General features: G+C 45.8%; 1 protein-coding gene and 1 pseudogene across 1 annotated transcript; one reads left to right on the top strand and one right to left on the bottom strand.

Moving 5' to 3' along the window:
• Positions 1–66,706: 66,706 nt before the first annotated feature.
• On the top strand, positions 66,707–136,323 carry SAMD10 (sterile alpha motif domain containing 10). Its single transcript, XM_061630976.1, has 5 exons — positions 66,707–67,069; positions 101,615–101,799; positions 119,450–119,618; positions 125,916–126,056; positions 128,919–136,323. Exons 1-5 carry the CDS (start codon positions 66,958–66,960, stop codon positions 129,032–129,034), a joined length of 723 nt encoding a protein of 240 aa, XP_061486960.1. The 5' UTR covers positions 66,707–66,957; the 3' UTR covers positions 129,035–136,323.
• Positions 100,740–100,858, bottom strand: LOC133388125 (5S ribosomal RNA; annotated as a pseudogene).
• Positions 136,324–144,179: the final 7,856 nt, after the last annotated feature.

Below are 144,179 nucleotides of genomic sequence, written 5' to 3'. Positions count from 1 at the left end.
ATAAGACACAAAGACATTCTTGGACAGACATCACGACTACTTCTTTGGAAAAACTCCTACAGGATTGAGTTAGAGGATCAAAACTGGACAGATAAGGAGAGATTTGAGACTTTATTAATTCCAGAATTAGATACTTGGAGTTCAGGGTGGGAATGAAAGGGAACTTGGATTAGGACCTCCTTTAAGGAATGAGGTTGAATGACAAATGAGAAGAAGGTTACCTGTTATAATAGAAACCAAATTTCTGCCTGTAAGGGAGTGGGGGGGATCTGAACCAATAATATTTGTATACAAGAAACCTGAACACTTAAGACCAAGGGTTCTAGTACAAACACCCCTCGAGATTGAAACAACACCTAACAGAATACCCCAGGTAGGGGTTAAATGTATAACGATCCCTGAAGTAATTTGTACAGGAATTGTTTGGATTGGAGTTGTAATAATAATAATACTTTGTCTGTTGAACATTTTCTTATATTTCTGGTTTTGTGAAGAGATTACCAGAGATGAAGAGGTGGATTAGTCTGAGCAATGTGAAAGTTAGGATGGGAGTTGTGTTACCTGGGAGAAAATAACATTCGAAATGTTGTTTTCAGATAATAACACTCCCATCAGAAAAAGAGCCAAAAATGCCCAAGAAAAGTCATTCAGCCCACCACAGATTGACCTCCATAGGGTAAAAGTCATAGAAGTGCAGGATGAGCAAGTTGAATAGGAATAGCAATAGGAATAAGTGTTATATTGTTTAATCAGGAACAGGAAATATATGTCAAAATATAAAATTCATGAGAATAGTAAGAAAGCGGCAGACGGCCAATAATGCCAGTCAGAAGGTCCGGACCCAGAGTAGTTTGGTTAGGACAGTCCTATCCCGTATACTTATATTCAAAATAGAGACAAGATATGGAGAAATAAAATGCCTGGGTAGGATAGGTAAAATATATAGTCGAACTGCTATGTTTGTGCAACAGGCAGGCTAATAGCACAAATAAGCTCCCTCCTCTATAGAAGGACCAGAGAGTACCACTAAAATAAGTTGCCTGTTGACTCTGTACCAGCATGAGAATGCCTGGAACAATGAGACCCTGTCAAGAGCTTTCCCACCAGTTCCCAGCCTTAAAACCTAGAGACTAAGGACACCACCAGTCCAGAATTTCTAGGACTCACTCAAGAGGTGGGAACTTTGGATGGTTGTACAGGAGATGGGTTGAGTAGTTCTTCTCACCCTCAGGTAACAAGGGCAGACTTATTGTGGTATGGTTGAGGTGGAACATGACAGGCTATCCTTCCTAAAAACTGGACAGGGACATGTGCTATAGCACAATTGGCAAAAACCATTTACCCTGGCATTTGAACAAACTAAAATGTTTAGTAGAAGAAATAAAAGAGAGGCAATAGATTCCTCAATTGATAAAGGTATTTATATAGACTCAATCAGGTATAGATGACCAACTTACTGGGTGGTTGGAGTCCAAGTTTGGAAAATGGAAGGGATGGATTTTATATATTTACCTCATTGATAATAGTAGCAGGGGTATTGATTGTTGTGGGGTGTTGCATCATACCATGTGTACGAGGCTTAGCACAGAGAATAATAGAGACGGCTGTAACCAAACAGATGCCTTTAAAACCTTCTCTTTATAATGAAAATGTGTTACTTTTAGCAGAACCAGAAGGAGATTCTCAATCCCAGGAAGCTCAATGTGAGACCATGTTAGAAGAATTCAACAGAAGCATGAGAACTTAATGAAAAAGACAACAGAAAAATTATAAAATAAAAAGAGGAGGGATTGAGAGAAATGCATATAATGTGTTGCTTTTTCAGGATATGTTAAGGATAAATAAAATGTGTGATTTTATTGTTCAAAATAAATAATTACTCAATTGATAGGTTGCAGTAGATATTCTATAGAGGTTGAAGCTGAGGCAAGTAAAAGAAAAGGGACTTTTTCTTTGAACAGGATATGATTAACCACAAGCTATGAGGCTGTAGCTGCTCTGTTTGCTTTGTAGACAAACTTAATTTTAAAATAGATAAAGGATTCATGCTTGGCTAATTTAGAGGAGGTTTTATTTCTTTGCTTGATGTAAAGAGGAGTAGTTAAATAATAGATTGTTTTAAATGACTGTTTCATAGATTGACCTTAGGCAAGACGTTGCTAGGTAGAAGGGGTTTTTTCACCCATAAAGATAGAAGAGGATAAGATGGCCATCTGGAACACAGACAGATGAAACTTGTTTGTGGTCAAAATCGGTTTTAATAATAAAATGGGGATTTTCACTTGACAGAATTATAGGGAAATTTTACTTTGCTTGACGTAATGGGAGTGTTTTAAAGATATTCTGCTTAATTAATATTTACATAATAAATATTGGTATGGGGCAATGTAGAATTAAGTAATAAGAAATCTAAATAGGGATGGGACTTCATTAAGGCGTTCTTCGGATAAGATTGTAAACCCTGCCTCTGGCCAATCAGGAGGCAGGGGAGGGAATCATAGCGTCGGGCTAGGGGATAAAAGTCTGTATCAATGTCATGTTGGGTGTGTCTGCCTTTTGGTAGGACACCCGTCCTTGCAAGTACGAAATAAAAGCTTTTAAAATTGATTCACACTTGTCTCTGTCGTGGGTCTTCCACAGGAGACCATTTTTGGAGTCTCATAGGGGGTTTTTCCCTTAAGGAAAACCACGTTTCTTACAGTAGCATTATGGAAGCATCACAGAATGAACTCCACTACTAATTCACTATTATTGTGTCAAGAGTGTGTTGCAAAATACACCCACCATAAAACACCAGTCTGGAGGACCCATCTGCCTTGCACATTCTCGCTTTACTGTGTAAGTGAGTCTGAGAATCCCTATTCACTCTCTCAGATTATTCAGGCACTTCCATATGTCAGTTTATTGTGGATCTGTTGTAGATTGCCAGATCGCCGCTTTTCACCTGGAGGTTCTGGATTTTGGGGGTCCTCTCTGAGTCTCCGGGTGAGTCTGCGGACTCTCAGCTTTAATTTTTTTAAAAATTAAATTTCTAGGTGGTCTGGTTCAAGAGATATACACCAAAATATCAGCCACCTCCCCAACTTCTGTTAAATGAGCTCATAGCTGGCTGCTTTAACCCAGCCCTTTCAGGTTTGTAGCTAATAAGTGAAGTCAGAGTTGTGATTGACAAGGGATTTGTTGGCCTCTAGGCAGTAGCTAGATGCCATTGTAAGGCCAGAAAACTTGTTCTTTCTTGTTTATCTGAAAATCTCATAAATTGAATACGTATATAACTTTCAGTCTTTTCCTCCCTTGGGTGCAGGAGTCAAACGAGTTTAAATTTTCCTGGGCTGTTGAAGAGAGCATTGTTTTGAAAACCTTCCCAATATGAAGCTTTAATCCAATACTTGCTTTTCTGGGAGTAAAACTGCAATGCTAATCCCACATACCCACAGTAAATCCCATTGTATTCAATAGGACTTACTTTTGAGTAGACATGGTTAAGATTCTGCTGTAAATTAATGGGACTTTTGAAGATAGTGAACAGAGCAAAGAATTGCGCTTGTGTTTTAAATCTTCCTCTACCTCTCCAAACCTATTTTTAAAGCAATTAGGCAGCGCTTACTTAGGTATCACTGCTTTTATTATGTAGACACTAATACTGATTTTATTTCTAAAAAATTCTGCAATGACCAACTGGTTTTGACAATAAACTATTATATGGGATGAATGCACTATACGTGGGGCTGCCCTTGAAGACGGTTCAGAAACTGCAGCTCGTGCAGAATGCAGCGGCCAGATTAATAACTGGGACCAAGCGGTCGGAGCATATAACACCGATTCTGGCCTGCTTGCACTGGCTGCCTATATGTTTCCGGGCCCGATTCAAAGTGCTGGTTTTAACCTATAAAGCCTTACACAGCACGGGCCCGCAATACATGATGAAACGTCTCTCCCGATATGAACCTACCCGTACACTGCGCTCAACAGGGAAGGCCCTCCTCCGGGTGCCTACTTGTAGAGATGCCCGGAAGGCGATTACAAGAAAGCCTTCTCGGTGGTGGCCCCCGAACTTTGGAACACCCTTCCTGACGAGGTTCGCCTGGCGCCTACACTACTATCCTTTCGGCGCCAGGTGAAAACCTTCCTCTTTGCCCAGGCATTTTAACATGTTAATATTTTTTAACATTTTTAAAATTTTTAGTATTTTGTACTTAATGTTCTAACAGACAGTTAAATTGTAATCTGATGACCAGGTTGTTTTTTAAATTGTATTTGCTGTGTTTTTACTTGATGTGCACCGCCCAGAGAGCTTGCTATGGGCAGTATAGAAATTGAATCAAATAAAAATAAAATAAAATAAAATAAATAATTTTTTACATCTCCAGTGTGTGTGTGTAGATGGAGTATTTCCAACAACCCTGTGAGGTAGGGTTGCTAGCAGCTCACAGTAAGAAATAAATCCCTTTAAAATCCAGTAACCATAAAAGTAAATATAAACAGTTGCAAAACAGCTTAAAGTGGCATGATTCTGAATTTTGGGTTGGGTGAGTGAAGTTCCTTATCGCTTGAGGTTGCAGTTCTGTGCACACTTCCCTGTTTAAATTAGCCCCATTGAAAACATTGGGACTTGCTTCTGAGTAAACAAACATAGGATTGCACTACAAATATCTTTGCAGGTTGTATAGATAATAAACATATTTGATAGTCATGCTTATACAAATATTTCTTCATACTATGTCCCAATAAGTATCTGATTTCATACTATGGTTGTACATCATTATTTACTCTGCATTTTAAGAATGCCCTTCTTCCTTGGGGTGGTCATCGTTCCCCTCTGTTGTTTTCATCCTGAGGGACAGATTAGGCTGAGAGATGGTGAGTAGTCCATGGTCACCTAGAAAACTTCATAGCTGATTTGCATTTTAGAAAATTAATTAAAAAGATTTACATGCAGGCAAAGTTTAAGTAGATCCACACAATACATTTAAAGCACATCCAACTTGCATTTAAAGCATATGACTTCCGCTAAAGAATCCTGAGAAGTGTAGTTTCCCCCTCACAATTATAGTTTCCACCACCCTTAACAAAATACAGTTCCCATGATTGTGTGGTGGGGTTCATGTGCTTCAAATGTGTGTTGAATGTGTTTTAAATGAATGGTGTGGATCTGTCCTAGGTATGATGTGGATACGTTAGTGAATTGAAAATAACAATTTTAATATATATATATATTTAACAAGGGCTGTAGCTCAGTGGTAGGGCACATGCTTTGTGCGCAAAGGTCCAAAATTCAATTTCTGGAAAAGACTATTGCCTGGAATCCTGGAGAGCCGATGCTAGTTCATGTCATCAGTACTCAGCTAGATGGTATCAAATGGCCTGAGTCTGTATAGGTGGATTCTTTTGTTCCTAAAACTGGAAAGAGACCCAAGGGCCACAGTGACTCCAAAATTTCTTTATGTATTTTATTTACAACATTTATATGCCACTATATTGTAAAAAACAACTCAAAAGTGGTTTACAGAAGGATTTAAATCAATAAAATTATTGGCAAAAACAGTTAAAGACAGGTATTTAAAAACATTCAAAAAAATAAAGCCAACAATGAGTTAAAAAGATAATTAAAAAACACAATAGCTTCTACAGGCCTGGTAAGCTTGTCTAAATAAAAATGTTTTTAGCAGGTGCTGAAAAGAGTACAATGAAGGAGTCTGCCTAATGTCAACAGGCAGGAAGTTCCAAAGCGTAGGTGCTGCCATACTAAAGGACTACTTTCTTATAAGAGCAGAACAAGTACTATGTGGCACCTATAGCATGGAAAGCACACCTTGAACTTGGCCTGATAGCAAATCAGCAACCAGTGCAAATCTCAGAGCAGAGGTATTGTGTGCTGACAAGGTCTCACTCATGTCAGCAATTGTACCACAGCATTCTGCACTAACTGCAGCCCCTGGGTGAGGTTGTGTTGCATGGGGATTTCTGTGACCTTGGCTGACTGGCTGCCAGAATTTTTTAGTTTTGTTTTTTGGTTAGGAATCCTGGTTGTGGAATGCTGAGTTTTCTGCATTAGTCATAGGAATCTTGTTGTGGTTGGTATGGTATTGCATTCAGGAAATCATCACTGTCTTTTCTTTTTGTTTTTCTATTTGCATTTCATTTACCTCAGACCTTACTCCCTTACATCCATAGAAGCAACAACAATGGTTCCATTCACACTCAGCTCAACCCCTCATTGATGATGCACCTTGTTGGTTGCATGATGGTTTGTTTCTTGCCCAATAGTGGTAAAAGAGATTTCACATACTGGGAAGTGTGGCTGCAATTGTTGTTGTTCCCAACAAGGCCTGTGAGGGTAGACCAAACCATGTGTGTTTTCCCTCTGGCTGCTTTCACACATGGGGCTGATTGCGTTAGTTTAATGGATTAAAAAGGTAGCGCTTCTGTACTGATTTCTAAAATCCTTTTCACACTGCAGTACCTGTTGCGTTAAGGAACAGCAGCTTTTTCAGCCAATATACTGGCATTTCACACAACTGTATTTCACATGGCTTGTTTTCATCCCTCACCCATGCACACTGTTCCTCACCGTGTAGGAGGTCTAAGATCTCATCCCATCGCCATTCTAGCCCTCTCCCTTTAGGATCTGACTTTTGAGACAGTTTTAGTTATATCAAGACAGGGGTGTGTGTGGAAAATGCTGCTGCTATCTGTGCAGATGCCGGAATACCGGTACAATGTTCGTCAGGCAACTCCCCCCCCCCATGCGACTAAAGGACGGGAACACACTGCATGCTGGGATGCCTGTCACATGAGCGGCTGCAGCTAGCAAAAAACTCCTGCAATCTTCCAGGTTCCCAGACTTGCTAATGGATTATTTCTGGTATCATTTATCACGGAAATTAGCACTAAACTTCACTACATTCCACTTGAATTCTGGAGCTAGCTGGTGCGTCATGTGAAAGATCAAATATAAGGCACAAATTACCAGGTAAGAAATCATCAGAATAACGGAATAAAATTCAGTGTGAAAGCAGCCTCTGTCAGTTCTTACTCAGTGGAATTGGGTTGGCTGTCAAACTGAGTTTATAGCAGCCCACAAGGTAGACAAAAAAGGGTAGAGAATCTTCTTACTCCTCTGCATTTCTCAAACCTCTTTCTGAAGTGAAGGGTCAAATCTGTAAAGAAGTTTGGAGCAGCCACATTGAAAGATAAGGGCAGGGCATTCTAGGCAGGGGGTTGCCAACCTTGCTTGAATATGGAGGATACAGAGGATCCCTAGTCAAGCTTCACCAAAAGCACAATCCAAACTGTATCTACTCAGAAGTAAGTCCTTTTGAGTTCTATGGGGCTTAGTCCCTTAGTAAGTGTGTTTAGAATTGCAGCCTTCAGGATCATCCATCTTTATTCCTGAGTGCTGCCATCTAACATCTCCACAACACTAGGCTCCCTTCTTCCTACAATGAGCTTCTGGAGACTGGCCTGGCCTGAGGGCTCTTAAAACCCTTTGTGCCAGAAACAAGTAAACCAGATTGAATGTTCCCTATCCAGGATCTATCTTAATTTCCAATCAGAGAAAGGTTTTTGTTTGAATTGTATACTCCAAGCAACTGTATCATGTTTAATGTATCATGCTTAATGACATCATTTGGGCCTGCCCCTGTGACATCACTAGGGCCCGCCCCTGAAATCTCAGGGTTTGGGATGCTTCTGACCTGGCAACCCCAATTTAGCTGCCGTAGCCATTGACAGACCGGTTCCACAGGAATTTTTCCAACCCCCTTTTAAAGCCATCTAAAAGGCAGTGGCCATTGCCACATTTTGGGCAGGGAATTCCATATCAAGTATGCACGACCATAAGAATGGATGTCACAATGGATGGCATGCTAAGAAGCGATGGCACGACCCACCCACCTCCATGCTGTAGACCCCATTCAGATTGGGGGCCCTGGAGCTGTGTTTTGTTTTGTTTGTTTGTAAGGAAGAAGCACGGCCACTCATCAACATGCTACTAATGCAGGGTGTAGTTTGGCACCGAGTCAGGCCATTGACTCTGTTATGTCCGTTCTTCGGTCAGACTCGAAGCAGCTCTGCTGGGCCAGAGGCAGGGGCCTTTCCCAAGTCTGCCGCCTGAAATCCTTTCCAATGGAGACAAACGAGACCGGAACTGGGACCTTTCTGCATGCCAAGCTACACCTGCTCCCCAGCATCATGGGGAAGGGCTGCAGGTATCTCAGGGGCAGAGCACGTGCTTTACATGCAGAAGGTCCCAGATTCAATCCCTGGCATCCCTAGGTAGGGCTGCGGATAGCCTGTCTGAAACCTGGAGAGCGAAGCGCATCAATGTAGACCTGGGATGGGGAACCTGGGCCAGAACACAGCCCTCAGGACTTTCCTTGGGCCACATCTCCACACTGGCCCTGCCTTGTGCTCTCCTCTAGTCATTTTACTTGGCTGGAACGCATCCTTGAGCTGTGATGATGCTCTTGCGTGCCTGGGTGGAGAGTGGTATGTGTTGAGACACACACAGACCCCTGGAAGGTTGCCCATGGGGGCATGTGGCCCTTGGGTTGAGAAAGGATCTCCACCCCTGATGTAGGCAATACTGAGCTTGATGGGCCCATGGTCTGACTCAGTGGATTGTATCCATTCCAAACAAAGTAACGTCCGGTCAGCACAAGGATTTCTGCTTGCGCAACGGGACTTCCCCACCTCTCCTCCTCCTCCTGCACAACCCCTAAATCTGTTCTAGGAGTTCCACCAATCCTCTGGAGCAGATTTGGGAAGGGCACAGGGCGCGCACATCGAGGGAGGAGAGGGGAGAAAGTCCTGTTGCACTAGCAGAAACCCTTGCGCTTAGGGGGCCCTTTGGTTGGATTCCTCCCAGTATAAATTTAGGTTGCTAGGTAGGATGCTGAAAGCCAGAAACTCCAAGGTGGCTTTCTCTGAAATGCTACCGGTTCCACGCGCAGGACCAGCCAGACAGGCCCAGCTTCGCAGTCTCAATGCGTGGATGAGACGATGGTGTCGGGTGGAAGGGTTCGGATTTGTTAGGCACTGGGGAACATTTTGGGACAAGCCGGGCCTGTACAAAAGGGACAGGCTCCACTTGAACCAGAATGGAACCAGACTGCTGGCACTTAACGTTAAAAAGGTAGCAGAGCAGCTTTTAAACTGACTGAGGGGGGAAACCCGACAGGAGCTGAGAAAGGTCCGGTTCGGAATAAACCTCCCCCCTGGGATAAAAACCAAAGAAATGATGAAATTTTAAAAGGGGTAGGCCTAGAAGTAGGCATTGTGAGAGCAGGGGCACAGGATATAAATTCAGAAGAGCAAAATTACCACAGGCCTAACCACAAGTGCCAAAGACACTTGAAGAGAGACACTGCTTACAAGTGCCTGTACGCTAATGCTAGGAGCCTCCGAACCAAGATGGGAGAACTGGAGTGCTTGGTCTTAGAGAAGAGCATTGATATAGTGAGCATAACCGAGACCTGGTGGAATGGAGAAAACCAGTGGGATACGGTTATCCCTGGATATAAACTATATTGGAAGGACAGGGAAGGACGTATTGGTGGCGGAGTCGCTCTATATGTGAAAGAAGGCATTGAATCCAGCAAGCTCGAAACCCCAAAAGAGGCAGACTCCTCCACAGAATCGTTGTGGGTGGTGATACCGTGCCCCAGGAGGGACTTAATACTGGGAACGATCTATCGTCCCCCTGATCAAAATGCTCAGGGAGACCTTGAGATGACATATGAAATTGAGGAAGCATCCAAACTAGGAAATGTGGTAGTAATGGGTGACTTCAACTACCCGGACATAGACTGGCTGCATATGTGTTCCAGTCATGACAAAGAAGCAAAGTTTCTAGATATTCTAAATGACTATTCCCTAGATCAGTTGGTCATGGAACCGACCAGAGGGACGGCAACCCTGGACTTAATCCTCAGTGGGGACCGGGACCTGGTGCGAGATGTAAGTGTTGTTGAACCAATTGGGAGCAGTGACCACAGTGCTATTAAATTAAACATACATGTAACTGGCCAATTGCCACGAAAATCCAACACGGTCACATTTGACTTCAAAAGAGGAAACTTCACAAAAATGAGGGGATTGGTAAAAAGAAAGCTGAAAAACAAAGTCCAGAGGGTCACATCACTCGAAAATGCTTGGAAGTTGTTTAAAAACACTATATTAGAAGCTCAACTGGAGTGCATACCGCAGATCAGAAAAGGTACCGCCAGGGCCAAGAAGATGCCAGCATGGTTAACAAGCAAAGTCAAGGAAGCTCTTAGAGGCAAAAAGTCTTCCTTCAGAAAATGGAAGTCTTGTCCAAATGAAGAAAATAAAAAAGAACACAAACTCTGGCAAAAGAAATGCAAGAAGACAATAAGGGATGCTAAAAAAGAATTTGAGGAGCACATTGCTAAGAACATAAAAACCAACAACAAAAAATTCTATAAATACATTCAAAGCAGGAGACCATCTAGGGAGACAATTGGACCCTTGGATGATAAGGGAATCAAAGGTGTACTAAAGAACGATAAGGAGATTGCAGAGAAGCTAAATGAATTCTTTGCATCTGTCTTCACAGTGGAAGATATAGGGCAGATCCCTGAACCTGAACTAACATTTGCAGGAAGGGATTCTGAGGAACTAAGACAAATAGTGGTAACGAGAGAGGAAGTTCTAAGCTTAATGGACAATATAAAAATTGACAAATCACCGGGCCCGGATGGCATCCACCCGAGAGTTCTCAAAGAACTCAAAGGTGAAATTGCTGATCTGCTAACTAAAATATGTAACTTGTCCCTCGGGTCCTCCTCCGTGCCTGAGGACTGGAAAGTGGCAAATGTAACGCCAATCTTCAAAAAGGGATCCAGAGGGGATCCCAGAAATTACAGGCCAGTTAGCTTAACTTCTGTCCCTGGAAAACTGGTAGAAAGTATTATTAAAGCTAGATTAACCAAGCACATAGAAGAACAAGCCTTGCTGAAGCAGAGCCAGCATGGCTTCTGCAAGGGAAAGTCCTGTCTCAGTAACCTATTAGAATTCTTTGAGAGTGTCAACAAGCATATAGATAGAGGTGATCCAGTGGACATAGTGTACTTAGACTTTCAAAAAGCGTTTGACAAGGTACCTCACCGAAGGCTTCTGAGGAAGCTTAGCAGTCATGGAATAAGAGGAGAGGTCCTCTTGTGGATAAGGAATTGGTTAAGAAGCAAAAAGCATAGAGTAGGAATAAACGGACAGTTCTCCCAATGGAGGGCTGTAGAAAGTGGAGTCCCTCAAGGATCGGTATTGGGACCTGTACTTTTCAACTTGTTCATTAATGACCTAGAATTAGGAGTGAGCAGTGAAGTGGCCAAGTTTGCTGACAAGACTAAATTGTTCAGGGTTGTTAAAACAAAAAGGGATTGCGAAGAGCTCCAAAAAGACCTCTCCAAACTGAGTGAATGGGCGGAAAAATGGCAAATGCAATTCAATATAAACAAGTGTAAAATTATGCATACTGGAGCAAAAAATCTGAATTTCACATATACGCTCATGGGGTCTGAACTGGCGGTGACCGACCAGGAGAGAGACCTCGGGGTTGTAGTGGACAGCACGATGAAAATGTCAACCCAGTGTGCGGCAGCTGTGAAAAAGGCAAATTCCATGCTAGCAATAATTAGGAAAGGTATTGAAAATAAAACAGCCGATATCATAATGCCGTTGTATAAATCTATGGTGCGGCCGCATTTGGAATACTGTGTACAGTTCTGGTCGCCTCATCTCAAAAAGGATATTATAGAGTTGGAAAAGGTTCAGAAGAGGGCAACCAGAATGATCAAGGGGATGGAGCGACTCCCTTACGAGGAAAGGTTGCAGCATTTGGGGCTTTTTAGTTTAGAGAAAAGGCAGGTCAGAGGAGACATGATAGAAGTGTATAAAATTATGCATGGCATTGAGAAAGTGGATAGAGAAAAGTTCTTCTCCCTCTCTCATAATACTAGAACTCGTAGACATTCAAAGAAGCTGAATGTTGGAAGATTCAGGACAGACAAAAGGAAGTACTTCTTTACTCAGCGCATAGTTAAACTATGGAATTTGCTCCCACAAGATGCAGTAATGGCCACCAGCTTGGATGGCTTTAAAAGAAGATTAGACAAATTCATGGAGGACAGGGCTATCAATGGCTACTAGCCATGATGGCTGTGCTCTGCCACCCTAGTCAGAGGCAGCATGCTTCTGAAAACCAGTTGCCGGAAGCCTCAGGAGGGGAGAGTGTTCTTGCACTCGGGTCCTGCTTGCGGGCTTCCCCCAGGCAACTGGTTGGCCACTGTGAGAACAGGATGCTGGACTAGATGGGCCACTGGCCTGATCCAGCAGGCTCTTCTTATGTTCTTATGTTCTTATGTACAGCAGCTGCCTATGTTCCGGCCAAGAACACCATTGCTATCTGAATATCTGGAAAAGGGAGGGGGGAAACTGGTGCATTCTCTCATGCCCCTAGAGAGCGCAGTAAACAATCTCAGCTGTAAGCCTAGGGATTTCCCCCTCCAAATAAATACACAACCAGATCCTCAGAGATTTATGTTAATCCCTACATTTCTTTATATTAGACTACAGTTTCCTAAATTTGTAAATAAAGCAGTTGGAACAAGCTTGTTTGCAAAAGATTATTTTTGCCCATCTGTCCCTTTGCTGCATTTAAATCTGATGTTGAATTCTTGAGGTTGATATTTTCCTCCTACCGTATTACAGAGTTCTTTAGAGGGAGAGATAGTCATCACCTAGAAACAGCTGGCATAACGGAGCCCCCATTGCCAAGTCCCTCTTTGTGCAAATGTTTTTGTGTGTTTTGGTCTTGCGTATATCGGAAAGGTTTAGAAAAATGTGTTCTCCTGGGAGCTGTCTTAGTAATAGTTTAATTTCTCTCGCTCGCTCACTCACTCCTTTTTTTAAATACCATAAACCTCAATACAAGAAGCATTTTCAAGCACAAAACACTTTCAGATAACAGCCTCATTAAGCCTTAAAGCAATTTTGCTTCTTGCAGCAGTTGCTGCAGGTTGTCCTGGGGTGTGAACAGCTTTAATTTTCAGTTTTTGTCTCGTTGGAGATGGAGAAGGGTCTCCGCAATGGATACACTCTTGAAGATGGAACAGTGTCCTTGGCAAACAGCTCCATTACAAGCTTATTTAGGGGTAGTTTTCCCAGAAACTAGCATTTGCTTCTGATGGCTTTGACTTCATTTCCTTAGAAATGTCACAACACTATTATTTCTTTTTCCTTCCACCCTGTGGCAAAACTGCAAGCAGCTTCGCTCCCCCTTTACAAATTGCTGCTTCCCTCTTTTCTATCATTTCAGAGAATGAAAGTCTCTTACTTGGTGGGCAAAAGCCTCCTGTAATTTCACTGATTGAACAGTGACGCAAATGCTCTGATTGTCCTTTCAAAGCTTTGCAGAAATTAATACAGATAGACCCCCCCCCCATTAATCTTCCTCCCCTACCTTGGGGAGGAAATATTCAGGCAGCTGAAGCCATTATTCGTTTGAGGAAGGGACACAATAGTCACACTTAGCATTTGGATAGTGCTTTCAAGAGCTCAAACCACTTCACATGCACCACCTTATTACTTACTTACTTATTTATAAAGCAGCTACAAATTTCACAAGCCTGAGACAAAGACAGGCACTGCCTTCAAGCTTACAACTGGATAGACGTTATACAAAAAGGGGGTAGGGAAGGAACAGAAGAGCAAGCATATTCAAGGGGAAGGTCGTAGCTCAATGACAGCGGATCTGCTTTTCCCAGCATCTCCAGATAGGGCTGGGGATGTAACCTATTTGAAATCCTGGAGACCACTGCCAGTCAGTGTAGACACTACTGAGCTACAGGAACCAATGGTCTGATTCCACATTATATGCACACACATTTTTGTACACAGTTGGAAAACTGAATCACAAAATTTGGAGAAGGGCAAATTTTGAAGGATAGCTGTGTTTCAGTTGCGGCTTGTTTCGGAAAGTGCAAATCAGGTAGTCGCTAGGGATGGATGCAAATTTTGATTCAGTTCGCATTTCAAGCAGAATTTATCAAATTTGCAATTTCCAAAACAATATGAGAACCGAAACGCAGCCATCCTTCGAAATTCGCATTTATCAGAATTTTGGCATGCAGTTGGCCAATTAAACAACATTTACAAAAATGCATATATTAGGGGAAAGTGTGCTTAAAAATGAATACGTGAGTGAAAATAACATGCAAAAAGTAATGAAATGATGAGAAATGGCTTGCAAAAATGTGTGCCTTTGTCAAAACTGCCTACAAAAATGTGTGTGTTTGGAGAAATTCGCACTAGAATGGTGGAGAATTTTCATGAGGATTTAAAAAAAAAAATCGCAGATTGCTGTAGAAATGAAGAGAACTGAATTTAACACTGGAAAGATGAGAAACGGAGAGAGCCGAAACAGTCGGATCTTTGCATCCCTAGTAGTCATACATTAAGATGTGAAGCAAGTTGAATATCTCCCCCATCCCTCTTTGCAGGAACTGCCAGACTCATGTCTTGTGCTCTGCTTCACTCAAGAAGAGCCTCTGAACAGAAAGCTGCCATGTTACACTTAATAAACAGAAGACAAAATGGCTGAACCATTTCATTCCTGTCACAGAAGCCAACCCCCAAGGGAGTGTTGCTAGCGCATAGAACGTCTTGCCATTTGGGCTATTTTGTGGGTGGGATGCCACATGATTTAGTTTGGCATGCAGTTGTGACCTAGGTTACAAGAGGCAGTGATGTCCACCAACTTGGATGGCTTTAAAAGAGAATTAGACAACGTCATTAAGGATAAGGCTATCAATGGCTGCTAACTCTGATGGATATGTGGTGCTGTTGTGCTCAGGTCCTGTTTGCGGGCTTCCCATAGGCATCTAGTTAAGAACAGAAGAAGAGCCTGCTGGATCATGCCGATGGCCCATCAAGTCCAGCATCCTGTTCTCACAGTGGCCATCCGGATACACATGGGAGGCCTACAAGCAGAACCTGAATGCAAGAGCACTCTCCAATACTAGTTGGCCATTATGAGCACATAATGCTGTGGACTAGATGGGCCACTGGACCGACCCAGCAGGCTCTTCTTATGTTTTTACACTGAAGGACATTTACCTGTTTCTTTCTCTCTCTCCCTCTCTCTCTGAAGCTTTCTCTGATTGTTATGACAACATCTCCATTTGACAACATTCTCTGAAATGGATCTTCTGGGAAGTGGGAAGCAAACCAATTGAGCAAGCCAAGGTTTCTTAGGACTTAAATCTTCCAGAAGTCTTGACACTCTACTTGAGGTCACCAAAAGCTTTTAAACAAAGAATTAAAAAGCAGCCGTGAAGAAGAAGGAAAAGCCTGCTGTTCCCTTGCCATTTGATATATGGCATTCATCTCCTACCCCATCTTTCATCCCTAAATTGATTTTTGTCTAGAGGTGCACCCTGATTTGGTGGTGGAACTGATCTTTCCTTCTGGTCTGATTGCCTTCAGAAAGCACCTTGATCGTTAAAGATGCATACGCATGCACACACACACCCCTCCTCACCCCAAGCCCTGATTGCATTGGGTGACTGGTCCTGTAGAAAAATATCTGGAAACATAATTAATTGGGAATCAGGTGATGGGCCACCAAGCCTAACAGCTATAATATTGGGGGCTCTCAGTAATTTAAGGAACCCAGTAGACTAGTTCTGCATCTTCCAGCTGTCAGCCTTGAGACTGGCTCGATTTGGTTAGGGTCTATGCTTTTTGGATAAGCTTTTTAAAACCATCTATACAAGACCAAAAGCCAAAAATGCTTCACACATTCTCTCTTCCATGCACGCACCTTCTTTGCATGGTGAATGACAATGTTTAAACTTGCCCAGGAGAAGAAGATCCCCATGAATACTTAGAAAAAGTCATTCAAGAGGACATTAGGACCTTTGTCTGCATTATTATATCTGTGCTGTGACAAACATGCACTCTTCAAGGACATGAAAGGTTGTCACACAGAGGAGGGCCAGGATCTCTTCTCGATCGTCCCAGAGTGCAGGACACGGAATAATGGGCTCAAGTTGCTGGAAGCCAGATTTCGACTGGACATCAGGAAAAACTTCCTAACTGTTAGAGCCATACGACAATGGAACCGATTACCTAGAGAGGTGGTGGGCTCTCCGACACTGGAGGCCTTCAAGAGGCAGCTGGACAGCCATCTGTCGGGCATGCTTTGATTTGGATTCCTACACTGAGCAGGGGGTTGGACTTGATGGCCTTATAGGCCCTTCCAACATTACTATTCTATGATTCTATGATAAACTTACGTGTCCTTCCAAAACTCTAAAATTACCTGACTTTGAAGTAAAATGCTTTCATACAGCTTTCTTCAACCTGGAGGCCAGACATTTTGGACTATAACACCCTCAGCCAGTTGCAGCCCTAAATATCTGGAGGCCACCAGGTTGGGAAAGGCTGCTTTAATGGGTCACTGCATTTGTATACAACAGAGATCACTGACTTGATTTTTTATGCACAGTTCCTTTTTATCCATGGCTTTTTATCCATGGGGAAAAATACTTTTTTTTAGCAGGTCAAAGCATTTTCCCTGGCTTCATCAGCATGCTAGGAAAAGCCTCGCCCAATATATTCCACTGCTAAGCCAATGGTTATTAAAAACACAGGAGCCCCGGTGAGGGGGGAAATTGGCAACCTGAATTGTTGTGTACTTATTTATTAAGTTTCTGTACCACTGCACAGCCAGACTCTCTTAGCAGTTTGCAGTAAAATATAAGTCATCCAAAATGGGGGGGGAGTGAGCAACACAGTTTATTTATTAAATTTGTATCCTGCGCTTCCTCCCAAACAGGCCCAGCACAGCTAACAATAGCTGTGTTAAAACAATAACAATAAAACAATGTTAAAATCATGAGCATATGTCATGACATAAATAATAATAATAATAACAGAAGCTATTGCTATGTTGATATTTCTGCCCAGAAACCCTGATAAGGCCCCATGCTGAACTGCACACATTGGGAAAATCAGAAATTTGGCCTGAGTTACAGCTTAGATGGCCGGCCAGCCAACTATCTGTAGTGTGCACAGCCATCCTCTAGGGCTGTTTTCATCCTTTGCCATCAAGTACTCAAGAAAAAAAGAACAAATAGCCACTGTGATTGGGAGTGAGTGCTTGAAAAGAGTAAAGGGTAACTTAGGGTAGACTATTTTTCAGATCACTGTACATTATCTCTTTATTTCATTCTTTAGCTATAAGCACCCAATCCTGCTCTACTCATCATTTAATGACTGCAGAATAAATAAACTCTTACTTCTTACTGAACACAATCAATCAAACATGCTTCTTCATTGCTGGCTGGGGAGAGAACACAAACGAAACTAAGACTGGAAAGCCAAGCCAAGTCCAAGGGGTGGAGTCTACTCCATAATACAAAGTTCTAATATTTAACTCTGCAAGGATCATGTCATTATACATAGTTTTTTTCAGGATCACATAAGTAATTATAGGGTGATTGAGATCATGAAAAATCCAACCTCTGTTAGGGAAAGTCTTGAGTGAACAGACTTTGGAGGACTCTTCAAGTTGAGGCTTTTTATTTATTTTTATTTATTTATTATTTTATTTATATCCCGCCCTTCCTCCCAGCAGGAGCCCAGCGCAGCAAACAAAAGCACTAAAAACACTTTAAAACATCATAAAAACAGACTTTAAAATATATTAAAACAACACATCCTTAAAAACATATTAAAACATCTTTAAAAAAAAAAGCTTAAAAAACATTAAGAAGCCATTCCAACGCAGATACAGACTGGGATAAGGTCTCTACTTAAAAGGCTTGTTGAAAAAGGAAGGTCTTCAATAGGTACCAAAAAGATAACAGAGACAGCGCCTGTCTAATATTTGAGGGGAGAGAATTCCAAAGGGTAGTCTGTCATGGCCCCGTCAGAGGACTCATCAGATGAGGATGACTCAGGAGTAACAGCAGCAGACCCAGAAGCAGCAGACCCAGAAAGAGAAATGGAAGAAACTCCTGAAAATCCAGCTCCTTCTCCCCCTCAGCTGCAGAGCACCCCAGACACAGCTGAAGCCCTTCAGCCAGACGCAGCCAGTGAACAGGATACTCCCCCCTCACCTGCAGAGCGTAGACAACAGAAGGTCAGGCAGAAGAGGCCAAAATGCTGATGGCTCACACCAGCTGACAAACCTGCTCCTTAAAAGTCAAACCTTGGCTTCAGCTTGTTGCTGACTACAATGTCAGGCGTGACCATTGTGTGTCTTCCTATTCCCTGAACCTTGACTTGGACTGATCTCTCGGCAAACTAGACCCGGACCTTCACTGATGTCTCTTCTGGATTTCTGGCTTGGCACATAAGCTTTGAACAGCCTCTGCCCTTATCTTGCTTCCTCCTTGCTAGCCTGGCAGATTTATAGCCAAGCTGCCGGCTGAGGACTTATGGCCTGGCAATTACCAAGGAATCTCCAGCCTGCCTGCACCCCCACCGACACTGCTGTCTCAGTGAAGAGCTGACATAGGCTTGTGTTGTGCACTCGCCCTGCCTTATTCACTATTTTTTTCAGAGGGTCCTATACTTAAATTGCTCCTATTTGTAAAACAAAAGGTAATTCTTTAAATGAAGGCTGTCACAAATTAAAAAGAATTTTTAAAAAATCCAGGGGGGGGAAGCACAGCTCTAGGGGTGCCAGTACACCCATTTGCCCCACCCTCGCTACAGGGAACATTTAGTCCAGCATCCTGGTCCCACAGTGGCCAACCATATGCCTACAGGAAGCCCACAAGCTGGACCTAAGCGCAAGAGCACTCTCCCCACTTGTGATTCCCAGCAACTGGCATTCAGGGGCCTACTGCCTATGACAGTGAAGGGAGAACATAGCCATTGTAGCCAGTTCTCATTGATTGGTTTATCAAAATTTGTGCTGTTGTTAGCAAATTCCACACCAACTCTTTCTTGTAAAAACTGACTTGTTTCTTTACATACTGTAATAGAATTATTATAAATCAAGTGGAAAGTACTGATGGAGATATCATGTTCACCACTTACCCCAAAAAAGATTTTATAAAGGGCAATGCCACCACCACATATGTCTACTTTTCCTGAACTGCCCCTGTAACATCTGTCATTGCATTCTAAATATATTTTGCTTAATCTGCAAGGTGTCCTCCGCCACTGATATAATATTTTGTAGTGATTTCCCCTTATATTTATACTTGTTGACTTTGCTGGTCCCTCCAAATAAATTCTGCACCGTCCTTGATCTGAAACTGGTCTACCAATTATTTTCTTCCAACTCTTCTTAACAGATACCATTTTGTATATTTAGGGTCATCAGTAAATCATATGTCTGGTGTTGCCTCCAGATTATCCGTATTTTTTGGGTAGGATTCAGTTGCATACCAGAAATTTTGATTTATGCAATTAAAATGGATTAAAGTGCTCCGTGGCAACAATTGCCTTTTTGTGGTTAGGAAAGTGACAAAGAAATGTACTGAAAAGAGTGACTGACTGATGGGAAGACATAAGACCTTTGCACGAGCAAATTGGGATGAATGTTGATTGTCGTATAACCTCTCCCCAAACAAATCGGGATGAATGCTCAATAAAGACTGGACATTAGCTAAGCCAGATGTGGGGAGCCTTTGACCCTCCAGCTGTTGCTGAACTACAACTCCCATCAGCCTCAGCAAACATGGCCAATAGGCAGGGATGATAGAACTTGTAATTCAGCAATATCTGGTGGGCTAGAGGTTCCCCAGACCTGAACTAAGCTCTACATAAGCTTTCTGCAAATAAATCAGCATGAATGTTCAATAAGCAGGTCATCTGGGGAGCTCTGGGATTGTTTTCTGTTGTTTGCACAATGAAATTTCTCCCAGCAGATTTTTAATACATTTTATCATAAGAATCAAAACTGATGAAAATTCTACTCCACTCTGATGGCAACACTCTCTTTTAATATTATTTGAGGGGAGACATTTCTGCTACACACACTGGTCCCCAACATTAGAAGGCTAGACTCGCATAGTTTCCCTCTGTGGTTCACCTTAACCTGCCTCAAGGCTGCTCAGCTAGTACAGAAATGTCCTCTCCTTTAATTGCAAATTTCATGCTTTTATGAGTTAAACCCGAAAGACCCTGGGCTTCTGATGGATGCACAAGAAGCCTGCAGCTGGATTACAATATGGTTAATCTCTTTAAGGCCCCTAGAAACTGAAGTTCTTCATTTGATTGTAAAGTTATTTCCCTGATACAGGTTTCTGGTCCAACGCAAATGAGAGAGGTGATGGACAGTCAGTCAACATGGCACCCACAATCTTATGCATGCCTATTGCTTGCCGCTTTCAGGACCAATAACTATTCGCTACCTCCCCACACATATCTAACACACACAAGAATTACTTCATTATTATTATTATTATTATTATTATTATTGCTTCCAAAAATATAAAATCGTGAAGCAACTCACAGAAACATGATTTGCCAGACCCTTCAGATTTAACTGCATATACCATAGCTCAGTGGTAGTGCACATGCTTTGCATGCAAAAATTGCCAGATTCACTCCTTGGTGTCTCTAAGTAGAGCTGGGAAAAACTCTTGCCTGAATCCCTGGAGAGCTGCTTGTAGTCAGTATCAACAGTACTGAGCTACCTCAGTGGTAGAGTATCTGCTTTCCATGCAGAAGGTCCAAGGTTCAATTTTTGGCATTTTCAGGTAGGACTGGGGATAACACCAGTCTGCAATTCTGAACAATGCTGCCAGTTGGTGCACACCATGCTGAGCTTGATAGACCAATGGTTTGATTCTGTACAACGCAGCTTCCTAGGTTCTTTCTATACTATCTACCCTTTTGTACACTCAAAAGATCCTGTAGTCACTAGAGATGGGATCTGCTTGATAGTGCCTGTTGAGCTGCATTTTGTTGAACTGGCAAGTGGTTCCATTTCAGGTTAGTTGTTTTTCTGCTGCCCTTTGGTTTTACTGTTATGATTTTTCCCCTTCCGAAAAATTATATTTGTATCAATGTTTTCCTTTTGGAAAGGAAAACAGCTTTTCCTCTGCCTGGTGCTAAATCAGTGCCTCTTCTCCCTCCCAAATGAGCCAGCTGCCTCAGTTTGCCTAATGGAGAAGTGTCAATCCTGCAAGATCATGGTAGGATGTTCCAAATAGGAAAAACAGATCATAAAAAGGGAAAGACCTTCACACACACACAGCTAAGGATGAGCTAATCAAGGTGTCTGTGCAAAGAGAAACTGAAGTCACAGCCATCACTTTAACAGTCATGGCTTCCCCCAAAGAATCGTAGGAACTGTAGTTGCAGAGCTTGGAAAAGTTACTTTTTTGAACTACAACTCCCATCAGCCCCAGCCAGCATGGCCACTGGATTGGGCTGATGGGAGTTGTAGTTCAAAAAAAGTAACTTTTCCAAGCTCTGCCTACAATCCCCACCCTTAACAAACCACAGCTTCAGGATTCCTTGGGGAAAACAATTTGCATTAAATGTATGGTGTGTATGTGACCTGAATCAGAGACTGAGAGACAGAGTTAGAGAGCTGAGCTTGTGCTCTGTATAGCATCTTAAGATGCTGGCTGCACCTCTAAAGATCTGATGTGGGGCAGTGGATTTGGCTGTCTGTTGGAATGTGGTTTCTGCACCTGTGCTCAAGCAGCATATTTGGAAATAAACTTGGATATTACCAAACACCATAAATCTCCAGTAATCTCCTTCCGAAGGAAACCAAACCTGGTTAAATGCAAAGCCCCTGAACTTCCTTCCCACTCTGAGAAGTAAGGTGAGCGTAATAATACTATATTCGTGCTAAGTGTGATCATTCTTCCTTGGAATCTTCACCCAGCCACACCCGTGAAGAACAGAACTAGCTGCACAGAGGTCAGAGACATGATCGGGACTCACAGCAGACAAAAAAACCAACCATTCCTTAAAATAAAACTCGTGTGAATTTCAAGGAGCTGACAGGATGCTTTTAAGCTTTTTGATTGTTTCACACTGCCTTGCAGAGCAACAGTTTAGAAAGGCCCAGGATGGCTGTGACATCACAGGGTTGAGGATTTGGTGTCAAAGCATGTGTTGTTTATGTGGGACACATGACCCACTGGAGGGTTCTGCTGCACACCCGCAACCAAAACAGATGGGAGTGCTCCCTCCTGGGACTACCTTTCATTTCAGTGGGGCGTGTGTAGGAGAATTTACTGGTGGATTGTGCCCTTCAGTTTTTCTTTATAACCCAAACTGTCCCCAGAGATGTAGCCCATGAGGCTATACTTTAAAAAATTAACAATTTAAAACCCTCACAAAAAAATATCCTGTACTCTGGAATGCCTTTCCCTCTGCCATTAGCAACGCATCATCCATCAGTTGTTACCAAATGCCTGCTTTAATATGCTGCTCTGCTGTTTTCATGTTTGTATCTCTGTTTTTATGCTACTTTTTCAATTGCTTTACCATTGTATTTTTGTATACTGCTTAAAGATTTTAAAATATTAAGCAGTTTAGCAATCCTTTTAAATAAGTAATATAATATAAACATTTGAAATTAATTTTTTTTCTTTTCCTTTTTTTAAAGCTCAGAAACCAGCTGCTGTTTTTCTGTATACCGCAGTACATACCAGCAGGATTTTCATCACTGCTTATGTACAAATCCCTATTGTTCCATTTGTGTTAAGATGGAAAAAAATAAAAAAGTGTGTGTTCAAGTGACCCATAGAATATAAGAAAAACCAAGGTATAAAAAAGGAAAAAAAATAAGTTTCAAAATTATGATTTTAAATGAATTATTCTAAATTAATTCTGTCTCTTACTTTTTAATTCCAAAATTTAATTAATAAAGCCCATTTCTCAATGAACTTTATGTTATTGATATTTTAATTCTTTCTTTTCATAGGTCAGTTTAACCATCTGGATCACTTCCGATATTTTTCTGAACCAGTTCACCAAAGCTGGATTGTTTTTGTTTTGCCATAACTGGGAAGTACAAATTATAGCAAAAGTTTGAAATTAATAGAGACCTTTCTAAGGGACCTCCCCAGGTTACCTAGAAAACGCTTATCAAAATATGACATACTTATAACAATTATGCTCAACACTGACTGAAGTGATAGGGCAGTGCCCATTTGCCCCGAGGGACCAGCTTCCATTGCACATATGTATATTAGGTATACTCAAGTGGCAAATGCTCTTTAGATGCTCTTTAGAGACTGTTCCCGTCCCCTGGGACATCTCTTTCATGCACTTTGCTGGCCAAAGTCCCAACTCATTTGCACTCATATGCGCTGGGTACTGCTGATAAATCCTATCACCAGTACAGGACTTGTAGTTCTTGAGACAGTTCTTGATGTTACATTAGGATGCCACTCTTACCGCCCCCCCCCGGTCACTCAAGCCATTAGCAGCCTTGGCCAACATGGTACCCTCCGGAGGTTTTGGTCTTTAGTTTCAATCAGCATGCTGGCTAGGCTGGGACTGATGGGAGTTGGAATTCAAAATATTAGGAGGGTGCCAAGCTGGTGAAGGAGGGCACCAGATTGGTGGAGTCAGTTCCTGCAAAAAGCAGGCTTGAACTCTCCACCCATCAGCTGATCAGTAGTGAATCAAAGCCTGCTGATCAGTGGCTTCAAAGCACTGCACAAGCCTCTTTGCAAGCCTTGCATGGTGCTTTGAAGCCACTATCTCCCCTCACCCCCTGCAGAACGCCTTTGACGCATCAGGTGGTTGACAGGTGGATAGTCCTGCCCACCTGTCAATGTTGGCCCACGGAGTTGTTGGGGAGAGATAAAGATCTCCCCCCCCAGGCCAAAAAGTTTCTCCACCCCTAGACTAATGCATACATGCACTCCTGCACACTGAAAAAAACACCACACAAGAAGAATCTTGATGCAACAACATGGACAGTCCCACCCACCTTGCTTTTTTGAAGTGTCTTATCAACCCTCACAGGCACATGTGCGGTGAGAAGGACATGAATGAACTGAAAGCTATAGCAAAATACCAAGGCACTGTGATTTGTTCAAAATTTGGGATTAAAAAAAACCCACCCCAGAATAATGAAGCATTCCTAATGCACGGATTCCGTTTCAGAAACTAGACCAAGTAATTCAGAATTCCAAAGCCTTGGGAGAAATTCTGATGGTGAGAATTTCAGAAGCGACTGGCCGAGCGGAGCAGAGCCGCCATGATAGTTTCTCAGCAGGGGGGCCACTGTTGGGTACCAGGAGGGGAAGGGCCGAAGCAGCAGAGAGGTTGGCATGGTGCAAACACAGAGGTGGAGCCAATCCAGTGCTTGTCCTGGTACGTTTGCAGCATGCTGACCTCACGGCCACCTTGCCCCTCCCAGTAAGCAGCCTCCCATCAGCAAGCTAGCATGGCAGCTCTGCCCCACCCAGCACCCCACTTCTGGCTCTGTCTACAGAATGACCATAGTTCAGTGGCAGGGCACAGGTTTTGCATAAAGAAGGCCTCAGCCATCTCCAAGAAGGGTCAGGAAAGACCCTAATCTGAAGCTCCAGAGAGCTGCTGTGGCCTGCCAGTATTGCCAATACTGAACTAGATGGACCAGTGGTCTGACTTGCTCTAAGGTTCCTTTTCACTGTTCAAGCTGTCAAGAAGCATCTCGCTGGCCACTGTTGAAGTGGACCGCTGTACTGCAAGGACCTTTGGTCTAATCCAGCCGTGGTCTTCTTTCCTTGGTTGTTGCTAATAATCAGAATCCATGCAGCATTCCCCGCAGCCCCAGCTGAATCAGTCCTGTCTCTCCCCAAGAGGTGGGGTGAGAGGGAGAGCCAATTTTTCTTGGGCTTCTGAAAGTGACTGATTTGCTGTAACCTGGAGGATCGATATGTCAATGAATATGATCTGCCTGTTATACCCAGGTCAAAGAGGACAGCAGGGTATCAAATGCAATTTATCTTCCTTCCTTCAGGCTGCTTTGTGGCTGCTCATGGGTGGGAGAGGATCTATTTTGATTGCGTTTCTGCCTCGGTCATTTGGTGCACTGATGAAAATATATTTATTCGTAGTAGAGCGACAGGTTCTCCTTCTTGGCTCTTGTTCTTTCAGCGCAGTTCAAGAAATTAAAAGCAAACTTGCATGGATGAAACTATATTGGTTAGTGCTAGAGCAACAGGTTCTCCAAGGTTTCTTTCATTTCTTTCTAAACCGAGAGTGGGGAATTGGTTCTGGCCAGGAGGCTCGATCCTTATTTTGCCCACCTTCTAAGTTCTAAATTTAACAGGTGGGTGAGGCTCCCCACCTGTCAATCACCTGATGTCACAATTATGTCAGGTGATGTGGTTTTGCCCTCACAGTTTGAAATCAAACTGGATCCAGCTTCCCCGATCAATCAGCTGATGCACAGGGCTTCAGAATCCCAACGTGCACCACTTCAGAAGCCCAGTGCGTGGTGCTTCTGAAGCCCTGCCAATTGGCTGATCGGCGAGTCTTTTAAAGTTGAGTGCATAGGGCTTTGCAGGTGCCGTTGATCAGATGATCACCAGTGCCTGCAAAGTTCCTTTAGGTCCCGCTGCCTTTATACCTGCCCACACCTGATGTGATGTCATATATGGCATCAGGTGATTGGCAGGTGGGTGTGGCTTGGCCAAAATAGTCTCGTGGGCCAAATGGCGAGGCCTGGTGAGCCTCGTTAGGCCTGCAGGGCAGAGGTTTTCCATCCCTGTTCTAAGCAGTGTAACTCAGATCTTGGGTGTGGTTATTCCTCTGGTGCACTTTTCACTGCAGAATTTACAAAGAAATAGACCTACAACAACATTTCTCAGATGGTAGACTGGGGACCACCAATGGGCCTCAGTTAGGGATGGAAAGATCTGTTAATTTCAATTCTCTCTGTCTCTTATTTTTTACAATCTTACACCCAGTGCTTCACATTTCTGTAGCAATTTGAAAATTCTTCAGCAATTTAGTAGGAAATTTTTCCTCATAAGCATATTTTTGTATGCGGTTTTGACTAACGCACACATTTTTGCAAGCAGTTTCTCCCAATATATTATTGCATATTATTTTCACTAATATATTTGCTTTTTTGCACACTTTCCCCTAATATTTGTATTAAAAAATATTGGATGGAGAACTTCAGATTTCAAAGGATGGCTGCATTTCTCTTCTCATATTGTTTCAGAAAGTGCAAATTTGACAGAGTCACCTTTAAATGCAAACTGAATCACATTTCCCCCCAGCCCTAGCCTCAATCTACTTTTGGGTGGGTCTCAGTGCTGCAGTCTGCTCAGTGCCTTCTCACTTGCCCACTCCACTCCACTGGCCATTTGATTGGATTGATGCCAGCACCAGCAAACCCACCACCCCCAAAGAATAAAGGTGGTCAGAAGACAGAGAGGTTTGGGGAATAGGTCTCCGAGGGGAACGGGCCAGAGGAGGTGTTGAACAGAAATTAGGAAGAAATAAAAGGTGCATATTTTGAAAAATAATAAACAATGTAGAAAGGAAGGGAAGAAAAGAGGAAATCTGTTAGAGGTGGACGAAGATGTTAGAGATTCAGCTATGCCTAATCATCAATAACTGATCTGCTCTTGTATCCAATGCTTGCTTGAAGCTTTGGAGGTGTATCTGGAGATGCATTATATTGGGAGAAACTGCTTGCAAAATGTGTACATTAGTCAAAACTTATGTTTAATATGTTTTTAAAGCTTTTTTAAAAAAAATATTTTTAATTTGCCAGTTCAAAGTGCCACAGGTTGTAAATCTAGTTTTGGTGTACAAAGCCCTATACAGCTCGGGACCAGGATACCTGAAAGACTGTCTTACCCCTTATATACCCAGTTGATCACTGCGCTCTGCAGGTGAGGGCCTCCTGCAGATACCATCTTATCAGGAGGTCCATTCCACACAAAATAGGAAATGGACCTTTAGTGTGGCTGCACCTGCCCTATGGAATTCCCTCGCTTTGAATATTAGGCAGGCGCCATCTCTGTTATCTTTTCGGCGCCTTTTGGTGCCTTTCCTCTTTCAACAAGCCTTTTAAGTTGAGACCTATCACAGTCTGTGTCTGTGTTAGAATTGCTTGTTAATATGTGTTTTTTTATAATATGTTTAACCCTTTTTTAAAAGATGTTTTTAATGTTGTTTTATTTTAATGTATTTTAAGGTCTGTTTTTATGATGTTTTAAAGTGTTTTTAGGCTTCTGTTTGCCGCCCTGGGCTCCTGCTGGGAGCAAGGGCGGGATATAAATCAAATAATAAAAATAAACAAATAAATAAATAAATCTGGGGCAAAGCAGAGAACAGTTTCCTATAAGCTGGGACAAACAGTAAGCTTGTGAGGTTCGCCAGTTATCCTTCCGAGTAAATGTAAAAGGAGCAAGGAGGAAGGAGGAAAGAAGGTGGAGGAGAAGAAATTCATTATTATTATCATTATCATTATTATTTCCACCCACTCTTCACCCAGAGGTCCCAGGATGGGTTGCAACCATTTAAAAAACATAATTAAAACAATTAAAAACAACCTAAACAACATCACATAAAATGGGGTGGGTCCTAAAAAATATGCTTGTTAGAAGAAAGGTCAAAATACTTTTAGAGATATGTGCAGAGCCTGGGGGAAATAGAAAGCTTTCTCCACATAGAGCCTCTGGAATCACAAATTCTGCCTAAAATGGGGAGTCAGAGTCATAATAACTTCAGAGCCAATGTCTGCCCTTAGATTGAGAAAGGAAGCCAAGGGACTCGTCACAAGAGGTTAAATATCCCTCCTGTTAAATATTAGACAGGCGCCATCTCTGTTGTAATTTTGGCGCCTGCTGAATACCTTCCTCTTTCAACAAGCCTTTTAAGAAGAGACCTTATCCCAGTCTGTGTCTGTGCTGGAATTACTTTAACAGGCCATTTGGCTGCTCCTATGGAAATCTACCGTAGAACTGAGCTTAACTCACTCCTTGCTTCTAGGAGCAGATGTGTGCTTTGGGGGAGCTCCTTGATCCTGCAATGGAGGTGTACTGAGCGGCTAGAAGTGCCTTTCACGAGCTTCATCTGGTAAGACCGCTATAGCCATTCCTGGACTGGGATAGCTTTGCTATAGATGAGCATGCACTGGTAACCTTAAAGCTGGATTGCTGCAATGCATTCTGTGTGGAGTTGCCCATGGGGTTGGTCCAAAGACTGTAGCTAGTGCTGACTGTGGAGGCTTGGCTGCTTGTGGGTGGCAAACTAATGCCAGCATATGACACCTTGTCTGTCGGATCTGCACTGGCAGCCAACCTGCTACTGGGTGAAGTTCAAGGTTTTGGACCTCATGTATAAGGCCCTATACAGTTGCCTGAGAGACACCCTTGCCCTTTATATGCCCAGTAGATCACTGCATTTCACAGGGAAGCCACTCCTTGAAGTCTGTAAAAGATCAGAAGCCCACTCCACAGCAGCTTGGAGCATGGCTTTCACTGTGGCTGCCCGTTTTGTGGAACAGCATCTCTGTTGATACATGACCGGAGCCCACTCTTGGTGCTTTCTGTAAACAACTGAAGACATTTTTGTTTCAACAAGCTTTTCCAGCTGGATGAAATTTTTTGTTCCTTTTTAGATCTCTGCCTTGGATCTATATCTATAGTGTTGTCTAATCTATCTTTAGCTGTCGGGTCGTTTTTGTGTTTTTAAAACCTATTTTAGTTTTTTTATTATATGAGTGTAAATTGCCTTGAGACGTACGTGAAGGGCAATTCATAAATTAACATCATCATCATTTTTGCTTGGGTGGGCAGTGCTGTTAAGAGGCTTCTCTTGCAAAGCTGGACTCCGCAATATTCAAGTTGCTTTCGAAGTAGCACTGCACGTCTCTGCAGCCCACTCCATGTCCTACTGCAGGCACAGATAACCTACGGCCTTCCAGATGTTGCTGGACTCCAAGTCCCATCATCCCGTCAGCAAGAGCCTTGCCAGCTGGGGCTGATGGGAGTTGTAGTCTGGATCATCTGGAGGCCACCAGATTCCCCATCGCTGCCTAATGCTTGCTCGTTAACATTCTATTTGTTTGTTTGTTTGTTGATTGCATTTGTATACCGCCCCATAGCCGAAGCTCTCTGGGCGGTTTACAACAATTACAAAAGGAATAGTGTTTTGTCCTCATACAAGGGGATTTGGAAAAGCAAGATGCAAGGCTTGGAATTTTAAAGGTGTTGGTGCTCTAAGCCACCAAAAGTAACCTTTTATTTCTTTTCCATCCAAGCAATTATACAATCCTGCTCTTTACTCCTGGTCTCTCTCTCTCTCTCTCTCTCTCTCTCTGCCATTTTAAAAGGGCTCCTTCTGTCATTTCAAGTCCTTTCCAGAACTATGAGCTATGAACTTTAAGTGTAAGCCTGCTGTGGCAAAGATAAGCAGCCTGATTTCAGCGGCTCATTAAACAAGAGAAAAAGACTATGTACATCTCCTGGTTTCTGCTTCAGAATGATTGATGTTCTGCAGAAGGGGAAAGTAAAAGTACCCACCACCAGAATGGTGGCGCAAAGGAGAAAGTGAGAAAGGAAGAAATGTCAGCTTCTATCCGTGACATCACAGGCCTTCTGTTAGAGACACTGATGTTCCAATGTTCAGCACAACCAGCAGTGTAGTGGCAAATTCAGAAGTGCAGGGTCCCTTCATGATAGTCATGCCATTCCCCTCACAGGCACACCCCCTCACTCGCTTGGTTGCTATCCATCATCATCTCCACACTCCCCAATCCTTCTCGAGTGTCCCTTCCCCCACCACAACAGACATCCCTAGGAGGTAATCAGCATGAAAAGGGGAGTGTGTTAGCTACTGAGAAGAGTCTTCTCAGTGGCTAACTCACTTCCTTTCACTTTGATTGGCTCCAATCAGCAAGAAAGGACAAGGAATCATGATAGAAAATTCTTCTTAGTGGCCAACACACTCCCCTTTATGCTGATTGGTTCGTAGAACACTGGAGACATAGGGACCTGGCTGGGACCCTGCTCCCCAAAACGTGAAGGGTCTACGCCCACTGAGACCCTGGACAACTAGACCCCTGAGCACAACAGAGAATAACTGGACTGGAAAGATCCCAGAAAGGGGACCCATGGCGGAGGAGGGAACAACTAGCAGCCAGGAGGAAAGAGCAAATATTAGATGTCCATAGGGTGGCTTTCCAGCACCATGAAGAGCTCCAAGAGATGGCATGCATTGCTCCAAAGAAGGTCAGAGCTTAAGGCAAGGGCAGACAATCTGGTGCCCTCTGGATGACCTGGACTACAACTCCCATCAGCCCCTGCCACCCGAGTCAATAGTCAGGGGTGACATAAGTTGTAATCCAGAACATCTGGAGGACACCAGGAGTTGAATTCAACTAAGTTCCACTCAGAATAGACCCACTGAAACTGAATAACCTAAATTAGAAATGTCTATTTACTGTGATGGGTCTACTTTGAGTAGGATTAACACCACCCCCAAGTTGCCTTCCCCTGTTTTTTAATAGTGTGCTTAAGGCCAGGCATGAAAAAGCAACGTCAGGGCCCCCAATCTGGATCAGGCCTGTGGCATAGGGGGGAAGGGGTTTAAGCCTTCCCCACCCCCATACAACTTTTCCACACACACACACACACACACACACAATCCAGCTGGAGGACCCTAACTCTACTTTCCTTATGGAACACAAACAGCCCAGACAGGAGTTGCTCATGTGCCACTTCCAACAGTTTTTATACTTAATTATACAGAAGTTCTAAAAATCTTTGCCTCGTATGTTACCATGTTTGCCCAACTTGGTTCACATGTGGTGTTATTTGTGGACTCAAGTTTTGTTGGGATGTTACATTGTTCAAAAATTGTATTTTTTTTTAAATCTTCAGTTAAAAGTTGTTCTAGCCAAGCATCGCTTTGGCCTGTTGTTTTGTTCTCACCAATCCCTGCAAATCATCATTGCTGTATGGCCAATTCCCAATCACTTCCTGACTCCTTCCTGTTTGGATTCAGCGGAGAATGGAGTTTGGGAGGGGATGGCATAATTTTATACCAAATTTTTGTTTTCTGGGGCTGAAAGCATGCCATATGTGCATGTGTCAACCTAGAGCAGGGAGGTCCCGGAGGAAATGCTTTCTCCATCTTCTCCATCAACAGAGGTTAGAGAGGGGAGAGAGATATTCAGAAGAAGAGTTGGAAGTAAAGGATACCTGGCTGTTTCTTCTTTCTGCCTCTTTCCAGAATGCCAGCTACCGATCAAGGTCAGCAAGAAGCCTGTTCAACAGGCAGAGCATGTACGAGGAGGTGTGTGTGTATACATATATATATCTATATATTGTCAGGCAGTGTGAGTTCATAAAATCCATCAAACGCAGAATCGTTAGAGAACTCTTCTGCATCAGACAGCAGGTTCGAGCTGTTGCAGTAACTGCGGAGGTGACCTTAGCTGTCTACAGAGTCCAGGGAGGTCAGAAGGAAATTAAATCAACAACCCTGTGTGTGTGTCAGACAAATAAACAGAGTATCTGCCGCTGTGCGTTGGAGACTCACAGAGCAGGATCCTGACTGCCGTGTTAAATCTGAGTGATAAATGATGATGCTTCTCTTTCCTTAATCCCAGCTGTTCTCATAATCCTTCCGGCTGGCTAAAGGCATCTCACCCCCACGGCCTCCTGTAACCCCCTGATCAAAAGAACAGAGGAACCTGCCTTGTCCTGAGTCATATTATTAGTCCCCGGAGCTCAGTATTGTCTATACCAGAGGTGCGGAACCTCAGGTATGGGGGCCAAATGTGGCCCTCGAAGGCTCTGAATTTGGCCCCCGAGACTGCCCCATGTCTCTTTCTGAAGCCAAACTCTCTCCCCCTCCAAGCCTCAGTGCCCACAGGCCCTGCCCTGCACTCTCCTCCAGGACTTTGGCATGGCTGGGCTGTCTTTGAACTGTGATAATGCCTCCCACTTGTCTCGGCAGAGGAGGGATGTATGTGTGTGTGTGTGTGTAAACCTCTGACTTTTTTAATGGCAGGAATGCACTCTACTGTACAAAAGTAAAACTCGCACATCTCTTACTCTACCTACTTTTTACATGTGCCCCCACCCACCCCACTGGCATGTGGCCCCCAGAAGATGTCAAAGTAGGGATGTGGCCCTCGGGCTGAAAAAGATGTCCCATCCCTGGCCTATACTGATTGGCTGGTCAGGCGCCTCCAGTAGGACATATAGGAGATAGCCCTCCCCTCTTGTCTGCCCCTAGTTTAGAGGCATATGACTGCTAAACATAAAAGTTTCATTTAAGGGTCATAGCTAATAGGCATTGGCCAACCTCCCCTCTATGCGCTTGTCTAATCTTTTAAAGCCATCAGTGTCCATCACCAAAACTTGTGGCAGCGAGTTCCAGAAGCCCAGTTTGGCATCAGTTGAATGGAATCTCATCACGGTTGAGGAGATGCCTACCTTGTTATGAACAACCAAAGCCAGCCCAATTGCCCACACAATCCAAGAAGTCAGTAGGGGACTGTGATGTACTTAGGAGATGTAGCCATGCAGTGCGCAATCAAGATGAGTGTGCCCTGCTGGAATGCTGTCCAGTGCACCTCTCAGATTGCACAGAAGAAATCCAGAAGTTACGCCCCAGGGCTCCTCTGCAGCATTGAAAGGGATCTTGAGGAGGAATTGGATGGGGTGTGCAGAGACAAGAATGTGGATACTACGGGATACAGAGAAAAGGGAGTAACAGAGACTGAGTTTAAAAGGAAAACACAATTTATTTCCCCCCTTTGCTGTTAGCGTTGTGATGTGGCTGTCTTTATTTTATTTATTATTACATGATTACATTTATTGTATGACATGGTGTACATGGTTCTCCCCCTCCCAGTTTTATCCTCACAACAACCCTGTGAGGTAGGTTAGGCTGAGAGGTAGCGATTGGCCCAAGGTTATCTGGTAGGGTTGCCAGGCTCAGGGCCTGAGAATGATTCTGTATCTTTAAGAGAATAGAAAATTCAGCCAAGTGCAGGTTTTCTTGCAACACTGTAATGGGAAAAACCACAATGTGGAATTCTCCCTTCCCCCTGCACAACTTTTAAAGATACAGAGGACCCCTTGGAATTCCACCTTGTGGTTTTTCCCATTATAGTGTTGCAAGAACACCTGCACTTGGCTGAATTTTCTATTCTCTTAAAGATACAGAATCATTCTCAGCCATGAGCCTGGCAACCCTATTATCTGGTAATCTTCACAACTGAGTGGAGATTTGAACCCCGGTCTCCCTGGTCCTAGTCCAACACTCTAACCACTACACCACACAGAGTTAATCTGAATGTAAAAGTGGCCCTGAGAGGGATTTGAATTGTGTGTTAGACAGTAATTGGTAGAATATGATGGACTCCAAGAAGGGGCTTATAACATAGAGATAAATATGCAGGCATAGTATATTATGGATGGAAGAATGGGCACAGTCTGAGTGGTGGCTCTCAGGTAGGTGGCTGGCAACAAGAAGCTCTTTGGGAGTCTTCACAGGAGTTCCTTGCAGGACCGTATCCGCCTCTTCCTTGAATGCTGCTGATGCTTTCTTTAACCCAATGTATGTGCTTCCCCACACACCACCACCACCACCTGTCATATCAGTCGATAACTAATTTGGCTTTCTTCAACAGCACAGCTAGTTAGGGATTTAGGGGAGGAGAGATTTGGTGGGGAATTATTGCTTTAGAGACTTAGAGGAAAGGAACCGTACATGCAGCATGGGATTATCTTGACAATAGTGGTAATAAGTGTGATTATTTTGACTGTAGTGGCAATAAATGGGTACCTCAGTCTGAGAGGAGCAGGGCTAATACCTCCATATGTTGAAAAAATAATTGCATCAAATGATCCTTAACAGTGAGGCAATACCTTTGAAAGAGGTCACTGAGCACATCACTGAGAATGCCCAGGGAGTGTGTGCGTGCAACACACAGCAAGCTGCCTTATACTGAGTCAGACCATTGGTGCATCTAGCTCAGTATTGTCTGCACTGACTGGCAGCAGCTCTTCAGGATTCCAGTCTGGGTATATTCCCAGCCTTACCCGGAGATGCCATTGCGGACTGAACCTGGGACCTCCTGCATGCAATGCAGATGCTCTGCCACTCTGAGGTGTGGCTCTTCCTCCTGCAGTTGCCCTGCATAGTAAACCATTTAGCGGTCTTTCAAGCGGTATATAAATTTTGTTAAATAAATAAATGCCATTCAGAGCATCTTTTAGCTTAGGCATGGTGGACCCTGCAGCCCTCCAAACGTTGCTGGGCTCCAACTCCCATCATCCCCAGGCAGTAGGTCAGGGATGATGTTTTAAATATTTTTTTCCAAAAGTGTTTTGTTTTTTTAAGATATTTTATGGATGTTTTCAGTGCTTTATCACCTGTTTGCTGACCGGGCTTCTTCTGGGATGAAGGGCAGGATATAAATGCGATAAATAAATAAATGAGACAGCCAGTGTGGCGTAGTGGTTAAGGTGTTGGATTACGACCTGGGAGACCAGTGTTCAAATCCCCACATAGCCATGAAACTCACTGGGTGATCTTGGGCCAGTCACTGCCTCTCAGCCTCATGAAAACCCTATTCATAGGGTCGCCATAAGTCGGAATGAACTTGAAGGCAGTACACACTTCAAATAAATAAATAAATAAATAAAACTCCCCCCCCCAAATTGTATTTGCCCTTTTTCATCTCGCCAAATGAATCTGGATGTGTCTTATACCCCAGGACTCATATCACTATTCTCTTTGCATGGAGAAAGCCCCAGGTTCGATCTCTGGCATCTTCAGTTGGAAAAAGGATCAGGCAGCAGATGCGATGTGGGAGGCTCCTGCCTCGAATCCTGGGGAGCCACTGATAGTCATAGGAGGCAATGCTTGGCTAGATGATTCTGTTGTCCTGTGCAAGGTCTTGTCCTGGGTCTTGGAGTTTTGGAGGAGTATTACTTGTTTGGGAGCAGGGTCCCAGCAGAGTCCCTATATCTCCAGCATCCTACGAGCCAATCAGCATGAAAGGGGAGTGTATTAGCCACTGAGAAGAATCTTCTAACATGAAGAGTCTTCTAACATGCTTCCTACTCCTCTCCAGCTGATTGGAGCCAATCAGGGTGAAAGGTGAGTCATGCTTTGATTTGGATTCCTGCATTGAGCAGGCCTTGTAGGCCTCTTCCAACTCTACAATTCTATGATTCTATGATTCAGCCACTGAGAAGACTCATTTCAGTAGCTAACACTCTCCCCTTTCATGCTGATTGGCTCCTAGGGATGTCTGTTGTTGTGGGAGAAGGTATGAACAAGGACCTCATTCCTCAACCCAGCAGCAAAAAAAAGGGGGGGGGAGTATGGCTGTGACTGTCAAAAAGGGCACCTGCACTTCTGAATTTGCCCCAACGCTACTGCTGGGCATGTGCAGGAGAAATTACCAACGGGTTGTGCCTGATGCTCTCTCGCCCTCACCTGCAGGGCCATTTTGCTGCCTGAGGAAGGACAAGGCCACATTCACACTGTACATTTATCCCACTATTATTCCACTTGAAACACTCATGGTTTCCCCAAAGAATCCTGGGAAGTGTAGTTTGTGAAGAGTGCTGAGAGTGGAGATCCCTATTCTCCTCCCAGAGCGACAGTTCCCTGAGTGGTTTAACAGCCCTTCTTTCCAGAGAACTCTGGGAATTGTAGCTCTGTGAGGGGAAGATGTCTTTTCTAACAAATCCCAGCACACTTTACAAACTACACTTCCCAGGATTCTTGGGGGGAAACAATACCTGTTTAAAGTAGAATAAATGTAAATGTGAATGTGTCCAAGGAGGCTCCTCCTCCCATTCCATGAACAAAAGCCAGCCAGAATGGCAGTTTGAATCTTACTTTGACATTATTATTATTATTATTATTTATTAAATTTATATACCGCCCGACTAGCAATAGCTCTCTGGGCGGTGAACATAAAACAGCATAAAAATACAATAAATAACAAAACAATACTAAAATACAAGCAACAATCCAACACAATAAACATTTTTAAAATTAAATCAGTGTAACTTAAAATGCTTCAGAGAATAGGAAGGTTTTGACCTGGCGCCGGAAGGAGAGCAGAGTCGGCGCCAGGCGTACTTCCTCAGGGAGACTGTTCCATAGTTCGGGGGCCACCACTGAGAAGGCCCTAGATCTTGTCATCACCCTCCGGGCCTCCCTGTGAGTTGGAACCCGGAGGAGGGCCTTCGTAGCAGAACGTAGTGCACGGGCTGGTTCATATCGGAAGAGGCGTTCCGCAAGGTATCGTGGTCCCGCGCCGTATAAGGCTTTATAGGTTAATACCAACACTTTGAATCTAGCCCGGAAACATATTAGCAACCAGTGCAAGCTGGTCAGAACAGGTGTTATATGCTCGGACCGCTTGGTCCTTGTCAGCAATCTGGCCGCCGCATTTTGCACTAGTTGTAGCTTCCGAACTGTCTTCAAAGGTAGCCCTACGTAAAGCGCATTACAGTAATCCAAACGTGAGGTTACCAGAGCATGTACCACTGATGTAAGGTCCTCTTTACTCAAATAGGGACGTAGCTGGGCTACCAACCGAAGTTGGTAAAACGCATTCCTAACCACCGAGGCTACTTGAGCCTCAAGTGAGAGGGAAGAGTCTAAAAAGACTCCCAGACTACGAACCCGGTCCTTTAGGGGGAGTGTAACCCCGTCCAGGACAGGGTATATATCCACCATCCGATCAGAGAACCCGTCCACCAACAGCATCTCAGTCTTGTCTGGATTGAGCTTCAGTTTGTTAACTCTCATCCAGTCCATTGTCGAGGCCAGGCAACGGTTCAGCAAATCGACAGCCTCACCTGAAGAAGATGAAAAGGAGAAGTAGAGCTGCGTGTCATCAGCATACTGATGACAACGCACTCCAAAACTCCTGATGACCTCTCCCAACGGCTTCATGTAGATATTAAAAAGCAGGGGGGACAAAACTGACCCCTGCGGGACCCCATATTGGAGAGCCCGCGGTGTCGAGCAATGTTCCCCAAGCACTACCTTCTGGAGACGACCCGCCAAGTAGGAGCGGAACCACTGCCAAGCAGTACCTCCAACTCCCAACTCCGCGAGCCTCTCCAGAAGGATACCATGGTCGATGGTATCAAAAGCCGCTGAGAGATCAAGGAGAATCAACAGAGTTACACTCCCTCTGTCTCTTTCCCGACATAGGTCATCGTACAGGGCGACCAAGGCTGTCTCAGTGCCAAAACCGGGCCTAAAACCCGATTGAAATGGATCTAGATAATTAGTTTCATCCAATAGCGCCTGGAGCTGGCCAGCAACCACCCGTTCCAAGACCTTGCCCAGGAATGGAACATTCGCCACTGGCCTGTAGCTGTTAAAATTGTCTGGGTCCAAGGAAGGCTTTTTCAGGAGTGGTCTCACCACTGCCTCTTTCAGACAGCCCGGGACCACTCCCTCTCGTAAAGAGGCATTTATCACTTCCTTGGCCCAGCTACCTGTTCCATTCCTACTAGTTTTTATCAGCCAGGAGGGGCAAGGATCCAGTACCGAAGTGGTTGCACGTACCTGTCCAAGCACCTTGTCCACGTCCTCGAGTTGAACCAACTGAAGCTCATCCAACAAAACAGGACAAGACTGTGCTCCGGACATCTCACTAGGATCTACTGCTATAACTTGAGAGTCTAGGTCCTGGCGGATACATGAGATCTTATTCTGGAAGTGATCGGCAAACTGATTACAGCGGGCCTCCGATGATTCCACCGTGTCCGGAGGGTTTGAATGGAGAAGCCCCCGGACAACTCGAAAGAGCTCTGCTGGGCGGCAAAGAGATGATTTAATAGTGGCAGCAAAATGATGTTTTTTAGCTGCCTTCACTGCTCCTACATAGAGCTTAGTCGAAGCACTAACCAGCGCATAATTGTATCCGTCGGGAGTTCGTCTCCATTTCCGCTCAAGCCTCCTCCTATCTTGCTTCATCGCTCTCAGCTCCGGAGTATACCATGGAGCTGTATGAGCTCTACACAGGAGAGGGCGTGCAGGAGCGATCGTGTTTACAGCATTGAGAAGGGGACAGTGTCCTCCATGTCCATCTTAGGTGGTGCAGGCCAGGCCATGTGCCACACACACAGCTCTGTCCACTCCCCATTCCTCAGCAACCTCACTCTGCCTCACAGTAGGACTGGGGTCGGCTCACAGGCCCATGCCTGGTATCAACTCTAGGGTCACATCTGCATCATACATTAAAAAGCACATGACTTCCCCCAAAGATTGCTTGGAGCTGTAGTTTAACCTTCATAGAGCTACAATCCTCAGCACCTTTAACAAACTAAGTTCCCAGGATTCTTTGGGGGAAGCCATGTGCTATAAAAATGTGGTGTGGGTGTGACCTCTCACTGCTTAAGACAGCTGTCACCAGGGCTGGCACTAAAGGGCAGCCAGGTTGGGCCCTGGCTGAGGGGCCTGTGGCCCAGAGGGGCCCCTGAAGGGCCCCTCGGTAGGGTGGGAGAGTAGTACTCCCATTCCATGATCTGCTGTGGATCACAGGGATGAAGCTTCCAGGCCGCCTGCCCATTCACTTGCTCCACCTACTTTGGAACAGTTTCGGCTGTTTGTGCTGCTCTCTGAATATTGGATATCCTCAGGGAAAGCAAAGTTCTAGCCAAAGTCCTGAAATTGGATCCGTGTTCTACGGGAGGGATTAACAAATGTATAAAATTGTTTTAAGACTGTGGTCTACTTTGGGGCCCAAGGGGAGAGAGAAGGAGAATGAGAGAGAGAAGGACTCTTTCAGTGCTCCAGCCATCACTCTCATTAGACATCTCGTACAATCTTTACTTTCTTCCCTTGCCAAGGACAACTGAATAGGGATGTTCCTGCTGCCTGCCTTTGGATCAACATAAGATAAAATATTCATCACCCAGGGAGGCAGACTTGACTGCCAAGCATGATGTGATCGGTTTCTTTATCGTGCTGGCGAACTGTTGAAATCTATGGAAGGAGCCTCATTTGCCAGTTCAGTCCTGGGAAGCGGTACCAGCAGAATAGCCGTCTTTGCTTAGAAATGCATAGAGTGCTCTCTTTTAAAAGGAGGGGACGAGTCCATGGTTCCAGGAAGCAGTAACGCCACACACACCCCAAATCCACCTTGCCTAGGTGAGCTTTCAGTAGTGCTGGTTATTCTGCAGGGAGTGAAATATACTCTGCATGTTTAGAGATGCTCTCTGGCCAAATGCAAGCAATTATTATTTTGTTATTATGTTTATTAGTCGCTTAAAAAAAAGAAAGAACTCAAATGGACTTACAAAAACAAAAAGCTGGCTTCCTACAAAATATGGTTTGCAATCCGGGAGCTAGTCTCTGAAAGGAATATACCCTCTACCCCAGTTTTTACCCCTCTCTGGTGCAATTCCCCCTCTCCTCCCTTGTTTGCTTAGTGCTACATCTGCACCAGCGCTAGTGCTACTTAGAAGAGGGCAACATCCACACCAGCACTAGTGCTACATGGAAGACTGCTACATCTACTCCAATTCTAGTGCTACATAGAACAGTGCTACCTCTACACCAGCACCAGTGCTACTTAGAAGAGGGCAACATCTACACCAGTGCTAGTGCTATGTGGAATAGTGCTACATGGTTAACAACATGAACCCAGTGCCATCTTAACCCTGCATAGCCAAGCTACAAAGCCTATTTAGATTAGAACCATGGTTAGCATTGGGGCAGATGCAATCCTCAACCTTGTTTAAGGTTGACAAGGGAAAGGAGGGGAGAATTCATGCTAGAGAGTGGAAGAGAGAAGGAAAGGGTGTATGCATGCCCAAGATGGACTCCCAATTTGCAACATATGTTTTGCTCTGTGTTGGAATTAGGGATGGAAAGATCTGTCTATTTCAGCTCTCAGTTCCTCATTTTTCCAATCTTAAATTCAGTTCTCCCCATTTCTGCAGCAATTTGCATATTTTTTATAAAAGCCCTCATGAAAATCCTCCAATATTTTAGTGCGAATTTCTCCTAATAAACACATTTTTGTAAGCAGTTTTAACAAAGGTACACATTTTTGCAAGCCATTTCTCATTATTTAATGCATTTTTGCATGTTATTTTTAACTCATATATTCATTTTTATGCACACTTTCCGTCGTATATGGATTTTTGTAAATATTGTTATTTGGCCAACTGCATCACAAAATTCTAATAAATGCAAATTTCTAAGGATGGATGAGTTTCGGTTCTCACACTGATTTGGAAAGTGCGAATTTGATAAATTCTGCTTAAAATACAAACTGCATCAAAAAATTTATCCATCCCTAGTTGGAATCAATACTTCAGTAGGCCCATCAGCTCATAAGAATGTAAGAAGAGCCATGGACAATGGCAGACATAGTCAAAAGAATGTAAGATGAACCCTGCTGAAATTGCCAGTGGCACCCTTGCCACCCCCATAGAAATAAGTGGTTTCTGTTCACTCCCATGGAGGGGCAAGTGTGAACCTCTGGCCATGTGGTAAGCTGAGAGAGAGAAAAAGTCTCTCTCCGGACTTCAAAAGGATTGTGGAAGTGCTACAACGTTTGGCCAGAATCAAAAGGCACGGCAGTTTGCTTTTAAACTGTTTTTGGCTCCCACATGACAGGGTTACCTGCATCCACCCTGGTTTAATGGCCTAGTGGCCTTAGTTACTGTAAACTGCCCAGAGAGCTTCGGCTATGGGGTGGTATATGAATACAATAAATAAATAAATAGACCAGACCAAAATCCCATCTAGTACAGCATTTTGTACTCACAGTGGCCAACCAGATGCCACAATGGGAAGGAAGCCCACAAGCAGGGCCTGAGTCCATCATCTCATAAACCAAAGGAGGATGGCAGGATGGAAGGCTTGATGCTAGGAGGGATGAAAGGTAATCCAGTCATGAAATGCTCATCATGACTGATCCTGGGAGCAAGCTATGTGAAGCTGCTCACTCCATAATTCTAGCAATTCTGGCCACCTCATTGCAGCCAGTCTAGTTCCTGCAGTCATGCACTCTCTCCTGTAGAGTTTGTGGGAAGGATTCAAGTGCATATCCAAACATTTGCATTAAAGCATTGGGTCACTTCCACACCATACATTTAAAGCACTTCTGTACCACTTTGACAGTCACTTCCCCAAAGTAGTTGTTAAGGGTCTCCTAACAACTCTCAGCACCCTTAACAAACTACAGTTCCCAGGATTCTTTGGGGGAGATTCTTTGGGGGAGACTGTTTAAGTGGTATAATAACCTCTTCTCACCCTAGCGCAACAAATCCACTTTAAAAATAAAGTGACTTTTTGTGGTTAGGGAATCCGACGGGGAAATTCATTTAAAAGTGTGGCATGAAGAACTGATCTGTGTGAGCAGAAGTAAGCATCCTAAAGCAAATCAGGACAAGTGCTCAATAACAGCAGGACATAGTCTAACCTCCATGCAAGTTTTGTGCAAGCAAATCAGGACAAATGCTTAATAAACGGGTTATTTTGAGGATCTCCTCACCAGAGCTACTTATCTAAATATCAATTCCACATCCATAGAATGTGATTCATTTTCCAAGCTGTAAATGAAATGCTAAATGTAAACAAGTTTACACTTGCCTTTTCTCCCAGGACAGATTCACATACCTGCCAGGTGCTATGTTGTTGTTGTTATGTGCCTTCAAGTTGATCACGACTTATGGCGACCCTATGAATCACTGACCTCCAATAGCATCTGTTATAAACCACCCTGTTCAGATCTTGTAAATTCAGGTCTGTGGCTTCCTTTATGGAATCAATCCATCTCTCGTTTGGCCTTCCTCTTTTTCTACTTCCTTCTGTTTTTCCCAGCATTATTATCTTTTCTAGTGAATCCTGTCTTCTCATGATGTGTCCAAAGTACGATAACCTCAGTTTCATCATTTTAGCTTCTAGTGACAGTTCTGGTTTAATCTGGGTGAGCGAGCAGGGTGGAGTTAGTCTCTCCCAGCTCTGCCCACCGGGGTATTTGGTTCAGCATCATGGGAGATCTGAGGGTTGGGGAGGTGGGGTTGCTGTGGTCTATAAGAGTTCCATCTCACTCACCAAGCACCATGTCCATGCAGTTACGGGTCTGGAGTGTTTGCACCTTGTGTTGGGCCAGAGGGACAGACTGGGAATTCTTTTGGTGTACCGCCCACCTTGCTGCCCAATGGCTTCCCTAACTGAGCTGACGGAAGTGGTCTCGGAGGTATTGTTGAGATCCCCCAGACTATTAGTACTGGGGGATGTCAACATCCATGCCAAGGCTTCTTTGTCTGGGGCAGCTCAGGACTTCATGGATGCCATGACAACCATGGGGCTGTCTCAACGTGTTAGTGGCCCAACACATACATCGGGGCATACTCTCGACCTTGTTTTTACTACTGGACATGGGGATAGTAATCTGGATGTGGGGAGTCTTACATCTCTCCCTTTGTCATGGTCAGATCACTGCTTGCTGAAGTTTAGACTTTCAGTGGCCTTTTCCCTCTGCAAGGGTGGGAGACCTATTAAAATGGTCCGCCCCCGGAGACTAATGAATCCTGATGCTTTTCAAAGGGCTCTGGGGGATTTCCCGGCTGATAGGACTGGCGCTCCTGTCGAAGCCCTGGCTAATCTGTGGAATGCAGAGATGACCCGGGCAGTGGACACGATCGCTCCTGCGCGCCCTCTCCTTTGTAGAGCTCATACAGCTCCTTGGTATACTCTGGAGCTAAGAGCGATGAAGCAAGATAGGAGACGGCTTGAGCGGAGTTGGAGACGAACTCCCGACGAATGCAGTTATGCGCTGGTTTGTGCTTCTACCAAGCGGTATGTAGGTGCGGTGAGGGCGGCGAAGAAACAACATTTCGCCGCCACTATTAAGTCATCTCTCTCCCGCCCAGCGGAGCTTTTTAGAGTTGTCCGAGGGCTACTCCACCCTGGCCCACAGGACATGGTAGATACATCGGTAGCCCGCTGTAATGAGTTTGCTAAGCACTTCCAGCATAAGATCTTATGCATTCGTCGGGACCTAGATTCCCATTTTATGACAGTTAGTCCTAATGAGGTGTCTGGAACACAGTCTAGTCATGTTTTGTTGGATGAGTTTCAGTCGGTTCAGTTCGAGGACGTGGACAGGTACCTGCTTGGACAGGTACGTGCAACCACTTCGGTACTTGATCCTTGCCCCTCTTAGCTTATAAAAACTAGCAAGGATGGAACAGCTGGCTGGGCCAAGGAAGTGATAAATGCCTCTTTACGAGAGGGAGTGGTCCCTGGCTGTCTGAAAGAAGTGGCGGTGAGACCACTCCTGAAAAAACCTTCCTTGGACCCAGAGGACTTTAACAACTATAGACCAGTGGCAAATGTTCCATTCTTGGGCAAGGTCTTGGAACGAGTGGTTGCTGACCAGCTGCAGGCGCTATTGGATGAAACCGATTATCTAGATCCATTTCAGTTGGGTTTCAGACCTGGTTTTGGCACTGAGACGGCCTTGGTCACCCTGTGTGATGACCTATATCGGGAGAGAGACAGAGGGAGTGTAACTCTGTTGATTCTCCTTGATCTCTCAGCGGCTTTTGATACCATCGACCATGGTATCCTTCTGGAGAGACTTGCGGAGTTGGGTGTTGGAGGCGCTGCTTGGCAGTGGTTCCGCTCCTACTTGGCGGGCCGTCTCCAGAAGATAATACTTGGGGAACATTGCTCGACCCCGTGGGTTCTCCAATATGCGGTCCCGCAGGGTTCGGTCTTGTCTCCCATGCTTTTTAATATCTATATGAAGCCGTTGGGTGCAGTCATCCGGAGTTTTGGAGTGCGTTGTCATCAGTATGCTGATGACATGCAGCTCTACTTCTCCTTTTCATCTTCTTCAGGTGAGGCGGTCGATGTGCTGAACCATTGTCTGGACGCGACAATGGACTGGATGAGAACTAACAAACTGAGACTCAATCCTGATAAGACTGAGATGCTGCTTGTGGATGGTTTCTCTGGTCAGATGGTGGATACATACCCTGTCCTGGATGGGGTTACACTCCCCCTAAAGGATCAGGTTCGTAGTTTGGGAGTCGTTTTAGACTCTTCCCTATCACTCAAGGCCCATGTAGCCTCGGTGGCACGGAATGCGTTCTACCACGTTCGGTTGGTAGCCCAGCTACGTCCCTATCTGAGTAAGGAGGACCTTACATCAGTGGTTCATGCTCTGGTAACCTCACGTTTGGACTACTGCAACGCGCTCTATGTAGGGCTACCTCTGAAGACGGTTCGGATGCTACAGCTAGTGCAAAATACGGCGGCCAGACTGCTAACAAGAACTAAGTGGTCTGAGCATATAACACCTGTTCTGGCTCGCCTGCACTGGCTTCCAATATGCTACCGGGCCAGATTCAAAGTGTTGGTATTAACCTATAAAGCCTTATACGGCGCGGGACCACGATACCTGCAGGAACGCCTCTCCCGTTATGAACCGGCTCGTACACTACGGTCTACTACGAAGGCCCTCCTCCAGGTCCCGACCCATAGGGAGGCCCGGAGGGTTGTAACAAGATCTAGGGCCTTCTCAGTGGTGGCCCCGAATTGTGGAATAGTCTCCCCGAGGAGGTACGCCTGGCGCCGACACTATTATCTTTTCGGCGTCAGGTTAAAACCTTTCTCTTCTCTGAGGCATTTTAATCTAAGTTATTTATGTAAATGTTGTAATTGGTATTTTAGATGATGTACTTTTATATTTGTTATATTGATCTTGTAATTTTATTATTGTATATGTTTCTGTGTTTGCCGCCCAGAGAGCTGTTTGCTAGTCGGGCGGGATATAAGCTGAATAAAATAAATAAATAAATAAATAAATAATCTGTTCTAAAACCCAATGATATGTCTTTTTCGCGGTCCATGGTATGCGCAAAGCTCTCCTCCAACACCACATTTCAAATGAGTTGATTTTTCTCTTATCCGCTTTTTCACTGTCCAACTTTCACATCCATACATAGAGATCGGAAATACCATGGTCTGACTGATCCTGACTTTGGTGTTCAGTGATACATCTTTGCATTTGAGGACCTTTTCTAGTTCTACTTTTCTAGTTTGCCAGGTGCTATATGGCCACAGAAAGTTGCTTGAAACATTTGCATATACTGGCTCATTGCATCATGATGCAAATCTGTGGTGCAGCCTGTGATGTTCCTCTATTAGTGTATATATGGTAAGTGCTGTTTGTATAGGAGATACATGGTAAGTGGAGTGAAAGAGGAGGGGGAGTGTATGGGCAGTAGAATGCTGGATGATTGGCTGAATGTTTAAAATGGCTGAGGGTATAAATGAAAGGATGTCAGGTAAATCTGGGTGGATGTGAGGTGGACAGTTGAATCTGGGTGGACAGTTGAATCTGGGTGGACGGTGGATGTGAGGTGGACGTGTGGGGGTTTTCTGAGAGTTGTTTGAGAAGTGTTTGGTGGTGTTTGTCAGGAGAGGGAAAGAGAAGGAGGGAGGTGGAGTTCGGATTAGTATTAGATAAAACCATATGCTTATGTGCCTTATGAAGAAATCTTGTTATCTTTATTATCTGTGTTATTTAATAAATACTTAATTTGGTTTACCAAAGGCCTGATCCTTGGCTGGGGTTTCACAGACCAGAAGGGAGGGTGAGGTAAATACCAAGGCTGAAGAGTGACAAATGGTGGCAGCGGGGAAGGGAAGAATAACACCACAAGTATTCAGAGCAAACCAGAATTATAAGCAGTCTGAGTAAATCAAAGGGATTGGGACAGCTTTAGCACTCAGTCACAGAGGTAACCAGATAGAGAGACTCAGGCAGAGTCTCTGGGACTACTGGTTATAGGACGTGACTGGTGGTGCTGCCTAGCAGGGGGATCTGTTGAGATCTGTGCTAGAGCGGGGAGAGAAACCATAAAAAAGGACAGTCCGGACTGGTGGAGTCCCTGGTGGTGCCTAGTGACAGGCAGTAGCCACGAGCAGGTAGGAACCTGACAGGGAGAGCCAGGGAAGGGCGTCACACAGCCACATTTGGAATAGTGAGTACAGTTTTGGATAACACATCCCAAAAAGGATATTGTAGAGCTAGAAAAAGTGCTGAGAAGGTCAAGCAAGATGATCAAAGGCCTGGAGCAACTTCCCTATGTGGAAATGTTACAACATTTGGAGCTTTTTAGTTTAGAAAAAATGCAAGTAAAGGGATTGTGGTAGACATTTATAAAATTATGCATGCTCTCTCATTATTTTCTCTCATTTTCTTCTCTCATTATTGTATACCTAGGGACATCATTCAGTGAGGGTGAACGGTGGGAGATCCGGAGCAGACAAATGGAAATATTTCTTCACATAGTTAAACCCTGGAATTAGCTCCCACAGGAGGCAGTGTTGGTCACCAATGCAGATGGCTTTAAAAGAGGATTAGGCAAATTCATGGAGGGTAAGGCTATCCATGGCTACTAGCCATGATGGCTATGTTCTGCTTCCACTGTTGGAAGCAGTGTGTCTCTGAATACCAGTTTGCTGGGGATCACAAATCGGCAGAGTGCTGCTGCCCTCAGGTCCTGCTTTTGGGTTTCCCACTGGGGCCTCTGGTTGGCCACTGAGAACAGGATGCCAGATTAGATGGGCCATTGGCCTCATCCAGCAGTGCTTATCTTACATTCTTTTGTCTACGTGTCTATTCATGGGATTGTTCCTTTTCCACCCTCAATGTGGCTGGGCAGTTGTGGCATGCTGAAAGCACAGTCCCTTGGTGTGGAGGTGTAGTCCTGCTTTTGTGCTTTCCTCTTTAACTTTCATCAGCATGCGTTTTAAATCATTACTGGTTTCTGCTAGTAGTATGGTATCATCTGCATATCTTAAATTATTGATGTTTCTCCCTCCAGTTTTCACACCTCCTTCATCTTGGTCCAATCCTGCTTTCCATATGATATGTTCTGTGTATAGATTAAATAAATAGGGTGATAAAATACACCCGTCTCACACCCTTTCCGATGGGGAACCAATCGGTTTCTCCATATTCTGTCCTTACAGTAGCCAGGCACATAACAACAACAAAGCTTCCCACAAGTAGGGAGCAGCGTGTTTGTGAGCATGAGGTAGAGACACACTTACTGTTCTGCCAGTTCCAGTGTGTCTCCACCTCACCTTTCTGAAAACAGAGGTGCATGACACTAGTCAAACCCCACCCCTTTTTACTCTAAAACCCCTGGTAGTATCAGCTCATGTGCAGTGTTGTTGTTTTTTTAATTCAGCTTAAAACAGATTTCACAACTGATCAGCAGATCAACCCGTGGCCCCTCCAGGGGTGTCCAATGGAAACACTTTGCTGTAGGCGACTAGTGTGCTCACAGCCTCTGTCTGTGTTTCTGTCTTTGTGTGTGTGTGTGTGTGTGTGTGTACGTGCACTGTCTGGTTTCAAGCAGATAGACAGAGAGTTGGGGCGCATCAGCCAAACAGCCTCTCTCCTCCAACCCAGCCAGAGTGGTTTAGAATTGGGTGGGCGGTAATCCTTCTTGACCCAGTCTCTCTTTGCTCTCAGATATACTCAGGCCAGTCTTCTCCGTCAAGGTTGCCACTTCTAGCTGGGCATTTAGCCCAGCAATGAGGCCTGCTACACTGGATGATTTGTAAGAAGCAAGTGGGATCGCCGTTCCAAACAGGATGCCTATTGTGTTGGCAAGTAGCAAAGTGCCCCCTTTTCACCCCGCATTCCCTGCCACCCCACGCTTTACCAAGTCTGCTCCCAGCTTCCTGGTTTTGCTTGTCTGTTTTCCAAGGAGAGAGAGAGAGAGAGAGAGAGAGAGAGAGAGAATGCAAGGGCTTCTTGTGATTCTTGCTCAGTTCCAAAAGCTGAAAAGAATCCAGTGGGCTGATTTCCAGACGGCAAAGGATTCCTGGGCTCAGCTTTCAATAGCGGAAAGAGAGACAGAAAGGCGTGTGTGATGAGGGTTGTTGAGGCGACCTGCTTCTGACATCAGGATGATGTTGAGGAGCCAAAATGTGACTCATTGGTATCAGAGGGCAGCAATGGGACATGAAGGGAAAGTTCCCTTGGCAGCAAAAAATATTTATTATTTGATTTATATCCTGCCCTTCCTCCCAGCAGGAGCCCAGGGCAGCAAATAGAAATGCTAAAAACACTTTAAAACATCATAAAAAGACCTTAAAATACGTTAAAACAAAACAGCGTTAAAAACATTTTTAAAAACTTTAAAAACATGTTGAAAGGGTTAAAACATATTATTAAAGAAAAAATATTAAAAGCAATTCTAACACAGACACAGACTGGGATAGGTCTCAACTTAAAAGGCTTGTTGAAAGAGGAAAGTCCTTGAAAGGCGCCGAAAACATAGCAGAGATGGCGCCTGCCTAATATTTAAGGGGAGGAAATTCCACAAGGTAGGTGCCGCCACACTAAAGGTCCGTTTCCTATGTTGTGTGGAACAAACCTCCTGATAAGATGGTATCTGCAGGAGGCCCTCACCTGCAGAGTGCAGTGATGGACTGGGTATATAAGGGGTAAGACAGTCTTTCACGGAGTAGACAGAAATTTCTGAGTAAAGTGGGACATTTATTTGGAGATAATACAAGCAGGTAGCTGCCTACTTTCAAGACAGCCGTACTAGCCTTTATTTACTTACAGCAGCCTTTATGCAGCCTCCTGTAATCCCCACCAGCCTGTGAAGTCAGAGGGCAGCGTTCAGGCCATGGGATCAGCTGACAGTATCCAGGCTGGTACTGCAGCTTAGAGGGCGCACTTGAGCCACATCCTAATCTGTCTTGTTTACTGAGGGACTGGAGTGCTGGTGGTACAAGAGGGAGGGTGCCAAAGTGTGCCTGCTGGAGGGCTTGGCTCACCCCCACCTACCCCTCGCTGCCTTACAGGGTCAAGGGTCAAAACACAAGGAAGAAGCACAACTGGTAAGATATCAGGAGGAAAAGGAACGGGGGGAAAAAGATTTCTGTGATTCTACAGGTGTGCTTTAAGTTGGACTCCTGAATGTTGGACGATTCAGGACTGACAAGAAAGTACTTCTTCACACAGAACTCGCTCCCACAAGAGGCAGGGACAGCCACCATTGTGGATGGCTTTAAAAGAGGATTAGACCAATTTATGGAGGGTAAGGCCCCTGTCAATTTTGGTTTCTCTTCGTTTCTCATATTTTCCAGTCTTACGTTCAGTTCTCCATCTTTCCACAGCAGTTTGCATTTTAAAAAAAGCACTCGTGAAAATTCATCCATGTATTCATGCAATTTTCTCTTAATATGCAATTTTCTCTGATATGCACATTTTTGCAAAGCAAGTTTCCCTAATGTAATGCATTTACTAGTATATATACATGTTTAGCCACACTTTACCCCAGTATATGTATGTTTTTACTTGTGCATTTTTTATACGCATTATTTGACTAGAGAAGGGCATTGCACAATTTGGAGAAGTGTGAATTTTGAAGGATGGCTTAATTTTATTGATGTGTTTGCCAGCCTGGGTTTCTTTAGGAGGAAGGGTGAGATATACATTCAATAATAATAATAAGAATAATAGTTGTTGTTGTTGTTGTTATGTGCCTTCAAGACAATTACAACTTATGGCGACCCTATGAATCAGTGACCTCCAAGAGCATCTGTCATAAACCACCCTGTTCAGATCTTGTAAGTTCAGGTCTGTGGCTTCCTTTATGGAATCAATCCATCTCTTGTTTGGCTTTCCTCTTTTTCTACTCCCTTCTGTTTTTCCCAGCATTATTGCCTTTTCTAGTGAATCATGGCTTCTCATTATGTGTCCAAAGTACGATAATCTCAGTTTCATCATTTTAGCTTCTAGTGATAGTTCTGATTTAATTTGTTCTGACACCCAATTATTTCTCTTTTTCACGGTCCATGGTATGCACAAAGCTCTCCTCCAACACCACATTTCAAATGAGTTGATTTTTCTCTTATCCGCTTTTTTCACTGTCCAACTTTCACATCCATACATAGAGATCGGGAATACCACGGTCTGAATGATCCTCACTTTGGTGTTCAGTGATACATCTTTGCATTTGAGGACCTTTTCTAGTCCTCTCATAGCTGCCCTCCCCAGTCCTTGCCTACTTCTGATTTCTTGGCTGCTGTCTCCATTTTGGTTAATGATCACAACATCTAGCCTTTATTATTTAGCATCTACACTGGCAATGACTCTCCAGGGTTCCAGGCAGAGGTCTTTGCCTCCAAAAGGGCCATAGCCATAGCTCAACTGGATGGGCCAATGGTCAAAGTTTAAGGCAGTATACGTCCTATGTCCCCATTGCCTCCTGCTGCTGCTCCTACTGGATTCTTTTCAATCTGGAAATCCTAGGAACTAAATGAACCCGGGTACTTCCCCATGTGACCATGTGCTCTAATTCTGAACTATGGTCTTGTAAAAAAAAAAGTGCTTTATTTCTTCTGTCTGCTGCTTGTTCACTTCAGGGTGTCGGCGTCTTTTATTATTCTTAATTTTGAAAGTGAATAATTTTCTCCATGCCATTCATGCTCTCCTGAGCTCTCTATCAGAAGGGAGACCTTCTGCCTGCAGGAAGAGGAACATTGCGCTGCCAGGGAGGGAGAGCCCCTTGTCATCTGCTGCTGCTGTGCTGCTTCCCCTGGCGGTCACCACCACCACCCTTCCTGCTGGACTGCTGCTATTGTATTCTATTGTATTTTAATGCTATTTAATTACTTGTTCTGTTGAGTTTGCTATTTATTTCTATGTTTTTGTATTTTATGCTGTTTTACTCTTATGTACACCGCCCAGAGAGCCTTTTGGCTTTGGGCGGTATAGAAATTAAATTAAATTAAATTAAATAAATATCAACTCCTCGCTCCAAACTCCCCACCTCACTCTACCTAATAACTTAACACATTTTGAAGCAAGTGATGTCGTGCACGTTGCCATCTAAAGAGAGGGGTCTGCAGAGGACCACAGAGCCCAGGAATCCAAAATGACCTAAGTGCACTACTGACCAGAAATGTGCATGACATTCCAACTTCAGATATACACTGCAGACTTACATAATGGCATGACAAAGCAGGGCTTGGAAAAGTTACTTTTTCGAACTACAGCTCCCATCAGCCCAATCCAGTGGCCATGCTGGCTGGGGCTGATGGGAGTTGTAGTTCAAAAAAAGTAACATTTCCAAGCTCTGGACAAAAGCTGGTGATATGTTTCTGAGACCTTCCCAACACGGCCTTTGCATTTTTCAGCTGCCATACGATGATGGCCTGACATTTTCCATGACCTTTTGACTGCAAACCCAAAGGTTCATTCCTGTGCATCATCAGGCAATTCAGGTCCTCCAGTTCATTGCAGTAGAGGAAGCCAGGCTGTTGCATTGCTTCCACTATTTGAAAAGCCAATGGAAGAAGAGAAATATATAAAAAGCCAATGGAAGGCTCTTTAAGTTTTGTGGTTTTCTCAACTAACATCCAAATTTGGGGATGGGGGGAGAGAGGAAGAGAGATTATCCCCTCCAAATAATTTTGCCTTCACTGAAACACCACCAACCCAACCTGTACATGATTTTTCCCTCAGCCATTTTATTCTCACAACAATCCTGTGAGGTAGGTTATGTTGAGAGATAGAGGCTGGCCTGATGTCATCCAATAAGCTTTGCGGCTGAGTGGGGATTTGAGCCTGTGTCTCGGGTCTTCATCAAAAACTCTAATTGCTGCACCATGCTCAGCCCATTCACCAGGTTGGGAAGCCAGTAGTTAGGGGAGTACTTAATTGGAAATGCTAGTGTGCCATGAGAACTAAACTGATTAAATATGTAAAGACTGCTATGAGCCCAAAGCAACTGTCCATAAAGGAGTCTGCTTGCCACATCTGTGCATGTCACTGCTGCTCTTCTTTTGCAGCACACAGATCAGTGACTCATGCAGAGATCTAATGGGCATCCTCCTCCAACGGAAAATTATTCTTACTCTGAAAATACATCTTTTGGGATGTAAGAGTGAATCATGCCTCCTATTTCATTTCATAAAAAAAACTATGCCTCAGTTATCAGAGGTTTGAAAATCCATTGAGTTACAAGTTATAGTCCTCTTTAATCTGCTGACTAGTTGCACAGCTTGAATAAAAGATATTTAAGATTTGTATAGCACTTCCAAGTGTTCAAAGCATTTCATGTACATTATCTAGCTATCATCCCTACAACAACCTTGTAAGGCAGGGGTGGGAAACCAGTGGACCACCTCCATGGGCCACCTTTGACAGTGGGTGAGACAAAATGTAAATGGACTGCCTTCAAGTCAAAACTTATGGCGATAGGGTTTTCATGGTAAGCGGTATTCAGAGGTGGTTTACCATTGCCTTCCTCTGAGGCTGAGAGGCAGTGACTGGCCCAAGGTCACCCAGTGAGCTTCATGGCTGTGTGGAGATTCGAACCCTGGTCTCCCAGGTTGTAGTCCAACACTCTAACCACTACGCCACCCTGGCTCTCACCCACCTTCAAATCTCAGGTTCACATCTCAAAATGAACTATCCTGCATTATGATGATGATGTAGGATAGTTCATCTTGTGAGATGTGAACCTGAGATTTGAAGGTGGTATGGAAGAGCATTGTTTATCACCTTCTTAGATTGAGGCCTGAGGAGTTATTTGATCCAAGGTCTTCTTGGTTGTGACACCCTCCATCTGCAATTCCTTGGAAACCCATCAGACACCATCTTTACTTCCGCCTTTTTCAGTGCTTAAAGAAGTACCTCTTCATTCCAGACTTTCTCGAGGTTGCCAAATAGGCTCCGGAAAATTTCCTGTGTTGAGTAGTCTATGAGACCCTTTATTTGCTGCTGTTTTAAGGTTGAAGAATATTGGGGAATATTGGGGTTTGTGAACTGCTCTGAGATGTTTGAAAAATTAAGAGTGATGTATAAATAAATGTAATTATTAAATAAATTAATGCAAAAACCTGATATCCATTCACTGATTTCCAGAGGGGTTTCTGCAAGGGGGAATGCGCATAATATCTTCCGAGTAGATACATTTGGAGCCCAGGCCAGATGGCATGAAATCACCAGTTTGTTTGGGCTGCTTGTATGTTAATTAGACACATCCTTAAATGTTGCAAAATGTGCGCCCACGGCTTCTTCGCACATACATACAGACACTCACACTTACACAAAGGGCTGACTAAAGTACCACATTGCACATAGTATTTCAGCTACTTCAAAGTGTGAGGTGTGAGAAGTGTCACTGAAGAGGAAGAAAGGCTCCGGGAAATGTTTCTTCATGCAAATTGGAAAGTAAAATGCGTAACCCTTGGAGAGGGAGGTGGAGAGAGAGAGAGAGAGAGAGAGAGAGAGAGAGAGTTGTCATCCTCGACTGGAGATTTTGATCATACCCAGGAGCATGTTTTTGCACCTGTTGCTCTGCAAGCAACTCCTTGCATTCAGGTAAAAGCTGCAGCGCTGAAGAGATATTAGGAGACTTGTCTTCGTTTTGGCTGCTTTTTTATTTAAATAAGCAAATCTGGAAACTTGTCTGAACAGCTCCTAAATTAACTCTTGCGGGAAGAATTCTCACTCAGTCATTGTACACTGCTGCCACAACTCTCTGAGGAAGGGTGGCCTATTTAACTAAATCAACAGTGCATTAGGTAAATATTCTTCCTGAAATGTTTGTTTGTCCCAGGGAAGAACATCAGCAGAAGGCATTCAAGACACAGGCACCATTTGCTTCTGCGTGGAAAGCTGGCGGTCAGATCTGAGCAGCTCAAAAGTGAACCCTAGCACCCTGTGTAGTATATTAACAATACAAAAATGGGGCCTACGACAAAATGTTGCACTGTTGAATGCTCTTGTTCAATGCTGTCCTGCAGTAGACTTCGTTACATTTGTCCTCCCACCCAGTTTTCTACTTCCTGTTCCGCAGAGTCACTCAACAGTCATTGAGCTGCATGTGTGTGTGTCCTCCCCTTAGGTTTCATTTGAAAAGACTATTTCTACTACTGGGGGTGCTCCTGGATCCATCTTTGTCGCTAGAGGCCCAGGTGACCTCAGTGGCTAGGAGTGCCTTTTACCAGCTTCGACTGGTAAGTCAGCTCTGGCTGTTTCTGGACCGGGATTGCCTGACCACTGTTGTCCACACACTGGTTTACAGTAATGCGCTCTGTGTGGGGCTACCCCTGAGGTTGGCCCAGAAGCTGCAGCTGGTGCAAAATGCGGCAGCGTGACTGCTCACTGGGGCAGGGTATCGCCAACATGTCACCCCGCTGCTAAAAGAATTGCACTGGCTGCCCGTTTGCTTCCAGGCAAAGTTAAATCTTCTGGTTTTGGTGTACAAAGCCTTATGCAGCTTGGGACCAGTATACCTGAAAGACCATCTTACCCCTTATATACCCAGTCGATCACTGCGCTCTGCAGGTGAGGGCCTCCTGCAGATACCATCTTATCAGGAGGTCTGTTCTGCACAACATTGGAAACAGATCTTTAGTGTAGTGGCACCTACCCTTTGGAATTCCCTCCCCTTAAATATTAGACAGGCACCATCTCTGTTATCTTTTCGGCACCTACTGAAGACCTTCCTGTTTCAACAAGCCTTTTAAGTAGAGACCTCATCCCAGTCTGTGTGTTGGAATGGCTTTTTAAGATGTTTTTAAAGCTTTTTTTTTAAAAAAGATGTTTTGTTTTAATATTTATATTATTATTCAATCCCAGCCAATTGGAGCATAAGAACTTAGCTGCATACTGAGTTAAACCCTTAGTCCATCTAATTCAGTATTATTGTCACGGCCTGGCAGCTTCTCTCTACGGTTTCAGGCCCGGGACACTCCCAGCCCTATCTGGAGATGCTGGGGATTGAACTTGCAGCCCTTTCCGTGCAAAGCATGTGCCCTACCGCTCAGTCACGGCCCTTTTCCCAATCAGAAATAGAGCCCTCCAACACTGCATTCAGTCCTGTGGGTCCAAGCCTGTGGGTCTCCCTCCCAACTGAGGTTGGACAGGCGCCCTCTTTGCTGGACTGCAAAGGACACCCTAGTGACACCCTAGGCTCCTTCTGGGAGGAAGGGCGGGATACAAAATAAATAAAATAAAAGAATACTCCAAATCTTTGTGTTGCCCCAAGACTTCCCTCTTGTGGGTGTGTTTGGTGGTGGCACATAAGCAATACGCCTGAAGATGGGAAACAAGAAACAAGCAGTGCTCTGCAACAAAATGTTGCAACGAAGGGAAGACAGCCCTCTGTATAAAGGGTTGCCAGGTCCAAGTCCAGTTTAAAGATAAGCTTCCATCAGAAGGGAGAGCAAGAGGGGCCTTGAAGTTGCCCATCCACAGGTAGCACCTGGACAGCAGAATGAGCAGGTACACAGTTCAGCTGGTCATAGTCTTCCCCACTATGGTAAGAGATGTACTGTATTTCTGTTTAAATTATAGCACATATTTCTTAATTTTCATCTATAGATATAAATTAGCACATGCACATTTTTGAAAATCTTTGTCCTTTTCTGGGCAATGCTTGAGCGGTTACCCTACATCACAGAAGAGGCTCTCTCCCATGTTCTTGCCAGCCTCTCTTGGCGGTGCGTAGGGATGGAGAAGAAAGTTGATTCAGTTCACATTCAAAGCCAAATCTTATCAAATTTGCACTTTCCAAAATAGTATGAGAATCAAAATACAGCCATCCTTTGAAATTTGCACTTATCCAAATTTTTCAATGCAGTTTTCCAAGCAATGTTTTAAAAAATTCATATATTAGGGGAAGTATGCATAAATATATTCATGAAAATAATATGTAAACTCCATTATATTTGGAAAAATTGCTTGCAAAAATGTGTTCCTTAGAAGAACTGCATATAAAAATGCATTTAATAGGAGAAAGTTGCACCAAAATTCTGATGAATTTTCATGAGAATTTTTAAAAAAAGCAAATTACAGCAGAAATCTGCGGGACTGCATTTAAGATTGGAAAAATAAGAAAAAGAGGCAAAACTGACACATCCTTGCATCCCTAGAAGAGCCTTTGAACCAGAATGAATGAATTTTTATTATGAATGAATTACGATCTTAAATTATGGGCACGTTCATACAGGAGGAAGAGGCCTGTCAGATTTCTCATCCTCCAAACTGTTTGTGTCACTTTGACTGTGCACACACATTTTCATGCACCTCCTCCATAGCTCAAGAGATGAGGTGCACCCATCATCCCACGACCTGAGAGATTTAGAGACTTGGGCTGTGGGCCTGTCTAGTGGAAAATGGCAACGCTAACTCAGATGGACTATTTTAAGAGGGCATCCTTAAAGGACAAAAATAGGGAGGTACCAGGACAGGCATCAGAAGAGGGAGGCCAACTCTGCTAAAAATGCATAGTTGAGCATCTGATCCAAGAGAGAGAAGACAGTCAAGACACAATTATGTGTAGCAAATTGAAGCGAAATGAGTGGAAACATATGCTTACCTAATAAAGAGCTCCAGAGAGACACAGAGAGAAAATGTTGGTGAGTTGTCAAAGACCAATCTAAGTGCTGAAATCTGCATATCATTTACATAACTTTAAAACTGGAACCACATCCCCTCAGCAACTGCAGATCATTACCAAAGCCTATTTTTCCTGTTTTCCTTCAGTTTCTACCCTCAGGAGCCAGGAAAATCTGCTAGCGTCAGCTAGTAGTTTGCTTGGCATAATCGCCATTTGTGGGACAAGCCAGAGGAAGTGACGAGGGCACTTCATTCCCTGCCAGCTGTAATTCTAATAATAATTGTCTGGCCAATTTCTGCAGTTTGGTTGAGCTCTGGCATCCTGGGTGTTTTTCTGCTAAAGCTGGGTGGTTTCAAGGGAACCTGGGATTTCGTGAAACTAAGGAAGCGTCCAAGATTATGCAGTCACAGAGACAAAGTATGGAAGCAGAACCCATCAAGCAGGACTGAATGGTCTCCCTCGGTGTTCTTCACACTGACCTTCTCTCCTTGGTGATGAATTGGTGCGATGTGACTTCCTTAATCACAGGTTTAAACTACGGGGCTTTAATTTTCTTGTGGTTGAGGCAAGTTAGGAGAGGAGGAATCTGGCTATTTCCTGGAATGGACAGCTACATATTTGATACACAACCAGAAAACACCGTTGGCTCCCAGCCAATTGGAGCATAAGAACTTAGCTGCATACTGAGTTAAACCCTTAGTCCATCTAATTCAGTATTATTGTCACGGCCTGGCAGCTTCTCTCTACGGTTTCAGGCCCGGGACACTCCCAGCCCTATCTGGAGATGCTGGGGATTGAACTTGCAGCCCTTTCCGTGCAAAGCATGTGCCCTACCGCTCAGTCACGGCCCTTTTCCCAATCAGAAATAGAGCCCTCCAACACTGCATTCAGTCCTGTGGGTCCAAGCCTGTGGGTCTCCCTCCCAACTGAGGTTGGACAGGCGCCCTCTTTGCTGGACAGCAGGTGTGTGACAAAGACTTTTTTTTTTTTTAATTCCAGCAGGCATTTTAAGGTAGCGTTCAGGTTTCTGTTTGGGTTTTATGATGATTTTTTATTGTTTTCTTCTCTCTGCATAGTTCATTTTATTTACACTGCTTAGAAATGCTAATGATTAAGCAGTGCATAAATGCCTTAAATAATATATATATAGCCTAGAGTGAATGTGGGATCCATTAAGGGAGTTTGGGATAACATGCAGGCCTAACAACCTCTCCACAAAGTGAAGGAACACTCCTCATGGGCATTGCCAGTTTTGGGTTTTGTGGGGGCCTTGGGCAAAGTGCCCTCAGCAGGGACCCTCTTTGCGAGTCCTCCTCCTCTCCAGGGCCCCGCTCCCCACTCCCTCTGGGCCCAATCCATACAGCCACCCAGAGAAAGAGCACACAAGGAAGGTGAAAGGTGTTGTTGCGCCTTCTCCCTCTTGCCATTGCTTGCAGCTCGAAGATGGCAGGTGAATACACCTAACAGCAGCAAAGAGGCCCAGGGGAAGGATCCTCCAGATCGCAGTGGTGGGCCCCTGGGCAGGGGTGTGGATCTTGGCAGGTGCCTGACAATGCCTATCCCTCGTGCCAGCTCTGCTCATGAGTGAAGCCTCTTAGACCATAGGGCAGGGGTGGGGCGCTTCAGGCGCGGGGGCCAAATATGGCCCTCCTAGCCTTTCTATCAGGCCCTCAGGACTCTTCCCACCACCCTCTTCCCTCCAGGCCACCTCCCTCACCAGCCTGGGTGGAATATGTGCTGCTTGTGGGCTTCCTATAGGCATATGGTTGGCCAGCACAGGACACAGGATGCTGGACTCAGTTGGGCCTTCGAACTGATCCAGTAGCCAAGGTATTCTTACGTTTTCAGGCTACGCAGGCCTGGGTCTGGTCAGTGCCTGAATGGGAAACCACCTGGCAAACCCTTTGCACTCTACCATGAGCCCCATGATGGAAGAGATATAGGTCACATCCAGACCATATGTTTAAAGCACATGGTGTCCTCCAAAGAATCCTGGGAACTGCAGTTTATCCCTCACAGAACTACAATCCCCAGCACCCTTAACAAACTACAGTCCCCAGGATCCTTTGGGGAAAGTCATGTGCTTTGGGGAAAGTCATGTGTGGATGTGATAGGATATAATCTAACCTCTGTGTACCCTTTGTGCAGGCAAATCAGGATGAATGCTCAGAAAACAGGTCATCTGGAAGAGCCCTCAGTTTCCAGGGACTTCACAGCTCAGGCTTAGGTACTTACACTACACCCCGTTCTGAGCTGGTACTGCCTTGCCCTTGAAACATCAGGAGGTCACAACTGCAATACAGACCTATCTGATAAGACACATCAAGGGAGCAGCAACTAGAGTGGTGGCGGAGCAGGGTGGCGGTGAGTGGATAGGAAAACTGTTGCATTTCCTGAAGGTCATAAGAACATAAGAGCCGTGCTGGATCAGGCCATTGGCCCATCTACTCCAGTATCCTGTTCTCCAGTGGCCAACCAGATGTCCAAAGTCTCAAATGCGAACACCTCTGTCCTTGTCAACAGCCTGCCCTTGTTGTGCACATTTGCATTGACTGTTGTGTTCAGCTAGCGAGAGCAACTTGTCATAGCTGATGTTATTTGCCTTCTGCGGCCTGTAGCGTACATTGCATGCTGATAAGATCATTAGCCATGAGCAGGATTCGTTATATTGAATTTCTGATTGTACTGGATTGGACTCTTCTTTTTTTCTATCCCGCTACCTTGGCATAAGCCTGATTAATCTTTCATGGGCCTTTATACTCCTGTCTCTACAGTTATAAGGCACAGATAAACCTGGTGAATATAAATGTGGTAACAGGGGTTCTAATTGCACTTTGTCCCAAGCAAGCTGGCTAGGAAGTTAAAAAAAAGAAAAATTATTTCACCTGCTCCAGAATAGGGAGAACAATATAAAGAAAAATGACAAGGACTAAATGGACAAAAGACGGGGAAGCAGCCATACTGAAGTCTCTGATGCATTTTAGCACACTTTAGAGCTGTTTAGCTAACTCCAATGGATGTTATTAGCAGCATTCTGGAAGATACAGTGCCTTCAGACTGTCAGTATTTTGCAGGAACGATTCAAGCATACCAAACATTTATGTTAAAGTGAATTAAAAGTCACCCTAGCATTGTAAATCCACTTTTGGGGGGGGGGCATGCACAAAGGCCAAAGGTCAGGGATGATGGGAATTGCAGTCCAGCAACATCTAGAGGGCAACAGGCTCCCCACCCCTGCTTTGCACCTCTGTAAGTACATTTAATATGAGATCCCTGATTGGTTGGGATGTGTGTCTAGGACAGATGGATTTTTGAGATTTTCTGCCTAAGGCACCAAACTAACTTGACTGAGCCTTAAGCGCTATGCATCTTGATTTGCACAGGGTGCCATTTTCTACTCTGCCTCGGGCAGCAAAATCCATAGGCTGGTTGTGACAGTCAGGCTGGAGATAAGCTGGCTGAATCCCATAGTATGGGGGCACCGAGCGAAGCTTGACTGGCCTTCTCAGTGGCATATTGCTCAGTCTAAGGGCAAGTCAGTGGATTTTATGTTCTACCTCCAGTTTCAGAGGCAGCGTAGCTCTGAATACCAGATGTTGGGAGAGTGCTCTTGTGCTCAGGTCCTGCCTATGGGCTTCTCAGAGACATCTGGCTGCTGTGAGAACAGGATGTTGGACTAGATGAGCCCTTTGATCTGATCCTGCAGGGCTATACTTGTCTTCTTATTCATCACACTCTCCTTAGATGACTTTAAAAGTGGATTAGACAAATTCATGGAGAATAAGGCTATCAGTGGCTACTAGCCATGGTGGCCATGGTCTACCACCACTGTTGGAGGCAGTATACCTCTGAGTACCAGCTGCTGGGAATCACAAGCAGGAAGTGCACTGTTGGGCTCAGGTCCTGCTTGCAGGCTTCCCACTGGGGCATCTAGCTGGCCACTTTGAGAACAGGATGCTGGACTGGATGGTCCTTTGGTCATATTGTTCAACAACTGGTGGTCAGAAATCCTTGTCGATCAATTGAAAACCACCCAGAGATCTGCCAGTAGATCCCAATCCAATTTCTGCCCACCCCTAGTCTAGGACCAGCACTTGGTGTAATGAGGGCAGTTCAGTCTGCCTCTTGCCTCCGCAGCTTCTCTCTCTCTCCCCTCCCCAGAACATTTATCAGCCAGAAATGGCGTCATCTGAGGACAAAGCACTTGGAAGAAGTGCCTGCAAGGACATAAGGTATGGTGCGGGAGGATGTCCAACACCCTCAGCCACACACCCCTTTTACTGTTAAAAGTGGATCCTCTGCTTCCTATATGCTTGGGCAGTTCCCAGGTTCAAAGATCTGAAACTGCCACCATCAGATCATTTTTTGTATGGGTCGAAGAATTGTCCCACAATGAATTCTATTGCCGTTTTATGGTTTTTCATAGAGGTCTTCTGCAATATTTTTGCACATTGGGAGTCATTTGTCGTCGGGACTGTATTTTCATGGTGCACACTCCCTTCCACACACTCGCTGCACATGGCACATTCAATAAACCACAAATTTATTTATTTATTTATTTATTTATTTATTGCACTTTTAAACCGCCCTTTAGCAACAGGCTCTCAGGGCGGTGTACAACAGAATAAAACCACATTTAAAAACCAGCGAATGTGGATTATAACATATAGGTATAAAAACATTAAAAACGGATTAAGACAAAATTAATAAAGATTACAATTAATTAACTATAAAATTAAAACTAAAATTAAAATGCCTGGGCAAAGAGGTAGGTCTTTGCCTGGCGCCGAAAAGATATCAAAGAAGGCGCCAGGCGTATCTTGTCAGGGAGGGCATTCCATAATTCGGGGGCCACCACTGAGAAGGCCCTAGATCTCGTTATTGCTCTCCTGGCCTCCTTGTGAGTTGGAACCCGGAGAAGGGCCTTCGACGTCGAGCGCAGCGAACGGGTAGGTTCATAGTGGGAGAGGCGTTCCATCAGGTATTGCGGTCCGGTGCCGTTAAGGGCTTTATAGGTAAGAACCAACACTTTGAATCTGGCCCGGAAACGTATTGGTAGCCAGTGCAGTTGGGCCAGGACAGGTGTTATATGATCAGATCGTTTAGTCCGAGTGAGAACTCTGGCCGCAGCATTCTGCACTAGCTGAAGTTTCCGAACCATCTTCAAAGGTAACCCTATGTAGAGTGCATTACAGTAGTCCAATCTAGAGGTTACCAGAGCATGGATAACTGAGGCAAGGTTCTCCCTGTCCAGATAGGGTCGTAGTTGGGCTACCAGCCGAAGCTGGTAGAACGCATTCCGTGCCACCGAGGCTACCTGAGCTCCAGAGACAGGAGCGGATCTAATAAGATCCCCAAACTACGGACCTGCTCCTTTAGGGGGAGTGTAACCCCATCTAGGGTAGGTCGGACATCAACCATCTGGGCAGAGGGCCCCCCCACCAACAGCATCTCAGTCTTGTCAGGATTGAGTCTCAGTTTATTAGCTCTCATCCAGTCCATTATCGCGGCCAGGCAGCGGTTTAGTACATTAACAGCCTCACCTGAAGAAGATGAAAAGGAGAAATAGAGCTGCGTATCATCAGCATATTGCTGAAAACGCACTCCAAAACTCCTAATGACCTCGCCCAGCGGCTTCATATAGATATTAAAGAGCATGGGGGACAGAACTGAGCCCTGCGGGACCCCATATTGGAGTACCCAGGGCCTCGAGTAATGCTCCCCAAGCACCAACTTCTGGAGACGGTTCTCGAGGTAGGAGTGCAGCCACTGCCAAGCAGTGCCTCCAACTCCTAAATCCGCAAGTCGCCCCAGAAGAATACCATGGTCGATGGTATCAAAAGCCGCTGAGAGATCAAGGAGAACCAACAGAGTTACACTCCCTCTGTCCCTCTCCCGACAGAGGTCATCATACAGGGCGACCAAGGCCGTTTCTGTACCAAACCCCGGCCGAAAGCCAGATTGAAATGGATGCAGATCCAAATGGAGATGTAATAGATCATGAACACACTACACAGCGATTTGATCACCTGAATAAGCAATTCTGGGGCCTCTTTGGATGGGGGGGGAGGATTTCAGAAAAAGACTGGTTAATATGTGGCCCCTGGTACATTATCCTGGAGGAAATACAGCCCTCAACAGAATTTTTCCCAGCCCTGCTCTAAACCCTTCATAACCCTGAAATACAAGCCCAAGTAAACACCATACTAGACCCAGCCCAAGGTGGGGAGCCTCCAGCCCTCGGGCCTAACTAGCCCCCCCATCTTCTTCATTTGCCTTTAAAGCTGTTTTGGCCAAGCTGTGCCCTAAACCTGGCAGATAAAGGAGGACCTTGGAAGAAAGGGACTTTTTAGGTACCACCTGACCCGCGGTACCCATATATTTATTTATTATTTAATTTGTATCCCGCCCTTCCTCCCAGCAGGAACCCAGGGCGGCAAACAGAAACGCTAAAAAACACTTTAAAACATCATAAAAAGACCTTAAAATACATTAAAACAAAACATTAAAAACATTTTTAAAAAGCTTAAAAAATATCTTAAAAAAAAAAAAAGGTTAAAAACATATTATTAAATAAAACATATTAAAAGCAATTTGAACACAGACACAGACTGGGATAGGTCTCAACTTAAAAGGCCTGTTGAAAGAGGCCTTAAAATACATTAAAACAAATCAACTACCCCTGTGCAGCATTTCCCAAGTGCCAATTATCAGCTGACTGTTGGTGCCTGGGAAGTGCTGCACACACTCGATTTCAAATTGCATGGGCAAAAATGGGTCACCTGACATTGTGATGTCAAACTGCCTGGGGAGGGGCTGGTGATGAAGATCCAGCCCACTGGCCAGATCCCATTCCCCACCCCTGCCCTAGCCAAAATCCTCTAGAAAGCAGTTTCCTAGTCTGTTAGTTTTCATCATGACTTATTACTGAGTTGCACCCTGTTCTTTTTAAGGGTCCCTGTCCTTTTAAGACTACATTTCCACCTTTCCCAGTATTGTCTTCTCTGACTGAATGGGGCTCCATTGGGTGGAGATGAGTTTTCCCCATGCCTGCTGCTCCCCAATTGTTTTGCTGGAGATGCCCGCACCTGAACTTGGGACGTTCTGCATGCAAAGCAGGTGATCTGCCACTAAACTATAAGCACAGGGGTGGGAAACCTTGACCTGCAGGCCAGACTTGACCCATCAGACCTCCTCATTTGGCTCAGAAGGCTATTTTGAGGAAGTCACGCCCTCCCTCCCTACACCTCATACATGTCAGGTGTGGGGCAGGTGTGGGTGGGACTTCACAGGAACAATCAGGTGCTGAAACTTCCTTTGGGGGACTGATATCGGGGGTGGAAAGGAGACATTGGGGAGCTGTCCAAAACACAAAGCTGGCAACATCCTGGTGTAAGGGATTTTGACACTTGGGTGGGACAATGCACCTGTCAATCATAATCATGTCATGTGATTGACAGATGTGATTGACAGATGGTTTAACCCAACTGTTAAAGTTGGCCTGCAGGGAGCCAAAAATGTGCCCCCCACAGCAACTCAGCCCAATTTCCAATCCCTCCTCAGACCCTCTTTCCCAGGAGACCTTAGGGTGAACCCCTTAAATCAGGGATGGAGAACCTCTGGCCCTTGGGGAATCTCCCCAGCCCCCCCCCTGGCCCTGTTGCACAGCCTCTTTGAGTGGTTATACCTGGCTAGAAAATGTCCTTGAACCTTATATCCCTGTGATCAAGCTGAAGTGCTGACTACCGTGGACACCGCCTGTGTCGGCAAAGAGGGGGACTGCTCCTGTCTCCTCTTCCTGTATTAGGACTGGCAGATGCAGGACCAGCTGGACACCCCAGTGGTAGCATGTTTTGGTGTCAACATATTGATGTAAATACTAGTAGATGTTGTCTAATTGTTAGGAATTTATTAGGAAAGTGTGATTTGTTATTGTATTTTCATTGGAAGTTGTTATTGTTGCTTTTTAATAATGTCATTACCTTGTTATTTAATTTTTGTAAATTGGACTGGTTTTATTTCTTTATTTGTGTTTGTTTTTTGTAAGCCGCCTTGAGGGCCTTTTGGCCAAAAGGCGGCATAAAAATCAACAACAACAACAAAACAACAATAAAAATGCTTAGAGAAAGGAGAAACTAGTCTCCTGTACAAAGGGGAAATTCACCTTCATTGCCTCTGCCCAGGTTTGGTTCTGCCCTCGCAATCACTGGCATGTGGCTCCCGGGAGGGTGCCCAGAAGGGAATGTGGCCCCTGGGCTGAAAACGGTTCCCCACCACCCCAGCAGTAGTGCAGTGGCAAATTCAGAAGTGCAGCGTCCCTTCATGACGGTCACACCATGCCCCCTCACAGCCACACACCCCTCAGTCTCCATCATCATCTCCACACTCCTCAGTCATTCTCTCAGGGGCCTTCTCCCACAACAACAGACAGCCCTATGAGCCAATCACCACGAAAGGGGAGTGTGTTAGCTATTGAAAAGAGTCTTCTCAGTGGTCGACTCACCTCTTTTCACTCTGAGTGCCTCCAATGGGCAGGAAAGGACAACAAAGCATGTTAGAAGACTCTTCTCAGTGGCTCCCCTTTCATGCTGATTGGCTTGTAGGAAGCTGGAGACATAGGGACCCTGTTGGGACCCTGCTCCCAAAAAAGTAAGGAATCTGAGACCCCGGACGACTACACCCCTGCACCTCAGTCTCAAATCTTTGGACATACTCCCAAATATAACCAAAGGTGCTCAGCTCTGACTGCAGTTGTTCCTGCACACATTACTCGCCACCCCTCTTCCCTACCCCCTAACTCTTGTCTTCTCCATGGTCAAGGTTTGGACTGTAAATTCCTTAGGGGCAGGAACTTGCCTCTTTTGCTGCTGTTGTACATCAATGGCACTCCCTTATCCCTAACTAATTAAATAATCGCAAGCATTAATCAGAGAAGAGGCACAGCAGCAAGAGAGAAGAAGAAGAAACAAAGGGAAAGAGAGGGAAACAGAACATGTTGGCATATGGCAAGAAATAAAAATAAAAAACAGGTCCCACAAGGCTCAATGAAAGGCAGCTTTGTCCGAATCTCAACGTTTATTTTATTTGTGGCATAGATAGGCCCACCTCTCTAGGAAATATCCAAGGTGGATCATAACCAGAGTAAAAAAACATGCCCTCAGCAGTTTTAAAAAAATGCAAATTATCAAATAAAACCCAAGACTCTCTGAAAAGCGACAACTGCTAGATTAATCTGCGCAACCCTCTGGATGTCTACTCGGAAGGGCTCCTGCCTGCAGGAAAGGCAGGATATAAATCTAATTAATAAATGAATGAATAAAGTAAGCGCCAGGGAATTCGACTGGGTTTACTTTACTCACTCCCCCCAAGTGTACAGGATTACCCGGGAGTAACCTCAATGGGGTTTGCTTTTCGAGTTGGCACACACAGGATTGCGCTGCAAAAACGGCGCCAGCAGCGTAGAAAAGGCAAAACCAGCCCAACCCGAGCAAGGGCGAGGTGGGCTACGGTCGGATCGGAGCGCGCGCGCGTGGGAGCCAAAGCGCGGAGGGAGCGCAGTCTGCCCGGGAGCGCCCTTGCGCAACAGAGAGGGAGGAGGTGGTCTTTGGGCGGGGGGGCGCTGGGGAAAAGCCGGCAGGGGGATAGGCGTGATCAGGCCCCGGCAGGATGGGGGCCCGCGCGTTGACCTCGCCTTGAACCCGGGCCGGCGGAGGGCAGAAGCGCCGCCAGCGCTTCCTCCTTGGCCGGAGCAAAGTGCCTCGCCGCCACCTCCGGCTGCAGAAGGCAGCGAGCAGCTCGGCAGCGGAAGGCGGCGGCGGCTCGCTCCTTTTCCCGGCAGGTTCCAGGCCCGATCCGGGTGGATCCCGTCTCCTCCTGAACCCTGGAAGAGGATCTCCCGGAGCTCGCCTCCCCGCCAAACCCGGGACCCTCGTGCCTGCTCGGCCCAGCCCAGACGCCGCCGGCGGACGCCGCCCAATTTCCCTGGCCGCACTGGAGACAGCCGCGCAGCGCTCCTCCAGCCCGGCCCCCTTGACTGCCTGCCTGCTTGCTTCTCTGGCTTTGGCGCCTCTCCCGGCTCCGCTTCGGACGGGCGGGGAGGGGGCGGCGCGGCAGTCCGGTCGCTGGACTCTCTCGGATGCATCGGACTGCCCAGCCGGGCAGGGGCTGGAATGGACGGCGGGGAGGATGACCTTGCAGGGATGCAAGCGGCGGCGGCGGCGTCAAGGGGCGGGCGTGAGCATCCGCTTTTTCCTCCGCTGCCAGAGCGGCGGCAGCGTCGTCGGGTGACTTGAGAGCAGGCGAGAGACAAAAGGGGGGGGAGGGCAGGGGAGGGGGGAGGAGGATTTGCAGCATCGGAGGCCGATTGGGGTGGGCGAGCGGAGCCCTGGTCACTTTGCCGAAGTGTCTGGCTGGCGGAAAGGAAGGCGGGCGCGAGAGCAGGAGGGCGCCACGGTCTCTCCACGCGAGCGGCGGCGGCACAGGCGCCTCTCCCGCCCCTGTCCCACCGCGCCCCGCCCCGCCGAGTCCTCGCCTGAAGCCCACCGCCCATCCTCGCGCCTCGGGCCGCATGCGCTTGATGTTCGCGGAATTCCGCTCCAAAGGCAGCCCCTTGCCAGACCCGGGAGGGGGAAATGAACGCGCGCTGGCGGTGAACTGCGGCGAGGCCAAGCAGATGGAAGGTAAGGAGGTGGGGGAGTGCGCGCGCGCGCGTGTGTGTGAGAGAGGGGGAGCACCTTGGATGCCTTGCGCCCCTCGCCCGTGACTCTTGGAGACCGGCTGGAGGCTTCGCCTGCCGCTGCCCGCGATCCCCCTCGCTGCCTCTTCCCCGCTGAGCCTCTGCAAGCTCGGACTCACGAGGGCATTTCGCACGCACCGGCAGACGCGCCCGTTGGAAGTTGGGCGCGCGCCGGGGCTACCTCGGCAAAAGGCTCCGGAGACGGGGCAGGGGGGAGGAGGAGGGAGGCCTGTCCGCTCGGCTTCTGTCTTGCGAGGGACAAGGCGCGGCAAGGTTGCCTTGGAGCCCAAGGCTCCGACAGACGGGGAGAAGAGGCGGCTGCAGCTCCCGAGGCTGCCTTGGCTTGCGCGAGTGGGAAAGGATGTGCAGACTGTCCTGAATGAGTTGCAGAGTGCAGGGTGTCGACAAAGATGCTGGACCTGGTGGGGTCGCCTTATGCACTCTGCACAGGCTCAGTGTTCCTCTTGACTTCTTGGAGGTGAAAAGAAGGCTGTGCAGTTCAGGGTCTGGGAACACTGTTTCCCTTTTGGGGGCAGGTGCTCTCCTGTCTTTAAAGCTGAATAAAATGCAACGCGGTTGTCCCCTTATTTATTTATTACATTTATACCCCGCCTTTATTTTCATGAGTGCGTTTCATGAGTCTTTTCAACAGAGCCAGTGTGGCATCGTGGTTAGGAGTGTTGGACTAGACCTGGGAGACCAGGGTTTGAATCCCCACACAGCCATGAAACTTACTGGGTGACCTTGGGCCAGTCACTGCCTCTCAGCCTCAGAGGGAGGCAATGGTAAACCCCCTCTGAATTCCGTTTACCATGAAAACCCTGTTCATGGGGTCGCCATAAGTCGGGATTGACTTGAAGGCTGTCCATTTCCATTTTTCTTTTCATGATAGAAACCCAACTACCAGGCGGTCTCCCATCCAGGCACCGACCAGACCTGACCCTGCGGGTGCTGGCTTCATGTGCCTTCAGACATTGCCTGGGACCTTTGTACATTCACTTGGAAGCAAGCCCCCCAGAGCTCTGTGAGCCTTTGTTCCTGAATAGGGTGGAAAGTGAGGCCAGCTGACTGTGGGTTTAAGGAGGGAGATTGCCACTGGAAATGTTTGCATCTCAGGTATTATGAGTGATTTGTTTTGGGGGGCGCTTTTAATTTATTTTAAAGAACGAGAGAGGAGGTGTTTAAGCCTGCTTGGATGGAAACCACTCTCTCTCACCTGGGAACCCTCAGGTGGAGGTTATTCAGCATGGGAATGATTGTCACTCTGGACATGGTCTGGAGCACTGTTTTCTTTGCAGCTGCTTCATATATTCCTGCGTTTAGCCAAATAATTGAAAGCGGGTCCCGGTCTTTAGAAGAGGCTTGACTTCTATTAAGCCTTCCGTGGAGTGCTGTGAGTTTTCCAAAGCAGAATATTTAGAGCTTACAACATGAGAGCTGTGAAGTGTTACAAAAGGGAGAGGAAATCTTACAGTCACAGCCTTGCATCCACACGTCTGTGTGGGAATTGCTTTTTCGTTTGTTTTTAAACCTTTTTTAAAAAAATAGATGTTAAAGCTTTTTAAAAATGTTTTTAAAGATGTTTTAATGGTGGTTTTGTTTTAATATCTTTAAAGGTCTGTTTTCATAATGTGTTAAAGTGTTTTTAGTGCTTTTGTTTGCTGCCCTGGGCTCCTACTGGGAGAAAGGGTGGGATATAAATCTAATTAATAATAATAATAATAATAATAATAATAATAAATAGACCAGCCATACTGCCTGGGGGTGAGGGGTGGCACTTGTAGCCCAAGTTACAGAAGGCTGACTTGGAGAAATGGGCAACTAATGAGAGCTGCAGCCCAAACTTCATCCATGTTTATTTGGAAATGGCTCTCAATGATTTCAACAGGACTTCCTCCCAAGTGTGTGCATTGAGCATTGCAGACCCCCCCAAACACAGGTTGTTGCTGTTATGTGTCTTCAAGTCAATTTTGACTTATGGCGACCCTATGAATCAACGACCTCAAAGAGCATCTGTCATGAACCACCCTGTTCAGATCTTGTAAGTTCAAGTCTGTGGCTTCCTTTAGGGAATCAGTCCATCTCTTGTTTGGCCTTCCTCTTTTTCTACTTCCTGCTGTTTTTCCCAGCATTATTGTCTTTTCTAGTGAATCATGTCTTCTCATGATGTGTCCAAAGTATGATAACCTCAGTTTCATCATTTTAGCTTCCAGTGATAGTTCTGGTTTAATTTGTTCTAACACCCAATTATTTGTCTTTTTCGCAGTCCATGGTATGTGCAAAGCTCTCCTCCAACACCACATTTCAAATGAGCCGATTTTTCTCTTAGCTGCCTTATGCTGTTGGTCCATCCAGCTCAGTAATTTGTCAAAACTGACTGGCAGCAGCTCTCCAGGGTTTCAGGCAGGGAGTCTCTCCCAACGCCACTTGGAGAGCCTGGGGATCGAACCTAGGACCTTCTGCATGCAAAGTAGATACTCTACTCCTCAGCTATGGTCCTTCCAGCAAGCCCCAATGAAGTCAGCAGGACTTCACTCTGAGCGAACATGTTTAGGGGGGAGTTGCCCATTGACTTTCCTAAATGAAATCACCCTGGGAGCAAGCTTAGAGAATTTGCAATCCTCCAGAGTTGAATCATCCAGAGTAACTAGCAGTGCCTGGTTCATAGACGAGAATGAATTAGAGAAGCATTCTCAAGATTCACGCTGGGTAGATCAGTTGTCCCTCAACATCTTTTGATGACCTTGTAAAGGTCTGAGGGATGGAAGGGCTCTCAAGAAAGACTCTTCCCAACTTCTTGTGGAAAATGGAAATGGACTGCCTTCACGTTGATTCCGACTTATGGCGACCCTATGAAGTGGGTTTTCATGGTAAGCGGTAGTCGGAGGTGGTTTACCATTGCCTCCCTCTGAGGCTGAGAGGCAGTGACTGGCCCAAGGTCACCCAGTGAGCTTCACGGCTGTATGAGGATTTGAACCCTGGTCTCCCAGGTTGTAGTCCAACACCTTAACCACAACAGTTGCAGTAGTAGGGAAATTGGTTTCTGATCAGTGTTTGCAATTGTGATGACAGAAACTGGGTGGTAGTTACTCTGCAAAGATGCAAAACGATAATAATGATATTTACACCAGATTTATATGGTGCTTTAAAGTGGGCAAAGCAGTCCATATTCTTTCAGGGCTAGCCCAGCACACTAGGCAGAACAGGTGGCTGCTATATGTGGGGCAGAGTTCTGGGGCACCAAACAAATTGGGGGAAATCCTCTAGGATAGGAGTGAGAGAGCTGCGCCTGTCAAGAGAGATGGCAACCCTGGACTTAATCCTCAGTGGGGACCGGGACCTGGTGCGAGATGTAAGTGTTGTTGAACCGATTGGGAGCAGTGACCACAGTGCTATTAAATTAAACATACATGTAACTGGCCAATTGCCAAGAAAATCCAACACGGCCACATTTGACTTCAAAAGAGGAAACTTCACAAAAATGAGGGGATTGGTAAAAAGAAAGCTGAAAAACAAAGTCCAGAGGGTCACATCACTCGAAAATGCTTGGAAGTTGTTTAAAAACACTATATTAGAAGCTCAACTGGAGTGCATACCGCAGATCAGAAAAGGTACCGCCAGGGCCAAGAAGATACCAGCATGGTTAACGAGCAAAGTCAAGGAAGCTCTTAGAGGCAAAAAGTCTTCCTTCAGAAAATGGAAGTCTTGTCCAAATGAAGAAAATAAAAAAAAAAAAAACTCTGGCAAAAGAAATGCAAGAAGACAATAAGGGATGCTAAAAAAGAATTTGAGGAGCACATTGCTAAGAACATAAAAACCAACAACAAAAAATTCTATAAATACATTCAAAGCAGGAGACCATCTAGGGAGACAATTGGACCCTTGGATGATAAGGGAGTCAAAGGTGTACTAAAGAACGATAAGGAGATTGCAGAGAAGCTAAATGAATTCTTTGCATCTGTCTTCACAGTGGAAGATATAGGGCAGATCCCTGAACCTGAACTAACATTTGCAGGAAGGGATTCTGAGGAACTAAGACAAATAGTGGTAACGAGAGGGGAAGTTCTAAGCTTAATGGATAATATAAAAACTGACAAATCACCGGGCCCGGATGGCATCCACCCGAGAGTTCTCAAAGAACTCAAAGGTGAAATTGCTGATCTGCTAACTAAAATATGTAACTTGTCCCTCGGGTCCTCCTCCGTGCCTGAGGACTGGAAAGTGGCAAATGTAACGCCACTCTTCAAAAAGGGATCCAGAGGGGATCCTGGAAATTACAGGCCAGTTAGCTTAACTTCTGTTCCTGGAAAACTGGTAGAAAGTATTATTAAAGCTAGATTAACCAAGCACATAGAAGAACAAGCCTTGCTGAAGCAGAGTCAGCATGGCTTCTGCAAGGGAAAGTCCTGTCTCAGTAACCTATTAGAATTCTTTGAGAGTGTCAACAAGCATATAGATAGAGGTGATCCAGTGGACATAGTGTACTTAGACTTTCAAAAAGCGTTTGACAAGGTACCTCACCAAAGGCTTCTGAGGAAGCTTAGCAGTCATGGAATAAGAGGAGAGGTCCTCTTGTGGATAAGGAATTGGTTAAGAAGCAGAAAGCAGAGAGTAGGAATCAACGGACAGTTCTCCCAATGGAGGGCTGTAGAAAGTGGAGTCCCTCAAGGATCGGTATTGGGACCTGTACTTTTCAACTTGTTCATTAATGACCTAGAATTAGGAGTGAGCAGTGAAGTGGCCAAGTTTGCTGACGACACTAAATTGTTCAGGGTTGTTAAAACAAAAAGGGATTGCGAAGAGCTCCAAAAAGACCTCTCCAAACTGAGTGAATGGGCGGAAAAATGGCAAATGCAATTCAATATAAACAAGTGTAAAATTATGCATATTGGAGCAAAAAATCTTAATTTCACATATACGCTCATGGGGTCTGAACTGGCGGTGACCGACCAGAAGAGAGACCTCGGGGTTGTAGTGGACAGCACGATGAAAATGTCGACCCAGTGTGCGGCAGCTGTGAAAAAGGCAAATTCCATGCTAGCAATAATTAGGAAAGGTATTGAAAATAAAACAGCCGATATCATAATGCCGTTGTATAAATCTATGGTGCGACCGCATTTGGAATACTGTGTACAGTTCTGGTCGCCTCATCTCGGAAAGGATATTCTAGAGTTGGAAAAGGTTCAGAAGAGGGCAACCAGAATGATCAAGGGGATGGAGCGACTCCCTTACGAGGAAAGGTTGCAGCATTTGGGGCTTTTTAGTTTAGAGAAAAGGCGGGTCAGAGGAGACATGATAGAAGTGTATAAAATTATGCATGGCATTGAGAAAGTGGATAGAGAAAAGTTCTTCTCCCTCTCTCATAATACTAGAACTCGTGGACATTCAAAGAAGCTGAATGTTGGAAGATTCAGGACAGACAAAAGGAAGTACTTCTTTACTCAGTTAAACTATGGAATTTGCTCCCACAAGATGCAGTAATGGCCACCAGCTTGGATGGCTTTAAAAGAAGATTAGACAAATTCATGGAGGACAGGGCTATCAATGGCTACTAGCCATGATGGCTGTGCTCTGCCACCCTAGTCAGAGGCAGCATGCTTCTGAAAACCAGTTGCCGGAAGCCTCAGGAGGGGAGAGTGTTCTTGCACTCGGGTCCTGCTTGCGGGCTTCCCCCAGGCATCTGGTTGGCCACTGTGAGAACAGGATGTTGGACTAGATGGGCCACTGGCCTGATCCAGCAGGCTCTTCTTATGTTCTTATGTTCTTAAGATGTTGTTGGACACCAGCTGTCATCATGGCCAGCCAGTATGGCAGAGGGTCACAGAGCTAATGGGAGCTGTAGTCCAAAGATGCCTGTGGACTGTCGCTATTTTGTGGGAGGGATTCAAAAGCGTACCAGAAATGTAGGTTTGTGCAATTGAAATAGATTAAAGCACTCTGTTACCGCAGAGCAGCCGACTGGCTTTTTTTTTTTTAATGGACTTAATTGTAGTTTTGTGATGGGGAAATGCACTGAAGAGTGTAGGATGAATGAATGACATACGGGAAGGCGTATAAACACCATCCAAGCAAATCAGAATGAACATACATTGTTATAGAGCAGCCCCGTAATCAAATTGGAATGAATGCTGAATAAAGACCAAAGTCTAAGCTCCATGTCAGATTTGTGAAGCGAATTGTGGTAAATGCTCAATAAACTGGAGGAGCCAAGACAACATCTGGAGACCACAATCAAGTCCTTCCTGTGACCTAGATCCTTTGAACATCATGGGGGGGGGATGAGCAATCCCATTTTTGTCTCTGCATACGTTTTCTCAGCAGTCCTTACAACAGTCCTGCAAGGGAGGCAGGTATTATTGTCTCCATATTGTACATTGGGAGTTCAGACTGAGTGATTGTGGGCATGCGTAAAAGACCATTTCGGCTACAATCCTAGACCCGCTTGCCTGGGAGTAAGTTCCATGGAACTACTTATTTCTGAACAGACATGTATAAGCATGCATTATTGTTGAGTGGTTGGCTTGGATGAGATTTGAAGCTGGGACTTCTTGGGGTCCTTCTCAAGGTCTTAAACCCAATACGTTTCAGCCTGTTGATTTTCAGGCCTTCATCAGGGGAATGCAGGCTAGCGAGAAGTTCAAATGAGCAGACCGCTTACAACTGTATAAACGCGTATACTGAAAATCAACAGGCTGAAACGCGTTGGGTTTAAACATACAATAAATTCCTACTTTTCTAGCATCTTGGTTTTTGCCCCCCCCTTTCCCCCCCCCCTGGATTTATACTGGACCATCCACATGTCGTTCCTCTTAATCAGTTGTTCTGCGATCCTTCCTCAATGTTACCACATTATTGCTGCCTGGAGGGGCCCTCTGGCACTAGAACGCAACAAAAGTGGCCCAATAAAACAAACAACCCAGAGCATCTGTGATATAAAAATTTCATGATTTCAGCAGGAAGTTATGGGGCATGCATTGACTGGAAAGAAAACAGTATGTCTGCGCTGAAACTTTTGCATGCGCGGACAGGACTGCAAAAGTAGGATCACGTATAATTGTCCTGATACCATCATGAGTGCACCAATCATGATGAATGCACAATTACAAGGATGTAGGAAGGGGCCCTTTCTTCAATCCCAGCAGAAGCACTCGTCGTGGCATAGGAATATAGAAAGCTGCCTTATATTGAGTCAGACTGTTGGTCCATGTAGCTCAATATTGTCTACACTGACTGGCAGTGGCTTTCCAGGGTTTGTCTCCCCCAGTCCTAGCTGGAGATGCTAGGGATTGAACCTGAGACCTTCTGCATGCAAAGGCAGATGCTCTACCACTGAGCTATGACCCTTTGAACCTGTACTAAGCAGACAGCACTTATAGCTCTTTCCTTAAGAGCTTCCCACACAATATCTCAAGAGTCCTTATACCAGCTCTTCAAGAAAGAGCACTCTTATCAGTGGCTCGTGTAAAGCCACTCATTAATCTCATGGCCTAGGCAAGATTTGAATTGTGATCTGCCCTGTTCACACTTACCTCGCTATGGAGCACAGAGGTGTGCTGTTGTGTATGTGTTGCAAGTCTCTGCCATTCCCTCTCACAAGGTTGGCGGCAGTCCACACATCTGCCCCACGTGGGCATGCGCATGCAGGCTGCTGGAAGCAAGCGAGAGGGCATCCTGTGGGAGAGGAGTGGAGATGGCGCAAGATAGCATGAGACAAGCTGCACACTTTGGAAAGTGGCGGAAGGGGATCTTACTGCAAAAAAAAGAAACAAAAAAGCAGTGCACCTAGATCAAACCAGACTGATATAAAATCCCCCTTCCCATAATCAGTGTTGCATACACTCCATACATTTGAAGCGCATTCACACACACACCCCAAGGATGTGCTAGAGTTCCACCCAATTTGGATTTGGTACCAAATTTTCCATTAATTTGCTTATTCGGCATAGTTGTGGATCTGATTTTTATGTAATGATTTTCCATGGCTATTTTCGAAAGCAGATTTTAAAAACAACAACTCTAATATATCGATATTAAGAATGATATTCTTAATATTTCCTTTCAAAATATCAATATTTCCTTTAAACTTATTGATATTTCCTTTTAAAATATATATCAATTATTTTTTGCAAGGGAACAAACCCAGCTTGGAAAAATAAATAAAAATAAATAGGAGCAGCCGCCAGTGGACAAAGAAGGAGCTCAGATCGATACCAGCCTGTTAGGTCGATGGAACGCTTTCAAGGTGGCACCTGCCAACAGATCCCATTCCTACCCACCCACCCCAAGAATCCTGGGAACTGTAGTTTAAGGCAGGCATTGGGAACTAGCTCTGTGAAGAGGCAAACTACAGTTCCCAGTATTCTTTGTTAGAAAAATATGCTTTATTTAATTAAATGTTTATAAACTGCACTTTCTTTTTTTTTTAAATGAACAAGGCAGTGTACACCATACAAAATTTCAATAAGAGCAATCAAAACACCAGTTCTAAAAAAACCTAGTAAATACTGGTTGGTAGAAAGAGATTCTCATTGCAAAGGCCTGTTTGAATAACACCGTTTTTAGGAGATGTCGAAATGAAGGCGGGGGGGTGATTCCTGCTGAACCTCTGCTGGCAGGGAATGCGCTTTAGATGCGTGGTGTGCATGCAGCCCAAGTTGCTAGTCCATTTGATCTATGAGCCATTTTGGTTTTTTCTTTGGGCCAAGCTAGACATGGTAACACCTGCCCCATTTGTCTAAAGAGTGGGATGTCCCACTCATACACACACAAAAAGGAGGATCAGGGCTGAGGTTTTAGGCAGAACCCTCTCTGTGCCCACTAAAGCCTCTCTCTAAATTCCAGCTGAGGGAATGTAGGGAGTTAGAAAAGCTGCCTTTGACCAGGTCAAACTATTTGTCTGTCTCTCTAGCCCAGGACTGTCTACTCAGTGGCTCTTCAGGGTTTGGGGCAGGTATTTCCCCCTATTATCTGTTACCTGACCTTTGTGTGTGTGTGTGTTTAAAGTGTGTGTTTTTAAAGTGGTGATTCCAGTGATTGAACCGGACATTACAGGGATATGCCGTTCTGCATGCAGTGACTTTCACACAATGTTCTGAGTAGTGTTGCAGGGCTGGGGGGGCGGATTTTGTGCACAGCTCTCTGGTTCTAAGGGTGAAGCCCAGAGCAAGTGGGGAAAGGCATAACTCAGCAGTAGAGCATCTTCCCTGCATGCAGAAGGCCCCAGGTTCAATCCCGTCATCTCCAGGTAGGGCTGGGAGAGACCCTGTCTGAAACCTTGGAGAGCCACTGCCAGCCAGTGTAGACAATATTGAGCTATGTAGAGCAATAGCCTGAATCGGTATAAAGCAGTTTCCTAGGCACAGGCAGTGGGTGAAGTCCACTGTGTTTTTGGCTGGTTTGGGAGCTGAGCTCCATCTTTCTATTCACTTTAAGGTGTACAGTGGATTTTTTTTTTTTAAAAAAAGAGGCAGTATGATGTAGTGGTTAGAGCAGGGGTGCAGAACTGGATCTGTCTGGCAGGCCAAATCCTTATTGCTTCCCCACCCTTTGCAATGGGCCAGGTTTGGCAGGTGGGCAGGGTCACATCCTGTCAATCACCTGATGTCACAATGACTTCAGATGACCTGTTTTTGCCCATGTGATTTTGGGGGGGGGGAGTAGGTGCTTAAGTATAGCACTTTGCAAGCTCTGGCAACCAGCTGATCTAATCATTAGACTGTGACTAGAGAAACCTAGGTTCAAATCTCTACTCTGCTACGCAGCTCACCAGGTGACCATGGGCCTTCATGAGCAGTCATTAACTTGATCTACTTCACTGGGTTGTTGTGAGGATAAAAGTGGGGGAGAACTACGTATGTCACCTTGAACTCCTTGGAGGGTGAGATAAAAATGTCATAAATAATGTTATTTTTTTAAAAAGGTCAAGCTGGTTGGGATTTATATGAGCTGCGGTCCAAAAATGTCTGGAGGGCCCCAGTTTGAGGAAATCTGTTCTGGGGGAGGGTTTCAGTTCAGTTTGTATCCTGCACTTCTTCCAGGGAGTTGAGAGTAGCACGCAGGGTCCTCCCCTCTCTTCCTTTTATCTGAACAACAACCTTGTGAGGTAGGTTAGACTGAGAGACGGTGGCTGACTCCAGGCCACCTCGTGAGTTTTAGGGCTGAGCGGCGGATTCAAACCCCAGTCTCCCAAGTCCTCTAGAGTCTAGGACTCTAACCATTGTACCACACCACCTCTCTGACATGGAAGAGTGCCCGAGTAGACAGGTCAGAGAAAGTGAAAACTCTTGAGAGCCACCCTCTGCCATGGAACCAAGGTGGCTGCTTTGCTTCTGCTGCTGAAGGCATAGGTTATTTCTGTGTGGTGCATGCTTTTTCCCAGGCAATCAGGTGCTGATGAGGAAATATCTCTTCCATGCATCACACCCTGCTATGGTGTGCATGCTTAGCAGTCGCTGATTAGATGCTACAGCCCATCCTAGCCTTCAAGGCTGAGGAGAACAAGTAGCAACACTCCCTTATCTCATTTATCCTTGCAGCAGCCCTGTGATTCAACACAATATTATTCTCATTTCATAGATAAGGAACTGAAACTGTGAGAAACTGACTCACCCGTGGCCTCACAAGTGGGTTCAGGGCTTGCCTGAGACTTGTGATCTCAGGATGCTTGCCATAAGGTTTCGATCTGGCTGCTCGCCTAGCTGGCTTTAAAAAATCGCATAAAATTCATTGCAACTAAAAATAATAGTGAAAAAAATGGAGTTGGTATATCTCTGATTATGGACAGGTTTAGGCATGAGAGAAGCTGTATTATCTTTTCTGGGAGCTCTGCTGTCCCAGACATGTGGGAGCCAGTTCTGAGTACTTGGAAGTGAAGGGGAAATACACTTTGCACATGCTCCGATTTTCATGTTATTATTCACGTATTCCATAGCCAAGTCCCAGCGCAATTAGTTCTGGGGCTCACGTGAAGGCTCAAGAGAAACTCTGCAGAAAGTGAATTGGTCTAACCTCTCCTTCCTGTTTTATCAGTAATTTGGGTGTCTTAACCCTTAAGAAAGAAAGAAAAAGGTTGTCATAATATCTACTGACGCCAGGAATCAGGGAAGCACAATATTGCCGTTGCAGAGTTGTTTTTTCAGACGGAAAGGTGAAGAGAAAGGTCAAGTTGTCTTTTTGATCACACCTCCAGACCCAGCTGACAAATGCTGCCCACTCATTCTCTTTGCAAAAAGGTTTGCTCCAGGCCAGCAACATGGGCCAGGCCTCATTAAAGCACTTGCTGGAGAGCGCTGCGGCGGCGGCAGGAGACCTTGGCTGGGAAAGGAAGGCCATCTTGAAGCCAACGTGTAACAGCAGCCCAAACGGCAGGAGGTTCTTTCCATTTCAGGATTCGTGCCTTTCTGGCACTCTCTGAGATGCAGGGTGTGATGAAAAGGAAACGTTTCTTCTCCTGTCTAATTTCCAATTGATTTTGAAGGGCCGCTAGAGCGCATTGATTTCTCTCCTACCCAGCCACCCAGACCGAATCCCCAACATGTTAAAACAAAGGACCTGTCATTTGCAAAGCAGGCTGATTCATCTTGTGGCTTCCCTCTCTGCTGTGTATGCATATTCTTTGGGAGCTGGGAGGAAATATTCCAAACCATATGGATCTGTCAAGATCACAGGGTTTATTTATTGATTTCTTTTCTAAAGGGCAGGACTTTTGCAAGGCAGAGCAGGTGAACTGCTAACTCACAGGAGTAAGCCCAGTCTCCATCGTCAGTGGGTGGTGCTTCCACCTCCCATATCTGTTTATTTTCTGTTGTACAAAGGCTAGAATTATATCTGTTGCTCTGCCCACTTTTGCACCTAGCTAGCCCTGGCCACCACTGTGATCTGTGGCCCCCAGAAGTTGCTCATGAGGGCATATGGCCTTTGGGCTCAGAAACGTTCCCCACCCCTGCTTTACAACCGGTCTGAGCTGCAGAAATGAGGCCAGGGAAGCTTTCATCACTGTGCCTATCACTGTATTCCTATGCCAGGAAAGCTACCTTGTTAAATTTGCCAATTAAAAAACAAGGATGGAGCTGGGTCAAAGGATCTAAAAACCGCCTTCTTAGTTGTGTAAGTAAATGGGTTTTGCACAAAGGCACTCCAAGGCTGAATGTTTGTTTGTCTGCTCGTAAAATTATTTATGGGCCGCCTTTGGGGGCACCCAAGATGGCTCACAATGTCGTAAAACTGCGATGAACACAATGATCTAAAATCATCAAAATCAACCGAGGCAGGAGCAGTAACAATATTTTAAAAGGCCACATTCCCCTGAGGTGGTAAACGTCACTCTATATGCGAGTGGCTCACATGGTTGAAAGTCCTTCCAGCAAAATCAAATCCCGCATATAGAAAATGAGATGTCAAGGAGAAGCTGGTGGGGCAGTGGAATCCCCTGTGGGTTTTCCCCAAAGCTGTCCTTGGTGCTGAAACCTAGGAAAAACCCGGAGTGGATTCCACTGCCCCACTGACATTGAGCCACTAGCTCTGGAGAAGTGGGTACCCTATGTGTGGTCCACGGACCCCCAGCGCTCCGTGAGCTTCATTCAGGTAGTCCGTGGCGGCACCTTCGCAGAGTGGCATAGCTACGTGTGTGAAGAACAGCAGGTGTAGTAGGTGGTCCGTCATTCTTAGAACCTGGAGGTCTGCCGGGAAGGTGAGGAGGATGGACTGGAAGTGACAGGTGCGTGTGGAGGAGGGTCTTCCTTCCTCAGAGGAAAAAAGCCACAGCAGACAGCAAGATGGGGGAAGGTCCCACGTGGGGCAAAGAGGCTGAGGTGGCACTTGAAGGGAGCGGAGAGTCAATACGTGGGAACGAAGGAGGCAGAGAGAAAGAGAGAGAGAAGCTAAGAGAGAGCGCACACACATCTAAAAATGGAGATCGTTAAGTGGTCCGCCAAGACATCAGCGATTTTCAAGTGGTCCCAGGGAGGGGGAGTTTTTGAATCCCTGCTCTAGGTGGCTAGCTTTCTGCATGTAGAAATTCATTTTTATTTATTTATTTTGCATCAGAGGCGTATTCCATCGTGTGAACAGTCTGAAGCACAGGCCCAGCCGTGAGAAAGAGTCCTAAGGGCCAAGCAAGATGTGCTGCTATTGATTTATTCATTTCATTATTTGTCAGTCGTTTCCTGTGAGGCATCCCAAAGCGATTTACTATATAATAGCATACATAAAACAAAATACGTATACAAAAAACAAGGATAAAAGCAGTTTAAAACCACAGCAGCGCATTCAGAAAATCCGTTCAAATCCAACATAGATACTGTACCAAGCAGGCTAAAGGTTTTCAGAAGGTTTGTTGAAAGAAGAGCGGCTTTAGCAGGCGCCGAAAAGACAAAATGGCTTTGTGCTCAGGAGCTGGTTGTGGTCTTCCGCTGTGTCATCCACTGTGACAAACAAGATTGCTGGGCCAGATGGGCCTTTGGTCTGATCTAACAGGGATCTTTGTATGCCCTTAGTATGAATGATGAGCAGGGAAACTCCCAGCCTCATCTATGTACGACTCGAAGACAGGGCTCTTCTTGTGAGAGCCAGTGGGGTGTAGTGGCTAGAGTGTCAGACAGGGACTGGGGAGACCAGGGTTCAAATCTCCACTCAGCCCTGAAGGTCACTGGGTGACCTGGGGCCAGTCACTGTCTCTCGACCTAACCTACTTCTCAGGGTTGTTGTGAGGATAAAATGGGGAGGGGGAGAACCATGTTTGTATGCTACCTTGAGCTGCTTGGAGGAAAGGTGGGATATAAATATACATTCACTGAAAATGAAATGAACTGCCTTCGAGTCGATTACGACTTATGGCGACCCTATGAATAGGGTTTCCATGGTAAGTGGTATTCAGAGGTGGTTTACCATTGCCTTCCTCTGAGGTTGAGAGGCAGTGACTGGCCCAAGGTCACCCAGTGAGCTTCATGGCTATGTGGGAATTCGAACCCTGGTCTCCCAGGTCATAGTCCAACACTCTAACCACTAAGCCACACTGACTCTCTAATACATTAACTAGTGGGCAAAAAACACTTGTGGTTTAAGAGCATGCCTATAGCCAACAAATATTTCTATCAAACTGTAAAAAGCAGGGAAATTGGGCAGCTATAGTGAATGCACCAGGGGCTCAAGACACCTGACCTCCTCTCTGAGATATTGTACTGTCCTAGAATTTGCAAAAATGCAAACACCATTTGGGTTGGTCTTTCACAGTCCACTCCACTTCCTGTGTAGCTTGGAAGAATTTGGTAACATTTGCCTCTGAGCATATGGTGATTAGGTAGGTGTGCGCTGGACAGAGGGAGATCTCCTTTCCAAAAGGAAAACATTGTGAACAGAATCATTATTTTTCAGGGTTTCCGCCACCTTTTTATTCCATAGCAGGCACGTGTAATCTCCCATCCAAATTTGAACCAAAGCTATACCTGGCCACATCCACACCAGACCTTTATTTCACTTTAGACAGTCATGGCTTTCCCCAAAGAATCTTGGGAAGTGTAGTTTGTGAAGGGTGCTGAGAGTTGTTAGGAGACACCATATTCCCCTCACAGAGGTATAATCACCAGAAGAGGGACTGGCTGTTAAACCACTCTGGCCACTGGAGCTCTGTCAGGGGAATAGGAGTCTCCTAACAACTCTCGGCACCCTTCACAAACCAGACTTCCCAGGGAGCCAGGACTGTTTCATATGGAAAAAAATGTTTGGTGTGGGTGTGGCCCCCTGATTAGCCAAGCCAAACAGCTGTTAGTTTGTTTTAGAATAGTGACAGTTGGTTATTTTAGAATACTGACAGTTGGTTCTTTCTGAGCATGCTCGTGCTATCATAGACTCCAGTGTTATATTTCTTAAATTAATTAAAAGTCAGCCATCCATTTTTTAACTTTTAAACTGCAGAAGAGGAAGGTCAGAGTATGGGGCAAGGTCAATAATAGAATTATAGGTCCACTGTGAACATGGCTGATTTTTAATTAATTTCAACAAATTACAAGGCTACTGACAGAAAAAAGTCCAACGGTTCTGGATTTCTCTCTCTCTTGTTTTACACTTTGAACTCTCGATTCTCTCTTAAGTGTTTTGTGTATCACCATGAAAACTTAGAGGATTGTTAAGCAAGCGTTTCTGAGTTCAGGACTATACGTTCTGTAAGATTTTGTTTGAAATGAGCTTATGGAAAGAATGGCATGGGGGGTATTTTCTATTTAACATGGCGGAATGTGAAAAATCCATGCTGCCTACAGTATGCAAGACACACGCATGTCTGTATAATAAAAAAATATGTTCTTTTGGGTGACTACAATAAACATGACTTTTTTTAATGTCAGTAGCAGGTGTGAGAAAACCTGAGCAGCCTCAGGATTATGGAGGATTATTATTGTATTTATATTTCACCTTTCCTCCAAGGAGCTCAAGGGGACATCCATAGTTCTCCCCCTCTATTTTATCCTCACAACAACCCTGTGTGGTGAGTTAGGCTGAGAGATAGTGAGTGGCCCAAGATCAGCCAGTGGACTTCATGGCTGTGGATTTGAACTATGGTTTCCTAGTCCCTGTCTGACACGAAGGGATTTGAACCTTGCTCTTTCAAGTCCTAGTCTGACACTCTTAAGTGCTACCCCACACTGGTTCTTTGGGTGGGGAATTTAACTTGTTCTCTCCCCGTCACTGTCTCAATAAAATAAAAACATGCCTCTCCGAAGCTGCTGTTTGCATCACCTCCCAGTCTTGAGCATGCTCGGGGTTCTCCATGGCTGATATGCACTTAACTAAAAAATGCACCTTAATTGCATTCAAGCAGCTAACATCACATCTAGCCTGGTCCTATCCAGCATTCTGGACACCAGCTCTGACAATGAAGCTCTGAGTTTGTCATCTGCGGTGGAAGAGGGATGAAAAACTGCATGTTCAGCTGAAGAAAAGGAGTCAAACCACAGCGAGGGTTGTTTACGGCCTGGATCTTTGACTGCGTGCCTTGATGTATAGCTAGTACAGAAAAGCAGTTGTGGGGAGGAGCTGGTTCAGTGTGATTGATTCTCCTTCCCAAAGGAATCCCAGGGGACGCTTGTGTGTGGTTGTTGCCTGTTACTGAAGAATGTGCACTTGGTTCGTAGTTACTCCCAACCACAAATCCATTTTCCCACCTGGAAATTGATAACTCATAGGATTGGATGCCAAATGGCATTTCCCTTAGCAGTTTAAAAAACATAAGCAGCATGGCATGTGTGTTGTGCTAGCAGAAAGTATGTTTCTTACTGTTCTGTGCAACCTGATCCTATACATGTTTACTCAAAAGAAATCACCTTTCTGTCTCCTTCCCAGGTAAGAGAGTCAGTATAGTTTAGTGTGCTGTTCCCTAATCTGGTCCTCCAGATGTTTTGGATTACAAATCCCATCAGCCCTGGTCACAGAGGAGACTGTGAATGAACCTCTGCACAATCAGAAGCCTCCAAGTGACTGTAGCTGCTGTAGGTTCCGACAGCTGTTACAGTAACACACAGTAAGAGCCCTCCTTCTAGCCCTTTCTCAGCAGCACCTTTGGTCATTCATGGTTTCTTGTATGAAGTGGCCCTTAGAATAATGACAGAAGTGATCCAATGGATCTACTAGGTTTTAAGCTCTGTCCTGAAGCAGGATACCCTATAATGTATCCCCTGCCCATGCATATTTTGGCACTGCCTAGTTACTTGCAGCATTAGAGAGGAACAATGATGTTGCAAGAACAAACCAGGTGCTGCTGACAGAGAGGGCAAGAAGGGGGCTGTAGCAGCTTACAGAACCTATAGCTGCCACAGTCACTCAGAGGCTTCTCATTGCATGAAGGCTTATTTGTGACCTGAGAATGGGCCCTCAGACTTAAGAAAGAAGTAGGATTCACCTCTCCCTCTCCCTCTGGAAAAAGCAGCATCTACTGAATTTCTGTTATACACTGCAGCGTCTCTGTCAGGGGTATGTGTAGGGGGGAATGTACAATCCTTCATGGCAATGGAAAGTTTCCTTATCTGGATTCCCTCTTGTCCTCCCTGGGGCTTGGCAAATTATAGAACTAATATTTCATGACTATCCTACATAGGAGTAATGAAATTGAGTGTTTATGAAGCCATCTTGCAAGCTTTGACCTGAAAGCATTTATTTATTTATTTATTTATTTAATTACACTTTTACACATTTGCAGAAGTGCTGAGTGGTGTTCTGGTTATAATGGGCGAATAAATAAAGAGAGTTGCTTTTAAAAACACGGCTGTTGTTCCCCACAACAACCCACCTGCTCAGTCTCTTCTGCAGAAATGTGTTGGAGAACCTTCATGGCAAGGGAGAGATCTAGTCATGGAGGCTGTGGCTTTGTTTGATGAAGGTGAGAATGATTTTGTTGCTGTTGTTAGGAAATGGTGTGTCGAAAATCAGACATGGTAGAAAATGCTGAGGTTTGCAACCACAACAAGAGTGATAGCTTTGCAGAGGGGGAGTCAAAGAGTACCGCAAGGCTAAGAGAACACAGAAAGGGAAGTGATGCAGCGGGTGGTGAAGCTTGATTGTATTTTATTGTTGAGACTGGATAGCTCATGGTTTTTCTCAAAGTTGATCCTCTAAGGGCCAAACTGGACATGACGTTAAATGTGCCTTTTGCATTTAGGGTGCAGGATTGTCCTTGCTGTTTAACAAAATGCAAACAGCATCAACTGTGGGGGAGGGGCAAATAATTATCCAAAACAGAGCAGGCGTGGAGGGGGGAAATTTAACCTTTTCAGTCCATGCTGCAGTCCTGAGGGGGGAAATCCCTCCTCTGAACCTAGTATTTACTTTGGAGAGCAGCGAATCTCCGTTGAAGCAATGAGAGATTTCCTCCCAATGCAAACAGCAAGCTCAGAGGAGCAATTGCCTTCAGGACCACAGCAGGGGAAGGAAGGATGCTGCGGGGAAGGGCCGTAGTGCAATGGCAGACTACCTGCTTTGTATGCTCAGGGTCCCAGGTTCAGTCTCCGGCGTCTCCAGCTAAGGCTGGGAATAACCACCTGCCTGAAACCCTGGAGAGCCACTGCCAGCCAGTGTAGACAGTATTGAGCTAGATGGACCAATGGTCTGACTCTGTTCAAGGCAGCTTCCTATTATCCCCTCCACACCTGCAGCCATCATGATAATTATCAGCCGCTCACCCTACCCCGAGTTGATGCTCTTTGCATTTAAACAAACAACCTTGTATGTTAAATGCCCTGAGCTTGACCTTGTTTGTTGTTGTTATGCGCCTTCAAGTTGATCATGACTTATGGCGACCCTATGAATCAGCGACGTCCAAGAGCATCTGTCGTGAACCACCCTGTTCAGATCTTGTAAGGTCAGGTCTGTGGCTTCCTTTATGGAATCAGTCCATCTCTTGTTTGGCCTTCCTCTTTTTCTCCTCCCTTCTGTTTTCCCCAGCATTATTGTCTTTTCTAGTGAATCAGGTCTTCTCATTATGTGATACAATTAACTTGTGCAGGTGAGAAGTAGAGTTGTGATGGCAGGCTCCCTTCCCCATCTCTACACCTTGACTAGAGCAGCAGTGGCCAGCATGGTACCCTGGTGAAAAACTGGTACAATGAAGTCCGTGCACATATGCATAATATGGGGGTAGAGCCTGCCATCACAAAGCTGACACTCCCCACCTTATATGCTGCTTCTATTATTGTCATTGTTATTATTGTTATTATTATTGTTATTATTATTGTTATTGTTATTGTTGTTGTTGTTGTTATTATTATTATTATTATTATTATTATTATTATTATTATTATGTCTTTGCTGCATTTCAGGGCAAACCCATCCCAAGGTGCCTTCCATATATAAATAAAACATAAAATTAACATCATTTATTCCAATAAGGCTAAACTACCATTAAAACAGCCATAAACCAGCATTCATATAACACCAATTAAAACAATTTAGCAGGAGCCATTTCAAAAGCAGCAGCAGTATAAACCCTTAAATAATCAAAAATTGTGCTCACAACAGCTCCAAAGATTTGTCTCTGTGGTATCAGGATGCTAATTTCCCTCCCCCCTTTCACATGATCCAGTTTTACGTCTCCGACTCAGATCCAGATCCTAAGACACATTATTCAGGGTAGTTTTATGAATGGCATAAACCTGTTAATTGTTATTGTTGCTATTAATATTACATAGAAGACCAAGGCTGCACGGAACAATTCTCATGTATCTAAATGTAATCAGATGGTCAATTAGTAGCTTAAATGAACGATGATCAATCAACCCAAAGCTTTAATTGTTTTGCAGGTGGGCCAGGCATCAACACCTGTGAGTGCTACTGATGCCTACTTTAGACTTCTGCAGCCAGACAGCTGGGTCTGCAAACTCACACCCTGCCCCAAAGTGATCAGGGGCATTTCAGGGAAATTTAAGTGGCCATGTGCCACTGCCAGGTGTGCCAGAGGGTATACCAATATGAAGGGAGGGATTAGAGGCACTTTGCTGTTACAGCTGGAGGCAGCTTTAGAATTTGGAAGGTAAGAGAACGTACATTGGAATCTCTGGAAGTAATTCCAAGATAAATTTGCCTGGGAACGTCTCTTCCCTCAGTTAAGTCCCATGTTACCGCTAGTGTGAATGAGTCTCTGGTAGCAGAACTTCAAGGGTGCCATGCAGAGGCAAAGGGGTTTGGTGTAATGAATGAGGCAGCAAGGGTCATCCAGGTCTGTTCATCTGGGCATATGCATGCAAGGCCCTGGAAATCCCCACTTGACATGGGATTAAGAAGGGCTGAGCTACGGAAATGGGCAGCAGATTTAGAAGTCTGTTGGAGTTTGTGGATTAAGCTGTTTTTTCCAGTCCTTTGCGGTCTGCCCCATTTTGCATCAACCGCCTTGAGAATGAATGAAACCAGCGAGGGGGTGGGAGAGAAGGGGATTACTGTGCGGGGCGGACAATGGGACGGAAAGGGGGGAGCTCCCGCAATCAGCGGGAGAGCGTTGTGTGTGCACCAAGGATGCCAAGCTCATAATCCTCCTCTTCTAATTACAGGCCAGATAGGTAGTTTCTTAGAAGTCGAGGGCACGGGAAAGAGGCAGGGGACAGACTGCTGTTTGTACAAAATGACAGAAGAAACAGCCTGTGGGAATTATTTGAGGGGTTGTGGAGAACTGGAAAAGAAATGAGAGCAAGCAGATCCGTACTCCCCCAGAGCAGGCACTCTACTTTCTCCTACAGTCTACCATCTTTTCTTTATCCCTCTTTCCCTTAAATTTCCCAGCCAATCAGCATCTCAGTGGTCCCAACCAATCAACATCTGCATGGTCCAACCAGTAAAACTGTGTTGTGCAAGCAGTACCGTAATCTAAAAAGCCAACAAACTCCAGATTCTACAGGCTCCAGCTATAACCTATCAGGCTTCACATTATAACCTGTTCACTCTGGCTCCACCCCTAATCTGTCGTGTTTCACATTAACTCCACCCATGGCCCGTCAGATATATTGACTTTGCCATGGACCGGTCATTGTCTCCTCTGACCCTGGTCCATCGCTAGTCAGGGGACCAGTTCTTTTAAGTCAAAAGTTGGCAGCTCTGCACTCCTTGATTATTTATATGTTTTTCGCTTTCCTGCAACTAGTGAGACGGAATATCAAGGACCCTGAAAATAGGATGGCTTCAGACAACTGTGTTGATAATTATGACAGCCACAGCATGGCATCCTGTTCAATTGTACTATTCATCTCATTTCCTATAGCGGGAGGAAAATCCTCAAGTGATGAGATTTATCACCGTGTTGTCAGACTCCATCCCAGGCACAGTATTTCAAGCAAGCAAGGAAAGCCTGTGTTAGATGCAGGATTCATCTAAAAGGGTCAGCCATAATGTCAAACCATAGCTTGTGGGAACAGATTTATGTTCCAGATGTAACTGTAAACCACTGTTTGCTCAAGCTGTGGTTTGCAAACTAACTTCGTATCATGGTTGAGTGGTAAATTTTGAGGTGCAGGAGTTCATCTTGGCAGCCCCATCACGACACACCACGAAGAAAGTCCATAGACATGCTTCCCAAAGACAGTAGAAAAATGCAGGCAGTTAGGTTCATTGGGTCAATGAAATCAGGGTCCCTGAGCAAACGTCTTGGGGGACACCTTGGAAATTATGGGTATGCAGTGCGTGCTTTGAGAAGTACCACTCAGCATCACTTGTGATTTCAAAGGATGCTGGGATGTTCTCTCTCCTTCAGCTTGATCAATTTCTTTTCAGAAGCTATTGGAGGGTGTGTACTGGTAGGGTTGCCAGGTTCAGGGCCTGAGACTGATCCTGTATCTTTAGGAGAAGAGAAAGTCCGCCAAGTGCAGGTGTTCTTGCAACACTGTAATGGGAAAAACCACAGGGTGGAATTCTCCCTTCCCCCTGCACAACTTTTAAAGATACAGAAGACCTCTTGGAGGCTGGCAACCCTAGTGTGTAGTGGCTTGCAAATCTAGATACCTAACCTAAAAAGTGGCTTGACTGTGCACTCCCTTCTACCATTTGTCCTGCCACCATTCCAAACTGGAGCCCTTTTGACCTGACACCAAATGGGTTCCCTTCACCGTCAAGGGACATGTGGATTGTATTTCCTGAGCTGCAGCTATATTTCCAGTTGTGTTGTATAATGAGAAAGTCTGATCCAGACGATTGACAACACACGACTCAAATGCCCTTAAGGTCTGTGCCTCTTCCATCAAAATGTGAGCTGGTGCCATAGACGGTGGCTAATTAGAGTTATGCATGTCAGCATTCTCTACAATGTCATAAGATATCCATTGAGCAGGGGGTTGGACTTGATGGCCTAATAGGCCCCTTCCAACTCTACTATTCTATATAAAATATATACAGTTCCAGGGGATGTAACTTTGGCTTCTGTCTGTCCAGTAATGATGGATTCTTTTCAATTTGTTCACCCCAAGGACGTGGACAAGATTCTTGGAGAGACGAGGGCCACCACATGTCTGCTTGACCTTTGCCCTTCCTGGCTTATAAGAAGTGCCAGAGAGGGTCTGGCTGAGTGGGTACAGAGAGTGGTTAATGCCTCCTTATGTCAAGGCAGAATGCCAGGTTGCCTAAAGGAGGCAGTGGTAAGACCTTTGTTAAAAAAGCCCTCCCTGGACCCCTCTATAGTGGACAATTACCGGCCAGTGTCTAATATTCCATTCTTGGGGAAGGTAATAGAGCGTGTGGTGGCCTCCCAGCTCCAGGGATTCTTGGATGAAACAGAGTATCTAGATCCATTTCAGTCTGGTTTCAGGGTTATGGGATGGAGATGGCTTTGGTTGCCTTGGTGGACGACCTACGCAGACAGCTGGACAGGGGGACTGTGTCCCTGTTGGTTCTCCTGGACCTCTCAGCGGCTTTCAATACAATTGACCATGGTATTCTTCTGGGTCACCTTGTGGGGATGGGACTCAGGGGCACTGTTCTGCAGTGGCTCCGTTCCTTCCTGGAGGGACAAACCCAGAAGGTGGTGCTGGGAAATTCCTTTTCGACCCCTTGGCCGCTCACCTGCGGGGTCCTTCAGGGTTCAGTTTTGTCCCCTATGCTAATTAACAGCTACATGAAACCGCTGGGAGAGGTTGTTCGGGGATTTGGGGTTTGGTGCCATCAATATGCTGATGACACCCAACTCTACTTCTCCTTTCCACCTACTTCCAAGGAAGCTGTCTCGGTTTTAAACCAGTGCCTGGCATCAGTGGTGGACTGGATGGGGGCGAACAAATTGAAGCTTAATCCAGATAAGACAGAGGTGCTCCTGGTCAGTTGTAAGGTGAATCAGGGAATAGGGATATAGCCGGTGCTGGATGGGGTTACACTCCCCCTGAAGACACAGGTCCGCAGTTTGGGTGTGCTCCTGGACTCAGCTTTAAACCTGGATTCCCAGGTTTCTGCGGTGGCCAGGAGCACTTTTGCACAGTTGAGACTAGTGTGCCAACTGTGCCCATTCCTTGAACCATCAGACATGGCCACGGTGACACATGCTTTAGTTACATCCCGCTTAGATTACTGTAACGCGCTCTATGTGGGGCTGTTCGGAAACTTCAGCTGGTTCAACGTGCTGTAGCCAGGTTGTTAACTGGGGCTGGTTACTGGGACCATACAACTCCCCTGTTGAAAAAGCTCCACTGGTTGCCAGTCTGTTTCCGAACACAATTCAAAATGCTGGTGATGACCTATAAAGCCCTATACGGCTTAGGTCCAGGCTGTTTATCAGACCGTATCTCCCTGTATGAACCTGCCCGGGCCCTGAGATCTTCAGGAGAGGCCCTTCTCTCCATACCCACTTCCTCTCAAGTTGGACTGGTGGGGATGCGGGATAGGGCCTTCTCAGTGGTGGCCCCTAGGCTGTGGAATTCTCTCCCTAGGGATATAAGAATGACCTCCTCCCTGCAGGCCTTCCGGAGTCAAGTAGAGACTTTCCTATTTCAACAACCTTTTGGTACTGATGGATGCTAAAGTTAGGACTGCCGGGACCTGCACTACTAATGCGAAATATCTCTATTTTAAATTGGCTTTGATCCTGTTTTAGCTATCAGTTTGAATGGTTTTAATATTGGATATAGTTTAATTCTATTTTAATATAGATTTTGTATGTTTTAATTATATGTGTTTTTATCTGGAAGCCGCCACGAGTTCCAGTGTTGGAAGGATGGCGGGATATAAATAAATAAATAAATAAATAAATAAATAAAAAAGTTGGCTTATTGATCCAGCTGGCTTAGTATTGCCTGCACTGACTAGTAGCAGTTCTCCAAGGGCTCAGGTAGGGGTCTTTTCCCAGACTGACCTTGGACATTGTCGGGACTGAAGCTGGGATCTTCTACATGCAAAGCATGTTCTCTGTTGCTGATCTGCCACCCGTTTGCAAGTGCAGTCTGGAGTACACCTTGGAGGTTATGTGTATGGAATGCATGCTTCGAAAGGTACAGCTCAGCATTGCTTGTGGTTTCAAAGGATGCAAGGATGTTCTCTCTCCATCAGCTTGATCAATTTCTCTTCAGAAGCTATTGGAGGGTGTTTAGTGGCCTGTGAGTCTTGCTACCTAACCTAAGCTACGTTAATGTCAATAATGTTTATTCTGCATTCAGGGAAATACACTCTGCTCATGCCCAGAGGTCTTCACTACTGTTTACACCACATCTTTCAACAAGCCTTTTAAGTAGAGACCTTATCCCAGTCTGCGTCTGTGTTGGAATTGCTTTTTAATATGTTTTAAAGCTTTTTAAATAAGATATATTTAAAGCTTTTTTTAAAAAAATGTTTTGTTTTAATATGTTTTTAAGGATGTTTTGTTGTAATATATTTTAAAGTCTGTTTTTATGATCTTTTCTAGAGTTTTTAGTGCTTTTGTTTGCCGCTCTGGGCTCCTACTGGGCGGAAGGGCAGGATATAAATCTAATAAATATATACATAAATAAATATTTTATTTATTGTTATTACATTTATATTCTACCTTTCCTCCAAGGAGTATGTGTGGTTCTCCCCCTCCACATTGTGAGGTAGGTTAGGCTGAGAGGCAGTGGCTGGCCCAGGATCACCCAGTGAGCTTCACAGCTGAGTGGAGATTTGAACCCAGGTCCCAGTTCTACTACTTTACCACACTGGCTCTAGGATAGAGTGCTATCTCAAATGAAGCCTTGTCTAAAACCCAGCTGAAGGGATGACTATAGAAGACCCCCGCCTTTCCCCAACTTTATCCTGAATTATCTGTGTCTGTCTAGGGCAGGGGCATTGGGGAAAGTCAGGCCAGGGACCAAAGCTGCCCTCCAAGCCTCTCTGTCTAGCTCTTGAAACTCTCCTTATGCCACACCCCCTCTCCCCAGGCCACACCCACCACTGGCCCTCCTTCGCATTCCCTGTGTCTTTGCCTGGGTGGACCGTGGCCTTCCACTCTAAGAATGAACATCAGAACAGCCCTGCGGGATCAGGCCAGCAGCCCGTCAAGTCCAGCATCCTGTTCTCACAGTGGTCAACCGGATGACCATGGGAACCCTGGTACAGAATGCGGCGGCTCACCTCATTAAGGGTAGCCGCCTTTGAGACCACATCACTCCAGTGCTGAAGGAGTTGCACTGGTTACCAGTTGCTTTCTGGGCCCAATTCAAGGTGTTGGTTTTGACCTTTAAAACCCTGCACGGTTTCGGCCCAGTCTATCTGAAAGAGCGCCTCCAGCATCACCAATGTTGCCGCCCAACAAGATCAGCCTGGAAAGACCTTCTCTCCGTCCCACCAGTTAAAACAGCTAGACTGGTGAGAACTAGGGAGAGGGCTTTTTCAATCGTGGCACCCACTCGGACCTCCCTCCCAAATGACATCCGCCATGCCCCCTCCATGATGAGCTTCCGCCGGATCTTGAAAACCTGGCTCTTTAGGCAGGCTTTTGGGGCGGGTTAGGTTGTGTTCTTGTTGGAATTTTAAGGTTTTAATGTGAATTATATGTTTTATGTTGTACGTCGCCCAGAGTGGCTGGTAAACCAGCCAGATGGGCGACCAATAAATTTAATAAATAAATAAATAATAAATAAATAAGCAGGACCCAAGAGCCACAGCCCTCTCCTCGTTCATGCTCCCCAGCAAGGCATTCTGGGGCACCCTGCCTCCAACAGTGGAGGGAGAAAGCAGCCATAGTGGCTAGTAGACTGAGACCCTTATCCGTTCATAATCCTCCAAGTCCCCACAAGCTCCTTGTGGGAGCTGCGTTAAGAAGCCCTTTCTTTGGTCTGCCCTGAATCTTCCAATATTCAGCATCATTGGATGTCCACGAGTTCTAATTCTGTGTATATGAGAGAAAAACTTTTCTCTGTCCGCTTTCTCTATGCCGTGCATAATTTTATATGCTTCTATTATATCCCCTCTGGCTCAACTTTTCTCTAAACTGAAATGGAAATGGACTGCCTTCAAGTCAATCCCAACTTATGGCGACCCTGTGAATAGTGTTTTCATGGTAAGCGCTATTCAGAGGGGATTTCCCATTGCCTCCCTCTAAGGCTAGTCCTCCCCAGCTGGCTAGGGCCTGCTCAGCTTGCCACAAGCCAGCCCCTTCCTTGTCCGCAGCTGCCAGCTGGGGGGCAACTGGGCTCCTTGGGACTCTGAAGCTTGCCCACGGCTGCACAGGTGGCAGGGCACGTAACCCCTGAGCCACTTGTTGTGGGGGTGATCTTTAGCTGGCCCTTTACGCCCAGGAGACACAAGCGGGGATTTGAACTCGCAGACTCTGGACTCCCAGCCAGGCTCTCCTCCCTGCTGTGCTATACCAGCCAAAAAGCCCCAAATGCTGCAATCTTTCCTCTTCCTTGACTGGTTGGAAGAGAGAGAAGGGTGTGTAAGTGTGTGTGTAAAACTTAGCCTACTGCACAAAGGCAACATTTACATTCACCCAGTCACTTTTGCCTTGCCTCTGGCCCCACCAACCTCCAACATGTGGCCCTCCGGCTGAAAAGGGTGTCCCACCCCGAGTCTAGGGCTCTACATAAGCAAAGGCTCCCTTGGACTTTGCACGAGAACCTAGAAATGTGCAGTAATGCTGAAGAATGCTGGTGCACAGGATCTTACCACTCAGGCTGACAGAGCATTGCCTTTCATGCTTTGTCAGCGTATATCCCAAGCTGGTGAAATTCCAAAAATTAGCTCAGGGAGTTAAGATCTTACAATGCTGCAAAACATAGATTGGTAGTCTTGGCACATAAAGCCAGAGTCCCTCACTGAAACGTTGGAGTAAGGCAAAACAGACAGACATAGGGAGGAGGAGCATTGCAGCAGGCTTTGCCCCCAAACTGAGGAGGGCCGTAGCTCAGTGGCAGAGCATAGAATCATAGAAAGTAGAGTTGGAAGGGGCCTATAAGGCCATCAAGTCCAACTCCCTGCTCGATGCAAGAATCCAACTTAAAGCATCCCTGACCGGTGCCTGTCCAGCTGCCTCTAGAATGCCCCCAGTGTTGGAGCACCCACAACCTCCCTAGGTCATTGGCTCCATTGTGGTGCCACTCTTAACAGTTAGGAAGTTTTTCCTGATGTCCAGTCGAAATCTGGCTTCCTGCAACTTGAGCCCATTATTCAGTGTCCTGCACTCTGGGATGATCGAGAAGAGATCCTGGCCCTCCTCTGTGTGACAACCTTTCAAGTACTTGAAGAGTGCTGTCATATCACCCCTTATCTCAATGCTAAACAGGCTAAAGCTTTGTGTGCAGATGGTCCAATATCTGGCAACTCCAGGTAGGGCTGGGAATGTTCCCTGTGTGAAAATGTTCAAAAGCCACTGCCAGTCAGTGTGACAATTCTGCGCTGGATGGATCAATGGTCTGACTCTGTGTAAGGCCGTTTCCTATGCACCGAGTGCACAGGATTGTTTCACATATTCATATAAATGTGTATAGGTGAGTTCTCTCCTGCTTGAGGGCTCTAGTGTTCTAGATGGCAGGGAAATTTATATCTTTGAAGTTAACATTTCTAAAATATGTGCATAGGATTTGATGACTCTACGGCTCTTTCCTTGGGAATCGATTCTTTGTAAGTTGTTCGTGCTATCCATTATAGAGATGAACATCCTTTGTTTTAAAATAAAATGAAATTGCCAAGTGTGCCTGTGTTTGCTTGAAAAGGGTAAGAAGACAGGTCAATTCATCATAGTCTATGCCCAACCCGGCTTCATTGCAGCCAGGTTTTCAGGGATAATGTACAGGGTTTACTCTCCATAAGCGAGATGATTCAGTGAGGGCTTTTATTCACTCAAAGGGCTTTACAATCTTTTTTTTTTTGTCTTTGCAACACCCCTGTGGAGTAGGTGAATATGTTTACATGTTGAGAACTGTGGCTGAGAATTTGTCCAAAGTGGGGAGTGTGTGCCTTGAGTCTGGATCCAAAGCTTTAACCTCTCATGCAACTCATGCTGTCTGGAATTTTCCCATTCTGACGCAGTTCTACTGAAAGATTAAGATCTTGTTCCAGCTCTATTCACTCACCACTAGTCTTGCTGAACATCTTTATGTGTGTCAAAAGGTACATCCAGGTAGTTCAGTGGGGACCAGATGATTGTGTTGTAGATGCAAACGCCCAGATTTGCACCAGATGAAAGGCTGATGTCTGCACAGAGCTCTTTCTTGCTGCATTGTATATCTGTGCGCACGCATGTGTGCAAATGTGTGCATCTTAGGGATGGGTGAGAATTTCGATTCAGTTCGCATTTCAAGCAGAATTTATTGAATTCGCAGTTTCCGAAACAATATGAGAACCGAAACACAGCCATCCTTCGAAATTTGCACTTATTTTAATTTTGGAATGCACTTCGCCAGCTAAACAACATTTACAAAAATGCATATATTAGGGGAAAGTGTGCATAAAAATGAATACATGAGTGAAAATAACATGCAACAAGGTATGAAATGATGAGAAGTGGCTTGCAAAAATGTGTAGCTTTGTCAAAACGGCCGACAAAAACATGTTTATTTGGGAAATTTGTACTAAAATGGAGAATTTTCATGAAATGTTTTTTTTAAATTCACAGATCACTGTAGAAATGTAGAAAAATGTAGAGAACTGAATTTAACATTGGAAAAATGAGAAACTGAGAGAACCGAAACAGACAGATCTTTCCATCCCTAGTGCACGTGTATTCCGTGTCATTCCTGTGGCTTTAGATTTTGTACTTTTTATATGCTCTGTTGTATTACTGTGTAATTTTATTGTATTTTTTGTTGTTCACGCCCAGAGAGCTATTGCTAATCGGGCGGTATATAAGTTTAATAAATAATAATAATAAATAATACCATTCTCCACATTGGTTAACTGTCCTAAGTTGGAGCATGAAAAATTGTGAATTGGTGCCAGGGAGTGTAAGATGCCACACCCCGTCTTCAGGAGTGCAGGGGAGAAAAACTCCCAAATTCCTCTCTGGCGTGAGCATTTAAAATCTGGCTACAACCTTTTGAATTGAGGGCATATGCACCCTTGCAAGGATGCAATAATGCTGCTTTTCACAAAGGACTTGATTAAGCCCCTGTTTTGTTTCCCATTTCCCTTCCCTTTTGCTTGACCCCCTTTCTTCTAGCTTATGCCCCATGGCCAGGTTTATTTCTGTGAAAAAGGTAATTGCCCAGGTAGGTCATATTTATTTTTCCTCCGGCTTTGAAGCTCCCCTTTTTTACGGGTAGATTTCACACATCTGCTTCAGTCAAGGGCCTCGCAGCTAGAGAGGGGGTGGAATTAGCACACAATAGATCAATGGTTTTTTGGAAGGCTTTTATTCCCTGAACGCAGGAGGAAGACTTAGACATGAGCTCCTCATTCTGCTTCTCTCTGATCTGCCTGTTTATTGTAGCGCTCGCTGCTCGTCTTTGCTTGCCAGGATCAATGCAGCTTAGACAAGGCTGGCTGCTTTTTATCTGGGGAGACAGGCGCGTGAGTCTCATGTAAGGGGGTTTCCTCTTTGTTTGACCCCCACCCCCACCAGCAGCACTGTCTTGATCATGGCAGGTTGTGATATCCTAATTGTGATGTGGGTGGAACAGTCTGATCTAAGGGTGATTCTCTGTGGATGGTGTTTGAAAGACTGTGCTGTGCTCGTCTTCAGAGCATCAAAGACACATAAGCAATCTGTCTGCATGGCGGTGTGTGTGTGTTATGTGCCTTCGTTGATTATGACCTGCAGCAATCCTATGAATGAGCGACTTCCAATAGTCCAATTGCATCTGTCATGTACCACCCTGTTCAGATCTTGTAAGTTCAGGTCTGTGACTTCCTTTATCAATCCATCCATCTCTTGTTTGGCCTTTCTCTTTTTCTACTCCCTGCTGTTTTTCCCAGCATCGTCTTTTCTAGTGAATCATGTCCTCTCATGATGTGTCCAAAGTGTGATAACCTCAGTTTCATCATTTTAGCTTCTAGTGATAGTTCTGGTTTAATTTGTTCTAACACCCAATTATTTGTCTTTTTTGCGGTCCATGGTATCTGCAAAGCTCTCCTCCAACACCACATTTCAAATGACTTGATTTTTCTCTATCCACTTTTTTCACTGTCCAACTTTCACATCCATACATAGAGCTTGGGAATACCATTGTCTGAATGATCCTGACTTTGGTGTTCAGTAATACATCTTTGTATTTGAAGACCTTTTCTAGTTCTCTCATAGTTACCCTCCCCAGTCCTACCCTTCTTCTGATTTCTTGACTATATGACTGTGCCGAGGTATTGATCATCCTTGACAAGTTCAATGTCCTCATTGTTAACTTTAAAGTTACATAAATCTTGTGTTGTCATTATTTTAGACTTCTTGATGTTCAGCTGTACTCCTGCTTTTGTGCTTTCCTCTTTAACTTTCATCAGTATTCGTTTCAAATCATTACTGGTTTCTGTTAGTCGTATGGTATCATCTGCATATCTTAAATTATTGATATTTCTCTCTCCAGTTTTCACACCTCCTTCATCTTGGTCCAAACCCACTTTCCGTATGACATGTTCTGCATATAGATAAACAAATAGGGTGTGAAACACATTCCTGTCTCACATGGGGGTTTGAGAGTGTTGAAGAAGCTGAGAGCAATGCCATCAGGAGTGTAGACCAAGAGGCTAGACTCCTAGCAGGGGCACCCAAGGTGAATGGTCAAAGCTGAGACACCAGGCTAAGGTGCATCCAGACTCAAAGGAAGGCAATGGTAAACCACCTCTGAATACCTCTTACCAGGAAACCCCTATGAATAAAGTACATGGCAGATGCACTGGCTATTCTGGCCTTCCCAGAAGTGTTGCAGTCCTAGACTGGCATTACAGGCTGGCATGGTCAGATGCCTACCAAGGCCCACAGCCATGCAAATAGCTCAGTGGTAGAGCATCTACCAATCCCTGTCCTCCCCAGGTAGGGCTGGGAGATAGCCTTGCATGAAACTCTGGAGAGCTGCTGCCAGTCAGTGCAGAAAATACTGACCTAGATGGGCTACTGGTCTGACTCGGTATCAGGCAGGTTCCTATGTTCCCATTTCTGGAGGTGCAAACTGTCTGCTGGCCTTGGGGTAATGGCTGTCTTAGGCTCCACCCTCTCTGTCAGAGCCCCCATCGGAAGGGGGGTAAGGAACAGTGCCAAGATGGGGGAGGGACACAGTTGCCCTGCACTCAAGGGCCCACAGCATCTTGCAACTAGTCCTGCTTCAGTCGAGTGTAGAAAGATGGGCTAATGGTGTGAAACTCCCTGCGCAACATCCTCCCTTCCTCCCTGGGATTTCTTCCAGAAATTGACTTCTGGTTATGCAGTAAAGCACTGAAGTAGGAGAGTAGATATACATCAGGGGTTTCCAGTGTGGTGCCCATGGGCACAACGGTGCCCTCGAGGTCTTCCCCTGACATCCATGAAGCTTCTGAGGCCGCCTATTCACTGCCCCCTTGGGCATGAGGTGGTGAGGGTGGTTATCTTTTTCTTCCTTGAAAAGTACATATTGCTGAAAGAGGAAGTTGGGAAAGGGATGTTTTAGGTATCCTGATCCCAAGCTGTATAGGGTTTTGTCCAACAAAGCCAGAACCCTGAACTTGGCCTAGTAGCAAATAGGCAGCCAGTGCAATTCTTTCAGCAGCGGGGTGACATGTTGGCGATATCCTGCCCCAGTGAGCAGTCTCGCCACATTTTGCACCAGCTGCAGCTACCGGACCAACCTCAAGGGCAGCCCCACATAGAGCGCATTACAGTAATCCAGCCTGGAGGTTACCAGTGCATGGACATCACTGGGCTGAGTGAACCAATGCTCTGTATAAGGCAGCTTCTTATGTAAGTAAATTATAGTTTGGAAATACTTAGCTGGGTAGATGCTGTTCTGAGTGTACTATTCCCCTGTTGTGTATTCCGGTGGTGTAAAATGATGTGCAGCTTTTTGCATTGAGGTCAGTGGAGCAACCATCAGAGCGGAGGAACCAGCTAGTTCCTAGCATAAATCTAGTGTGTTAGTGTGGTGATTCATTTGTCTGCATCTGGTGTGAAAGCTGGCAGTTGAGTGTCTCTCTTCCCTGTAAATAGCGTCTGGAGCGCACAGTGGTCGCTGCCCTCTCTGCTTAATTGCCGTGGAGGAGGGAATCAGGATCACCAGTTGTGTTGGGGGCTTTGTTCAATTGTCTGTCGAAAGAAAAGGAGGAAGTGTGTGCGTTATGTGTGCCGGTGTTTAAAAATAAGATGACATTTAAACCAGCATATTGAGACTGACAAAGAGTAGAAGTGGAAAGTCCCAGCTGATGTTCTGGTTTTTTCTTCCATTTTCAGGTCTCCTGGTGTGTTTTAAGACCACCGTGTTACACATGGTGCTTAGAATACATCTGAGCAAAACTAAGCACACACCCCCCGTTTTAATATTTATATAACTGTTTTTATTTTTCATTTGATACTCCTGCAAAAGTGTGACCACTGTAAAGCCAACTACCTAACATTAGGGACATAGAGAGCTGCCTTATACAGGGTCAGATCCTTTGGTACACCTGGCTCAGTATTGTCCACACTGACTGGCAGCGGCTCTCAGGGGTTTCAAGCAGGGGTCTCTCCCAGCCCTACCTGGAGAGGCAGAGGGTTGAACATGAGACCTTCCACAGCCCTCCCTTTTGTAAGCAAAGGAGTCCTGGCATCACCATCTCGTCTGATCATTGGCACCACCCACTCAGTGTTCAGCCAGTGGCCAGGAGGCCAAAGAGAAGAGGAAGGGAAGAAGGAGTGAAATACTGTAAACGTGGCTGAACAACTGGAATAAGCATGCCAAACATACACATATCATGAAGTATGTGTGCATATACCAGCTGTATCTCTCTCTTAGGGTTGCCAGGTTCAGGGCCTGAGACTGATCCTGTATCTTTAGGAGAAGAGAAAGTCAGCCATGTGCAGGTGTTCTTGCAATACCGTAATGGGAAAAACCACAAGGTGGAATTCTCCCTTCCCCCTGCACAACTTTTAAGATACAGAAGACCTCGTGGTTGCCAGGCCCAGCCTCCAAGAGGTCTTCTGTATCTTTAAAAGTGTGTGTGCTTTAATTGCATGGCATGTATGCAGCCTTATATATCTATGTAAAAAAAAAATTGCTACATGCCAAAAATTGGACCCAGGGAGGCTCAGAGCAGCTTGCATACACACAGAGGCTGCAAGAGAGTCTTCATTCCAGCAAGCCCATCTTACATCTAACGGCCCAATCGTCCCCTTGGGTCATTTCATACAAGCAGCTCCACCCTCTTTCCTGTTTGCACTCCCCTTCAGTAAAGCTTTTAATTGCTGGGACATAACATTTAATTGCATTGCATTTAAATTGCTAGAGGCAAATTGGCAGTCCAGCCCAGCCCTGTGAAGATCAGAGAGAGAGATGCGGCTGGGTTAACTGCAGCATTTGATTCAGTCCTGTGCTCTGGCCTGACCACAAAGACTACATATAATGCAACAATGCTATGTACATTTGGGAACAAATTCAGCGGAACATACATTTGAGAAAATATGCATTGGACTGGGCTGTAAGGGTTTAACCATAATTTGTGTTATTTTACTTTGTTGTTGTTATATGCCTTCAAGTCGATTATTACCTATGAATCTTTTTTGGATATGTTCATAGGGTTTTCATGGTAAGAGGTACTCAGAGGTAGTCTACCGTTGCCTTCCTCTAAGCCTATGGCACTCAGTCTTCCCAGGCGGTCTCCCATCCAAGTATTAACCAAGCCTGACCCTGCTTAGCTTCCTAGATCAGATGAGATCTGGCATGTTCAGGGTAGTATGGCCGTAGTGTTATTTTACTAAACTTATAAAAATATTTAATATATCTTCCATCTTGGTGGGAACCTCAGAACAGCTCGCTATAAGAGCATTTGACAATAAGACAAAAGCAAAGAAGGTTGACAGCTGCATACGAGGTGATGTCTAAGCTAGGTCATTTTGATCTGCTTTTTGAATGCTTCCACGGAGGAGATCAGCTGGGACTCCCAAGGCAAAGAATTCTAAAATCTGAATGCCTTCCACAAACAGGTCCTCTTTGGATCACCTCCTGCCTCTCTCCAAACCTCTGAGCGAGGAGGCCTGGGGACCAAGGACTTCCCCAATGACCCAAGAGGGCAAGTATGCAGGTTCTTGGAGAAGGAAACAGTCCTTCAGATTTCCAGGCGTCAAATTTTTTAGAGCAAAAATGGGGAACCCTTTTTTTCTGTCAAGGAGAACATACCCTTGTGTTTAAACATTTTAAAAATGTTTATTGTGTTGGATTGTTGCTTGTATTTTAGTATTGTTTTGTTATTTATTGTATTTTTATGCTGTTTTATGTTCACCGCCCAGAGAGCTATTGCTAGTCGGGCGGTATATAAATTTAATAAATAAATAAATAAATAATAATATTGCTTAATAATAATAATAAGTATTTAAATGTTAAATATTATTTGATCTTGAAGTGTGTGTGTATGTGGGGGAAGGAAAAAAAGTGCTGAGAGAGGATTGCTGGAGATCCTTGACACTTGCGGTTGGCTTTCACTTCAATCCTTCTTTGCCCAACAGCCACCGCTACTCACTTCAGCTTCTGCCAGAACCTTCTAGAACATACTGTGTCAGCTGAGAACCTCAATTACCACCTGCAGAGGAGCTCTGGCAGCAGCCTGACCTGGCACGATGGGCGGAGTCAGAGGTCAGCGGGAGGGAGGACCATCAAGCTGCTTCAGCAGCCAGGAACAGAAGGCTCCCAGGTAAGATGGTGGGCACATTGGGAAAGCCCGCAAAGGCCATGCTATAAGGCCCTCAAGTCCAACCCCCTGCTCAGTGCAGGAATCCAAATCAAAGCATTCCCGACATTGGGATCTATCCAAATGGAGAAACCAAAGAGTGGTTGACACCTGTAGCCTCTCCCCCACACCACGGAATCGGTCGTGCGGATGGCCCGACGATGGCTTAGTTCTCTCCCAGACTGTGCGGTAAACCTGCCTCTGAGGTACTGCTGTAGTCAGGTTAAGATACTGCTGGATCAGAAAATTCTTTAAGCAGTTTTCATGGAACAATTTACGATATCCATAAGAAAATACAGAGAAAATCAAACTTTTAAGAACAAGTAGACATAATAAAATGTGTCAATAAAATCAACAGTTTTAAAAACAAACATACCTAGCAAAATTGTATATCTAGGCAGGAATCAAAAAAGTTTCTAGCCAGCATTGAAAATGATACAGCGAAGGCCTCTGCCTAACATGAATAGGCAGGGGGTTCCAGAGAGGACTTGCTGCCATGCTGAAGGATCGATTCCTTGCAAGTGTGGAACAAAATCGTGTGGCACGTATACAATGGGTCCATCCCATTTTCCCCACCCTGTACAGTGGTTGCAACTTGCCACTGGGGTTGCCACTGAGTTCAGTGCTCCCTGCCTAGGAAATTTCCCCACCACAAAACATGGAAGATGAGAGGCAGGTTCACTCTCCTCCTTTTGCCATTTCCCTGACCTCCAAATCTGGGCTCAAAGTTCTCTTTTCCTTGGAGGAAGCCACGTGCTTTAAATGTATGGTGTGGATGTGGCCACCATCCACTTCCCACCTACCCCAAAATGGTTTTGTGAAGCAGTTTTGTCTCATCTGCAGCAGTCCTAAGGAATAAAGAGGCCATCCTTATGCGTTTGGGATTAGGGAGCTGGGCTTTCAATTACCATCTCCTGTGGTCCTCCCTTCTCAAAAGCAGAGCTATTCCTCAGAGCATCTTTTTCTGAAACCCGGGTCCGTCTTTCGTGGGAGGGGGCACTAAGGCAGGGCTCTGTATGTGTAGAAATATAGAAATGGCTGCCTTCAGCCTGGAAGGAAAATACAAAAAAAAAGGGGGGGGGGAAGCTTCCTTTTAAGCAGGCTAAAAAATTGCTTCCAGGTGCCAGGCTGTGCATCTGTTGCATTTATGGGTCACATTTGAGGCAATGTGTGCCAGTTTCGGTTGTGGAGAGTGGCAAATTCAGACCATTGGCCAATTTGTGAAAGAGAGAGATTAAGCACCAAGAGTAATATGCAGTTTCCTTCTGTCTGGGGGAAATTACTGGGTGTGCTAGGTACCTATTACTCAGTCACAAGGAGGGTTTTTGGGATAATGGTTGCTGTGGGCTCAGCATCTTTTTCAGAAGAGGATGCTGTCACTCTCTGGCGCAGATTTCCTGGACACTTTTCTCTCTGGGAATTAAGGCATGCACATGCTACGCTTTGCACATTTTAAAGCTGCCTGTTCATGCTTTCCCCCCCCCCTTTTTTTTTTAAGATTGGGTTCTCTTCAAGACTCTAAAGCTGGGTCAGGCCAAGGGCTTTTTTCTCCCCAAGTGGCCCCAACACAAAGTAGGAGAGCTGGCAAGGGAGGCAGAAGAGGGCAGCCAAAATGATCATGGGCAGGGAACCTTTTTTTGCCCGAGAACTGCATTTTCTCGTGGGCAACCTGCTTTGGGGGGGGGGGGCATCTGCAATGGACGTGATTCTGGACTTTATACAGTAGAGCATATTCCAGCCTTGCAAAATTCAAAGATTTAAACACACACAAACCATCCTTCCATCCTCCTTCTAGGCAAGCAAGAGGCATTATCACTGTTCGAGGACATGGTCCAGCCAGGCAGGCAAAGCACTCAGGGAGAGAGTGTGTGGCATGCCCATTAATGTCTACATGCGCTTATTCTCAGTAAGACGAGCATTGGGCACAATCCACAGGCTTGCACTCATTGAGGAAGCCCAGACCAGGCCCTCCCTTAGCATGTGTGGGGCCCAGGGCAAAAGCATAGTTGGGGGCCCCCCACATTTGCTCCGGGTCACCGTCTTGGTCTTGGCCGAGTCGCCGTAGGTGCGCAGGCACCAGTCCCGGAACTGCCGGCCCAGCTCGCTGTCCCCAGGGCGGCTACCACTCGCTGACCACAGCAGGAGCGGCGATGGCTTCGGCATGGTGGGCGGGCGGGCAGGCGAGCGAGCCCCTGTCCCGGGCAGAGAGAAAGAGATTGAGCAAGCGCTGCGGCCTGCCTGGCATGGCAAAGGCGAGCAGGCAGGCAGAGAGGAGCCGGCTGGTGAGCAGATCGCCAAGAGTGGGCCCCCCCAAAGTGCGGGGCCTGGGGGCGGCTCTGGCCCGACAATGGAGGTTAGCCCATCTGGGCACATGGGGCACAGCCTACCACCCTCAGTCTGCCCTCAGCCAGTCCCCACCTGCCTGCCTTCTTGGTACTGTGAATCCGCTTCCTCCTTCTCAGCGTTGCCCTTGCAGAATTCAGAAGGGAGAAGGATGGGGGCAAAACTAGAATGAGTAGGCTCTGCCTGTCATTGGCTCTGGGGCCACCTACTGGTGATCTCCCTGCCTTCTGTCCTACCCGTTCCAAAGGGCACCAGTCACCACTGATCCCAGATAAACCTCTGGCTCTGGGTTACCCCAGCATTCTTCAGAGAACCAAGTTTGAAAATCACTGGCTTAGTCTTCCGTACCATAGAAAATATCTTCTCTGTTCCGATCCATCACGACCTCAAAAAGTGTCCAAGGTAGCATTACTGTGCCGAGTTAACACAGAGAAATTGCAAAGGCATTTTGGTTGCTGCTTTCCCTAAGAGACTCCTCCAAATCCAAACCTTTGCATTTTCCAGAAGTGCCATTGAAAAAACGAAGGAAAAAACATGTTTCAGCTGGTGTATTTTCAAAACTGGAGGACTCTAAAACTGCCGCTGTCCGTAACGATGAGGGAAGGTTAGATATCTAAATAAATATATAAATAACAATTGTTTCATTTTTTTCCCCTTACCTGAGCAGCAGGGAAGTTCAGAGCAGCTTTTATAAGGCGAGGGTTTTTAGAAGAGAAAGGCCCAGAAGTTACGATTATAGTCTCCTTATTGACACAGTTGCAGAAGCAAGCACTTGGGTAGGTCACACCCACACTATACATTTAAAGCACATGGCTTCCCCTCAAGAATCCTGGGAACTGTAGTTTCCCCTTGCAGAGCTACAATTACCAGCACCCTTAACAAACTACAGTTCCCAGGCTTCCTTGAGGGAAGCTGTGTGCTTTAAATACGTGATGTTGACGAGATTCTAGTTTGTATTAGTCTCAAAGCAGCATCAGCACGCTAGAATGCAAGAAACTGTATCTCCCTGCCTCCTATACCAGCTGCCCAAAACAGTAGCATTAGAAGGGTTTTTCCATGTGTTTTTTCTCAGTTTGCAAAATTGATTCAGACCGCTGCCGCAGAGGCTGAGTGGATGGATGCATCTCCAGTCTTGTCGCAATCTTAATGTGCAGTTGGCCAGCTCCTCGCCAGTGTGTCCCTGCAAGCTTGTGCCAGCCATGACTGAAGCCCTTTTAAAGATCTTTAAGAATGATTGGATTGCCCCTGTGGGCCGAGGGCAGGAAATTGGCCTCTCTGTCTGCTTCTGGCATCTCTTAGGGGCAACCCATTAAGCAATTCAGCAGTCACCGAAGATCTTGACATTCCTGTTGCACTAATAACTGCTGCTCCTTAATTAGGCGTGCTTAATTAGCCAGTGTTCCCACACAGGGAAATTGGCTGCGGCGTGATGCACTTTTAAGCATTGTTGACCTTTGGAATGCTGCCATGTTGCTGTATGCATTCCAACCTCGGCTTGGCTTCTGGTTTACAGATTCACAGGATCGCCCCGAGAGGTCCATTTGCATTGATCAACCCAACTCTTGTCCAATGGCACCGCCTGTTCATCAGCTGCTGCTAGGAGTTTCATCTCTCCTTGAACACCTTTGCCCACTATCTGGCCTTGTCCTAACACGAGCTGCTTCTGCTACTCTTCTGGCACTGATTATTATTTATTGGATTTATCCATTGCCTGAACCAGAACCTCTTGGCCAGCCTTCACCAAGCTTGTACCCTCCAGACGTTTTGAACTACAGCTCCCATCAGAAGCAACCAGGATGGCAGGCTGCCCTTATGTAACGTAGCCTAACTAAGTGTGCTTAACTAAAATTAGGAATGTGGAAAGCTGCTTTTAAACTGAGTCAGGCCTGTGGTCCATCTAGGTCAGCATCATGCTGGCTAGGGCTGGAGTGTGCCAGCTTGGCAAAAGCTGCCGGTGATTTACAAAAATATACCAAGCTGTGGAAATGGCACTGTTTTTTTTTTAATTTCAATTTTATTAATTTTAAAAAAAAAGTCATACATCCATTGAGTGTAAGGGGAAAACATATAGGTTGGGGGAACCACCCAAAGAGATTTAGGGGACATGCAGGGAGAGGGAAGGGAAGTTCCATTATAAAGCCAAAAATCCTTGTGCTAAAAGAACTACATGCATACTGCCCTTAAGTTTTTTTCCCCCTGACCTCTGTTTTTATTGTTTGTGGGTATGAATACATCCTTTTTCTGCCCTTATTTGAAACCTTAGAAGCCATTTTTATTCAGTTTGTAAATAGAGAATAGCATCCAGAACGGAGGATGAACTGGATAAGCAGCACTAACCTAAAGGTGAATAATCCATGCCCTGTTTGTGCCATGTACAAGTCCATTAACTGTAGTTTTTCACACCACAGGCACATGAAACCCTTCAAGTGATCAGCTCTTTCAACAACTGGCCCTTTTGTTTTACCATTACACCAACAGTATTTTCTGAAGAACTTTGGATGGGTATGACTAACTTGCTCAGAACCCAGAAACAGTATGAAACTTTATTTGTGGGTCCTAGCTGGAACTCTTATGTAAGATCAGTACTATGCAGTTAACAGACCAAAACGGTGTAAAATGTTGAGGAAAAATACCTCCACACAGTGTAACCTAAGCTCGGAGGGTGGTGACTAGAACCAGGGCCTTTTCTGTGGTGGCCCCCGAACTGTGGAACAGCTTCCCCGATGAGGTGCACCTGGCGCCGACACTACTATCTTTTCGGCGCCAGGTGAAAACCTTTTTATACTCCCAGGCATTTTAATGTGTGTTTTAATGGTATTTTCATCATTATTTGTATTTTTGGATGTTGTTTGGTTCTTTTATTGTTTGTTTGTTTTGTTTTCTTGATTTATTGTATTTATATATTGCTTGTTTTTTATCTTTTTGTACACCGCCCAGAGAGCCTTCGGGCTTAGGGCGGTATATAAATTAAATAAAATAAAAATAAGGTAAGATTTCCTGCACTTAAATATACAAGCAAATAATCAGATATTAGATTCCATAATTTTTGGAACACTTTGGGAATCTTGTTTTTATTGTCTGCTACATTAGTATATGTAATTATTATTATTATTATTAAATTTATTTATATACCGCATTTCCCACAAATACACATGTGCTCAAAGCAGTTCACACAAATAGTCCAAATGCAATAGCACAACTCATAATAAAAAGTATAATCAGTACATTAAGAAAAAAATATATACATCAAAGCATAAATGAGCATAACGCTCAACAAAGCAAAAATATTTAAAAACTAACCCCCAAGCTTTATACTGCCATAAAGCTCCCCTACTATGCCACAAAAGAGTTTTTACATTTCTGTCCTTTCTCCATCTTTAACTTCTGCGACAATTTCTCTATTAAGGCTAATTGCCAGACTTTACTGTACCGCAAAGAAACAGATACGCCTTTCAGATCCTTCCAAAATCATGCTATCAACAACTGGGCTGCAACTAAAAGAAAACCAATCAATTGTTTATTTGAATTTGCTTTGGGACCTGGTGTTCACAGAAATAGAAAAAAATCACAAAGCAGATGATATATAAACTCCCAGAATTAGCCCTGTTAAATCTGTTCTTGAATGGAAACCAGACCCTTAAGGATAAACAGTTGGAAATGGCACTGTTGACATAATGCTTGTTCTGCACTTGTAAGAAATTGTTCTTTCAATGCGGCAGCACCTACCCTTTGGAACTCTGTGCTTATTGGCATCAGGTAGGTGCCTTCGCTGTATTCTTTTCGGCGACTGCTTAAAACATTTCTGCTTAGGCCTATCCAGACCTGTAGATCAGCCTTTCCCAACCTTTGGGTCCCCAGATGTTGCTGGACTACAGTTCCCATAATTCCTTATCATTGGCCATGCTGGCTGGGGCTGATGGGAGTTGTAGTCCAGCAACATCTGGGGACCCAAAGGTTGGGAAAGGCTGCTGTAGATGCTGGTGTGTTTTAATCTCTTTTTAGTTGACTGCTGATTTTAATTGTCTTTCAAATGTTTCTGATTCCTTGTTTTTCATTGTTTTTATTGATAATTTTACTATTTCTTCTCAAAATATTCAATATTTCATAGAGGTTTTGTTACAATCAAGTGGTATAGAGATATTGTTAATTAAATAAATACAGGAAGGTAGGGAATCTTTTTCAGCCTGAGGGCCACATTCCCTCTAGGCAACATTCCGGGGGCCACATGGTAGTGGGCAGGACTAGTGGCAAAAGTGGGCAGAGCAAGTGAATTTCACCTCTGTACAGTTGGCTGGTTTCCACACACTCACTTATTCCTTTCTACCGCCTGCCCTCCCAGCAAACAAGAAGCATTATTGGAATTCAAGAATACATGCCAACTAGGCAAAATCACTCAAGGGGAGTGCAAAGTAGGGCTGATGATCGGTGTGGCTGGGGAGGATGTGTGGTCTGGGGTCCTGGAGAAAGGCCTGAGGGCCACATAGGGGGGTCCAGAGGATTGTATTTGGCCCCCGGACTTAAGGTTCTCCATCCATGTTATGCAGAATCATAAATGCAAAATGTACAGTACCTAATTAAATTTCAGAATACCAAACCTATCCTTTAAACAAAACCAAACATAAAAGGTTTCCCATATTACAATAACAAGTGATTTCAAAAAGCAACAATTAACTCTAAAACTTGTGCTGCTGTTATGAAGAGTCCCGCTGGATCAGACTAAAGGTCCACCAGTAGCCAGCCAGATTCTTCCGGAAAGCTTACAAGCGTCTCACAGAGGCAACAGCTTTTCTCTGTTGCTTATCCCCTGCACCTAGTAATTCAGTGGTACACTGCCTCTGAACTTGGAGGTTCCATTTATCCTTTCATACTCCTTCAGGAATTTGTCCAGTCCTTTAAAACAGGGATGAGCATAAGGTAAATTGGGGGTCTACAGATAGATATCTGGGTGATTTGTAGTAGACCTGCAATGGTTTCTGATTCCCAGTGGTCTAACAACAGCAAGAACTAAAAAGCTTCCCACACTTGGAGAAGAATGCTTAGGGGGAAACCAGGAGTGGATCTGTTGAAGGGACTTGTGAGCTTCACTCTGGTATACGTATTCCTGGGTGAACATGTGCTCAGAGGCACCCTGTCCCTTTAATTTTTAGCATATGTTCATCCAGGTGAGACAGTCTTTTGCAATTGGCTGTGGTTTCTGGGCCCACCTCACCATTCCAGTAAAAAAACAAAGTAGATCTCACATGCCTGAAGTCTTCCCAGCCCTACTTTAAAACAGCCAACTAAACTAGGGCTTCTCAATGCATCTTACATGCACTTCAGTCCCCGGCATCCCCAGGTATGGCAGGGAGAGGACCTTGCCTGAAACCTTGGAGAGCTACTGCCAGTCAGTGTTAAGGATGTGCCAACATTTCACCCAATGCAGATTTGGTACCGAATTTTCCAAATCTAATTTGCTTATTCTCTATCATTTATTTATTTATTTATTTATTTTATTTTATTTTTACCCCGTCCTTACTTCCAGCAGGAGCCCAGGGCGGCAAACAGAAACACAAAAACACTTTAAAACATAAAAAAAAGACCTTAAAATACATTAAAACAAAACAACGTTAAAAACATTTTTTTAAAAAACTTTAAAAAACATCTTTTTAAAAAAGAGTTAAAAGCATATTATCGTTGCAGATCAGATTTTTATGTAGCGATTTTCTGTGCCTATTTTCAAAAATGGATTTAAAAAACCTCACCTCTTAAATAGCGATATTACAAATGATAATTTTATTAATATTTTCCATAAAAAGCATCGATAATAATATCAATATTTTTGCAAGGGGAAGAAAAGGATCGTAAAAGCAGAAGCCAGTGGACAAAGAACAGACTCAAATTGATACAGTGGTGCTCCGCTTTTCGGCGTTCTACTAATACAGTGGCACTAGCGGGGCGATCAGCTGTAGCTCCCTGCACTACAGCTGATCGTGCTCCAGCTGATCGCTGTCAGGTGGAGCACAGCAGCTGGAGCACCCCGCACTACAACTGATTGTGCACTACAGCTGATCGGTGTCAGCTGGAGCACGGCAGCTGGAATACAGTAGGCCCCACTTTCTGGCGGTTTTCACTTTTCAGTGGGGGCCTGGAATGTAACCTGCCATATGAGTGGGGCCCTACTGTACTTGTCTGTTAAGTTGACGGAATGCTTTTGAACCAGTAACGGCCAATGGATCCCATCCCTACTCAGGGTATAGGTGGACCAATGGATCTGACTCAGTATAAGCAGCTCCCTATACCTCTATGTTTTCAAGCTATATAGGCTAACGGCTAATTACTTTCTTTTGTCCTGAACCCAGCCCCCATCAGTATCATTGCTTGGGTGTACTATTGGAACTCTGCAGTCTTATCAGAGCTTGGAAAAGTTACTTTTTTGAACTACAACTCCCATCAGCCCCAGCCAGCGCCATGCTGGCTGGGGCTGATGGGAGTTGTAGTTCAAAAAAGTAACTTTTCCAAGCTCTGAGTCTTATGCACACTTACCCGACAGTGAGTCCCACAGAACTCAGTGAGACTTACTTCTAACTAGACATAAATAGGATTGCACTACACAAAAGAGAGGGGGAAGATTATTTCTGTCCACTCTCTCTTGGACTGTGGGAAGCAGTACGCACAGGGCCCTTGCAGACATCCTTTTCACTGAGCATTCATGATGATTTGTGCTCATCGTCATGAACCAACCCTGGTTCAGTCCCAGAACTCAATTCCCAAACCCAGGGCAGTTAATCCTGGCAAGGCAGAACCCCGTGCCAGCCTCACTAGGGCTGAGTAAACCAATAACAATCCTATAAGGTAGGTAGACTACCTCCACCTCTTAACCTGGTCACCCACTCTGGGCCAAGGGGAAACCCAAAGTGCCAGAAATAGACCTGCCAAGGATTCCAACAGACAAGAGCCAAAGGAACACTCCTTGTTTTGAAGCCTTAGGCAAAATATCCAATTATACGGTAGTCTGTGGTCAAGTAGCCAAGGTACTGGATTCAGAGCCACACTACTCCTGCAATGAACACACACTGGAAAATAAGAAGTAGCTTTTTAAAATAGAATATAAGTGTACAAATATAGCAGCAAATTGGTTTCTTAAAACCCACGCCCCTGAGGGCCAGGTAAAATACAGAGAATTACAGTCACAGACAAAAATAACAAAACTGTCTAGCCTATTCTATACTTACAAAGAGGTAAACAGCAAAATAGCTTTGTGGTTCCACATCTCCCTAGAGATGTATAGCCTGGATAGTAAATGGTAAGGGGGAACCCCACTCAGGTAGCATCAGCAACCCCTGAGGGACATTGGGGAACAAAGACCTAAGCTCTGAAATCCTATTCTTATGGAAAATCCCCAGCAACAGCCAGGAATTAATTAGCCAATTGGGGCTTTCAGATGACGAGATGCTTCTGGAGTTTTCACACCTAATGGTCATGTACTCCCCAAACCTTCCCAGGCCTGTGGTCTTGATGTACCAGTCTCTGCTGATAAGCAGGTGTTCTTGCTTGGGCCTAATTAACTAGCTTCAGCTGTGGAAACTGCAAAGTCATGCCTCTCAGAGGCCCCATCTCAGACAAGATGTTTTTCCCACAATTCTTTGCCTCTGTGCCATTTTAGAAATCAGGTGTTCTTGACACTCATGATGGTATCAAGGTGGTTATCAAGACGCCTGATGGAATCTAAGGGATTCTTGAATGCGCTGGGGGAACTGGAGCTGGCTGAAGGACGCCCGGTCGAAACCCTGGTGATGGAATGGAATAGGGAGATCACTAGGGCGGTAGACCGGGTGGCTCCGAAACGTCCTCTCCCCCTGAATAGAACTCAGATAGCACCCTGATATACACCACGGTTGCGGGGTCTGAGACAGGAGGTGAGACGAGTAGAGCGCCGGTGGCGGAAATCTCACGCCGAAGACAACCGGACACTGGTTAGAGCAGCAATAGCGGCCTACCAGGTGGCAACAAAGGCAACAAAGAGGGAATTCTTTGCTGCCTCTATTGCGTCGGCAGAGTGTTGTCCCAGGAGGTTGTTCCAAGTGGTCCGAAGCCTGGTCGGTCCAGTTGCTCAGGAACCCATGGAGCATACTAAAGCCTCCTGCAACACATTTGCTAAACACTTTGCCAATAAAATCGAGCGCCTGAAGAGCATGATTCCATACGCCGTAGATACAGGAAGTGGGCCAGAGTCAGCCAGTTGCATTCCGGTCCGGTGGGATCGGTTTCAGCCTCTCCTCGCTGAGGAAGTGGACAAGGTGCTCTTTACTGTGAAGCCAACCACCTGTCTGCTTGATCCTTGCCCTTCATGGCTCATCATGAGCTGTAAAGAGAGTCTGGGTGAAGGGATCAAGGCAGTGGTAAATGCATCCTTGGAAGAGGGTGCAATGCCATCAGCCCTCAAGGAGGCAGTGATAAAGCCCATCTTGAAAAAGCCCTCCTTGGATCCCCAAGAGTTGAATAACTTTCGCCCAGTCTCTAATTTACCATTCTTGGGCAAGGTGATAGAGCGAGTGGTGGCCAAACAGTTACAGACACACTTGGATGAAGCGGATTATCTAGATCCATTCCAATCGGGCTTCAGTACTGGGCATGGAACTGAAACAGCCTTGGTCGCTCTGGTGGATGATATGAGGAGGGCGTTAGATAGGGGAGAACATACCTTCCTCGTCCTCCTGGATCTCTCAGCGGCTTTCGATACCGTTGACCACGGTATCCTACTAAACCGCCTGAAGAGCTTGGGAATAGGAGGCACTGTTTTACAGTGGTTCCGTTCCTATCTCTCAGGCAGGTACCAACGGGTGGCATTGGGGGATGAGGTTTCAGACCCTTGGCCTCTTAATTGTGGAGTGCCACAGGGTTCTATCCTCTCCCCCATGCTATTCAACATCTATGTGAAGCCGCTGGGTGCCATCATCAGGAGTTTTGGGCTGCAGTGTCACCAGTATGCGGATGACACTCAGCTCTATCTCTCATTTAAGTCCTCACCAGAGTTGGCTGTGAACACCATGTCCAAGTGCCTGGAGTCCGTAAGTGGATGGATGGGCGAGAAGACTGAAGCGGAACCCTGACAAGACCGAGGTGTTGCTCGTGGGTGACAAAAGAAGGCTGGGAGATATCGACTTGGTGCTGAATGGGGTGAGATTACCCCTGAAGGATCAGGTCCGCAGCCTAGGGGTCATTCTTGACTCCCAGCTGTCCATGGAGGCTCAGGTTTCGGCAGTGAGCCGGGCAGCTTGGTATCAATTGCATCTGATACGGAGGCTGCGACCCTACCTTCCTGTGCATCTGCTCCCACGAGTGATACATGCCCTGGTCTCCTCTCGCTTAGACTACTGTAATGCGCTCTATGTGGGGTTACCCTTGAAAACGGTCCAGAAATTGCAGCTGGTACAGAATGCGGCGGCACGTTTGATCACACATTGTCGCCGCCGGGATCATATCCCCCCAGTGTTAAGAGATCTGCACTGGTTACCAGTTGTTTACCGGGCCCAATTCAAGGTGTTGGTCTTGACCTTTAAAACCCTATACGGTTTCAGCCTAGTTTATCTGAAGGAACGCCTCCAGCATCACCAATTAGGCCGCCTAACAAGATCAGCCACACAGGACCTTCTCTCGGTCCCACCAGTCAAAACAGCTCGGCTGGTGCGGACCAGAGAGAGGGCATTCTCGGTTGTGGCCCCCACCCTCTGGAACTCTCTCCCTTTTGGTCTTCGCCATGCCCCCTCCCTGATCAGTTTTCGCCGAGCCTTAAAGACCTGGCTATTCAGGCAGGCCTATGGGATCCTTGGGATGGATTAGTTTTATGATGTATAAATTGATGTTTTAGAATGACTGATGATTTGTCTTTTAATTATGCAGTGTATTTTAATCTGTTGTTGTAAGTCGCCTAGAGTGTCCGTTAACTCGGACAGATAGGCGACTAACAAATAAATTTTATTATTATTATTATTATATGCAATCACACTTTCAATACTATTAGCACCTGCAAAAGTTTAGGGATGGACATACAGCTCAGTTTTTAATCAGTGCATGTCCTGTAACTTGCTGCTAAAATCCTGCAACTTTTAAAACCGCAAATATTGGGGGAGAGGTTCCACACTTTTGTTGTGCTATAGTGCAAGAGTGGCCCTCCAGATGGCAATAATGCAGTAACATAAGGGAAGCGCTGCAGAACACCTAATAAAACCGAATGATGGATGGACACCACCGCTAATGCATTATTATTGTGCCAATGACACACTGCAGAATACACCCGCAAAACCCCCCACCAGTCTGTAGAAAAAGGAAGATCCACCCTGCAAGGCCGCTGAGCAGTATTCTCTGTCCATGCATCCGTGCTGAGGCATATTTATTTTATTTCATTCAAGTCAATATTCCTACCCTTCCATTCTTCTTAAAGCGCCTCCAAGGTGGCTCTCAAAAAACTATTGACAATTAAATGTAAACTCCAAATCGCTCCATCTAATATCCAATTTAGAATAAAGCATTCAAAGAGTAAATAAAGCTGGAGCATCATTATAATCAAAAGGAAGGAGAAAAATGGGACAGAATAAAAACAACCATACATAGTAATCAGTTAAAGCGGGCACCATGTTGCACATTGGGGCTAAAGGCACATCCCATTTGAAGAATGCTGTCCATTGGTGGAAACTTGATTGTCCCTGAACAGCTTATTGCTGGAAAGGGGGGCCGGTCATGCCAGGGAGTTGTGCAGATTTGTAGCGAGACTCCCAGCGGCTCTAGCGGCCAGTGCTGGCCGCAGTTCAACTGTCGATGCCATGCTGAAGCCAGCTCTAATAGCTCTTCGTTTTCCGAAGTTCCAAATCATCAAGAACGTGCTGCTTAGTGCACCCTCAACATTGCCTCTTATTAACAAGCTGCGGCTTCTTGTCGCCTGCCAAGAAGATTAAACTCAGCCTGGCCTTTGTGTTCACTAGGATTCTAAACCTATTCTGTGATGATGAAAATGGATCTGGGGAAGTGGAACTCATCTGGGGGATTTCCTAAATTCTGCAATCTGAAAACCCCACATAGGCAATTGGAATGAATTCAAGACAGGCTATTTATTTAGATTTTTTTCCCTTGCCTGTTCCGGAGGGCTCGCAGTGGGTTCTTTATAATCTGAAAACAAAATCTAAAAAGGGAAAACGGGAAATACCGGTTGTTTTCTGGGCCCAGTTCAAGGTGTTGGTTCTGACCTTTAAAACCCTATACGGTTTCGGCCCAGTCTATCTGAAGGAGCACCTCCAACATCATCAGGGATGCCGCTCAACAAGATCAGCCTCAAAAGGCCTTCTCTCTATCCCACCAGTTAAAACAGCTAGACTGGTGAGGACTAGGGAGAAGGCTTTTTCAATTGTGGCCCCCACTTTGTGGAATTCCCTCCCAGATGATCTCCGCCATCCCCCCTCTATGATGAGCTTCTGCCGGGCCTTGAAGACCTGACTCTTCAGGCAGGCTTTTGGGGGTAGGTTAGGTTTTATTATTATTGTTGAGATTTTTAATGTTTTAATGTATTTGTATGTTTTTATTTTGTACGTCACCCAGAGTGGCTGGACAGCCAGCCAGATGGGCGACTAATAAATTTAATAAATAAATAAATAAAATAAATACAATATTCTCAACATTTCAAATGTAAGAAAAATTGAGCCTAGGCTAACATTCCCAGCAAAAACCATCCAATATTAGCTGTTTCTCCAAGCAGCCCAAAAGAACATACCAGGAACCTGCTGGACCAGACCAGTGGCCATCTAGGCCAAAATCTTGTTCTCACAGTGGCCATCCAGATGCCCCACCGGGAAGCCTACAGGCAGGACCTGAGCGCAAGAGCACTCTCTCCAGAACATAGCTGGAGATCCCTGCTATGTTTATTCTCTTGTTGTAGGCATCATTTTTGGAAATGGAGAGGAGAAAACATACTGTATATGTAAGGAGAGAACATATATGTTGGATGTCTTTAAAAGAGGACCAGACAAATTCATGGAGGATAATGCTAGCAATGGCTACTAGCCGCATTGGCTATGCTCTGCCTCCATGGTCGGAGGCAGTAGGCTTCCAAATACCAGTTGCTGGAAACTGCAGGAGAGGAGAGTGCTCTTGTGCTCAGGTCCTGCTTTCAGGCACCCCATGGCATCCGATTGGCTGCTGTGAAAACAGGATGCTGGACTAGCCTATGGCTTGATCCAGCAGAGCCCATCTTGTGTATGAGCCATCCTTCCAGTTAATGGCCCCTAAAGGAAAGTGGGAAAAATTACCAGAAACGGATGCACCAGTCTTATTCATGCATTTCTGCAGGGCAGATACACAGTTTGCCAGCAGGAAGCATCAGACGTTGTAGGGATGCTGGTTAGAGGTAGGTCAGTAAGAATGAAGGGATTCAAGAGCTGGGATAGAAGCCATAATATTGCAAGTACTCTTGGGTGAAACAGATTACTTTGACCCATTCCAGTCTGGGTTCAGGCCTGGTTATGGGACTGAATTGGCCTTGGTCGCCCTGATGGATGGCCTTTATTAGGAGAAGGACAGGGGGAGTGCGACCCTGTTAATCTTACTTGATATCTCGGCAGCTTTTGATACCATTGACGGTGGTATCCTTCTGGGGCAACTTAGTGAGATGGGTATCAGAGGCACTGTTTTACAGTTGTTCCGATCCTATCTCCAGGGTCATTTTCAGAGAATAGCATTGGGTGATTGTCTTTCGCCCCCCTGGCAATTGTGCTGTGAGGTGCCACAGGGTACTATCTTATCCCCCATGTTGTTTAACATCTATATGAAGCCCTTGGGAGGGGTCATCAGGAGACGTGGAGTGAGGTGTCAGCAGTATGCTGATGATACCCAGCTCTCTTTCTCTGTAACATCTGAATCGGGAGAGGCTATGCAAGCCCTGGGCCACTGCCTGGACTCGGTGGTGGGCTGGATGAGGGCCAATAAACTGACTCTGAATCCTAGCAAGATGGAGGCTGTGTGGGTTGGTGGTTCCTGAGTTTGGATAATTGGTCAGTTGCCTGCTTTGGATGGGATCATTCTCCCTCTGAAAGAGCAGGTCCGTAGCCTGGGGGTGTTCCTGGATCCATCTTCACTAGAGGCTCAGGTGACCTCAGTCGCTAAGAGTGCCTTTTACCAGCTTCAGCTGGTAAGACAACTGCAGCCGTTTCTGGACTGGGATCGCCTGACCACTGTTGTCCATGCACTGGTAACTTCCAGGCTTGATTACTGTAATGTGCTGTATGTGGAGCTGTCCTTGAGGTTGGCCTGGAAGTTACAGCTGGTGCAAACTGGCAGCGAGACTGCTCACTGGGGTAGGGTATCGCCAACATGTCACCCTGCTGCTGGAAGAATTGCACTGGCTATTTATTAACTACCGAGCTAAGTTCAAGGTTCTGGGTTTGTTGTACAAAGCCCTACACAGCTTGGGACCAGGATACCTGAAAGACCGTCTTACCCCTTTTATACCCAGTCGATGGCTGTGCTCTGCAGGTGAGGGCCTCCTGCAGATACCATCTTATCAGGAGGTCTGTTCCATACAACATAGGAAGTAGACCGTAAGTGTAGTGGCACCTACCCTTTGGAATTCCCTCCTCTTAAATATTACACAGGCACCTTCTTGTAATCTTTTTGGTGCTTACTGAAGACCCTCCGCTTTCAACAAGCCTTTTAAGTAGAGACCTTATCCCCCGCTGCGTCTGTGTTGGAATTGTTTTTTAATATGTTTTTAAAGCTTTTTTTTTTTTTTAAAAAGATGTTTTTGTTGTAATATATTTTAAAGTCTGTTTTTATGATGTTTTATAGTCTTTTTAGCGCTTTTGTTTGCTGCCCTGGGCTCCTTTTGGGAGGAAGGATTGGATACAAATCTAAATAATAATAATAATAATAATAATAATAAATGCAGTCAACGAGTGGTAGAGAAGCTTGTGTAGAGGTTATGTTTTTGTGTGTGTCACCATAATAATAGTAATTGTAATTAATATATTTGTACCTCACCTTTCCATTCAAGCATTCATTTGGTGGATAGAAATCACTAAACCTCAGTGAAAACTATTACAAATAATAATCAAGACAACATGATAGTAGTTGGCAGGATCACCACACTATATCTTTTATTTTCTTTATGAAAGCATTGACACGCTGCTGGCTTGCAAAACATCGGGGTAGTGTACAGGAACATAAACATATTTAAAAGCAATACGAAACAATCATTAACAATTCCTGGCTGCTCAAGAGACATTTTAAACAACAACAATAGGCCTGTTGACATAAACAAGTATTCAAGAGACACCTGAAATTCAAAAGTGAGGGTGTCTGCCAAATCTCTGCTGGAAGAGTGTTCCACAGCGTGGGATCAGCCATACTAAATGCTTATATTCTGGTTGAGGCCAGTCAGGCCTCTCTAAAATGGGAGACAACTAACAGCGCCCCTCTGGAAGATACATCACGTTCTGGTCTAATGCCGGATCCCGGAAAGAAAGCAGCCAAGCTGGTCAGAAGTTACCAGACCATGGATAGCTGAGTGAGCAACTTGCTCCAACCAAGACTGGGAGATGACTAAGCTTCTGTCTCCAGCCTCCCTCCTCCAGGCTCCAGCCTTCAAGTAAAGAACTCCAGAGCCTTAAAGAGCCAGCCATCTGGCCTGAAGACAGGCAGTCCTCCTCCATTCCATAGCCTCTCTCCGGGTGTGCTTCATGCTCTGCCAGACTGGTGATGCGCGGTGGGAGGCATCTGGTTCTTCAGGGGAAGGTTCCTTTGAGGGTCTGGGATCTGGCTGTGGCCCTTCAGAAGCTGACCTGATTCGTTATGGTGCCCCTGCAGCCTAGCACCCATGTGTTTGGATCCCTGCTAGGTTCCGGGGCCATGAAAATATATCAGAAATGTCAACAGCGGCAGGGGTGGATAATTCCAGCCCATGGGCCTAATTAGCCCTTCTACAAAGCCAATTTGGCTGAGCCACCCACACCTGCCCTACACCAGATGTACTACATCAGGTGTGGGCAGGTAAAGATCTGGCTGGACCAAATGGGAACTGATCAGCTCATGCTGAAATATTTACAGCAGTGAGTGTCTGTTAATTTCCAGATTTTTTCCAGTGTTTTTTTTAAAATTGGCTTTTCCCCCACCAGGATCCATAATTTGTACAATTATTTATGAGTCCTTGTTTTTGGGGTGCCACAAATCCCGGGAAACACCGAGTCGTGATGGCCTCCTGTTGGCTCACTAATGCTTCCATTCTCTTTTCCTGTTTCTTCCACCTCTCTAGGGCCGGTCCTACGACCACTATGGAATCTACCACACCAGCCCGACACTTGGGAGCCTGACCAAGCCAGTAGTGCTGTGGACACAGCAGGATGTGTGCAAGTGGCTCAAGAAGCATTGCCCGCACAATTATCTCATCTATGTGGAGGCCTTTTCGCATCACGCCATCACAGGTACCTTGTCTATCCAGGTTTTTCAAAAGGAAATGAGGCCATGGAAGAAAGGGATACTCAGTGCACAATGGTTTGGCTTCATTATCAGGATGTCACCATTTCCGGAGGGATAGGCATGGTGTGCATGTAACGGTAAGCCATACCATGGCTAAGCAAGAATATACAAGTATGCACGTACGGACAGGAAGAATCCAGTTTGCTTTGTGGTCTTCCTGTTGTCATGCTACACAGAACTAAGCCATGGTTCGGCTTAGTGTTTCTTGCAAACCCGGATTCATGGTTCATGTCCTCCAGGCAAACCACAGGTGGTATGTCAAGTACAAACCTCGGCTACAGTTCATGGTTTGGAGCAAGACAAAGCACCAGCCTAGATTCACATTTAACCCTAAACCAAACCATGGCTTCACTCCTGGTAGATCAGCAGAAGTAAGGCTCAGGAAGGAGTGAAGCGGCCGTGATTTTTTCCTATGAGCACTCATGCACTTGCACATTCTCATTTAGCCATGATTTGGCTTAGCACTGAATGCAGATCAGATCAGTGTCTGCTGCAGCAAAACAGAAAGGAGTCTTGTGCCATGCTAAAAACTTACAAATGTATTATGGCATAAGATTTCATGGTCCACAGTCGACTTCGTTAGGATGTCACAGTTACTCAAGGGGTTGTCGTTGGACACATTTCTATATTTATTACATTTTTATCCTACCCTTCCTCCAAGGTGCTCAGGCTGGCATGCATGGTTCTTCCTCCTCCACCATTTTATCTACACAACAACCCTGTATGGTAGACCAGGCTAACTTCTGACAGGCCCAGCTTCAGCTAATAAACTTCATGGCTGAGTGTTTGAACCTGTTTCTTCCCAGCGCTAGTCTGACATTCTTAGCCACCTCACCATACTAGCTCTCAAATGGAACAGGGTTGAGTAGGACAAGAGAGGCAGTTCTGATTGCCGCCCCCCCAATTCTTCAGGCATAGAATTGAAGAATAGTAGAGTTGGAGGGGGCCTATAAGGCCATCGAGTCCAACCCCCTGTTCAATGCAGGAATCCCACTTAAAGCATACCCGACCGGTGGCTGTCCAGCTGCCTCTTGAATGCCTCCAAGGTTGGAGAGCCCACCACCTCCCTAGGTTATTGGTCCCATCGTCGAACCATTCTAACAGTCTGGAAGTTTTTATCTGGTATTGTGGGATTAGGGTGCCAAGAGGGGGCATCTGGACCTGTCCAGGCATTGATGCTGTTCCTGCCCTCATCTCTATGATCCCTCCATTTTTTTCTACTACCGAGTGATTCAGTTTCCATCATTCCCTCATGCACCTCGAGGACATACTGGAAACAGACAGCAGCAGGCCTCTTTGTTGTTACTACATTTCTACCCCACCTTTCCTCAGAGCTGGGGGTGGCGCACGTGGTTCTCCTGCTTCCCCATTTGATCCTCACAACAACCCTGCAAAGTAGGTCAGGCTGAGAGATGGTGACTGGCCCAAGGTCACCCTGTGAGCTTCGTGGCTGAGTGGGGATTTGAACTCTGGTCTCCCTGGTCTGAGTCCACTGTACCACAGTGATCCTTATGCATGTTTCTGCCCTGCTTATATATAAAATGGGGGGTTTATATATAAAATGGTTTATATATAAAATGCTCTACATGCAGAAGGTCCCCGGTTCAATCACCAGCCCCTCCAGGTAGGGCTGGAAGACACCCGTGACTGTAACTGTGGAGGGCCACTGCTAGTCATTGTAGACCAGGGGTTCCCAAACTGTAGTCCATGGGATTCATTCAGGTTTTCCAGGGCATCTCTGTAAAAATACAGTTAAACCATGCAGCATCTAGCGCAGTGCATTACAACTGCCACCACAGGTAGAAGAATAGCAAAGTGGTCCGCCAAAATCCTTGGCAATTTTCACGTGGTCCATGAACGTTTGGGAACCCCTGGTGTTGGTGGTTTTGAACTAGATGGACCACTGGTCGGACTCGGTGTAACACAGCTTCCTGTGTTCCTACGATGTGAACATCAGAAGGGGCACCTCTTCATTCCGCCTTACCTTGCCATGTTCCATCACTTCAGGAGCTTATTTCCATGATGGGACCCAGCTCAGGAGGGAAGTTGTTCAAGCAACTGGGCAAAGGGAGCAGGCTTTATATGTGAATGGGGCAGGCACATGAGCAACAACCAGGGCTGCCCCTATAGCAGCTGACTTGGTGGTTGGCATCTCTGAGCTGTCTCTCAGGTTTGCATTCGCATGAAGAGAAGCAAACTAATCCTTGGTGTCCATGTGCCAAGTCTCCACATCACATGTGATTAGGTTCATAATCCTCACAAAAGCCAGGTGGAATAGGCCACCCTCACCATCCCCACCTTAAGAACATAACAAGAACCCTGCTGGACCAGACCAATGGCCCATCCAGTCCAGCATCCTGTTTACCATAGTGGCCAACCAGATGCTTAAAGGAGGACCACAATCAGGACATGAGTGCAATAGCCCTCTGGACCAGACCAACGCCCCATCCAGTCCAGCATCCTGTTTACCATAGTGGCCAACCAGATGCTTAAAAGAAGACCACAAGCAGAACATGAGTGCAATAGCCCTCTGCTGCTCATTATCCCAAGCACCTGGAATTTAGAAGCATACTTGCCTCGGATCCTGGAAGCAATATACAGCCATGACTAATAGATACTGATAAATTTAGCCTCCATTTATTTGCCTAACACCCATTTGAAGCCATCCAAGCTAGTGGCCATCTCCAGTTCCAGCCAGTTCCATAGTTTATGTGCAGTGTGCAGACAGGACACTATTAGTCATGACGGCTATGTTCTGCCTCCACCGTCAAGAGGCAGCGTGCTTCTGAATACCAGTTGCTGGGAATCACGAGTGGGGAAAGTGCTCTTGCGCTCAGGTCCTGCGTGTGGGCTCTGCACGGTCATCTGGTTGGCTGCTGTAAAAACAGGATGTTGGACTAGATGGGCCATTGGTCTGACCCAGCAGGGCTTTTCTTATGTTCTTAGGAGAGCGGCTGAATTAAAATCTGACATGCTTCAAACATGGAGTGGGTGAGTGGCAGCCAAGTGATGCGAACCACCGCAGGGGGAAAAACACTTTCCTCTAGCTTTGGCACTGTCAAAGGTGAAGCTGGGTTCTGTGGGTCGCAGCCTGGCAGTCCTGCCTCTTCATGCCTCCTGGCCTTGTTTTCCCGAGGGGTGCACTCCCCTTGCCCTTCCCTTCATGACATCTGTGCTGCCAGGCAGCATTAACTGCGTCTTGTGTAAGTACTTGCCACAGCCTTTCACCGTGACATCCATTCTGAGTTACGGAGCTGTCTTCGAGCAGTAGATCCAGGAACCAACGGATCTTTGCAGAAAAACATCAGGGCAGACCAGGACGTGAAGTTGCCGGATTAATATTTTACAAGTCTCTGGAATGCACTCCTGTCTAGCACAAGAGAAAGCTGCCAGTGATTATTGTGCAGACACTGACTGGAGGGGGTGGGGGATGAAAATGTAAACATATCAAATGTCTGTGCCTCCCCCCCCCTCTCATTTGCTTAGTAGAGGGTGACTTGCCTGTGTCCTGATTTAGGAGGCAGAACTAGAGAAAGAGGTTGCTTTTTCCAGGAGCCACAAAGGCTGATGGACTGCCTCACGTGCCCTGGAGGGAATGATCAAACACAAATGGAGCAGCTCACTCAAGTCCTTGTGCTAGGAAGCATTAGCAATTGCACCCGCAGGAGGGGCACAGAGCAGGTCATAAAACCCCTTTGCTAATAGACCCTGGATGGAAGGAGAGGGGATTGATGGGAAACTCTGTTGCTTTCCAGGCAGGACACGCGTTCCACCAGCGCGTACAGAGGAAGGCTTGAAACCAAATGTGTCTTGATGCAAGAGGTAGTTTGGAGAAGCAGAAACTCCTGCCACAGGAGATAAATATCCTCCAAAGTACATGATTTGTATGGTGCAGGACAGCACCATATTTTTTTTATGGCTGCTTGGTGGTCAGGTTTTGTTTTGTTTTAATAATTATTACATCTGCATTCCACCTTTCCTCCAAGGAGCGTACATACTTCACCTCCCCATCTTCCTCACCACAACCCTGTGAGGTAGGTTAGGGAGAGAGTCAGTGTCTGGTCACCCAGTGAGCTTCATGGCTGGGTGGGGATTTGAACCCTGGTCTCCCAGATCCTGGTCCAGCGCTCTAACCACTGCACAAAACTGGCTATCATGAGGTTAGACTCATGCATGCACATTTTGCACATTATTCACACAACACTGCCCTTGTCAAAACCATTGCATATTATTTTCCCCTTGAATCCTGATTTCCCATTTCCTCGGAAAATCCTATGAGTAAAAAAATGGCAAACATGGCGTTGACAAGGCTGGATGAAATGAGGGCAGTGGTTGCAGGATGGCATTTTGATGAAGATGACATCGTTTGGATGCTGAGAAAAATTTGTGTGCGTGAGCAACACCGAGTTTGCAATAAACTGCCCATTAACACCACTCCAGCCGTCTTGCTTCCTTTGAGAGTTTGAACCAAACTAGAACATTCATGAAGGGTGTGATCACATTTTGTGTGTCTGGGTTTTGTGTGGTTAAATAACAATTATTGGGGGGAGTAGGAATTGGGATCAGGACTATGGTGCTTGGGGAGGGGGTGTTCATGCCTTTGCCCCCTTGCTGTAGTCACAAAGAATGCCAACCTCTGAAACCGCTGTCATAGCTCCATCCCACCTCGGCCAAATAAGAGCTCATGAGGTTTTTGCCTGGGCCACAGGGCAAGGAGGAAAAGGTTAAAAACCCTTCCTGTGTGCTGATCACACAGGCTCAGGTTTCGTCCTGGCTGCTGTTTAACAAAACAAAACACCCAGATACATGAGTTGCCTGTCGTTTGGCCCTGTTAAGCCTTGAGTAGGGACGCAAGGTGGCCTGTTCCGCCCGGTATTTGTTGCATGCAGCACCATTTCTGCTCCACTGCAATTCATCTTGCGCCCAGAGCCACATTATGCATCTCGCTGTCTGCTGTGGTGAAATTGCGACACTTACACAACTGGTTGCATAACTTACGCAAATGACGTCGTTACGTTATTCCACCCCATTTGTTACAGTGCAAAGGAAGGGCGATGCAAATGGGGTGGAGAGAGAGAGGGGAGACCTAATTGATTATGTATCATTTGCGGACTGAAAGCAACAACTACAGGGAATACTGATCGTATTCGCTGGATTGATTTCCATTCTGGACAGGGGACAAATAAGCACACATCAGCAATTTCCACTCCTGTTTCTGATTTTGTCGGAATTCTCCAAAATCCCCACACTTAAGTTAGAAAAACCATTCCACAATTCCCTTTTGAGGCTGGGGCTTACCTGAGGCTTTTAGCTTGACTTGCTTCCTGATCCAGCCGGGGCCAGCCTTCCCATGAGGCAACGTCAAGCAGTAGCTGCAGGAGCTGATTACGAGGGGGGGGGATGTTTCTGTACTCCATATCTTCGTCTCTGTCTCTGTTGCACAGTTCTCATGAACAGCAGGTGAGACGGTCAGTCCGCATTAGGGATGGGTGAGAATTTCGATTCAGTTCACATTTCAAGCAGAATTTGTCAAATTCGCACTTTCCAAAACAATATGACAACCAAAACACAGCCATCCTTCGAAATTCGCATTTATGAGAATTTGGGGATGCAGGTCACCAACTGAACAATATTTATAAAAATGCATATTTATTTATTTATTTTTATTATTTTATTATCATTATTTTTACCCCCGCCCTTTTCCCAAAACTGGAACTCACGGCAGCTTCCAAATAAAAGAACGCATATAATTAAAAACATACAAAAAACATAGGGGAAAGTGTGGATAAAAATGAATATATGTGAAAATAACATGCAAAAGGGCATGATGTGTTGAGAAATGGCTTGCAAAAACGTGTCCCTTTGTCAAAACTGCCTACAAAAATGTGTGTATTTGGGGAAATTCGCAGTAAAATGGTGGAGAATTTTCACGAGGATGTTTAAAAAAAAATTCAGATTGTTGCAGAAATGTAGAGAACTGAATTTAACATTAGAAAAGTGAGGAACTGAGAGAACCGAAATTGACAGATCTTTCCATCCCTAGTCCACATCTGGAGTGTTACCACTTCAGGCTGCAAGTGGGGCGGAGCAGGGGGGACTCACAGGATGGAACGATCCACTCTCCTCCAAAAAAATTTAAAAATATAAAACCCCTACACGTAGAAGCCTGGCCTGCGAGAGAAGACCCTTGGCAGGGACCCTTTCCCTTCCGCCTTCGCACTGTTTTGCTTGCTCATTGGCAGGTCGGGCGCTGCTACGGCTGAATGCAGAGAAGTTGCAGCGCATGGGGATTACGCATGAGTCCCAGCGACAGGAGGTTCTCCAGCAGGTGCTGCAGCTCCAGGTGCGTGAGGAGGTCCGCAACCTGCAGCTCCTCAGTCAAGGTACGGCGGCAGGGAGGGGGTGTCTATGAGTCATTTCTGGTTTCTGCCTCTTAGAGGTTGGCTGCATCAGTCAACCTATGGAGGAGTTACATCCAGAGGACCTTCTCGGCCAGGGCTTCTCTGCCTTTAACAGCAACACTACAAGCAGGAATTTAACCGATGCGGCTTTTCCTGGCGGGAAGATGCAATGATGGGTGGGGGACTTGTGGGCTATTCACCGCTGTCTTCAGGCATAGAGGAGGTAGGGGTGGGGCGACCCACACTGGCTCTTCACCCAGGACAATTATGTTGCCTGGCCACATCTCCCGAACCTCTGCACAACTGCTGGAAGGTATGAGCAGGGACCTTACAGCCATAGATATGTAGGCTTCTCCTGGATTGGGCAGGGTTCCGGATCGGCTGTTCGTGTGCAGCCAGCCCGCTCAGGCCTTCCGCCAAATATGCAGAGGTCACAGGGGATGGTGACAGAATAATTGAGCACGGTGTCATTGGAGACGGGGCCAGAGGGTGCATGGAGGTGCATTGTGAATAGCCTTTTGGTTTGTTGAATCTCTTGTCTGCCTTGCCACTGTTAAAGGTGGGGGTTCTGACAGGAGGAGGGGAGAACAGGTGGTGCTTCAGCTTCTGAGCCTGCGTTACTGCAGAAGATAACGGGCTTGTGGGATGAAGTTTTGAAATTTTTGGTGATTCCCGACTGTTGCTATTTTGGAGTGGGATTCAATCACATACTGGCAAATTCAGGTTATGCCGTTGGATTCGGAGCTCTTGCACAACAAACCCACTCCCCGCCCCTAAACCCCCCAAAATGTGATGGGTAAACGCACTGGAGAGTGTGGGATAATGCTTGATGCAACATCGTATATCCTCCCCTTAAACTAATTGGAATAAACACTCAGTAAACAGCTGACACTGTCTAGCCTCGCTGCAAACTTTGTGCAAATAAATCAGGACGAATGCTTCATAAACAGGTTGTCTGGAAGTGATATTTATGTTTCTGCTGTTCTTTTAAGGAGAACTTTTACTGCGTATTGTGGGCGCTTCCACACAGTAGTTGATCGTGGACTGGGGCTCCTCGTGCCTGCAGGTTTTTCACAGCATCCACATGCCATTTTCTTCCTGCTCCCACTGACCATTCTCGCAGATGTTTCTGCAGAAACGGTATATCTGCATTAAATTGGATGATAATACGGGACAGCGTTTTGATGAGGTCATGTAGGTGCTGCGCAAAACTTGGAGCTCACTTCCCCAAAGATTGGACTTTTTGCAGGAAGGAAAGTGGCGGGGAAGTGCAGTGGACGGCATGAGGTGATGCAGCAGCAGCTGAGCCTCCCCACAAACAAGTCAGAATGTGTGCTCTGTAAGTAGCCGGCATCGTCCAACCTCCCTGCAAAGAAACCAGGGGGAATGCTCAACAAACAGGTCACCTGGAGTGCGGTAGCGGCCGCGAGTCCAACGGCAACTGCTGCTTGGAATCACCTGCTGTGATATGTGCAAGCGAGTGGGGAGCCCACAGATCCTGAGGCGGGTGGAGCAGAGGGAGGAAAGCCACCTGCCAAGAGCCTTCCTCTCTTGAACCCTCCATTCTCTCCCCATCTTCACTCTTCCTTCAGACTTCCACTGCCTCTTCCCAGACTCCCTCCATCCCCCCTTCCAGTCCTTCTCTGATTCCCCTTCATCGCTTTCTCCCTTTTTTCTTCCCCATTTTGTGCTCCCTCCATTCTGTCTCTCCCTTCAGCTCTCCTTCCCCACACACCCCCCACTTTCCTCTGCAAGTCAGCATCCCCCACCCCACCACCACCCCTCCGCCAGCCTCCTTCCCAGATTTTGTCTCCCTCTGCCTTGTCTCTCCCTTAATTCTTTCCTTTGGCCTCCTCCTCTGGGATCTCTTCTCGATCGTCCCAGAGTGCAGGACACTGAATAATGGGCTCAAGTTGCAGGAAGCCAGATTTCGACTGGACATCAGGAAAAACTTCGTAACTGTTAGAGCCATACGACAATGGAACCAATGACCTAGAGAGGTAGTGGGCTCTCCGACACTGGAGGCCTTCAAGAGGCAGCTGGACAGCCATCTGTTGGGAATGCTTTCATCTGGATTCCTGCATTGAGCAGAGGGTTGGACTGGATGGCCTTATAGGCCCCTTCCAACTCTACTATTCTATGATTCCTTCTCTACGTGTCATAGCCTTGTTGCAGGGGACTGGGGATGTCCAGCATTGTGACTGCTTTGTCACTGGGCATCTACCCAGCAGCAAGGCTCCCTTTCTCCTTCATGACACCTGCCCAGTTACCCTGCTCCCGAAGGAAGGTTGGGTCCAGAGCCTCCCATAGCTGTAAGGAGGAAGCCCCTCTGAGAACATCCCAACTGCCTGCATCTTGGGCCCGTGGCCTGATTTCCACATTCCCACAGCCACTGTGGGATGAAACCAGCAATCTCTTTCCATGAGGGCTGAGGAATGGCCACTGGTCTTGATCGATGAGTGCCCCTGAGGTTGCGGTGAATCTCCCTGTGACCTCCTTCAGAAGCTCTGATCTTCCTTGGCAGCTTTTGGTACTTATCCCCTTTTCTGTTTCTGTTTCTTTCCCTCCCACCCTGCTGCAACCCCACACCACCCTTTCTAGCCTCTTACGGAAACATCTCCTAAACCCTCCACCTGTCTGGCAGCAGGCTGGCGCAACAACACTGTGAACTGCATCGCCTCTGGGATCCTGATGGCTTGTGTGGATCACAGGTCTGGACACTTCAATCGCATGCTTGGGAAATTAGGAAGGGACAGATTTCAGACTGGCTGCCCCTGGGAACGTTTAGTGTGTTCACTTTCTTCCACCCTCATTCTTCTCTTTGATTCCTCACTGTCCATGTAGAGACCAGCTGTTCTCTGGCTAAGAATTCATGCCACGCCATGCCACAGCCACAGCCACTAGGACTAATGAAACTCTGCCTTGTGGGATCTGACCACAGTGTGAAATTGTTCCCTTGACAAAATCTTGGGACAGTTACCCTCTCCTGAGGGGACACAGAAGACTTCTGAATCCGAGGACTTGGCAAATGCTTCATTACTTTCATTGTACAAGCGCCTCTGATCTCGTCTGGATGGTCTCATTAGATTTCATGGGCTGGAGCTGATCTAGCTTGTTGGTTCCAGAGGCTATGGTATAAATTCAGGAATCCCAGGTTCAAATCTTGCCTTTGCCATGCGGTCATTAGGTGGTCCCCCCCGCCGCATCTGCAATATGGGGTTAACAGTACTGACCTACCTTACAGCATTGTTGTGAGAGTTACGACAAGATGTCAAGCAAATTTGGTCAGATACTTGAATGCAAAAATGCCAAAACATGATTTTTTAAAAAAGATACTTTTTAAGGGCACATCTTATTGCTAATTACTGTGGATGTTTTCCCCAACATTCAAACTGTCCCCTCTTTGCCAAGACCCTAGGGTATTTGGGGAGGGGCATTGCAAAGAGCGGCCAATGCTCCAAGATGCGAGCATGGATTGATCACGATGGCAGTAGGTGGTTCTGCATGGACCATGTCCTAGTCACAGAAGCAGCCTCTGTCATTGGCCTCCTTGGGAATGTTGGCAGGTCTGTGGCTCAGTGGTAGAGCATCCATTTTGCATGCAGAAGGTCACAAGTTCAGTCCCTGGTGTCTTCGGTTGAAAAGATCAGGGAGCAAGTAATGGGGAAGAGGTCTCCTCGAGAGCCCGGAAGGGACAGTGCCCAGTGCTAGGTTTGAAGGACAAATTCGTGGGCCTGGTGTAAGGCAGTTTCCTAATGTCAACCCCCATTTCCAGAACAATAATTTCAATCCAGGTTTTCCGCATCCTACGATGCTTCGTGTATTTTGACAAGTTTTTTTTTTAATCTATGAAAGAAGACCAACCAACCAACCACAGGATCCCTGAAAAGGTGGTCATAACGCCTCTCATGGGAGAGGCATCAGACGTTTCCTCTTTCCCCTACCCCCTGCTAATACTGATGCATTACTTAGTGGTGGTTCACATGCAGTATCATAGGAATCCATAGAATGGGTGGGGAATCTGTGGCTCTCGGCCTGATTTCATGCAAGTGGGGGTAGCCTGGGGAGAGATGGAAGGAGGGTGGGCCTCTGGCAAGAGCCACCTGTCCCTCCCCGGCAACCTGCTGGGTGGGGAGGAAGATGGAGAAAGAGAGAGGGAGACAGAAAGGGAGACGGGGTATCAGAGGGAGAGAAGGAGGGATATCTGAAAGAGAGAGTAGAAAGGGGTGGCCTCAAATACTTTTGGCTTTGGCCCCATCCCCTACTAGCATACACCCCCCAACAAATTACCCTTAAGGGAATATGGCCCTCAACATAAAAAAGGTTCTCCACCCACAACCAGAAATGCCACAGTAATCTGGCAAGTTGGATTTCCGAAGTAGATATTGTTACTCTGCTAGTGGAGATGATTATCCCAAATCTGCCACCTGTCTAATTCTTTCAGATTTATTTTTCATCTGGATGCACTGACTTTTTGCATCAGCTAGCCATGGGAGTGAGAATCTGCGTCCAATTGCATGTCCCGTGAAATTTGCAGACCGTGTCTATGTTTGGGTGCATGTGTCCAACACACACCTGCAGTTCCTAAAAGCAAAGGCATTCAAGATACTCCCCAGGGTTTCTGTGGGTATCTGAGACAGCTGTAAAGGTTTTGTGTGTGCCTGCTTCCAGCCACCCTAAAAGATAGGTCAGTATTACAAAGAGGGGGCAGACTGAGGCTAAGAGAGGGTGGCTTGCCTAAAGCCAAGCTGAATTATGGCCAAGGTGAGATTTGAGGGCTTCCCGCCTCACACTGTTAGCTACTTCGTTATACCAGCTCCGAATAGAGAGAGAAAAATTCAGGCACTGTTTGCTCCAGTTATAAATCTTAGCACCATCTGAACAGACTCTATTCCCCACCCCACCCCCAATTTTTAAAATTCTGTACCCAGACATTTGTGATTACAAAGTGTCGGCCAAGCATTGCTTTGTTTGGAATGTATTTCTCCACTCCGCTCCCCCTTACAGTTGGGTGCCAAAACTCACCCTGAAAACCCTAGGGACTGGTTTGCTGACAGCTTGAAAGCCTTGCTTGTGCTCAGTAGCTCAGGTCACTTCTGACACTTCTTGTAGAAACCAAACCTTTTCCACATCCATCATTCATTCCACATTGCAAGTAATTAGAAGCTGAAGAAGTCCAAAATCTTTGAACCTAGGAAGCTACCATATACCAAGACAGGTCACTGACCATCTCAGTGTCATCTGACTGACAGCTTTGCAGGGTCTCAAGTGGGACGCTCCACCTTCAGAATCTCACTGTGCATAAACACCCCCAGGATGGGCAGCTGACCTATTTTTGGAAACTTGACAGATTCTCCTTAGAGTCTTTTGTGGTTTGACAGGGAATTTTCCCCACGGAATAAAATCTGTGGCCATAGATGTGGGCCCATTTGGGTCCATTTCAGTAACTGGGCTGAGTTTCCCACTCCCCACACATGCACACACCTTCCCCCTTGCTCTAGGTTTGTCTGAGGTCCAGCAGACTGCTATATAAAGACTTTTTAAGAATGCACAGCTTGGAATAGTTCCAGAGTAATCATCAAGACTGATTTAGAAGCGATTACTTACATTAGAGGTGATACATTTGTGATTTTTACACTGTACTGCAGTCTCTATAGTCTTCTGTGGATCCTCAGCTTCTAAGGGCACACCCAGTCTGTCAGTACTACTTCTGTGCACAGCCTATTAAAATTAATGGCGTTACAGTTGTTTGCACGGGTGAAAACCACAAGAATTGTAAGTCAGCACATTAAAATCCAGAGCACACAAACATTTCTCAGTAGATGAGGGAAGGTTATTGCTTGCTCAACAATACATTATTATTCATGTTTGAAATTCATTACCACACCATGTGATTGCAGTTGTGGCTGGCACCCACTGGGACTAGTAGGGCAGAAGGCAGGGAAACCAACAGTAGTTGAAGCCAGAGCCAATGACAGACAGAGCCTCCACCTTATTGGTTAGAAGTAAGAAGGCAGGCAGGTAGGGGCAGGCTGAGCTTGGTGGGGCACTGCTCCATTCGCCCTGAAAGGGCAGCCTCCAATGTGATGGCCATGACTTTGGGAGTCTTTTTTAAAGGATTATACAAATGCATGGAGGGTTGGTCGCTCTAGCCATTGTCGATGGCCATAACAGCAAAATGGAATCCTCCATGGCGCAGAGTGGTAAGCGGCGGTAACGCAGCCGAAGCTCTGCTCACGGCCGGAGTTCGATTCCAACGGAAGGAGGAGTCAAATCTCCGGTAAAAGGGGTCGAGGTCCACTCAGCCTTCCATCCATCCGTGGTCGGTAAAATGAGTACCCGGCATACGCTGGGGGGTAAAGAAAGGCCGGGGAAGAAACTGGCAATCCCACCCCATATATACGGTCTGCCTAGTAAACGTCGCAAGACATCACCCTAAGAGTCGGAAACTTCTCGCACTATAAGTGCGGGGACACCTTTACCTTTATTCCTAAGAACCGTATGCTAAGAACACGCCATGGGGGAAGCCTATTGCCTTTATGTCCTGCACATCAGCTTCCCAGAGGCTGGCCACTGGTGGAGACAGAATGCACCCCCCCAAATAAAAAACAATAGCGTGCACATACAGTGGCCAGTCTGATCCAACACACCAGTTCTTGTATACACTTTGATGCACAAACTGAATACAGAATTTTGAAGACTGCGTTTGGAGAGGTTGGAATCTGTATAACACATGTGTAAGCCGGGTTCTTTCGCTCTGGTGCAGAGATGGGAAGACTGTGACCTTTCCAGAAACTCCAGCTCCCAACATCCCTGAGTAGGGATGGAGGAGAAATTTGATTCGGTTTGGGGTTTCATGCGAACTAACCTAATTCGCACTTTCTGAAAGAACAGGCAAACCAAAACACAGCTATCCTTTGAAATCCCCGCTTCTCCAAATTTGGTGATGGGGTTCTCCAACTGAATGTGTACAAAAATGCATATATGATAGGAAAGTATTTATTTATTGTTTATGATTGTTTATTTAGGATATTTGTAAGCTGCTTTTCATCCCCAGGTGACCTCAAAGCAGCTTCCATAGCAAGAAAAATACAATATCACAAAAAGAATTCAGAACACAATAATAAAAAACCTTCAACAGTATCAGTAAATAACACCACAAAATATTATAAAACAGGCTCAAATTGCCAATCTAGTAGGCATAAAAAATTAGGCATAAGAATGCATATATTCATGAAAATAATGTATAAAATTCATTTTATTGGAGGGAAACGCTTGCAAAAATTTGCATATTTGGAGAAATTTGCACTAAAATACTGACAAATGTTCTTAGAACTTTTTTTAAATTGCAAACTAATGCAGAAATGGGGAGAATTGGACTGAAGGCCCCAGGCCCCCCATCTCTGCTCTCCAGGTCTATTCCGAAGGAAGTCCCACTGAGTTCAATGGGACTTATTTTCAGATAAGTATGCACAGCAGAAGTGGAGGAACCTGTAGCCTTCCGGATGTTATGGGACTCCTATCATCCCTGACCATTAGCCATGTTGTCTGATGGGAGTTGGGAGTCCCACAACGTCTGGAGAGCCACGGGTCCCCCATCCTGACCCTGCAATGGGCCTTTCCTCTGCCGTTGATTGTTTCAGAAGTCCCCAGGTTAGCTTGGCTATATGAGCAAGTGCCTGTGAAAAGTCTTCTCTGGCTTCTCAGCTCAATGCTGCCTCCCACTCACCCACCCACATCTCCCACACTGCTGAGCAGCAATGTGTCCCCAGGCCCTCATCCTGACCATTCAGTTGTGAAAAAATGCTTTTGATTAGCTTCCCGGCAATCCTCGCCGGGAGAGTTCATCCTTGTGACTGGCGGGCAAGGAGGATCCTTACCAAGTGTCCAAAGTAATTTTCCTGAGTAATCTCTCCTATCATTCTAAATGGGCCTCTGTATCAGCCATAAGACAGCCACACCAGCTGAAATGGGGCCTCTGGGGGAGCCACTGATCATCATTCGCCAGCCGTGCCACTCGGATCTCCTTGTGTGGAAATTAGATTTTGGGCAACAGCAGCAAACATCACTGAAGCTCCTGAATTCTCTCATACTAAATTTAAAAAGCTCTGCAGTGTTATGTTGCATGGGGAAGTGTGATTGCCCTGAAAGCTCTGGGCAGATTTGAAATCAGTTTTGGCAGATGACTGATTTAGTTCAGTTGCCTTCAGCTGAATCAGGCTAGTAACCGGTCTAGCCCAGGACTGTCTTACTCCCAGATAGCTTGTTATCTGCCAAGCTAAATCCACCCCATCAGCCTTGCAGCTGCTTAATGATCCCTCCTATTTTGCATTCCCAGCCTGGAAGACATCTTCCCCCCCCCTCCAAAAAAACGGTTTATTGAGCATTTGGTTTTATCTGAAGGGTGACAGCTTTAGAGTTTTTTATTTTTATATTTATATCCCACCTTTCCTCCAAGGAGTTCTAGGTGGCATATATGTTTCTGCCCCCCTCCTCATGTAATCCCCACAACAACCCTGTGATGTAGGTTAGACTGAGAGGCGGTGACTGGCCCAAGGTCACCCTGTGAGCTTTATGGCTGAGTGGGGATTTGAGCTCTGGTTTCCTAGGGCCCAGTCTGACACTCCAACCACTACACTGCACTTGCTTTCCAAAGCTCCAAATAGGGGCTTCCCTGTGGCAGCTGCTACCCAAATCCTTTTACCTGGAGATGCATGGGCTGGAGTCTGTGCTCTTCCACTGACCAGTGGCCCTTGAGAAATGAGGGTATAATCATATGCATGAGCAATTGTCAGCTGACTACATCATTCAAAACAACTGGGCTGTTCAGCCACATGACGGTGAGAAGAGAGGGTAAACGGTGGCCTGCCTTTTTCGGTATTTTCATAATGGGACAAGGCCTGTCATTTTTCCTAGGGCTAGTCCTTATCTAGCCAAGACAGCACATTCCATACACATGTGGGGGCTATTGGCAGACTTTAAGGAGCCCCAGAGTTTGCAATAGTACCAAAACAAAATCACTGGGGGGGGGAAATGTACCCCAAAAGAGCCCCAGGAGGATGGAAAGGAATGGAATGGAATGGAATGGAGTATTCTAGTAAAGGGCATGCCTGGCTGGCTGGAATAGGAGTACTCTATACTGCAACATTTTGTTGCAGGCCTAACCCCTTTTTAAAGGGTTTATCTGGGCTGCAGTTGGGCACACAGAGGGGGTACCTGGCAGCTGGCTGCATTCCACACCCCCATCCCGTCTCTGTAGACCTGGGGCCCTGGGCAGATTGCAATTATTATTCCACTGGATGGACTTGCTTTATCCTGAGGAGACAGCAGTCTGGTGTACAAGTCCCTGAAATTGTGGGATGGGTTATCGACTCAAGCAAACGCCGTAGAGCTGGTCTCAAAGATGTGCGAAAAACCTGTGTGTCCATCTGCGGCATATAAGCTCTACCCACTCATCATTTATTCCCGTTGATGATACACAGGGCATCACGCAATAAAGGGGGTGGTGTGTGTGTGTTGAATGTATTTATTGTGTCTCAGAGAATTTGATTTATAATGAGGTACCTCTGGGCTCGTCCATACTGCAGACTTTAATAATAATCCCAGGGAATCCTGGGAATTGTAGTTCCGCAAGAGGGGTCGCAGAATCACGTAGTGCCCTCACCAGTAGTGGACATCAGGGTTGTGGGGGACGATTTTCACTTGAGCTCTGGTTGCCTACATCACTGCTGCATGCCAGGATGGACGGGGGAGTGGCAAATGTACCAGCAGAGGCATCTGGTGTGCCCACTGGTGCATTTGCAACCTCCCGACCCTGCCTTGCCCATCCCCCTCTCCATGCCAGTATGCAGTGGTGACATGGGCAGCCAGAGGTCAGGTGAGTGCTGCTGCCCTAATCCGCTGTCCACCACTGACCCTTGCTAAACTACAGCTCCCAGGGTTTTTTGAGAGAAGCCGTGACAGTCAATAAAATGGTATACCGCCAATATAAGTTTGTAGTCTAGATCAGGCCTCAGAGTTGCCCTTTCTATACTGTATGTGATCTTACTTGTGTACATGTCCAGTGTCATGTGGGGTGGGAGGGGGACCTGTTGAGGGAAGAAAAGGGGTGAGTCTCTGTCTGCTTTTGTTTTTTGTGGGGGTGGGGAATCGGGAGTTAGATGATCAGAACAGCTTTTTTTTAATTTGGTTGGTTTTTGTACTCAACACAAATATCAAAATTAAAATAAACAATTCTTTAAAATTAAAATGATGGATTGGTTAATTATTTCTTCTTGCTCGGTATTTGCATCTTGGTAACCTCAAGCCTTGGCTACTGCAATGTGATCTCTGCAGGACTGCCCTTGATGGCTGGGTTGGAATCTTTGCTAAGGAAGACAGGTCTGGCACCCAGCAACCTCAAGTAGATGCCAAGGCCCATGGGGGTGATGACATCTGCCCCTTGCCCCTTCCGGCAGGTAGCTGGTTCTGGAAGTTGTCGTTTAAATTTCCTACATGCCCAGAGCGATGCTTCAGCCGGAGAACTGGGGGATGTTTACACGGCAGTTCCATGCGGCCCAGCACTGATAGTGGCACTGCTGAAATAGGAAGAAGCGCCCCAAGTGTCATGGCCCTCGCTCAAACTCAGAGGAGGAGGAGAAGTTGACCAAGCCCAAGGCTGCCATGTCACCCGCTGAAGAGCTGACCCAGGCCCCTGACACTGTGCCGCAGCCCACCAAACCAGAGCCAAGCCTCTTAGGAGCACTTAAACCTGAGAACCCATATGCTCTCTGCACTACCTTGCCTGCCCACCATTGCAGGGAGGCCACCAAGCAGAGAAGCCCCCCCCCTCCAGGCCAAGATGTTTGGTCCTTTATGAGTCTCAGGTCTGTGAGGAAGGGAGGGGCGGAGCGTGGGAGGGGGTGGACTGGAGACAGAGGCTCCTAATGCCTCTGTCCTAGCCTTTGTCAGAGCAAATTGCTCACTCGGAGATACAGCTGCAGTGCTGCAACCACTGCCCTTCACTGCCTCTTGCCTAGACTAGGGCAGGCCAGCCAGAGGGCCCCTTCAAACCTGGGGTTGCATCCAATGGCAGCTGGTGGCTCCATGTTAGTGGGGCAGTAGAATCTGCTCCGGGGTTTTGTCCAAACCTTCAAGGAGCTGAAGCATCTTGGACAGCTTGTTGAAAATTCAGACTAAAACCCGGAGTCGTTTCTACTGTCCCACTGGCATGAAGCCACTACCAGATGCATTTCCGAAACACAGCCTTCCTTCAAAATTCGCACTTGTCTGAATTTTGTGATGCAGTTCCAACTACGCAATTTTTGCAAAAAAACGCCTATATCTGGGGAAAGTGGGCACAAAAATGAATCTTAGTGAAAATAACATACAAAATGCATTACATTAGGAGAAACTGCTTGCAAAAAAATGTGCATTAGTCAAAACCGCATACAAAAATGTCTAGTAGGAGAAATTCTCAGTAACATGTTGGAGAACTTTCATGAGGTTTTTTAAAAAAGGCAAATTGCTGCCGAAATGTGGAAAACTGAATTTAAGACTGGGAAAATGAGGAACAGAGTAAACCAAAATTGACAGATCCTTCAATCCCTAGTTACAGCCGGGGTGTTCCATTGGAGATCTCCGTAAATAAAGAGTTTCATGTCAGGAGAAATTTTATTTTGTTTGCATTTTTATGAGAAACTACCTAATTCACACTTCTCAAACCAATATGCAAACTGAAACACATTTATCCTTTGAAACTTGCATGTCTCTGAATTTTGCAATGCAGTTAAACAACCAAACTGTGTGCTAAAAATGCATGTAATAGTGGAAAGTGTGCATTAAAATGCATATATTAGTAGGGGAGAAACATACAAGAATGCATTATACTCAGGGAAATTGCTTGCAAAAAATGTGTATATGAGTTAAGACGGCCTACAAAAATATGTATATTAGGATAAATTTGCACTGAAATGCTGACATAAGGATTTCCCCCCCAGAAAAATGCAAATTGCTGCAACAATGTGGAGAACTGAATTTAAGACTGCAAAAATAAGAAACTGAGAGAAAACAAACTTGACAGTTGTGTCCATTCCTGCTTCATGGTCCCCATTCCCCAAGTCCTAGGAAGTTCAAGGAAGCATCCTCAGAGCCAGGCTGGAAGTGGTCAAGACAAAAGTGACGTTTGGAAGATGCCTTACACTGAGGCCCCATCTGCACTATACATTTAAAGCAATATCATGCCACTTTAAACAGCCATGGCTTCCCTCCAAAGAATCCCGGGAACTGTAGTTTTTTAAGGGTGTTGAGAGTTGTTAGGAGGCACCCCAATTCCCCTCACAGAGCTACAATTCCCAGAGTTCCCTGGGAAGAGCGATTGTTTGTTAAACCATGCTGGGAATTGCGGCTCTGTGAGGAGAATTGGGGTCTCCTGACAACTTTCAGCACCCTTACAAACTACACTTCCCAGAAATCTTTGGGGGAAGCCAAGTGGTATGATACTGCTTTAAATGTATAGTGCAGATGGGGTCAGAGTCATCCCACCAGTTCTGCCTAGTCCAGTGCTGTCTGCTGTGCTTGCAGTGATTCTCCAAGGGGGAAAGGCTCAGTAGTAGGACATCTGCTTGTATGCAGAAGGTCCCAGGCTCAATCCCCAGAAAGTCCCTTATCTGAAACCCCAGAAAGCTGCTGCCAGTCAGTGTAGATAATACTCAGCTAGATGGATCAATGGTCTGATTCAGTAAAAGGCCACTTCCTGTGTTCCTAAGGTCTTTCTCAGGTCTTCTATCTTGAGGTCCTTTACACTGGATCAGACCTTGGACCGTCTTTCTTTACTTACCACATTTGTCTATACCAGCCTTTCCCAACCAGTGTGCCTCCAGATGTTGTTGGACCACAATTCCCATCTTTCCTGACCATTGGCAATGCTGGCGGAGGCTGATGGGAGTTGTGGTCCAACAACATCTGGAGGCACACTGGTCGGGAAAGGCTGGTCTATACTGTCCAATTAACAATGTCCTTTGGGCAGTAAACAAAAAAGGTGAAAAGCTATTTTTAAAAGACAACCAGTGAGAGCTCTAAAAATAAATGGAATGAAACCAACCACACCACAGTACGTAAGCAGCAACTGCAACGCATACATAAGCGCACCAGATACATGATGTGAAAAATGCCTGGGAACAGGGACTTCAGAAGGTAAATGAGGGAGAAGGGGGTCCTGCAGGTAATTCAGGGATTTAAAGGTTAAAACCAGCACTGGGCCTGGAAATGGACTGGCAGCCAGTGCAGATGGGTCAAGTGGGGTGCAGTCACCTAGGGTGTCGGGGGGAGGCCTTACCTTTTTGAGAGCCAGCAGGGTCCCTCTGTTTTGAAAATCCTGTGAGCCAATCAGCATGAAAGGGGAGCATGCTGGCTACTGAAAAGAGTCTTCTAACATGCTTCCTTGTCCTTTCCTGTTGATTGGAACTAATCAGAGTGAAGGGAGGTGAGTCAGCCACTGAGAAGACTCTTCTCATGGAGAAGAGTCTTCTCAGTAGCTAACACACTCCCCTTTCATGCTGATTAGCTCCTAGGGACGTCTGCTCTGGTGGGAGAATTCATTAGCAAGGATAGAGAAGCAGAAAGCAGCATGCAAACCTGGCCAGATTATAATCCTAGAAGGTTCTATAATCTTAGAAGGGGTGTAGCTGAGAGGTGGGGCTGTGACTATCATGAAGGGACCCTGCACTTCTGAATTTGCCACTACACTACAAGTGTACAGTCAAGTGCTGGTGTGACGCATGATATCTCAGCAGGGGCCCCTCAAATGTGGTCTGAGAGGGGTGTTCCCTTCCCATGGTCTACTCACCCATTTATTTTGCCCGATTGCCATTACTAATCAAGCAGATTGTGCATGTTTCGGAAAGGACACAAAAAACCCTGCCCACGTGTAAGGTGAGTATAAGGGGCTGTTTGACCCTTTCCCATCCAGCATTTTTCTGCTCATAACCAACTCCTTCACCTCACTACGTTTCTACCCAAGGCAGATGTATCTCTTGCCCCTTCCCCAATGCCTGGAAAAGCACCTAGGAAAGAAAAATATTGAGCAGGAAAACAGCTGGGGAGGACAGCGGCTCTTCCTGCTCCTCCACTCGTGTAGGTAACCTCCCCCAGGCTGCTTTTCATTTTTTAAAACACAAAAGTCAGGCAACAGATACATGAGTCATCTGTGTAACACCCATTCTGGCCACTTGCAGAGTGGTGCCACATGCTCTCTGGATGCCTTGTTGGTGGGAGTCACTTGCATTTCAGATCCACGGAACAGCTCACTGCCCGTTGTTCCTCACCAGTGGCCTGGATGTAGTAAGCAGAGCCCAATTGCTTCAGTTCCCTAATAGAACAGCATGGCTCAGAACGCACGGAAACAAATGTTTGTGCCTCCCCAGGGCGCAACTAAAGCACAATCCACAGTCCTAAAAATGTTCCTTTGGCACATCACAGAAACAACAGGCTCCTAACACCACAGATAAATGCAGCAGGAAGTTTTATGGGAGCAGAGCTTAACCTCTTGTCTGCCTCTTCTGTCTACGGTCTGTGAGAAGATGTGAGCAGCCGCCCATACTGAGGGGCCATGAAGGGGCCGTGCAGCAAAAAGATAACAGGCAGTTGTTTGGGACACTTGGTTCTGACCAGGGGAGCATTGAGAGAGAGCCTGGGGGATGCTTCTCCTCCTCTCACCTCTGGGCTTCAGACCCCGTGTGATTACTGCTCAGGAGCACCCATACTTCTGGCTGACACAAGTTCAACTCACTGAAGACTCAATCCGTTTAATTGCGCACTTGTGGCTGTAAAAAGTCTCCAACACATGCTGAGAATGGGACAGACTACGTGTCAGATGTTACTCATGTAGCTCTGCTGTTAAATGCAGGGTTGTTTTTTACCCTAGCATTTGAGGGATGGGGTGGAGAGACTTTTTGCACCCTAGTGTGGACCTACTCCACTCTCCACCCTGATGCCTGCCATTTGTATTGTGAGAAAAGGTCCTTGGGACCTTTTTTGGGGGGGGCAATGCAGGCTTCAGGCATAGATGGTCCTGAACCAGAATGGGCCTGTAGAGAGAAGCAAAGGGTTAAATCCTCCATCCGCCCCAACTAGGATCCCAATCTGTAACCCACACACACACCACCTTGCACTTAAGGACGGAGCTCTGTGATGTTAATCACACATCGTTTGGCCCTTTGAGCGGAGCATCTGGTCGTCTCAATGGGTGTGGATCTACGCAAAAGCGCTGTGCAGTGTGCAGATTGCCAACTCACACCTCGTAACTGCTGGAGTATAGTTTGAACTGTTGTGATCCTGTCATAAGAAAATTTTGTTCTTCTAATATATCTTTAATCAAACAAACCATGTTCCTGACCTTTAAATCAGTAGAAGATAGGGGATGGAAGCATGAATGAATATAACATACATTGGAGGCTTCAGCAATTTTCAATAAAATATGTGTTGGGGAGGGAAGAGTTTTGAGCAATGATCCTTGGAGAATTGGGATGCTGGAAGCAACTCCCCATTTCCATTTGTGAAATGTTAGTGCATATGCTGCACGCTTGGGGCGGGGAGTGGCATGATAGGAGTGCGAAGTGGACTCTCTAAGAGAATGGGACGCTAAAGGGCATGGGGAAAGTTAGCGATAGATTGATTAAAAGGAACCTGAGGAATTGAAGGGGTGACAGACAGATGTAAAGAAAAAGGGGAGACAGGAAAAAGCAGGAGTAAGCCCAAAACTATATATAAGGCCTAGAGACAGACATAATGAGAAGACATGATTCACTAGAAAAGACGATGATGCAGGGAAAAACAGAAGGGAGTAGAAAAAGAGGAAGAGATGGATTGATTCCATAAAGGAAGCCACAGACCTGAACTTACAAGATCTGAACAGGGTGGTTTACAACAGAAGCTATTCATTCATTGGCAATCACTCGTGGCCAAGTAAGATTGTCTTCCAAGATTGCTTGGAAGACGCCTGTGCGTGGATTTGTTTTATGTGGGGAGATCGGCGCACGACGATCAACCTACAAACTTGACAGAAAAAGGCTTTGATCCAATGGCATGGATACCATGACAATTGGAAGTCTTTTATCTGCTGCAGCCTTCATCCGCCTTCACAGCCGTTGTAATGTACACATTGTTATCCTCTGCCTGTTCTGCTGTTGAGGTCGCTGATTCATAGGGTTGCCATAAGTCAAAATCAACTTGAAGGCACATAACGAAAACAACAACAAGAGACAGGAGGGGTTTGTGTATTATTAGCAGGAAAGGAGGTTTAGAGGGCTGTGGACCAGAAAGCCAAAGGGCCACTGGGTTGTTAGGTCCAGCCAATCAGGGATCATGTTATGAACCTGATGGTGTCTCAATGCCAAATAGCCAGTCAGATTTGGGATTGTGACAATATCATCCAATTCCAACATGGCCAGGTCAGTTCAGAATAAGGGCAATGCTTCCCGTATCACATGGACCTCACTCTGTATAGGTGGGAAGGAATTAGAGTCCCAAGAGTTGCTGTGCCTTCAAGGACTGCACAGCAGGCAAACTTTGGCTTTTGTGGCTTCTCCTGTTACTGCAGCATTTTGATCTGGCACCCCTAAGGGATTATCAAAGGCCAAGAAGTGAGGATGGTGGTGGTGGTGGTGAATTTCACACATTGATTTCAACACGGCAGGTGATTCTTTAGCTGTGGACTTGAAGTTCTCTTTGAACAGCCTGTCACCATATTTGGATTTGTTCCAGCCTCTGAGACGCATATTTTGCTAGACTGAAAGGAAACCTCTTGTTCCCTTTTGCAGAAAACAGTTTCAGCTTCACTGGAAGGAAGAAAAAAGAATAAAGGGGGTGGTGGTGAAGAATGAAGCATCAATGAAGCAGCCCACCAAGGACTGTGAAATATGAATTTCATTTCTGCTGCCTTTTGACCTTTTCCAAAAATGCATCCAGGCCGTCTCCAGAGCCCCAAACAGCAATGACAGCCTAGGATTGTTTGAATTAATCGGTTTCATACATTTTTAAAATTCAGCTTCTCTCTGCGGAACACCTAAGATCTTGGTACAAATTCTCTCCCACACACACACACACACTTTTTAAGAATATGGCTGTGTGATGTCTGTTTCTTGATAGTTCACTCTGCAGACAACGCCTGAGCTGGGGATCAGGGATGCTATTTAGACTGGTACCTTTTGCATCACCCCAAAAATGGAAATGCACCACCAAAGACCAGGGGCATCACTACCGGGGTGCGGGGGGTGCGGATCGCACCTGGGTGACACCATGAGGGGGGTGACACCCAGAGCCGCCCCGCCCCGTGCCGTTGCCCGGCAAAGGAGCCGAGAAGCGCTCCAGGTCCTCCTTGGAGGCATGCAGGCGGGCGGGCGAGACCGGGAGCAGCGTCGGCGGGGCGAGGGAGGCGCACCGGTGTTCCCAGGCCTGCTTCTCCAGTTGGGTGCCCCTCCGGCGTGCGCCCTCCCAGGGGCATGGACGGGGGTGGCTGGCCTCATGCTCAGCACAAGATTTGGGGGCTCACCAAGGGCCCCCCGGCACCCGGTCCAGTGCGCGCCGAAAGCAGGCACCCGCTCGCTGGCAGTGAAGCCTGGACAGGCCTTCCACCATCAGCCTGGAGTGCGCGCACATGTGCACGAGAGAGACCAGCCACCCCTGTCCATGCCCCTGGGAGGGCGCGCACCGGAGGTCCACCCCCCCCCACACTCCCGCTAGTGATGCCGCTGCCAAAGACGAGTAGACAGATTTGAACAAAAGTTGGATATACTAAATTTATATGTATCAATGCACAATTTGAAATGACTATAATTTAAATAGAAATACACCACATATCAACATAGCAGGTAAGACTGTGTCCAGGACCACATTCACACCATACCTTTATTCCACTTTAAATAGTCATGGCTTTCCCCAAAGAATCCTGGGAAGTGTAGTTTATGAAGGGTGCTGAGAGTTAAGAGTTAGGAGTCTCCTACCAACTCTCAGCACCCTTCACAAACTTCATGGCTGTTTAAAGTGGAATATTAGTGGAATAAATGTATTGTGTGAATGTGGCCCAGGTGAGCTGTGTCTGCTCAGTCTGCTGTCCAGATGCTAACTGTG

The sequence above is a fragment of the Rhineura floridana genome, chromosome 6, assembly GCF_030035675.1.
Source record: "Rhineura floridana isolate rRhiFlo1 chromosome 6, rRhiFlo1.hap2, whole genome shotgun sequence".
NCBI lineage: Eukaryota > Metazoa > Chordata > Lepidosauria > Squamata > Rhineuridae > Rhineura > Rhineura floridana.
Note: the sequence above shows the minus strand (reverse complement) of the source record. Positions and strands in the feature narration are given on the sequence as shown.

Bases quoted from the DNA above. Each gene is read 5' to 3' on its own strand.
- SAMD10 (XM_061630976.1), top strand. From the start codon at position 66,958: ATGCGCTTGATGTTCGCGGAATTCCGCTCCAAAGGCAGCCCCTTGCCA. The intron at 67,070-101,614 runs GTAAGGAGGTGG...TTTGCCCAACAG, and splicing joins CGAGGCCAAGCAGATGGAAG to CCACCGCTACTCACTTCAGC. The intron at 119,619-125,915 runs GTACCTTGTCTA...GCTCATTGGCAG, and splicing joins TTCGCATCACGCCATCACAG to GTCGGGCGCTGCTACGGCTG.